The 144,179-nt window shown below is 40.6% G+C and overlaps 4 protein-coding genes across 10 annotated transcripts in view; all 4 read right to left on the reverse strand.

Annotated features, from left to right (window-relative positions):
• mrpl11 (mitochondrial ribosomal protein L11) overlaps positions 1-46,261 on the reverse strand; it is a 93,597-nt gene extending 47,336 nt beyond the window's left edge. Inside the window, exons 1-3 of one of the 5 annotated variants that reach the window (XM_077610124.1) lie at positions 46,136-46,256; positions 43,998-44,030; positions 22,738-22,871 (exon numbers count right to left, since the gene is read on the reverse strand). In XM_077610124.1, coding sequence (XP_077466250.1) covers positions 22,738-22,860 — 123 coding nt within the window. In that variant the 5' untranslated portion in view covers positions 22,861-22,871; positions 43,998-44,030; positions 46,136-46,256. Of the gene's footprint in view, positions 1-22,737; positions 22,872-34,317; positions 34,627-43,997; positions 44,031-46,135 lie in introns of those variants that run through there. The other 4 variants (XM_077610128.1, XM_077610123.1, XM_077610125.1 and 1 more) reach the window with 4 other exon arrangements.
• A 3,370-nt stretch (positions 46,262-49,631) lies between these two features.
• LOC144082867 (uncharacterized) lies at positions 49,632-87,311 on the reverse strand. Of its 3 annotated transcripts, XM_077610326.1 has the most exons (18): positions 86,902-87,311; positions 84,124-84,223; positions 82,537-82,573; positions 82,360-82,458; positions 75,820-75,962; positions 70,136-70,298; positions 69,984-70,039; positions 67,182-67,372; positions 66,477-66,587; positions 66,235-66,360; positions 65,610-65,708; positions 65,374-65,532; positions 59,934-60,319; positions 55,453-55,598; positions 53,331-53,394; positions 53,091-53,272; positions 50,318-50,406; positions 49,632-50,252 (listed from the first exon to the last, which is right to left on the reverse strand). In XM_077610326.1, the coding sequence occupies exons 1-18, from the start codon at positions 87,079-87,081 to the stop codon at positions 50,157-50,159; spliced, it is 2,427 nt and encodes an 808-aa protein (XP_077466452.1). In that variant the 5' UTR covers positions 87,082-87,311; the 3' UTR covers positions 49,632-50,156. The 3 variants fall into 3 exon arrangements, with proteins under 3 accessions (XP_077466452.1, XP_077466450.1, XP_077466453.1); XM_077610324.1 differs by having other exon boundaries at positions 82,360-82,573; XM_077610327.1 differs by lacking the exons at positions 53,091-53,272; positions 53,331-53,394 and having other exon boundaries at positions 82,360-82,573.
• A 4,940-nt stretch (positions 87,312-92,251) lies between these two features.
• LOC144082283 (ADP/ATP translocase 3) lies at positions 92,252-98,229 on the reverse strand. The gene is made up of 4 exons (XM_077609322.1): positions 98,048-98,229; positions 95,024-95,510; positions 94,809-94,949; positions 92,252-92,621 (listed from the first exon to the last, which is right to left on the reverse strand). The coding sequence occupies exons 1-4, from the start codon at positions 98,156-98,158 to the stop codon at positions 92,464-92,466; spliced, it is 897 nt and encodes a 298-aa protein (XP_077465448.1). The 5' UTR covers positions 98,159-98,229; the 3' UTR covers positions 92,252-92,463.
• A 688-nt stretch (positions 98,230-98,917) lies between these two features.
• On the reverse strand, positions 98,918-113,593 carry slc25a43 (solute carrier family 25 member 43). The gene is made up of 5 exons (XM_077609783.1): positions 113,196-113,593; positions 111,280-111,521; positions 109,950-110,122; positions 103,082-103,216; positions 98,918-99,525 (listed from the first exon to the last, which is right to left on the reverse strand). Exons 1-5 carry the CDS (start codon positions 113,465-113,467, stop codon positions 99,322-99,324), a joined length of 1,026 nt encoding a protein of 341 aa, XP_077465909.1. The 5' UTR covers positions 113,468-113,593; the 3' UTR covers positions 98,918-99,321.
• Positions 113,594-144,179: the final 30,586 nt, after the last annotated feature.

The following is a 144,179-nucleotide window of genomic DNA, read 5'->3' on the forward strand; positions in this document are numbered from 1 at the left end:
AGCTTGATGGCATCCCTTACCGCCGGTGTCCACCAGCGGGTTCTCGGGTTGCCGCCACGACAGGCACTGACCACCTTGGGGCAGCAGTTACGGCCTGCCGCCTCAGCAATGGAAGCATGGAACATGGTCCACTCGGACTCAATGTCCCCCGCCTCGTCCAGGACATTAGAGAAGCTCCGTCGGAGGTGGGAATCGATACTCCTTCTGACAGGGAACTCCGCCAGGCGTTCCGAGCAGACCCTAACGAAACGTTTGGGTCTCCCGGGCCGCACTGGCATCTGCCCCCACAATCGGAGCCAACTCACCACCAGGTGGTGATCGGTTGACAGGTCCGCTCCTCTCTTCACCCGAGTGTCCAAGACATGCAGCCGCAGGTCCGATGGCACAACCACAAAGTCGATCATCGAACTACAGCCTAGGGTGTCCTGGTGCCAAGTGCACATATGGACACCCTAATGCTTGAACATGGTGTTCATTATTGTCAATCCATGACGACCGAAGAAATCCAACAATAGAACACCACTCGCGTTCCGATCGGGGTGCCGTTTTTCCCAATCAGTCCCTTCCAGCAGAACGAAGGAGTCCCCCGGAGGGGCACTCACCAGCACTCCCTCCAAGGACTCCAAAAAGGGTGGGTACTCTCAACTGCTGTTTGGTGCATACGCACAGACAAGTCAGGTCCCTTCCCCCGACCCGAAGAAAGAGGGATGCTACCTTCTCGTCCACTGGGGTAAATCCCAACATACCGGCACTGAGCCTGGGGGGCAACAAGTATACCCACACCCGCTCGGCGTCTCTCACCGCGGGCAAGTCCAGAGGGAAGAGTGTCCAAACCCCCTCGAGAGGAGTGGTACCGGAACCCAAGCTGTGCGTAGAGGTGAGCCCGACTATGTCGAGCCGGAATTTATCAACCTCACGCACTAGCTCAAGCTCTTTCCCAAACAGAGGGGTGACATTCCACGTCCCAAGAGCTAGTTTCTGCAGCCAGGGATCGGACCACCAAGGATCCCTCCTTTGGGTGCTGCCCAACTGTTGGCGCACCCGACCTCTTTGGCCCCTCTAACAGGTGCTGAGTCCATGTGAGGGGGGAACCATGTCGCATCTTCGGCCTGTGCCCGGCAACCAGGCGCTCGCCATCGCGCCACTCCAGAGTGGCTCCAGGGTGGGGCACCCGGTGACCTGCTTCCGGGCGAGGAAGACGTTTTCCAATTATGTTTTTCATCATTAGAGGTCTTCTGAGTCATGCTATGTCTGAAAAAAAAAACTTATCTTCCATAAAATGTGAAAAACTCACTTGTGCCTGCCATTGCTCACTCAGGGCCCCACCATCTTACCTAGGAATGACAAATAGACCGCTATGGACACACTTCCTGGTTGTACTGCTCACTTGACTTCCTTTTTTAATTTGTCTACGTGCAGGCAACACCCTTTAGGAACGTGCAATCTGCAGACGATCCTTTCGATTCATAAAGTATCGCAGAAATACCACGTACGATGATTTTTCTTAAGATTTTCCCTTCAAAGTAACACATTTCTACTCCCTATTAAAACCATGAATATGGAGTGGAAAATTGTGAATCAAGGGGCTCTTTTATGAGAGAAATTGTAAAATTCAACGATTTTAAGGCAATTTTAAGGGTACGGCTTATACGTTGAGGCGGCGAATATGCGAGAAAATACGGTAATTGATAAAGGACAGCACATGAACAAATTAATTCATATTCATGTTAATTAACATATATATATGCAAATGTGTAAGATTGTAGACAAGGGCTAATTTCTACCTTTAATCCCTTGTGCGGGTAGAAGCTAAACGATGACACACTACACACACGAACGCACGCACACACACACAAGTTTAAGACAGCTTTGTGATCGCAAATTTTGTATCTAAAAGCCAGTCTTTAAGATGAGTGGCGAAGACGTTCGGAGACGGGAGTTCACGTATTGGTATTGAGTTGCAGGTATGTGAAGCACTGACAGAGAAAGTGCTTTGGCTGAATGCACTCTTTTTGAACGGAACTACACAGTCACCTCTTGAGCCAGCCCTTGTTAACATGTTTTTTTTTTTTTATACAAAATCTTGAATCGGAGGAGGTTTGCGATGGAAGATTTTGTAAACCAAGCTGGCATCTGCATATTTAACAGTACTGTCCCTGTTTAGGAGTTTGTGTTATTTAATATTTGACAGTGGTGGTGCATTTTGGGTTTTCTGTCCAATACTTTCAGAACTTGCTTATAAATTGTTTCAATTGGTTGTAGTGTTGTCTTGCACGCCGATTACCAACTTGTTAGGCAGTAAGTCATGTGCAGAGCTGCCAACCTCTGTCAACCCAATTTCTGGAGTACTCTTGTCCCATTTCCGGACTTTTACGTTTTCATCAGGAGTGAATGCGATTCGCGCAAAATTGATATAAAATGGAAAAAATATATAACGTTGGACAATTTAAGTCAAACTGTTATTAACATGTTTTTACATTAATTTAAATATTGTGGTTTTGCAAACTCAGCATAATAAAAATAAGTTTATCTTTGTGTTTGGGTCCTTCTACGTGCGTTTTACAGTCACTAATGCCATGCTGAAGTCGCACTTGCATTTTGTGCAATGTGCAAATGCCGGTCCTTATGGAGATGGCTTCAACATGGTATATTTCGTCGAATACAAACCAATAAACTTCTGCGAGTGTCTGGGTTTTTAATTAGAAGTTTCATCCAAATTTCCATCTTTTTTACGCTTATCCAGAGCAGGCATATTGATAAGACTTACCAGTGCTGTGTACTCCTACTTGCTTTGGAACAACCCCGGAAATGAGAGGATTTGTTTCAAAACAAATGTATTTGTCACTCTTTTTGAGAAGTGCATACAAACAGGCTTAGATATATTTAAATGAAGTTGGGATTTTTCAAGCCAGTTATTCACGCTCGTCATTGCATCTGTGAGTCCCTGTGCATCATGTTTTTGGTCTTTCGCGTGGTCATATAGAATGGCCTCATCGACATACATTTGGTAGGAGACAATCGAAGGACAACAGCTTGGCAGGTCATTTATGTAAATACTGAAGAGCAGTGGACCTAGCACGGACCCTTGCGATACCACAAGACGGTTATTCTGTGAAGTAGATTTAGTATTTTGTATCCTGATTCACTGTGAGTTTACAGTTTAGCATGCTTGGTGAGGAATTAAAATTAGACAGTTTGGTGGGTAATGGTGTCAAATGCGTTTGAAATCAATGGAGGCCACACCAATGAACCAATCTAACCTACAAGTTTGACTATCCTCATGCTTTTAAAAAACAAGAACAAAGCCTTGCTGGCTGTCTACTGGATGAGCAACAAGAAACTTTCAGTTTCATTACGAACACAAAGCTAAACCTCGCTGAAAAAGGGCTGCCTTTCAAGGTCTGGACTGTGCAGGACGTGACCGGACGTTTCGTCGACGGATAATTTGTCGCCGGACACTTCGTCGCCAGACAGTTCGGCGACCGGACATTTCGTCGCCGGCGTTTCGTCGCCCGGACATTTCGTTGCCGGACAATTTGTAAGGTTAGTGGTTAGAATTAGGGTTAGGGGATAGTGGTTAAGGTTAGTGGTCAGGATTAGGGTTTGGGGATAGTGGTTAAGGTTAGGGTTAACCTAACCTCAACCTCGCGAACGATTGTTTTGTTGCATATATAATTATTATCAACCAGGTCATCTCTCTCTCTCAAAATTAAAATCATGAGAGAATTTTTACTTCGGATTTTTTAAAGGAACTTTGACATTAAAATAAAAGGCAATAAATAAAACGAAAATTGTCCGGGTACCGTGCAGGAGGACTTGGACTAAAACTCCCATTAACCTGTTTTTTATTTAAATTTATATCAAGCAGAGAGGAACTATTTTCACTGTGAGTACAGTATTGAAAGTATTTGCATTTTTTTATTTATTGTATATATTTAGATACAAGCAGGGGGCCCTGGCTTTCCCGCTCCCCCTGCTTGTTTAGAACCAAAAGACAGTTGTGGCGCTATAAAAAATTCTTTTTTGAAAAATGGGTTAGATGAGAAAGGAAGATTTCAGTTACACGCAGAGCACAGCAAACGTGAATACAATTATGTACACGTATACAGAAGCCTTTTAGGAAAAAGTAAAGAAAACTGACGGTCAATTTCAAAAGAAAGGATGACGAATTTTACCTATTTAATCAATGTTTGGGTGTTATTTTGTTAAAACATTGTAAACTAAAGTGAAAATATGACGAAAATAAAAACTCAAAATAGCAGTGCTGTTGCTTAGTTCATGCAATTAACTTCAAGCGGAAATGACTAAGCAGAAGCACTGCAGTGTGCAGTGAAGAAAGAATGGATTTTTCAAATTTGCAGAGTGAAATGCTTAAAACTACCACGAGAGCAGCAAGTTAACATATTTATGGTCAGGCATACTCATCGATAATCCTTGCAAATGCTAAAACCTTGAATTTACACACTTAAAGAAATTCAATCACTCGTCTATTAGGATCCGACAGCGGTTTCTGGCCACCATAAAAAATGTCAACTCTCTATGATGCAAGGTTTGGACAAATGTAGCATGAGAATGTTAAAATAAAAATCTACCCATCCATTAATCACGCTTTATCTATTCTATGCTCCCCAAAATATTTTTTCCCTGTCGTGATGGGAAGAGTCGGCGAGACACGATGGTGCTGGCCGCGCTGACCCATTGTACCATATTTTCACACCTATAGAGCGCACTTAAAAGTCTAAAATTTTCTCTATAATGGTCCATGTGCCCAATCGGTCGGTGCGCCTTGTTTGTGCACTAAATAAAATTTTTGTATGGCCCTGATCGCTTGAGTGACTAGTTTTATTTCTTGCCGGCCCGATACTTATTTCGGTCAACCAAGCGGACGTTCACCCTAAAAACAGCCTCCCCGCGCATTCCAAGCATGAGGGTAAATCCATTCAAAACATCCCAGGGGAGTGGCAAGGCATTTGACTTATGTGTGCTCACAGCGCCTTTAACCCTAAAAAACACATACTCAAACAAACAGCATATTAGAGCTCTACAGAGGAAATGCCTGACGTGAATGACAAACCAATGCGGGTGTGAACGCTTGGAAAATGGACTGAAGCCATGGATCGAACACAATTTAACAGCCTTGCTAACGGCTTGGGAGTGATGAATGCCGGATGGCCAACATAGTAGTTTGGGCAAGCAGCGTTGCATGAGTTACGTGACGATTTGGAATGAATTGTCGATGCCGATATAACAGCAAAGAGAATCAAAGGCTTGGGAGTGATGCATGTCGCGAGTTACAATGGATTGTGGATGACTGGTCTGAAGTTGCAGCCAGCACTGTTATTTGAGCTTTCGCCAAAGCTGGAATCAAGTTCCCGGAATACACAACTCTGACCGACAGTGGAGCATAGCATGTTGATCGCCGACCTCTTTATATCAGATACAGACACAACTTGTGTACCATTTACCTCAATAAAGCACTATCAAACTTAGTTTTGCTCGTGCTGTCTTTAAAAAAAACGCTGGTGGCTAGCCTAACATACACTGACAGCTAGCATAGCATACGCTAGCAGCTAGCATAACAGGTACGCTAGCGACTAGCATAAAATACGGTAGCCTAGTGTCATGCTAGTGCCTTTACCGAAGAAGCACCCTATGTATTGACGAAAAACTGAAAATATAACCGCAAATAAGACTGCGCCCTATCAGACAGTGCGTTTTATACAAGTGAAAATACAATAGTTGTAAGGTCGGGCGCCTTTCCACGTCATTTACAAACATCATTTTCTGAAGAATTTCCGCCAGCGAGTTTCCAAGTGCACACACAGACACTCACACATCCATCAATAAATCACGCTTTATAAGGATTATAGAATAGATAAGCATGATTTATGGATGGGCATATGTTTTATAACTTGCATCAAGACAAAAAAGGGTTCCGGGGATCACCTGGAAACTCGGTGGTGGAAATTCTTCAGAAAATAACGTTTGTAAATGAAGTGATAAGGCATCCTACCTTACGACCAATCTGCCACATGGTGCGTTTAGGGCACATGTAAAAACAACGATTCATACATCAACTCTGCTTTCAGCTTTATCAAAAAGATTGAGTTTACATACTTAGAGAAGGTGAAGAAATTCAATCAAAATATGACGAAAATAAAAACTCACAAAATAGCATTGCTGTTGCGTAGTTCATGCAACTAACTTCAAGCGGAAATGACTAAGCAGAAGCACTGCAGTGTGTACTGAAGAAGGAATGGATTTTTCAAATTTGCAGAGTGTAATGCTTAAAACTACCACGAGAGCAGTGAGTTAATATATTTCTGTTCAGGCATACTCATCGATAATCCTTGCAAATGCTCAAACCTTGAATTTACACACTTAGAGAAGGTAAAGAAATTCAATCAATCGTTTATTATGATCCGACAGCGGTTTCTGGCCACGTTAAAAAATGTCAACTCTCTACGTTGCACGCTTTGGAAAAACGTAGCAAGAGAATCATAACATACACATACACACACACATCCACACATCCATCCATGAATCACACTTTATAAGGATTATAGATTAATACATTAGTCTTTGTTGTGGCGAGATCAAAATGGCTGTTCTTTTCACTAGCAAAATTCAACATACGACACAAGGGGCGTGGCCGATCTGCTTAAACTACCATCTGACGCACGCAGCCAGCCTGCTCTTGCCCTTACACGAACAATTGATTACATTGACGGCATATGGGAAGCATCACGTGATTAGAAAAAACATGGCCGCCGTGGATGCAACATAACAAACCAGGGATTTCTTAACTCATTGGCTGCTGTTGACAGCTACAGCTGAGTCGGAGATGCGCTAAAAATGAGCTGATTTCACATACAATAGAGTAATGTCAGTATGTTACAATTTAGAACACCCAAAACAGATAAACAACCTTCCAGCTATTCTAACTGCTTGAATTCATATTCATATAGAATGAAAAGGAATACAATAAATTTTGAAAATTAAAGTACTACAGCAAAAAATGTGAAAAAATCAAAACAAAAATAATATTACACGCTCGTGACCCTCGTCAGGAGGGTAAGCTGCTCGGAAAAAGAATAAATAAAAGTAATATGGAAAATTAACTGAAAATAATCAAGAAAATATATTAAAATAATTTTAAAAATAATAATTTATTAAAGAATTCCTGCATTTTTGTTTTTCACATTTAAAAAAAAATCAGTTTGTGAAGCAAAGTCTCAATTTATACAGAAATGGCATTTTTATGTTTATATAAAATGGCCCATAACTTAATAGAATGCTTTTTTTTCATATTGCCGACCACTAAGTGACAAATACACAGTGAACAATTACCAAGACAGACATGGAGTGCCACATAGAAGACAAAGCACCTGTTTTCTCTATGGACGCACGCCTTGCAGCGCTCATATTTGCGGGACAGACTGCTAGTTAAATGTTTCATGACAGAGTTCTCTGTGAATGCTGCAGCGGAGAGAGAAAACTTCAAAGTACCATATTTTCACACTTATAGGGCGCACTGACTTTCTAAACTCTCAGTTGCGGGCGCAGTTTCTCTATTTTGGCCATACACAAGGAACTTCGGCTCAATGGGTGCAACAGATGGTAGTAGTACGACCATGTGGGATTCTGTAGCCCTATAGGTGTGAATATATGGTAAAGCGGTTCCAATAAAGAATTTCCAATGATTTTTACAAAAAAATTAAACACAGGGTGTGTTGCAGTCACAACTGGTTCAGTTCCTATGCTGGTGACGTGAATTTGTGCATCAGTCGGATTTTGCCGTGAAAGTCACAGTTGATACTACAGATGTGACCGAACACTTTCGGCCGATAAAATACAGTTTTTCAGATTTCAGTTTAAAAACCGAAAGTTTACCTCGGAACAGTGTGAAGAACCTTAGTTCTCTTGTGATTATGTAATCAAAAGACGGTGGGAGGCAACATGCGACCCAAGACAGTATTAGAGACAATTTACGCGACGGATGCTGCTTTGTTTTATATAGTGTGGGGAGGAAAAGCAAGAGAAGGGGAGAAAGGGGAGAAAGATGACTGATTACGAATCTGAAGACGAAACGGACAAGGTAGAATGATGAGGTTTGAATTACTGACATCTGAGAAGTACCTGAAATATTAGCCAAATTACGACTAATCTTTCGGCTAACATTATACATACTAAACTATTACCGTGTGTAAAAAGGAATATATATATATATAAATATATATATTATATATATATATATATATATTTATATATTTATATATATATATATATATATATATATATATATATATATATATATGATTATTATTCCACTTGGTTTGTTAGGGTTTGCCATTGTCATGTTTTTTTTCTACAATGAGGTAGCTTTACAACAAAGCCACAGCATTGGCAAATTAATTGTATAAATAAGTAGCATTCAGCCTTTCAGTTTTCGGTTGGAATCATCCAATCCATTTCAATTGGGAAAGGCTGGTAACAAATTGTAATTCATGAGTCCTCTCAGTATGTATGAGAACCAATAAGTTAAACACATTACTGATGGTCAACATAAGTCTGCATGAAATGAAACAATTCTGCACATTTTCCTCAAATTCAACCGTTCTCACATTGTACATTTCATTTCCTGGTATTTATGACTCTTATTTGCAGGAGGTGCTATTCAATTATTTTAATATGATTCATCGAATGGAGGCAGCAAGGTTGCTCTCTAGAGTGTACTGTGAAAAACCTCAGAGCACAAATGGAGTGGGAGGGACATTTACAGAAATGTTTACGGCAAATCACTTTTCACTTGACGCCGAAAGAGGTAACAATGTCCTTGAATCCCCTGTTCGACTCTGTCGTGATAAAAAATAGACCGTGATAGTCTGCATCCTGTGCTGCATGCTTTATTCAAATACGCCGTATTATTTGGTTTCTGTTTTAACCGTACCAAGAAAGAAAATGAGAAATGGAGCTACTGAGACCGAAGCCATTCATTGTCACTACCAAAAATTTGAATATACTTGTCAAGTCAACTTTGGAGAAGATATGTCTGCCCCTCCTCCAGGCCAACAGAGGGCAGAAAAGAAAACCCAAACAAAAGTCACCTCGCCTCATTTCCTGCCTAAGATCATAGGGCATGAGCCAGGATGTAACCATTCAGATTCAAGCCTTGAAAGTAGACAGGCGAGAAAGAAGCAAGGAATACCAAGGAATACCCTTCAGACCCGATCACACGCAACTGGTAGGATAAAATAAGTACCACCTAAATGCCAGCTGATTGATGCTTAATTTGCTTCTCGCAACCTTAAGTTGCATTCTTTGTATTTTCCCTTAACTTGGATTACTCATATGACCTATCTCTGTAAAGTGAATATTGGTGTTTGATTTACTCGATCAGTTAATGTACCCATGCACTTCCACTCTATCATTTCAACACTCTCCTGCTTTTCTGTAGTAAATTCAAGATGCTAGTGGTAAACTCAAGAGCAACAATTTGATCACCATAGTAACGTGAAACTTGAATGACGTCACATGCTCCCTCCTTTCCCCTTTCTTTAAGGTTTTCAACCTAACCACTTCCTATCACCATTAACTTCAATAAAAGTGTAAACTGGAAGAATTTGAGTTGTTCCTGCGTTGATAAGATCGGGGCCCCTTTTCAAGTTTGGGGCAAAATTTGAAGAAAAGGAGAGATAACTTGACAGTTGAAAACCAGCGTGGCATCATAGACAAAGGATTAAAGGCCTTGAGTCAAAGCCAACGCAGTCGTCGGAAGGGCCTCAAGCCATGGCGGAAGAAGCCACTGGGAAAACAATTGAGCAGCTAAGGCTCGAAAGGGCCAAAGCAGAAAGAGCCTTCTTCAATCAAGCCAGGTACCTAAGGAAAGAGGCAAGAAAACTGGAGAAATCAAAGTTGCTGAGGGAATACAATAGGTTCTATGCACAAGCACGAGAGGTAGATAACACCAATAGCGATTACGAACTCGGCCTCCTTGCCGAACGGGGAGGTTCTGAGGAAAATATCGGAGGAATATTGGAGAAAATAAAGAAGACCCAAGAAGACTGTGATACCAAGCTGACAGAAGTAAGGGAGATAGTACAATTAAGTCTCTGGGAGAAATGCGTCAGGACTAAGCTCACGTCTGCAATGACGGAAGCAGAAATATTCTGCGGACACGCCCTGAGGACCCCAGTGACGGCGTGTAATGATGCCTATGAACGGCAAGTAACCCACGCTAAAAGAAGCTTACTTGAGCTCATGACAGCGTTCGAGGAATGGGAAGAATGGATCCCAAAAGAAGAAAGACCCACCTGGGAGAAAAGACTACAAGACCTAAGAGAAAAGAGGGTCGCCATCAATACAAGGGAGGCAGAACACCTACAAATGTCCAAGGAGGAGGGAAAAGGACAAGAAGGAACCCTCCGAACAAAGCCTGCAGAACAGGCACCCGGTCTCAAAATTAAGGCCACTAGTCTGCCCAAATTCGATGGCTCCAGAAGAGATTTCTACCCGTGGAAGAGGACCTGGGAAAGCCTTCAGAAACAAGGCGAGCCAACTGGCTCGAAGGAAGCCCGAAGGCTCCAACTCCTTGAAAGTGTGGATGGGAGGATCTGCAGAGACCTAAGCCTGTCCACCTGTCAGACCGCCGAAGACATGTTCAGGGTACTGGAAAACCGATTTGGAAACAAAGCAACAATAGCCGTGGAAATTCTTGAAGGCCTGGAAAGATTCCCGATCCTGACATCAGACCAACCCCGGAAAGTGATCGACATGATCCAGGCAATCGAAAAGGCCCTCAACGATCTAATAGAACTCGACCACGCTGGAGCCATCAAAAATCTGCTTGTAATCAGATCAATAGAGAGGAAATTACCAGAAAGAATAAAGATGAACTGGTTAGACTTCAAGGCCAACGAAGCTAATGGAGTCAACCCAGAGAACCACTTTGACAGCCTCCTAAGGTACCTGAAGGGCCAAGAGGGGGTCTTGGAGGAGGCCGAGCAGCTTAGTGCACCTCTGAAGCCCGAAAGAAGATCAGTAGAACCGAGGCCAAGCGAACCCAGAAGGTACGCCTCAACCAAGTCCACGAGCAAAGGGGGATGTGTCGTCTGCGGGGAAGAGGGGCACGGAGAGAAGCTGTTCTTCTGCAAGGCGTTCAAAAACCTGAAACCGAAAGACAAGTTGAGTGCAGTTGAAAGGTTGGGAGCCTGCAAAAAGTGCCTAGGGTGTCACAAGGATGAAAGCGAATGCAGGGACACTTACTTGTGCAGGAAACAGAGCTGCAAGAAAGACCATCACTTTTTCCTGTGTCAGAGAGAAAAAGCGACACCAAGACCAAACGCAGGGAGGCACGAATTGACAGAACGACAACAGCGATTCATGTCTGGACTGTCCCCCGAAGCAGCAGAAGAATGCAAGAGAGCCTTCACAAATGTTTCGGCAAGGTCGCTCTGCACCGACAAGTCTGCAGGAATGGGGCATGGTGAAGGAGAGGAACTCCCAGTGATGCTCATGCTCCTCGAAGTAACAGCCAATGCAGGTCAGAAGATCGGAACACTGATTGACTTGGCGTCTGATACTAACTACATCACCCACAGCGCAGCCAAGAGACTCAACCTCAGAAGTGAGAAGGTCACTCTATTGGTTCACGGTGTTGGGAGGATGGTTCTGAAAGAAAGAACTAAAAAATATCTGCTCCGCGTGAGAATCAAGACACCCACGGGGACGGTAAGAGACCATGAACCCACTTGCTATGGTTTGAAAGAAATAGCCAAGATAAGTAGAACCATCAAACCTGAAGAACTGAAAGGGTTCTTCCCAGAAGTCAGCTTAGAGGACCTGCACAGGCCAGAGCAGGTCGAGCTCCTCATCGGTCACCGGGAAGGACGCCTCGCACCACAGAGAGTGAAAGTGATCGGCGACCTCGTCTTGTGGGACGGACCATTGGGGAAGACCGTTGGTGGAACGCACCCAGACCTCTTTGAGGAAGAGAGTGTGGCAGCTCGCACATCCAAAACACACTTTGCACGGTCCATGAGGGCCACGGCTGTGAAATACCAAGAACTCAGAGAATCAAAGGAATTCAAAGCTGAAACGAGAAGCACTGTCACAGACAAAGAATTCCTCAACTGGTGGAAATGGGACAGTATTGGGGCAGCCTGCGAACCAAAGTGTGGAGGATGCAGATGTGGAAACTGCCAGCCAGGAGGCAAGGAGATGACACTGAGCGAGGAGAGAGAGCTGGAAGTCATCAGAAAAGGCCTCACCTATGTCACCACCGATGATCACGTCGACCAACCTCACTGGGACACGAAATACCCATGGATCGAAGACCCCATGTCTCTACCCTACAACAGAAGTGGAGTAGAAGCAACCTTCCTGAGGACAGAAAAACAACTCAAGAAAGAACCCAAGTGGAAGGTGGCATACGCATCCCAAGTCCATGAAATGGTGGAAAGAAGAGCAGCGAAGAAACTCAGCAAAGAAATGATCACCAATTGGAGAGGACCGGTGTGGTACGTTAGCCACTTGGTAGCGCCAAACCCTCACTCCGTCACCACACCAGTGCGCCTAGTCTGGAACAGCAGCCAGAAGTTCAAGGGACTTAGCATGAACGATATCCTGTTGAAAGGACCAGACGTCCTCAACCCAATCCGAGCAGTTTTACTCAGATTCCGAAGAGGAGTGCATGCAGCCCTTGGAGACATCAAGAAGATGTACAACTCAGTGTGGTTGGAAGAACCAGAAATGCACCTACACAGATTTCTTTGGAGAGACACAGAAGAAAGTGAAATTGAGGAGTATGCCATCACCCGAGTCAACATTGGCGATCGTCCAGCAGGATGCATTGCACAGCTGGCGATGAGAGAGACTGCAAAGCTACCCATGTTTGCTCACCTAAAAGAGGAGTGCAGAATCCTGGAGGAAGACTCTTACGTTGACGATGTGCTGACCTCTCATAACGACTTGGAAAAACTGGATGGATACACCAAAAGGGTTGAAGAGATCCTGAAAGCAGGTGGCTTCATCCTCAAACCCTGGCTCCGGTCAGGCCAAAGTGGGAGGGAGATACTCACAGCAGGAGCATCTTCCAGCAATATACTCATTCTACCAAATCAAAGAAGAGGAGAAGACGACAAAGCCCTTGGAGTCGGCTACATTGTCGAAAGCGACAAACTGTACCCCATGACCTCAGTCAACTTCTCTAAGAGAAGAAAGAAAATGAGAGTGGGTCAAAACCTCCTGGAAGAAGAGGTGAGAGAAAACACTCCCAAACCACTGACCAGGAGACAATTACTAAGCCAGGTAGCTGGCCTCTATGATCCGATAGGCCTTGTCACCCCCGCCAAACAGAAGGGTGCCATTCTGGTCAGGAAAGCTTTTCAAGAAGCTGGAACCAGCAGAACCCAAGACACGTGGGACAAACCTCTATCTGAAAAGTTAAGGGAAGAAGCAATCCAGTTATTTGAAGAATACGTCCGTCTCAGCCAAGTTACCTTCCACAGGAGCCTCACGCCACGGAACTGGACCCGAAAACCGTGGGGAGTGACATTCTCTGACGGAAGTGACCAGAGTTACGGGGCCGTGGTGTACCTCAGATGGGAGACAGCGACGGGCACCGAAGTCAGACTCGTCGAGTCCAAGGCGAAACTATCACCACTTGACCAGAAGGGAGAACCAGTGAAAGCTGAGATATGTGGCGCTGTCTATGCAGCTCGCCTCAGGATATACATCGGAAAGCACAGTCGAATGGAGATTGAAAGATGGATCCACCTAGTGGACAGTCAAACTGTGTTAGGAGCAATCCAAAGAGACAGTTACGGATATCAAACCTTCTTCGCGAACAGAGTTGGAGAAATTCAGAAGACCACGTCCGTTGACGACTGGTGGTGGATCCAGGGAGACCTGAATGTAGCGGACATGCTGACAAGAGGAGTTGCCCCGGAGGACCTCAGAGAGGGCTCCGCGTGGCAAGACGGACCCGAATTCCTAAGGCTGCCCATAGAGGAGTGGCCAAAGAAGTCGGCCAAAGAAGTCGCTGCCCATGCAAGGGAAGGAATCAACAAACTCCAAAGGAAGTCCTTCACTGCCGTACAGACCAGGTCACAGATGAGAGGAAGGACGAGCGATGCACCATCGGCCGGAACAAGTAATCCGACCCATGCCACGAATGGGGGAGATCGGAGCATCCCACGAGGGGCTGCAAACGGAGATGATCCCCGAGCCCGAAGACCTCCAGCCGGATCTGCTGTAAAAGAACTGATCAACGTAAGGAGATTCAGCAGCCTAACCAAGTTGATCAGGGTCATAGCCTGGGTATGGAGAGCTGCAACTAAATGGAAAAGTGTATTGGAACAAGACCCAACTTCAAGTAAACCAAAGAGCCAGAGACTTTCATCAGACCAGATAAAGTCCAGAGCCAAGCAAGCTGTACTTACACTAAGTGAGTACGAAGATTCAAAGAGAGACCTCTTCCAGGCAGCCCAAGAGGGCGCGTCCTTCCAAGACACCACCCTCAACAGGTTGGCGGTATACAAAGAGGCGGAGACCGAACTCTTGGTCTGCGGAGGAAGATTCCAAATCTTCGACAACGACAAAACAGCCGTACCAATTCTACCCCATGATGCATGGATATCTTCTCTTCTGGCACAAGAAGCCCACAACGCAAACCATGAAGAAACAGCAGGTACACTCCTGCGCATGAGGAAGAAAGCGTGGGTTATAAGAGGCCGAAGATTGGCTCAGAAGGTCGTAAACAATTGTGTAACCTGCAGAAAAAACAGAGCCAAAAGATGCCAACAAATCATGAGCGACCTCCCATCCGAGCGAACAACGCCAGCCAGACCATTTCAATACGCAACTGTGGACCTGTTCGGCCCTTACGAAGTGAAGGATGAGGTGAAGAAAAGATCAGGACTCAAAGTATGGGGACTAGTTTTCTGCTGCATGGCATCCCGAGCCCTACACACAGACGTAGTAAATGACCTGTCATCTGAAGGCTTTCTGTTGGCCTACAAGAGATTTGCAGCATTACGGGGACACCCGAGAAAGATATGGTCAGACCCAGGAAAAAACTTTGTGGGCGCCAGGCCAGCCCTCAAAGAACTGCATGCCTTCCGTAGGAAGCTGGAAGCATCCAGAGTCGAGGATGAAGCCTCCACGCACGGAACGGAATGGAACTGGAAACTCCACCCTGCGGACTCCCCACACCGAAATGGAGCTGCCGAGGCCGCAGTACGCGCTGTAAAACGTGCCCTGCACAACCTGGCAGGAGACAGATGCTTCACGTGGAGTGAGTTCCAAACCTTCCTCTACATGGCTGCCAATCTGGCCAACGAAAGACCCATTGACGCCAGGACGCAAAGTCGTGAGGAATGCATAGACTACATCAGCCCAAACACCCTTCTGCTGGGAAGGACAGGACCTGAGGGAGATGTAGGAAGCTTCAACTTTCAAGGATACCCCTACAAGAGACTAAGAGCCATCCAGACCGAAGTCGACCGATTCTGGAAGAAGTGGAGCCAGCTGGCGGGACCCAACTTGTTCATCCGAAGTAAGTGGCACACAACGAACAGAAATGTAGCCACGGGAGATATCGTCTGGCTGGCCGACCAAAATGCTCTAAGGGGCCAGTACAAGCTTGGACGAGTCGATAGTGTCGTCCCCGACACAAGAGGCATCGTCAGAGATGTACACGTCAAGACCTTCCCAAGCTACCCCGTCTCTACTACCAAATCTGATCACGCGAAGAAACCCCCCACAAAAATCCCCTCAACAATTCTGCATAGAGATGTACGACGCATCATTGTCCTGATACCTGTGGAAGAACAGAAATAGACCAACAAAGAAACGAACGAGAGCAACCAGGAACTGTGTGACCTCTCTGGGTTCAGGAACCGAGATGCCAAGTGGGAGGTGTCAAGTCAACTTTGGAGAAGATATGTCTGCCCCTCCTCCAGGCCAACAGAGGGCAGAAAAGAAAACCCAAACAAAAGTCACCTCGCCTCATTTCCTGCCTAAGATCATAGGGCATGAGCCAGGATGTAACCATTCAGATTCAAGCCTTGAAAGTAGACAGGCGAGAAAGAAGCAAGGAATACCAAGGAATACCCTTCAGACCCGATCACACGCAACTGGTAGGATAAAATAAGTACCACCTAAATGCCAGCTGATTGATGCTTAATTTGCTTCTCGCAACCTTAAGTTGCATTCTTTGTATTTTCCCTTAACTTGGATTACTCATATGACCTATCTCTGTAAAGTGAATATTGGTGTTTGATTTACTCGATCAGTTAATGTACCCATGCACTTCCACTCTATCATTTCAACACTCTCCTGCTTTTTTGTAGTAAATTCAAGATGCTAGTGGTAAACTCAAGAGCAACAATTTGATCACCATAGTAACGTGAAACTTGAATGACGTCACATGCTCCCTCCTTTCCCCTTTCTTTAAGGTTTTCAACCTAACCACTTCCTATCACCATTAACTTCAATAAAAGTGTAAACTGGAAGAATTTGAGTTGTTCCTGCGTTGATAAGATCGGGGCCCCTTTTCAAGTTTGGGGCAAAATTTGAAGAAAAGGAGAGATAACTTGACAATACTAATTCTATACCCTGAAGGGTATTTTAATTAGATTTTTCCTGTTCTTATGATTCCGTTTTCATGATACAAGCTTGGTTCGAACCGTTGCTGAACTAAAGGAGATTGAAAAGGTTTGTGGAAATGATTGAATTATTTCATAACTTAATTAAAATCTATTTCAGGGTGTCTAAATTTTGGCCCGTGGGCCATCTGCGGCTCACTTCAGTTTTTTGGGGCCAACAGAATATTATGAAAATATCATTGAACATGGCTCACAAAACATCTAAAATTCAGTCTACATTTTGTTTGAATTTCTCATGTTGATGATGCAGTTAGTGAGTTAGTTAGTGACTCAGAGAATGTCTTTCCATTATTTCCAATCGATAAATAAATTAGTAGTCAACAGACTAAGTAGTCAACAACATAAATAAGTAGTCAACAGAGATAAGTAGTCAACAGAGATAAGTAGTCAACAGAGATAAGTAGTCAACAGAGATAAGTAGTCAACAGAGATAAGTAGTCAACAGAGATAAGTAGTCAACAGAGATAAGTAGTCAACAGAGATAAGTAGTCAACAGAGATAAGTAGTCAACATGAAAAAGAGGTCAGATAAATAAGTACAGTGGTACCTCTACATACGAGCACCCCGACATACGAGCATTTCGAGATACGAGTAAAATTTCAATCAAATAATTACCGTATTTTCACGACTATATGGCGCGTCACATTTTAAGCCGCAGTGTCAGTAACGAGTGCTATTTCTGTATTTGACACACACAAAGGACGCACCGTTTTTAAAGACGCAGCTAGGCATGGCAAAACATACACCAGCTAAAAACATACGGACACGCTAAAAACACGTTTTTAAAAAGGCAACGGAAGCAAAACTGAGTTTGGTTATACTTTATTTAGCCATTTTACAATGTACTCACGTCATCATCACCCACAAATCCATCAAAGTCCTCATTTTCTGTGTCCGAATTGAACAATTGTCCAAATGAGTCATCGAAAACGCTGAGTTTTATACGTTCGTCCAGGCGGCCACAATCCATTCACAAATAGTAGCTAGCGTAACTAGCCCGACGCTGCCTGCCACCGTTTGTAAAGCTGTGTTGATATTGATGTCCAGGCCACAATCCATTCGCAAATAGTAGCTAGCTAGTAGCTAGCATAACTAGCCCGACGCTGCCTGCCACCGTTCGTAAAGCTGTGTTGATGTCGATGTCCAGGCCACAATCCATTCGCAAATAGTAGCTAGCTAGTAGCTAGCGTAACCAGCCCGACACTGCCTGCCACCGTTCGTAAAGCTGTGTTTATGTCGATGTCCAGGCCACAATCCATTCGCAAATTAGTAGCTAGCGGCAGTTCTTTTGTAAATCCAGCCGGAATGACGCGAGCACCAAATTAGTGTGCTCGCCGTCATACTGGGTGTATTGACAAAAGAACTATATATCCCAGCAGTCACTGCGCAGTACTTTTTCTACGGGGAAAATAGTAGAGTCGGGGGCTGCTTGCCGTAGTTGTGAAAGCTGTAGAGGATGGTGTACCCTATCGACTGATGTATTTTATTGTGATAACAATTTTAGTATTGGTCCATATGTAAAGCGCGCTGGATTATAAGGCGCCCTGTCTATTTTGGAGAAAAATTTAAAACTTTTAAGTGCGCCTTATAGTATGCATTTTCATGTGCTGCCATCTTGAGAAAAAAAAGGTCCATGTGCTTTTGGTGTTTTGTGTTAAGTTAGTCTTGACTTTTTCCCAGTGTAACTTGTCTTAATTGTCCACTGCTTTCACCTGTTGGCACCCACCTGTTTTCAATGTTTCATTAAACGATGTCTGTTGAACTGACATGGGGAAAATGGGGAAACTCCTTGATATTAAGTAAAAAAAAGAATTACGGGATGTCCTCAAATGAGGACAGTGGGTTAAAATGGGTTAAGGAATTTTTCAATAAGGCTGCTGTTTTTGCAAATATATTCAAGAAGCATTTTTTAAAAAAAGAAAGATGACAGGGAGACTTCACTTGGATCTTTTAGTGGGTCAGCTCAGTGTTGTCCTGCATCTCATAATCGCTCATTTTGGTTGTGTTATAGTCATTTTGCTCTCATGCTGTGGTAGCTGCTCTATTACTAACCACCCTAGGAACAGCTTTCCTTACCATCTTGTTTGTCTACTTAACATTGGTCTGGAACTAGCTTTCACGTCGCATAAGCACTCCATTTTTTTGTGGTGTTCGGGTGGTATAATTGCAGTGTAAATTGATCAAATATTATTGAAAGTTTTTAAAATAGTTGTTGACAAAATTATTTGCCGTTATATTTTTATCACCCAGGTCAAGTTGAAAGGATTCGCCGTAAATGGGTGGTTTGATGAACAATCCCATCAAACGTTTCCAAGCAGAATCATTTGCAATAAGGTGTTCACCCATTCCGTTTGCATTCACGAAAGTGGCACCCATTTCACTATAATTCACTCTGGTGTGACACCACCACCCATTATGGCTTGGCCGATGAATGTAAAGAAGAATTATGACCTTTTCACTGTCAATAAAAACAGGAACATTATAAGCTTCGTAAAAGTGCTATTGACTGCACACGCTTCCTAATAAAGCCACTGCAAGTAGACTGTTAACATGCAGATAAGGATCGGAAATTGTCCAACGTAAAAAGGATCCTATAAAATAGAAGCCATTCTTTAAGACTCATTATTTGTTGCCAACTTCAACACAATTATGTATATAGAAATAAGATACAATCCCTTGCTGATAACCCCCCTACTCCACTGAAAAGAGGAGCTTGGTCAGCGCTAAGTGGCAAAAATGTGACCCGGTAGGATTTGTGGGTGTGTTTGTTGTTGTTTTCATTAATTCGATCATAGTTATAAGACAAAAAAAAGGAAGACTGAGTGTTTTCCAATGGCTGGAAGGGCATAACGAATTGTGACAGTGAGTTTGTAAAAGAGCCCAGAAGGCGCTAAAAGCTTGATGTTTCAGTGTTACAAGCTGATCTGTCAGCAGAGACTCATTGCACATCTAGAAAGCGACAGGAGGCCATCAATAGTACACTAGGGATTACTAACGCCTAGTCGGCTCATTTCAAACCAAACAATCACAGAAAAACACAATAAGCTTTTGATTTCATGAATTACGGGGAATTGGTTGAACGACTAGCTAAGGCTGAATGATTTTATTAAATCTCAAGTCTCACTGAAGTTCAGGGAGTATATCCCCGATATCAATAGTGGTATATATGTGAAACAAACTCACGATCCCAAAAACGGTGATTAGTGTGTAAAAAAAGTAGCATTTCCAAGCACTCGGGGAGATGCTGTGACTATGGTCATCAAAATCAAGTGAAGCAATGTGGGTGCAGGTGTATGTCTTGTGTGTTTTTGTGCACGTAATTGGAAATTTCTCGCGCATTATAGAGAATGGCTGAGGAAAATAGCAACAACTAGTTTTAATTTTGGTTCAGCGACCAACAATTGATATTTTTTCTCCATAAAAATTAATATTGTATCTATATCGCCAAAGCTCAACTGAAAATATATTTATGGAAATAAATGTATTGCAATAATTTTCTACCAATTATTTATTGCCGATTCCTGTATGTATGTATGTGTGTATACATACATAAACACACACACATGATATTTCTATCATATTTTGTTTTGGGATATTTATCACACAGAAAGGTTTCAGATCATCAAACCGATTTTGGTATGACACAGAGACCACCCGAGGAAATAGAAAATGCAGTTTCTAAATGATGATTTTATTTATCAAGGCAGAAAAAATTACAAGCTTGTCTGGCCCTCTGTGAAAGAGTAATTGCCCCCTGAACCGAGTAACAGGTTATGCCACCTTTAGCAGCAATAACTGAAATCAATCATTTACGATAATTTGTGATTTTTTTTTGTCTTTCACAACGCTTTGATGGATTTTTAGCCCACTATTCTGTGCAGAATTGTTAATTCTGCAATATTGGAGGGTTTTCTAGCATGAACAGCGCATTTCAGATCACACCACAGCATTCCAATAAGATTTAAATCCGGACTTTGACTTGGCCATTCCAAAACATTAACTTTTTTTTAAGCCATTCAGAGGTGGGCCTGCTGGTGTACTATGGATCGTTGTCATGCTGCATGCTACAAGAGCGCTGGAGGTCTAACCCACCCAGACGTTCTCCTTCAGAATTTGCTGGTAGAAAGAAGAATTCATTCTTCCATCAATTAAAGCAAGTCATCCTGGTCCTGAGGCAGCAAATCAGCCCCAGACCATCACACTGCCACCACCATGCTTCATTTTTGGTATAGTGTTCTTTTGCTGGAATGTTGTGCCATTGTTTTGCCAAATGTAATGGGCCACACACCTTCCAATAAGTTGACCTTTCAACTCGTCAGTCCACAGAGTATTCTTTCAAAAGTTTGGAGGATCATCAAGATGTTTTTTGGCAAACATAAGATATTCTTTTTGGACAATGGTTTTCGCCTTGGAGCTCTGCCATGGATGCGAGCCATGGCCAGTGTTTTTCTTATAGTAGGGTCATGAATATTGACCTCAACTGAAACCAGCAAGGCCTGCAGTTCTTTCGATGTTTTTCTACATTCTTTTGTGACCTCCTGGATCAGTCGTCGTCGCACTCGGAGTAATTTTAGCTGGCCGGCCACTCAGTGGAAGGTTTACCACTGTTCCCAGTTCTCTCTATTTGTGTTTAATGGCTATGACAGAGGTTTGGTGGAGCCCTAAAGCCTTAGAAATGACTTTCTAACCTCTTCCAGACTGATAGATGTCATCACCCTTTTTCGCATTTTTGCTTGAATTTCTTTGGATTGTGGCATGATGATCTGATCTTGTAGCCTACTTCACTTTGTCTGAAACATTCTATTTAAGTGTTTTCTTGATTCAACGCATGTGGTGGTAAGCAGGTGTGGGTGTGGCCTATGAAATTGAACTCAGCTTTCATTTTAACAAAGGGGGGTAATTACTTTTTCACAGAGGGCCAGAAAAGTTTAATTTTTTTCTGCCTTGGTAAATAAAAATCATCATTTAGAAACTGCATTTTCTCTTTCCATGAGTTGTCTCTGTGTCATATGAAAATTGATTTGATGAGCTGAAATCTGTGTGTGTAATGCATATCTAAAAACACAGAAATCAGGAAGGGGGCAAATACTTTTTCATGGCACAGTACATACGTACGTATGTACGTACACATATACATACTCTACAAACTGCCAGGTATGAAATATATACGAGGTGAGATCGACAGGTGACATATGTGTCTCTTGTGCAGAATCATGTAAGATGGAGGCAGAAAGGAATGTGGGGACTAGAATAAGAATTGTTGACGGGTAGACATGATGGAGGTGAATCTGACTCATACAATTGTGTCAGTTACAAAACTGGAAAAGGCAAAGATCAGCAAGCTGCACATTTAAAGAAGAGAAAGTCAGGTGATAAAATTAAACCCTTCTCCTTTATATTGAGTCCCATTCGTCATTTGCGCCTAGGAAGAAGTTATGATCGACTTTTGGTTTTGGGGAGGAAGTGTTAAATTGGTATGGAAGATTGCCAATGATGGAGCAAGGCTTAAAAAAACATTTTTACATGACATTTTGACCGACAAAATGTAAAATGTATCACATCCACTCAGCCAATTTTAAATTAATGCAATTAAAATATTTAACATCTTAAAACCTGCAAGTCATTATTGCATGTCAATAGCATACCATTAAAATATGAAAATTATATAGTTAAGTGCAAATTATCATGTTTAAACTTTTAATTTAAATCAATAAAATGTGAAATCTGTAAACCTGTTTAAAATATGAAATCCATCATATTAAAACTCACCTTACCTTTAAATAAAAAAATTATACTGTTACAATGAGAAATTTATCACATTCACTCATACAATTTTAACAACTATACAATTAAAACCTTTAACACTAAAACCTGCAACAACTACAATTTTCCGTAGAATTCAAACGATAAAAGAATTATGATCTTAAAACAAGCAATTTATCATATTTTACCATGAAATTATACTAATAAAATGGGATATTTAACACAGCAATATGTAAATTTTTCCACATTATAAGGTGAATTTGCCCGTTTTTTAAAATGAAATTGATAGGACTAAAAGACATCTTACCTGTCCCAGAACGGGGCCTAAGGGGGGTCCAGGCGCTGCTTGTCCCGACCTTACAATAGCACGAATCACGCCACTCGTATCCAACTTCTTGACGGTCTTTGCTGCCTTCGAAATCTTCGACATGTTTCTGACTGCTGAAGAGAAAAAAAAACATGAATAAGCTCGATCAATAGCGCTTTCTAGAAATCGAGCAAGATGGGTTTTTCAGGACCGATACCAAGTATTAGTAGTTAGGAGGCGATAACCGATATTTGGAGCCGATATCCATTTGCAGTAAAAGTGTAAAAATTGGTGTGAAAAAATGAATGCAAGCACTGAACTTCATTGGACCTTATTAAATCACGTGGAAAATATTTTCACAATAAATAAAATAAATTTTGATTACAACTGAAATAATTTAAATTTGTTATAACTGACTCGGCTTTGAGTTTGGAGGAAGGGCAGCTGAGTTGTGTCTCATTACCAACAAAGGGCACCAAATTAAAGCAGAGTTGCGGCAAGCCTCTTTATGTTTTCAAGATTAAAAGATCAACTTAACGAGCAGAAGTGACAGGTTAAGTTAGTGAGGTTGTCGGCACCACATTCAAGATCCTGATGAGAGCCTAACAATGATTAAAAGATCCAAAATAACCCAGTTTTAAATTGATTTCTCCATATCGCCGGTTGGATTAAACAAGGTAGATATGATATACTGTAGATTCCGCACTATAAGGCGCAGCTAAAAGCCCCTCCATTTTTTCCAAAACCTGACTATGCGCCTTATAATCAATCCGGTGCGGCTTTGTTCTTGATCAATATTGATCTGCAACAGGTCTCGCAACTACGGTAAGCAGCAAGCGACTCCATTTTCCCCCTTGCGCGGTGCATGCTGGGATATATAGTTCTTTTGTCAATCCACACAGAATGACGGCGAGCACACTAATTCGGTGTTCGCTGTCAGTCCGGGTGGAGTGACAAAAGAACTCCAGCCGCAAGCTCTCCTTCAAACCTGAATAAAAAAAAAAAACGTGTGTTTTTCAGAGATGTGTCAATGCTTAACTTTGACAGCGGGGTTTAAGTGTCAAGGCGCAGGAGGATTTAAGATAACAAAAATGCTTTTGTGGGGATGTTTTGAGAAGCAAAGCACCCACAAATATTTTTTTCGGCCCTCCTGGTTTTAGGTATGTTGCGCAGCCCTTGGGCTTTGATTGATTCAAACCATTCAAACGTTCAAAAATTCTCACAACAGAGGCTCTCTTGATTTTGCCCCTGACATTCATGTCAGTGCCAAAATACTTGGCAAAAAGCCTAGTTTTTTTTTCCAAGGAAGAGGATTAGGTCTACTGAAGAAGAAAAGGTGGCCAAGATTCTGATTTTAAAATCAGAATTCTGAGCTTAGGGCCACTGAGAATTCGAAATTAGGACCAATGGAGAAAATAAAATAGGTGGCCAGAAATCTAAATTTCAGTTAAAAATCAAAATTTAAAATTATGATTCTGACATTAAAAATCAGATTTCTTCACTGAATTCTGAGATGAGGTGCCTTTCTCCAAGGAGGCTGAACTCACAAATGCAGGATTATAATTGTCCGCTGGAATAAAAGTTCCACTGGCGCCGTTGTTAGGAAAAGAAAACGGGAGCGGCGAGCAAAGAGAGAGAAAAGATCAAAGATGGGAGCTGTGAGAAACTTTTAAGGTCGGGCCGTACAACTTGGTGAGTTTCGGACATTCAATAAAAATAAATACTAGTGGGGAGAAGCGTTTTAGCAATTATTCATCACACTCAACAAAGGGGATCCAATTAGATCAAGAGAGGAGAGACCAACATCAGATGCATCAAAGCTTGTACTGATCTTATATTAAACATAGAACTTCTTTTATTTCAGAGTGAAATTCTTCCAATTAAAATGCTAATTTCTTAATTTATCAATTTAAAACAATGTAATCACCATATTTTAACATGGAATTTTCCAAATCAGAATGTAAAATTTGAAATATAACTTGTGAAATTTACACCATTAAAACACCAAATTGCATCATTCAAATATGTACCATATCATGTTTTAACATGACATTTAAACCATTAAAACATGGAGCTTATTGCATTTTAAGATGAAATTCATACAATTAAAGTATTGTGTGTGCATAGCCACCAACAGAACTAATGTCCAAGTCCTTACACGAAATCATGAAACAGGGGTTTCAGAAGACAATGCAAACAATTAGATAGCTCCACTTCCACATAGCAAGGCCTTGTCTTTTAAACAACAGGAGTCTAGTTCTCTACCATTTACGGTCATTGTGACGCACTGACCCACCACCATGGGCACCACCAAGTCAGCTGTATCCCATGGTTGAAGTGGCAAACCCACACTTCCAAGTGAACGGAGATCGCGATCAAACCATTCTCGTCCACCGTCCATGGACCGAGTCCGAATGCAACGAAGCATGCAAGGGACTGGGAGACCCAATAAAGAACCCGACTGAATGGTCCAATAACTTTGAACAGCTGAGACGAAGTTTCCACCTGAATGGAGCAGAGACAAGAAGGGCGTTCAACACGAGTCTGGGACACAACTGGGCCGGAGTGAGAGGAAATTTCGACGAAAGGAACAACCAAGGAATAGTCCATCCCCACGACTCACAAGACCTAACGTAGCTGGTGGAAAGAGTCCTGACCCGAGTGCGAGACACGTGGCGCCCAACACCTATGTCAAAATCAGGGCCACAAAACAGGAACCAGGTGAAGGAGTTCATAAATTCAGAGCAAGATTTGAAAAAGTGTTCCCAACTGAGACAAGGGTTCCTGGAACGGCTCCAGCCCCCAATCAAAGGGTTCGTGCAGAAGTACTGTGTCACATACCGAACCATGCCAATGAATCAACTAATGGAGTGGGTGATTCATGCTGAGTAGAGACACCGCCAAAAACAGGAAATCGCAGGAGTCAATACTCTGACCCAAGCCATGGCCTCATTGGTGAACCAAGGGTCATCAGAAGTATAAGAATATTCCCACAAGAGATTGCAGCATGTATAAGTCAGCATGAACATAAAGACACCACACATATCCTAATATATGTAGACGATATACTGATACCCAGTCCCACAGAAAAGGAAAACAAAGAAGAAGCGTTCAAACATCTGGAGCAAACTGGGAACAAGGCGTCGCTGAAGAAACTGCAGTACTGTCAAGAGTCAGTCACCTTTCTGGGACATCGAGTCTCACAGAAAGGAAGGGAACTAACGGATGGAAGACGAGAAGCCATCCAGCAATGTCCGAAACCACAGACGAAAAAACAAATGATGGCCTTCTTCGGCCTAACCAACTACTGCAGGAGTTGGATTCCAAACTATGCAGAACTAACTGAACCACTGCTAGACATGATCTACACTACTGAGATGACAATGAGGGACCCAGTAACATGGACTGAAGGAAACCGAACATTCCTGGAGGTGAAGCAACAAATCTTGGAATCAGGAGTCGTGGCGCTTCCTGACTATGAAAAACCATTCACCTAAACAGTGACTTGCAAAGGGACTACATGACATCAGTATTACTACAACCACATGGAACAAAGATGAAACCAGTAGCGTTCTACTCAAAACGACTGGACACAGTTGCAGCTGCTCTACCCCCGTGTGTACGAGCAGTGTGCACAGCAGCATTAGCCGTACAGATGACAGCTGAACTTATACTGTTCCATCCACTCACACTCCAAGTCCCCCATGAAGTGGATCTACCGATTACACAAACAAAAATGTCATTCCTGTCACCAGCAAGACACCTGGCCATAACAGCCACATTGTTATCGCAAACCCATCTCACCATTAAGCGATGCAATACCTTGAACCCAGCAACGTTAATACCAACTGAAGAAGACGGAGATCCACACCAATGTGATGAAAGAACCAACGAAGGCTGCAAACCAAGACCAGATCTCAAAGACACTCCCATTCCAGACAGCACTTATGTATACTTAGATGGATCAGCATCCAAATCAGAACAAGGGAAAAATCAAGTAGGATTCGCAGTCGTTACAGACAACGAAGTCCTATGTGCAGAGAAACTGCCATCCAATCTCTCAGTTCAAGATGCAGAAATTACAGCATTAACAAAGGCATGCACATTGTTTAAAGGTCAAAAGGTCACCATCTATACAGAGAGCCAATATGCACACTCCACTCTACATGTATTTGCTGCACAATGGAATAGAAGAGGGATGAAAACATCCACAGGCAAATCAGTAGAACATGCCGAACTGCTGAAACAATTAATTGACGTAGTACTACTTCCCTTCCACATCGCTGTATGCAAATGTAAAAAAGCACATACTAAAGGCAACGGCAGAATCAGTAGAGGAAATGACAGAGCAGATGCAGCAGCTAAAGGAGCAGCACAAACACTCACTGCACAGTATACACATCAACAAAAAAACGAGTCAATCCCAAAAACAGTCTTAATTGATGTGCAAAACATTGCACCACAAAAAGAAAAAGATGTATGGATACATGAAGGCGCAGAACAGTCTGCAGGCGGCCTTTACACAGTTAATGGCCTACCATGCTTACCAAAGAATTTATTCCAAATGGTAGCAAAATTGATCCATGGAAATAATTGAGCTGAAAATAAATCGCCTTGTAAAATTTGTTACCTAGATTGACCTAGCAGGTTGTTTATTTGCTTGGGATAGCCGGCAAAGCCGCGTAAAACTGATACAAACGAGCCAAAAAAAAGTAGCACCCCAATGCAACACAAGGATGTCCAGTGTGCCCACCAGGTTCTCTCAGCATTTTTTCCGATTCATGCATCTAACGTCCGACTTGAAAAGTAAAGCGAAAACATGAAAGCATCAAGGCCGAAAGCAGCTATGCCACTTAATAATGAAACCAGCTTCCCGGCTTACTCGGTGCTATTAACATTCACTCTGTGCAAATTGTTATCCGACTTGTACCAAACCATTACAAGTCTCATCAATAGGGCCCAACATAAAAATTTAAACTATGGATTACATTTTTTTTTGCCCTTCGCTAAAAGTCGCTGGAATAATCCAGCTCTATTATTTGCAGTCTGTGATTGCTGTACTGTACATTCGATTCCCACTCTATCACCGATGGTGTTGTGTGATATGGGACATTTTGTATCATGATATTGACATGCCACAAAATAATACGTGATTTATTTTGTTGTTATTTTTAGAGCAGGTAATCAGGCAATTAAAACAAAATATATATATATTTTGTTTTTCTTACTTTATCACTTATGTTTTCATTATTTTTTCATTGTATTTTTAGTCCTTTCTGTAATAAATAAAATACACAAACAGTTGGAGTGTAACATTATTATTATAAGAAAATAATTTTACATTTTTTAGAAAAAAGAGAAAAGTGATGAGTAAATAAAAAAATACAGTGGCACACAAATGTAGAAACATTTGTGACAAAAAAGGATTTTGTCAAAAGAAAAAGCTTTTTCCAGAGTCAGAATTCTGACTTTAAAGTCAAATGTCTCGGAATAAAATCTCAATTATGACTTTAAAATCAGAATTGTGGTTCTAATATCAGAACTCTGACAGAATATGGTAAGAATAAAGTCAGAATTCAGAGAGAAAGGCCACTGATGAAAAAGAAGCCAAGAGTCTGATGATTAAATTTATTTCGAGCACTTTATTTTTAGAAGACAAACCATTCTTCAAAATGATTACTACTTACACTCAAAAGGGGCTGAGAAGAAGAAAAACAATATTTAATCCCATCCATGATCTCATTGTCCACAATTCCTATTATTCCATTGGGTACTCCTGTCCGATTTTAAGTACATAACAGAAGAAACAAAGACCCACCAAAAAAGCAAGCAGAGCAAATAAGACAAAACAAAGAAATCCAAAAGACAACCCCCCTAACCCTAAACCAATTCAGGCTTATCATATTTTTTCATAACCACAATACACCAATGGCCACCTGATGGTGTAGAGCAGGGGTTCCCAACTTCGGTCCTCGAGGGCCCATATCCAGTCTGTTTTCCATATCTCCCTCCTCTACCACAACTGAATCAAATGATCTACTAATCAGCAAGCTGTCCAGAAACTTGAGAAAAATTCTGATTAAAAGGATTTTCTTAATATAAAAAATAAAAAAAATCATCAAATTTATTCATTCATCTTCCATACCGCACACTCCAAAATGGTTGCGGGTGTTGCTGGAGCCTAACCCAGCTGACTTCGGGCGAAAGGCAAACTACACCCTAGACTCTAGGGCAGGGGTAGGGAACCTATGGCTCGGGAGCCACATGCGGCTCTTTTGATGGGTGCATCTGGCTCTTTGCTAACCTGTGAGCTAAAATATGGAAATCGCTGTTGACAGAACTGAGATATTACGTTTAGAACTGCTTTAATCTTCCTTTTTTTTACTTTAATCTTCATTTTTTTGCAGTAGACTCTTCTGGAATGCACCCTCTCATTGATTAGCAACAGCATAAGAATCTTTAAAAAAATATTCAGTTTTTCCCACTTTAAAAGTGGTGACATTACAAAAAAAGGCACTTGTTTACATGTATGTATTTTGACTTTTAAATTCGTAGTATGGCTCACAAGGAATAATATTTGAAAATATGAATTGTTTGTGGCTCTCTTCGTCAAAAAGGTTCCCGACCCCTGCTCTAGGGTGTAGTCTGCCTTTCGCCCGAAGTCTAGGGCCTAGAGTTAACGGCTAACTGGCGACCGGTCTATAGCATAGACTGGTCACCAGTCAGGCGTAGTGCAAACAGAGAGACAAACGAACATCCGAACTCATGATCATACCGCCACCAGCGAGAATTGAGCCCGTGCCTGCCAAAGTTAGGCGAGTGAACCTCTACACCACAAGGCTATTTATCGAATTATTAAATAAATTGCCGGGATATCTGGAATTGGTAATGGCAGATCATCAAAATCAGGTGACTAAGATTCAAATGCCTGTGTAAGAATGTGATCGGAACAACTCGGTTATTAAAAAAAACACTAATCTTTTGGACCCCATTTGAATCTTATCAAAACAACATGCTCAAGCAGAATTTCTGATCATGTGATCAGATTGGGATACCCATAATCCTTATTAAGGGGTTATAAAAAAAATATCCATTCTGCGATATGTTGCACAATTGTTGTATTCAAATATCAATTAAAAATCCATCTAAAATCATTTTTGCTGTGTTTTTGTTGGAAATATTAAATCGGCTGCACTTCCACTTGTTTTGTTCCTTGAAAGGAATCTAAAGCCAAAACACTAACACTGTAGGTTTAAATGCGCAAACAAAAACATCTACCACAGTGTTGTTACACTTTAATTATGTTGCACAGTTCTAACTTGAATAAGTAATTTTTGTATCTTGGTCCGATTGTGGTTTGTATACTCAAGCTGATGTTTTGACCAGCCTTTTTTTAAATAGGGTCATTGTTCGTAAGTGAGAGTTATATATTTTTTAATTTTTTCTTCTTCATTTTTATAAACCTGCATTTAAGCAGGTTTTCACTAAAATCGGTCTGCATTAAAAACTGAAAAAAAGCTATAATATAGACTATATGTTGTTCAAACATAAAACTAAATTAGTGCGGGGTGGCCCGATGGAGCAAAGTGGTTAGCGCGCCAATCTCACAACTCTGGGTGCTGGGTTCAAATCCAGGTCACGTCCACCTGTGTGGAGTTTGCATGTTCTCCCCGGCCCTGCGTGGGTTTCTTCCGGGTACTCCGGTTTCCTCCCACATTCCAAAAGCATGCATGGTAGGCTGTTTGGACACTCTAAATTGCCCCTAGGTATGGGTGAGAGTGTGCATGGTTGTCCGTCTGCTTGTGTCCTGCGATCGGCTGGTCACCAATTCAGGGTGTCCCCCGCCTCTGGCCCGGAGTCAGCTGGGATAAGCTCCATCACCCCCCGCAAACCTAATGAGGATAAACCGTTCAGAAAATTAATGAATGGATAAAAACCGTGATGTACTGAAGCCACAAATGTTGAACACGCGAAGTGGTGAAGGATGACAGTAGTAAAGAAATGACACTTCGAAAGATTCCTCTGCCATTGATGTTACTGATTGTCGACTATACAACCGCGAATCTGTGCTTAACTTTTAGGTCGTAAAGGCGCAAGGAACGCAAAAATGTAATTAGCATGAGTAAAGAATCCATCAAAAACCCTATAAAGTAATTAGCATGAGTAAAGAATCCATCAAAAACCCGATAACTCGTGGTTCTTTTTTTTCCTTATTATTGTCAGGTGCGGAATTTAAGATAACCATTTACATTCCAATCACACGTTGCAGATGTTCTTACACAGCCTATATGTGTGCTATAAATATTAATCCATATTCAAAAGAAGAACTTAGTAATACAGTTCTCGTGGGATGGGTGAGATTTCATTGGATCATACTAAAAGCAGTATCTAATATCTCAGTTACTTTTCATGGAGAGCTGTACAATACAGTAAATCACAGGTGTCAAAGTATTGACATTCTTTTGTGCCACAGTGAGTCATGTGTGTTGACAAGTTAAATAGAAGTAAAAGAAATAAAAGTTTAATAAAAAAACATTTAAATGAATAATATAATTGCATAGAGAATATTGAGTGTTTTTATAATAAAGGTTTTTATCCCAAAAGATGACAGTCTTTTCAAGTGATTTTTTGTCCAAAAAAACATTTAAAAAAATAAAAAAGGGCAGAATGTTACCCGTTTTCCGCATATTTTTGTTGTAAATAAAAAAATATATAAATATATTCTCTTTAAAAAATTAAAAACAAATTATTAAAAAAAACTGAAATGTTTAAAAGTAGTTAATGTTCAAACATGGTCATAGCCATGGAATATGGGAATCGTCGGTTTCATGAGCCTGTGCCATGTGCCTACAAAAGCATATTTGTACCAAAAAGGACAGCGGTCACAACTCCCAATTAACTATCTTTCTTGTGCGCCCAAAACTTCTCGCAAAAGCTCCTACTGAAAAGCTCCCCCTCGGCACCTCCTGAAGATTCCATCAATGTTCCAATGCCTCTTGAATCTGACGAAAAAGACTTTTTTTTCTTTGAATTAAGTGGAGAGGAAGTATTTACATTTTTTTATATATAGAATATATTTAGATATTAATACATTACAGTCTTCATATGCTTATAGCTGTGATATGTAATAAATATACTTGATAATAGTACAGTGGTACCTCGAGATACGAACTTAATTTGTTCCGGGACTGAGCTCGTATGTCGATGTTCTCGTAACTCGAATGAACGTTTCCAATTTAAATGAACTAAAAACAAATTAATTTGTTCCAACCCTCTGAAAAAACACCAAAAACAGGATATTGGCTTGGAAAAAAATGTTTTATTTCTTCTAATTCGCCATCTATTAAGAAAGTAACACATAACTAATGGTTTAATATTACTAAAATGTGTTTAATAGAACTAAAATCAGACAGATTTCGCAGAGGGTAGAGAGAGAGGGACATAGAGGGGAGCGGGGGAGACTTTTTGCACCGGTGAATCGCAATATAACATAAACAAATTTAAATGAACTTGGATTACGATGCAGACACACTCAAAATAAGTTTAATCTAACCCTACACTAAACTTAATTCTAATTTTGTTTTACATTTTTATACCTTTTGTCTTCCCGGCCGGGTTGGCTATTTGCCCCGCCTCCACCCTGACTTTACTATCGATGGGCTGTTTGCATTTGTAGTCCCTTCAAAATATTCCGAAAATGATGCACACAAATGTCCTCACAATAGGCTAACGCACGACCACTTGCCAACGAGAAGTAGTCTTGTATTAGCGATCGATTCGAAATTTGTTTCAAATCTAGAGATAATTATTTGCTCGAAATTGTACTCGTATCTCGAAATGCTCGTATGTCGGGGTGCTCGTATGTCGAGGTACCACTGTACATGTAGCACCGTAGTAATAATAAGGGGGATCCTATTTATCCAGTTTGAAATCATTGGTCATTTGTTAAGTGTCTGTGTCAAATCTATATTATATTGATTTTGGGGTACACAGTCGAATGGTCGCCGGTCTTTTGTTTGCCGATCTTTTGGTCGCCGGTCTTTTGTTCGCCCGGAAGGTTAAGTGATAATTACCATTTAAATCGTTGCTCAAATTCCCTAAATACAAACTGCGAATTACTATTTAGTCATACTTAATGCCCTAGTAATTATTAGGCTAAAGAAAAGCTCCGAATTTCCCGGACTTTTATTGGGGTTTTTTTGGAGAACTTGTTAAAACTCTGACTGACTTAACTTCTTAAAGGGACAACGCATGTACATACAAACTCTTAGACCGTGTTGTTTTACCTTGTTTTGTCGCCGGTCTTTTGGTCGTCCATCTTTTGGTCGCCGGTCTTTTGGTCGCCCGTTGTCGCAGTCGGGGCGACCAAAAGACCGCGACCAAAAGACCGGCGACCAATCGACCGCACACGGATTTTGGGATCCGCGTAGGCCTACAAAGTAGTGATCGACCGATATGGGGTCTTTTTTGGCCGATATTCATTTTCAGTAAGCGTAAAAAATGGTGTAAAAAAATAAAACAATGCAACGCTGGGTTAAGGGGTTAAATTTACATTGGTGCTAGTGATTCTGTGCATGTGTGTGTTTATTACCAATCAAGGCCGCTGCGAATTGAAGCGTATCAGTCGCAACAACATCAAAGTCCTCGATTTAACGAGCAGCTGCTCATTTTTGAGAGGGAGAGAGATATTATAATTATCGGTTTATCACGACTACAAACAGCTAATAAAATATAGAGCGATTTAGTGCGCGTCGCGTATGATTACAGTTGACTGCTTTGCTACACGCGAGGAAACTGAGGCGGAGAAATAAAACATTCAGTGAGCGCCTCGGTGGAAAACTTTTGACTGAAACGGCAAGACTCCTCGACGCGTGCTGAGTTCAAACGAGGACCCCCGTCTTGAAGTCAGCCATGCGGGCGTCATTTCTACTGGGAGGCACCCGGCTTTCTTTGCTGGCTTTTCGAATTACATTTCCTCCCTTGCTGTCATATTTGACAAACAACGACGACGCTGGCTGAGCAGCCGTGCGCCTCGCTCTCCAAGGAAAATAAATAAATAAATTACACAGTGGAAATTGGAACATTTTGTTCGAAAGGTGCCTGCAAATTCAAAAAAAAATTAAAAAATCAAATCACAACCGTATTGATATAGTAAAATACATAAAATTACATACATTTTTTTCCAAGATAGGGCCGTCACGCGGCAGCCAGTGGCAGTAGTTCTGTCCACTGTTATTTGTTTTTCGTGTTTTACAGCCTTTCTCTCTTTTTTCAATGACATTTTCATATTTCTTAATGCATTCCTTTTTACTTTACTTTGTACTTTATACTTTTTACTTTAATGTTTTTACAACTTTCTTTGTTCTATTAGCCTGGCTTCTTTCTGCTACTTCTTTTTTGGAACCATTCAGCCATGCCTACGCTGTCATACACATGGGACTAGCTGTTACAATACGCAGCAGAAGGAGCAACACCTCAATGCCACTGGAAATTCGGAGCTGGACAAAAGTGCCGGGAGAAGCGACACTTCAGACCAACCATTCCATCAGGGGATAAGATGGAAGAGCTGTCGGCGCTTACCAGGCCGGAAACGGAGTCGAAGGGTTCTACTCTGCTACTGTTGATTCTTCAGCTCCAGACTACTGAGGAACTGTGCGGATAAGCTGGGAAGAGTGACTCTGCATATTCTCTACCTCGGTCACAGTCTGCAGAAGTTCCCCATCTTGTGGAAGACTTCTTGTGTGTGGTTCCAGTTTTATCCAACTCTACAACATCTTTTTCTTGAGTCTGCATCCGTTTTTGCTACCGCAACCAAAATGGCACCGCTCAAGTGGCAGCCGGTGGCGGTAGCTCCGTCTGCTCTTGCTCGTTTTGTGTTTTTGCTGCTTTTCTGTCTTAATGATTTGATTTGGTGTTTCTTTTTGATACAATAAACTTTTCTTTGTACTTTGTGCTTTTGCTTTGTTGTTCTGCGGCCTTTGTGACTGTATTGTCTAACTTGTAACTATGTGTAACTATGCCTTTCCTGTATATCTGCATTCTCAACCTCTTGCTACTGTCACAATGAAATTTCCCGAATACAGGATGAATAAAGTTATCCAATCCAATCCAATCCAAAAAAGAAACACTGGTTCACAAGCAAAATGCTTCCTCAAGAAAGAAAGTGCGACTTGACTAAATCTGGGTCGTTAAAAAAGAAAAATGAGGTTAAAAGAGGTATTGTTTTTTTTTCTTTTTAAATATGGCATCTGGATGAAAATGTTAAAGCAACAGTCAGTAACTTTCCGTGTTTGGTGACCGCTTTGGACAAGAGCAGTAGTGTTCTGCCTGACGGAAATTCGCATGAGGACCTGTGCACGTGTTGTGCAAAGGATAAATATTGATGATTTGATAAATGTAATAGTGGCAAAACAATATCCAGAGCTGCCAAATACTACGAATCCTCTGTGGTTTAATACTCCAATTTTCCCCAAACTACTAAATGCGCATTTTGTATCATCTCATCTTCTGAACCGCTTTATCCTCCTTACGGTCGCGGGGACTGCTAGAGCCTATCCCAGCTGACTTCAGGCAAGAGGCAGGGGACAACCTGAATTAGTGGCCACTCAATTGCAGGGCACAAGGAGAAAAACAACCATTCACACTCATACCTATCATGCATGTCTTTGGAATGTGGGAGGAAACCGGATTACCCGGAGAAAACCCACGCAGCCCCAGGTAGAACATGCAAACTCCACAGGTGGATCGACCTGGATTTGAACCCAGGTGCCCCACAGTGAGGCCGACGCGCTAACCACCCAGCCGTAGGGCCGCGCCATTTTGTATCAAAACTATGAAAATCAATTTCAGCAGTTTACATGAAAAAAATAAAAACGTTGTAGCAAACAGTAATGGGAGTCTGACACAGGCAATGATGTGTCATTGAGGTTTATTCCACACCACAAAAAAAGAACAACGTACGTCGTTAGGCTTAACTCCATCAACATAAACACAACAATAACCTTCCCCCTGGAACACTATACCCAGTTGGTGAATTAGGTAAAACGCACTCCAAAGTTTTCATTTTTGGCTCCCCATTTTAACTGATCATGATGATTAATTTTGAAATGCAACGTAGGGATTTGCATTTTGCACCTTGTCAAAACATTCAGTTATTTTGAAAGTAGTGTATTTTTGTTCTACAATAAAGATAAAACAACTCCCTCATTATGCAAAGTAATGAATAATAGTAATAAACGAGAAGCCTAAAATCAAGAAGAATGTCACATCAAATTCCCTGTTATGACAACCATTGACATCCAATGACTTGAATCTACGACAAGTGGCTGTTAATGCTCATCTTTCAGTGCCATTGACGGGACTAGACGTCCAATCCATTTGGACCGGGATGAAAGTTTGTTCATTGTAGCCAAAGACATAAGAAATTCATTGATTTTATGTTCCACTTATCCTCGCAATGTTCGCAGGGGGGCTGGAGCCTATCCCTGCCAAGTATGGGCAGTAGGCACGGACAGCCTAAATGGTTTGACAGCAAATTGCAGGGCATAATGAGTCGAACAACCATTTATGCTCCCATTCACACCTCGAGACAATTTTAGAGTGGTCACTCAGCCTACCATGCATGTTTTTGGGATGCGGGAGGAAACCGGAGAAAACCTATGGGGAGAACATGATTGCTCCGCACAAGAAGATCGTAACCCACCGGGATTGAAGCCTTGATCTCAAAACTGAACGCGGACAAGCTAACCACTCAAAGCCTGTGAAAAATGCCCGAAATGAAAAACACATGACTATAAATCTCCATGAAGTGACGGATGGAAGAGCAAAGCATCCCCATGCAATTTCACCAGAAATGGCATTTTGCAGTCTGAAGTGTCCTGTCAAAAACTAGAAATAACTGAATATTTTTAGACTGACACAAGGTGCAAAATGTAGTCGGGAGGAATACAAATGAAGATAAAAGCGAAGCTTGAATGTATATAGATGCGATAGTGTCAGATGAAGCAGCATCCGTAAGCTTTCTAAATGATTCAATTCTCCCCAGAAGCATCCGTCATCTGGCGACGCGAAAGCGTCAACATTAGCAAATTTGCGCTTCATGCAGACACAACACAATGAGAAAAAAAAAGAATTAAATGAGCATTCCTGGGCGCTTTTTTAGGTGTCCTGATCGGATACTGAGTAGGTGCCTGATACAAATATTTTTGATGTATCAGACAGTACTGTATAAAGTTCATTTTATCTTTTTGTGGTTTCCTATGTTTTGACTTATTTGTTTATAACAGACAATGGTGTCTTTTAGGTTGTTTTGTTACCTGTCATGTTTCCGCATGCTTCCGCCTTCATCAGACACTATCTTGAGATAGGTTTCATTTTAAATACAATGGTATATCGACATATGAATGCTTCTACATACTAAATATACGAAAACACATTCTAAGTTACGTCATCCCCCAAGATGTCAATACATTTCCTTTAAGCGTTAAGTTATTTTGAAATTGGTGCGGTACCGTTGCGTCCTGCTTGACAGTCTCCCTACACTCTGCTGACCTCTCATTGGTTGTCTTTTTTTTTAGTTTGTCAAGTGTAAGTGATATTAAAAATTACTGGTGAAAATGAATGTAACGGGCCTTCTTAAACACCCATAACTGATATGCAAGGCAATACAGTCGTAACCCACTTACTATCGCTACGATATGGAAGCAGAAGGAAGCATTAATAGTAGACCTGGGCGATAAAACGATAACGATAATTATAGTAAAATATTTTTTGACAACAATAATAAAAACTCGATAAAATTCGATAAGTTTAAATTGCAATTACACCACCTGAACACTACAAAGAATGGAGGCGCTGATGCGACATGGACGCTAGTTCCAGACCAACGTTCAGTAGATTAAGAAGATGGTCAGGTACGAACAGCTATTTTTACCGTGGTTAGCTATAGGGTGGCTAACACAGAGCATAAGAAGAAAAGGACTATAACACAGCCAAAATGAGCAATTATGAGATGCAAGACAGCCCCGAGCCGACCCACTAAGAGATCCAAGTGAAGTCTCCCTGCCGTTTTCTCTTTTTTTTTTAAATCCCTCTTAAATACCTGTGCACAAACAGCAGCTTTATTGAAAATTTCCTTAACCCATTTTAACCCACTCTCCTCATTTGAGGACAGCCTATAATTCTATTCTTACTTGATATTAAGGAGTTTCCCCATTTTATGCAAATCTTATGTAAACATTGCACAAATCTTAAACTTGTTAACTTGGGTTAAAATGAGTTAAGTTCATCAAATTTATTTTTTTTATTTTTAATGACCATGTGAGGTAAATTTACATTGTTTCTTTTTGAGAGGCTGGAAATAGTAGTCTGCTTGCCAATGGTGATGATGTCTTCAGTTGATTATATTATTTATTTCATATTGCATAGTAACCTTTGTTTTGAAGGCAAATTTATAAGGATGCCTGTCAATATTTTGACAGGTTTTATTATTCATTAATTTTCGGTGTAATAAGGGAGGTGTCTTATCTTAATTGCACAACAGAACAACAAATACTTAAAATCATATTTTATATTCTCTTTTCTTTAAAAGTAGTTACTTTCATAATTGAAAGAGAAAACTAATATTTTTACGTAGTCACAGAAGTTTTAAATCTTAAATTGGAAAGAAAAAAGATGTGATAGTTATTGTGATAATTATCGATAGACTGGGAATTTATTTTAAATTGTGATAACAATTTTTGTCATATCAACCAAGCCTGATTATAAGCGTTGGCTCCTTGGCATGGCCTGTCTGTGATTTAAAAAAAAAGGTCAAAAAACAGGATGGAGAGAATGTTACTCTTTTGGATAGAGTAGGAAGAAATTGTAGGGGATACAGTGACAGTGTGGATTATTTCTGAAAAAGCAGCTATTTAATGCTAAGTTGTTTTAAATTCACTATTTTAAGTTGTTTAGTTGTGTGTTCATATCATACCTGTCAACGTATACGTTTTTCCCGTATTTGATACGTTTTTTGATCATTTTAAATTGTGTATGCCATATAACAACTTTTGCAGGGTTTTTTAAGTGCGTTCTTTGTAAAACCAATATTATTTTACTGCTCTCTGCCCTCACTTGAAGACATTGCCAGCCCGCGTTACCTCAGCAGAGCCAAGAACATCATAGGGGACCCTTACCACCCTGGTCACAATCTGTTCCAGCTGCTGCCCTCTGGCAGACGCTATAGGTCCCACAAAGCTCGGACAAATAGGCTTAAGGACAGTTTTTTCCCCACATCCATCAGACATCTAAACTCGCGCTAACATACACACATTCCCTTCTGCGGCATATGAATAGATGTTTGGTTGGTGATCTGCCTCCTACTAGCTGACTTGAAGGAAGGTAAGTGGCAGACAGTGTGCGGTAATCGAGAGGTAAGCGACCTGTATGTAATCGAGAGGTAAGCGACCTGTATCCACAACAGCGGAATGACAAATTACAAGTCCGTAACTTACACTTATTTAGGTCTTTTGCCGATTAAACGTAGCTTATGGAGAAGCACCATCAATTTCGTCACACGCAGTTCTGCGTGTGATGACAAGTAGGCTTTTTGTGTTGTGGTAATGACGACATGGCCTATGTCCGATTATTATTATTATTATTATTATTAATTTGGATTGTCTCCGTCACTGGTAGCAGACGAAAATGTCACGGTCGACTGCTAATATTTTCAAGCTTTAAGCATGATACGCGCACGTGCATTACCCATTCACACATCCGCCTTTTCACCGCCAGCAAGCAATGTACCCAGACAGTCAAGCTGTCGGCATCATACAGCGACATCAACAGAATCTTGAATTTAATGCATACTGATTGGGCACCCCCTATACTTTGGAGAAAATTTTAGACTTTTAAGTGTGCCCTCATGGTAAATATGTGTCGCGTTGCATTTGTATGTTTTTTTATTGCTTAATAAGGGAATTGCAATCATTAATAAGGGGAGCAATTGGCCGAGGCTGATAGGTATGTCATAGGAATGTGCTCGTGTGCGTTGTCTGTTCCCTAACGTTAGCTTCCTCATTACACTTTTGCACATGCACGAATAAAAAATGTTTTTGCATGCTTGTTATTCATTTTAATACATTAATATATTTTTTTAATCATTTTTTTTATAATTTGTGTGTTTCTCTAATCTTTCATACAAAATTGGGACACTAATCATTTTAAAAGGGGTTTGTTATAAATTTCCTATCTTTTTATCAAAAGACAGGTTATATCGTTTCTTTTCATTCAGGCACCAAAGTGGACTGCTTGGGGTCCTAGAGTTGCAGTTTCAGTTGTAGTTTTTGTATATAGAGTACCACGAACGTCTTCAGCGGAGTTTATTTTCAGTATTCGTCGAAATTGAAATGTAACACGTTCGCAAAGAAGAATGCCATACACTGTCAATTACTTAAAATTCATAGAAAGGGAGCTGATGAATCATCATCTGTGCACTATCCATCAACATCGCAACACTAAGCTAATTCGCTAATAGGTTTAGTTGGTAGTTTTTTGGAGGACGGTGAAATGAATTCGAGATTTACATATGAAATACGGCTCAATTTACATTTATTGTACTTTTATTAATAACTCAAGTCTGTGTGATTAAGCTATGTGAAAACAGTCAAAGGACTGTGTACTAGGCTATGTGGAGCATTTTTTTTGTTTAAAATATGGTTAATATTTTTGCTGGTGTTGAAGTGTAAAATATCGCTTACAAAAATTGCATGTGAAAAGAAACTGCATTAAAAAAGTACGGGCCAAATACACCGGAGATCAGAATTTGAGAATTATCTACAATTTACAAAATTGAATGAGCACTGCATAATCATATTTGAAATTATCCAAGCAGAACATAAGAGCAATATTTTAAGTATATTTCAAGAGTTACATATATCCTAAAAGCACTGTATAAAAAAAAAACCTAAATGACATATTAGAAAAAGAACACTAATCAAAATTAGAGAACACTACCTCAACATTATCAGTGTTAATTTGGAAACCTATTTACAGTAATCCCTCAAATATTGCGGTTAATGTAGACCAGACATGGCCGCGATAATCGAAAAATCGTGAAGTAGGGTCACCCCTATAAAAAAAAAATTGTGATGTCTGTCTTGTATAATGAAATTTAGAACAGTTTGATGCGCTGCCATTATGATCCACAATTATCATTCTCTGAAATCATGTTATCTATTGACTCTCAAAACCTTGAGAGCATTGTCAGTGTCCTCCGCTGGCACGCATTTCGGCGCCACCGCGACCCTTTTTGGCCTTGTCCCAGCCAATTTTCAATCTTCTAAATGCTTCTATAAACTTTTCAATGAAGGCAAAGCCACCACCGGGGATGAAATATGCCACCACTGCTCTTAGGATTTCATTTGCTCACCGCAACAGGATTCATAAAAGAACTGCTGCGTTCAAGGTTAGTGAAGGGGGAGGGGGGGGGCGAAAGTATTTCTTCTAATTGGCTTGATAGTAGGTTCCTTTGAAAAGAAAACACGATTAAATGAGAAAAAATGAAAAGCAAAATAATAGAGGAGGAAAAATATGGTGAAACTTAACACCCTCTTAACTCTGCCTTTAACAGCAATAGGTGCCTGATCCATTTAAAATGGGAAGGCAGGCAGTGATTGACTTAACGAATCGATTATAAATTAATCAACAACAACCTTGATAAACATTTTAGGCCTAAAAATTGATCATATTAAGCCTCTTTAGTGTTTTTCTGCAATATGTTTTCAAAGTATATAATGTCGCTTTAAATGTTTAAAAAAAAATCAAAACTCAAAGTTCCACTTTCCCAGATTTCCTCAGACCTCAATTAAATGAGTCAATGTGAATGTGTATTCAAAAATAAACTATACAGACGCTCCCCTACTTACGAACATTCGAGTTACGAACAACGGTACATACGAACATGTCTGCAAATTGCGTTTATGTCGAAAAATGTTCGTAAGTTCAATTTTGTATTGCGCGCCTTTTTCCGAGTAGTGCTTCTTTCCGCCGCTAATACCGACGCCTGGCGCTGTGAGAGCTCAGCTCACCCAGCCTCTATCTTCCTCTGCCCAGTTCGTTGCAGTGCGGAAGTGCGTGAACGTATCTCCAGTGCGCAAACATTTTTCATTTTTATAATTAAATATCTCGTGCATCCATTACTCAATATGGTTGGTGAAAAGCGAAAGGCTTCTATTGAGGGAGGTGCAAGGAAGAGGCAAGCCATTTCATTTGAAATGAATGGCAATAATAACGAAGCTTGATGCGCGTGAGAAAGTGGTGAGCGTTGCACGTGAATACAACTTGAATCGTTCGACCGTCAGTACCATTTATAAACATAAAGATCGAGCAGCAGGACCCAAATATTGAACGTTGCACAAAGTTTGCAAATCAATTGAATGATGCCATACAGTGCTAACGCATCATTTATGGTGAAAAAAAGAAAACTGCACTCGTCATTAGATAGCTTCTTTTGGCCAGTTTCTAGTAAATCTCTCTCTCTAATGTATGTATACAGTACTGTATGTATTCTCTTCATGTTATTAAATGTTTTTTCAGTACAAACCAATGCGTGTTACGTATACAAGCCTTAAACATACAAATGCACTTATATAAACCTTCAATATACTTATATAGGCCTTAAACATAAATTATAATACAAAATATAGCACTGAGCAACTTACGAACAAATTCAACTTATGAACAATCGCTCGGAACCTAACTCGTTCGTAAGTAGGGGAGCGTCTGTACTATTTAAAACTCATACAGATTCATAAATATTGAAATTGTCCAAAACATTTGTGTCGTTGCCATCAGCTTTCTTACAAGACGATGACATCACAAGAGTACATTTATGCATCTCGACTCTACAGGAACCGCCAGAAGGCATATCCTTCAACAGACAAAGTACAGAGTACAGTAGGTTCCCAACTTACGAACGCAATCGGTTCAAGATGACCGTTCGCAAGTCTTTTTTTTAAGTCCAACAAAGTACCAATTGTATAGCTACTACATGTACTACTGGGGTGGAACAAATTGGCCCATACATGAGGCACTTCGGCTCAATGGGTGTATGTTTAGTGCTAGCCTTTTTTTAAAAGGCAGGAGGAGCAAAACTGAGTTTTGTACTTTTTTGACAAAATGCGTACTCACGATACTATAATTGAAAGCATTCAAACATCTACAAATCCGTCAAAGTCCTCATCTTCTGTATCCGACATACAGGAATACCTCGACTTACAGGTGCCCCGACATGCAAGCAATTTGAGATACAAGTAAAATTTCGAGCAAATATTTATCTTGAGATACGAGACAAATTTTGATACACGAGCATACAGCGGACGCGAGAGGCTGCTCATAAGAACATCATGGGCATTGTCTTTCTGGTCGCAACTCTGTCCTGTAAAGTCTCTACCAGCACTGGGCGGAGCGTTGCATTTTTCCCCGTTAGTCAGTGCAAATGGTGGAGCTTGTTTGCTAATACGAGAGGAGTACTACTTCCCGGGCAAGTTGACAAGTGGTTGTTCGTTATCGTGTTGTGAGGACATTTGTGTGCATCATTTTTGGAACATTTTTTGGAACAAGACAAAAGCAAACAACCCTCAATAGGTTTCATCTGAAAGTCAGGGTGGAGGCAGGGCAAATAGAGCCAACCTGGGAGAAGAAAGGTATCAACATTTAAAACTAAATTAGAATTTAGTGTAAGGTTATATTAAACTTATTTTTGAGTGTCTGTATCGTAATCCAAGTTCATTTAAATTTGTTTATGTTATGTTACAAGCGCGTTGCCGTGCAAAGTCTCTCTCCCCTCTCTCTCTGTCCGTTTCTCTCTCCCGTCTGCGAAATCGGTCTAATTTTAGTACTATTAAACACATTTTAGTACAATTAAACCACTAATTATTTGTTACTTTGTAAATAGATGGCGAATTAGAACAAATACAAATGTTTTTCCAAGCCAATATCCTGTTTTTGGTGTTTTTTCAGAGGGTCGGAACTAATAAAATTGTTTTTATTTCATTTCTATGGGAAACGTTCATTTGAGTTACGAGTAAATCGACATGCGAGCTCAGTCCTGGAAAGCATTAAGCTCGTATCTCGAGGTACTACTGTATATTTTAGTAAAATATAAAATAATTTTAATGCAGTTGAGCCAAAAAAACAACAACCAAATTCATTGGCCACACATCATTTTGATCAAAGCAGTGTTGAGGAAAATATTCACATTAAAACAATAGACTACTTACCGGCTGCTCTGTGTGCTCAATTCACTCAGTTCACTAAAGGGGCAGATGTGAAAATAAATAAACTTTTTTTTAAAAGGCTTATATCGGCAGTATTCGTGTTGTCCCAATTTACTACAGGACATGAATGAACCGTTTTATGATGAAACTATTAAATTTCATTCATTCATTCATTTTCTGAACCGCTTATCCTCACTAGGGTCGAAGGGGGTGCTGTAGCCTATCCCAGCTTACTTCGGGCCAGAGGCGGGGGACACCGCAGGGCACAAGGAGACGGACAACCATTCCCACTCACAATCATACCTAGGGGCAATTTAGAGTGTCCAATCAGCCTACTATGCATGTTTTTGGAATGTGGGAGGAAACCTGAGAACCCAGAGAAGACCCACGCAGCCCAGGGAGAACATGCAAACTCCACACAGGTGGACCGACCTGCATTCGAACCCAGGACCCCAGAGCTGTGAGGCCTACGTGCGAACCACTAGAGCCGATAGGCCGAGTGAATTTCGTTGAAAAATACCGTAATTACTCGAATATAACACGCACATTTTTGCTATATAATTAATTCCAATAGTTGGGGGTGCGTGTTATAATCAATAACATTTTTTTTTTGTTTTTTTTTTTTTGTCTTGTTACATGGCCCCTTAGCCTGGTGCTTTTTCTTGCCAAATAAATTGAATTGAAATTGAATTGAATAAAATAAATTACAAATTTTCGATCGAAAAAAGCATTGTCAAACTCACTTTGACGCACGGATTTTACGTCATCTCGTAGAGCCGACGCACGGATTTTACGTCATCTCGTGAAGCCGACGCACGGATTTTACGTCATCTCGTAAAGCCGAGACCACCACTGCCCCCCTCTAGCCTCGTACCCGTCTCAGTTCACCCTCTCTCAGTTCAGTGTTATAATCAATAACTAAAATAAATTACAAATTTTCGATCGAAAAAAGCATTGTCAAACTCACTTTGACGCACGGATTTTACGTCATCTCGTAAAGCCAATCGGATGATGTGTTGTGGGAGGAAGAGGAAGTGGATGAAGGAAGCGTGGACGTTGATAGGATTCTCAACGAAGAGATGTATGAGAGGACAGACAAAGAGAGAGAGGAACTCTTCATTTGAAGGATTCTAATGAATAAATTTGTTTGAACAAAACAATCGTGAAACGAAGAAAAAAAGGTAAGATTTCTGATTTTCGTCAGCGGGAAATTTTAGGTGCGCACTATATTCGAGTACTGCGTTTTTCCAGATTTTTTTGGCCCAAAATTACCTGCGTGTTATTTTCGAGTGCGCGTTATATTCGAGTAATTACGGTAATAATGAAATGCTGGCGGCCACAGTAATTAAACCGTTTTCTAGCCAGCAGTGAAATAAAACTAAAACTGCCCCCCATGCCTCCAACGCTTTACTGGTTTATTCTACATAAGGGACTGTGGATTGTGGCTGGTTAGGTCAAATTCCGTAAACATTAGTACTCTCTTTTCTGATCAGTGATTACAGTAAACTATTAAAACAACCATTATTATGACCATAATCAGTGTTTATCAGAAGGAGGGGAGGGGGCACCCTGAATTGGTAGCTTAGCTAGGTAAGCTAGCACCATTCATTCTCATACCTAAGGACAATTTAGTGTTTACCAATCTAACAATCATGTTTTTGAGATGTGGGAAGAAACCGAATTACCCGGGGAAAAACTAAAACACAGACAGTCTTTGAGGTGTTTTTCCCCTCAAATTAATAATATAGCTCTTAGGGAACATTTGCTATTTAATACGTAAACGTACACTACGTATAGTTATGTATTTATCGGCCAATTTATTCAATGGATGCCCTGGGACGCATGAGTGTGACGTCACATGAGGTAGTAAACCCCGTGTCCGCGTAAAACAAGCTAACAATCGGCTATTCTGTCAACCCTCAGTACAAAACCCCTAATTGTTGGGATCAACAATGAATAACGACCAAAACGCGTACATTTTGTTTCCAGGGAGAACTCAATAAGTCGCTGGAGTCACATTGAACGTATGCCCATAGGACGTCACTGTGACAAAACTGACGAAGTAAAAGCAAAGGTTTTGAAAAATACACAACGCGAGTGGAGTAAAACACAAAAGAATGAGTTAAACACAGATGACGTACCAGTTCAGTGTCTTTTGTTGTTAAAATGGTATAGTGTTGCTTTTCTTGCGCTCCTTCAGGGGGCAGACATGTTGGATGTGTATCTCGCGTGTTCATTCATTGCCGCTTGTTCCAACAGCGCTTATCGCAGGTGGGGAGTGTAACTGCATTAACTATCCATTCATTCATTTCTTTCAACTTCCATACCGCCCATCCTCGAACGGGTTTCTGGAGCCTAACCTGCTGGAGACTACACCCTAGACTGGTCGCCAGTCAGTCGTAGGGCACACAGGGAGACAGACAACCACTCACACGGCCACCGAGTGGGAATCGAACCCAGACTGCTCGCACCAAAGTCAGACGGAAGAACCACTACCCAATCGGGTGGCATTAACTATCTCACCTCATCTCATTTTCTGAACCGCTTTATCCTCACTAGGGTCGCGGGGGGTACTGGAGCCTATCCCAGCTGACTTCAGGCAAGAGGCGGGGGACACCCTGAATTGTTGACCAATCAACCATTCACGCTCACACTCATACCTAGGGCCAATTTAATGTGTCCAATCAGCCTACCATGCATGTCTTTGGAATGTGGGAGGAAACCGGCATACCCAGGGAAAACCCATGCAGGCCCGGGGAGAACATCCAAACTCCACAGAGGGGGACCGACCTGGTTTTGAAACCAGGTCCCCCACTGTGAGCCCAATGTGCTAACCACTCATCCACTGGGCCGCCTGCATTGACTATCCAATTTGGATAATACTTTGCACCCAAAAAAATCAATATAACTGTCTCTATTCACTTGAAATGTAACTGTAAATTTAAAAAAATTGATTCAATTAGTAATAATTACTGGTGTTCTTTCCCCTATGATGTATCTAAATTTAATGAGAGAAACCATTCCGTCATTCATTCGTTTTCTGAAACGCTGTATCCTCACAAGGGTTGAGGGGGGTGCTGGAGCCTATCCCAGGTGATTTCGGGCCAGAGGCGGGGACACCCTGAATCGGTGGTCAGCCAATCACAGGACACGAGGAATGGACAACCATTCACACTTACACTCATACCAAGGAGCAGCGTTCAACCAGCCTACCATGCATTTGTTTTAAATCTGGGAGGAAATCGAAGTACTGGGAGAAAACCCACACAGGCTCAGGGAGAACATGCAAACTCCACATAGGATTCAAACCCATGACCCGAGAACTGTGAGGCCGACGCACTATCACTGTGTTGTGAGAGTTAGAAAACATTTTTGGCTAACTTTTATATCTTTGCTTTATCTTCTATTTGCTACATTTCAATTGAAAATGGCCATTTACCAGAATTGATGAAAATAGACGGCTAATCCTTGGTAAATCGAAGGGCTATGGTTAAATTCACAGAAATTGTAAAAAAAAAAAAAAAGTAACCAGATGAGTATTCTTTAAACCTTGCACAAACAATGATGATAATAGATTAACTGTCATGTGACCCATTTCAATAAATATGAACTGAGGGCGTAGCAGCGTAGGAACGAATGTCCTCCAACTTCAAAAGAATTTGACGTTAACCGCAATCAAAGAGTTGAGTTTAATACATTTATCTTTTAAATACGACCGTTTGCACTTTTTAACATGGTGTGCAGTGACCTTGATGAAAAATGTTTGGACATCCTTTTGTTTACTGCTTTTTGTTTTTTATGGTCCAAAACATCCACAAAAGATATTATAATATGAATAATGACGTGCTTTGTACTAATCTGCCTCCAGTGATCTCTGATTAATTCTTGTGCATTTCTGTAATTAAAAACAGCACACTAGGTGCATTACAAAATAAATAATCAAAGTCATTTAAAGGTTGCATCTCCTGTCGGAGCAAAATGTGACAAAAAAGTTATATTTGCGCTCATTATTTATGATTTTGTTGTTTGTGTCTTTTTCCAAAAAGTGGCTGTATTTTCCCCAACACATTTTCTCCTGGATAGGGTTTTTAGCACGTCAGCTTCAAAGTGGGAGTCCTGTGTTCAAATCCACGTGTGGAGTTTGCATGTTCTCCCCGGGCCTGTGTGGGTTTTCTCAGGGTACTCCAGTTCCCCCCCACATTACAAAGACACGCATGGTAGGCTGATATGGCACTCTAAATTGCCCACAGGTATGAGTGTGAGCGTGAATGGTGGATTGTCTCCTTGTGCCCTGTGATTGGCTGGCCACCAATTCAGGGTGTCCCCAGCCTCTGGCCAAAAGTCAGCTGGGATAGGCTCCAGCACCCCCCGCGACCCTTGAGGATAAAGTGGTTCAGAAAATGAGATGAGATAGATGAAAAAACAATTTTAAAAAAATAGACCTTTTGAAGTTTTCCATTAATTTTTTTAAGTTGAATTAAAAATTAAAATATATTCATTATTTCCTTTTTAAAATGAAAATCAAATGATTAAGATTTTAAAAACGATTTAATGTATTTTTTTCTGAAAAAAACTTCAAAATCACATTTTTGAAATGTAAAAACCCCAATATGGAAATTATTTTAACCAATTTTTTTTTAAAATTTAACTTTTTTTTTTTTTTTACTGAATATTTGATTGACCCTTACAATGTAAATATAAATAAATAGATGGACTATTTACTTTTTTCCATCTTAAAAAAATGTAAAAATTGTAATTTATTTTTAAAAAATGAAAAAGAGTGGTTAATGTTCTGGGATCAAGGGTTCGATCACAGGTCCGGATCGTCCTGTGTGGAGTTTGCATCTTCTGTGTCAATGCTTGCGTGGATTTTTACGTTTCGTAGGGGTGCTCCGGTTTCCTCCCACATGCCAACAGCATGCATGGTAGGCTGGTGGAACATTCGAAATTGCACGAAGGTATGAGTTTGAGCGTGAAAAGTTGTCCGTTTCCTTGTGCCCAACGAATCTTGTGAGAATAAGCAGGATGGAAAATGAATGAAATGGATGAATATTTGCTATTATTAATAATAATTATTATTGCCATCATGGACAGCACCTCCCACCCCCTGCATGAGTCTGTGGAGTCTCTCCAAAGCTCTTTCAGCAATAGACTGCTGCACCCTCATTGCAGGAAGGAGCGCTTCCGCAGATCCTTCCTCCCATCAGCTGTCAGGCTCTTTAACACAAAATGGCTGTGTTAAGACCTACCGTATGCATGCATATATGTAAATGTGTATGTATGTATGTATGTATATACATATATGTGTGTATGTGTATATATGTGTATATATATGTATATGTGTGTATGTGTATATATATGTATATATATGTGTATATGTGTGTATATATATATATTTCAGCAACACATTTATTTATATATTTATTCATGTATTTATTGATTAACTTGCTTATTACCTTTCTATTTATGTCTAAAATGCCTTACCTATTTCTGCATCCTCACCCTCTTGCTACTGTGACAATGAAATTTCCCGAATACGGGATGAATAAAGTTATCCAATCTAATCCAATTACGGGTGGCTCAAAAAGAAGACCTTTGCGCTGAACTCAAAACGAAACTCCTTGTATGAGGAAAACCTTAAAAGAAGTATGACTTTTATTAAAAACAATATTGACATAAATTACACATTTTAACAGAGTTCACATTCGACACAAGTTTTCTGCATTCGGGATTTGAAGCTATGAAATCTCTCCGCGTGATAAGTCCGGTCAAACAGGATAGCCACACAAAAAAAGGCTCTGACGTGTGGAAAAAGTGGCACCAAAAAATTCAAAATAAAGTAAGTGAAGAAATGCTGAGTTGAACAATCATCGTGTCATAATCCCGATTTAATTAGTCAATTAAAATCCATACATTCATATTTAACTCATTTACTGCCATTTATAATGATAGACATCAATTCCCTCCCAATCAAAATGGATTGGACATATGTCGTCGTCAATGACATCTAATGAGTTAATTTGAGGTAAAATAAAATTTATTTTTTCTCCCAAAAGTGCTGATTGTCAGAGGTTTGAGGCATCTCAAGGTGTTTAATAAATAATGACAGATAATATATATATCTTTTTTTGAAAAATGCAGCATTAAAAAGACTTTCACAGATCAGATGAGGTTGCTGACGTTGTGCAGGGCAGCCGCACTCCGAGTGAGCGAATGCTCGTGGGGGAATAATTCCCTAAGGAGAAATGACAGGAGCATCTAAAAGAGAAAAAAATATCTATATTTTGTTCGGAAATCATGAGACGAGACGGTTAGCTACTTACATAAACCAGTGTTTTGTTTTTCTCTGCATCCTGAAAGAGGTTGAAAACATTCTCCATATCCGTCTTCTTAAGGACCAGGTAGTGTGAATCTATCAGAAGAAAATTATACTCCATGATGAATTGCAGATACATGAAAAAACAGTTACAGTTTTAGTTATGGAAGAATGTTGCCAGCATGCTTGGATGAAAAATGTATTATGATTAATTCCACATGTTCACAAGCCAAATTATGTTTAACGTAAACATACTGTAATAGGATAAATGTAATTATTAAAAGTAATAAATTCCACTTTTTATCATGAAGTGCAGATTACATTTCACAATGAAAACATTTTAATGTGATGAAAAAAAATCCATATTTTAACCTAATAAATTGTAAAATTTTACATGAAGTTCATATTCTGTCATCAATTTGACCTTTTTACATGATAAACTTCAGTTTTACATGATACATTTGATGTTTTACTGTGCTAATTTCTATTTTTAGAGATATATATATTTTTAATGTGATGAATTTCATATTTTTCATGATAAATTAAAAATTTACCGTGTAAAATTCCCAAAAATAAAAAAATTTAAAAATTTAAAATTATGAACTTCACATTTTACACAAGTGATTTAATGGTTAAGTGTGATAAATTCAGTTTAAAAAAAAAACATTTCGAATGCAATCTATTTCAATTACTAATGTTGCACTTTCTACTCAGTATAATCTATCAATATAAATTTGAAATTTTAACATGATTTGGGGAATATTTCTAAGGGAATACAAACTCAAATAACCCTCGATATTGACTGAAAGTCAGTGTGGATGCGGGGCAAAAAGAGTCAACCCGGGAGAAGAAAGGTATCAAAATGTCAAACTAAATTAGAATTAAGTTTAGTGTTGGGTTCGATGAAACTTATTTTTGAGTGTGTCTGCTTCGTAATCCAAGTTCATTTAAATTTGGGCGTTGCCGTGCAAAAAATACCCCCCCTCTCTCTGTCCGTCTCTCTCTCCCCCTTCGAAATCTGTATAATTTTAGTACTATTAAACACATTTTAGTAATATTAAACCACTGTTTGTGTTTGTGTTAGTTTGTTAATAGATGGCGAATTAGAACAAATAAAACATTTTTTCCAAGCAAATATCCTGTTTTTGGTGTTTTTTCAGAGGGTTGGAAGTAATCCCACCTTGGACTATCCTCTTCCATCTGCTCCTGGATAAATAACTTCTTAACCAACCGACCACAAATTGTTAGACTTGGTCCCCACCTCTCTTCCTCCATTACGCTGAGCACTCGCTCCCCTCAAGGCTGTGTACTGAGTCCTCTTCTGTACTCCCTGTACACATACGACTGTACACCGACCCACCAGTCTAACTCCATTATGAAATTTGCCGACGACACCACTGTGGTCGGACTCATCTCAGGGGGTATGAGTCTGCTTACAGAGATGAGGTCAACAAACTGTCTTCGTGGTGAACAATCTCACACTAAACACCACAAAAACTAAAGAAATAATCCTGGATTTTCGCAAATGCAGCACAGATCTGGCACCACTCCTTATAAATGGAGTATGTGTAGACAGGGTCCAGTCCATTAATTTCTGGGGGTCAACGTCACGGATAAGCTCTCCTGGTCTACAAACACCACGACAGTGGTGAAGAAGGCCCAGAAATGACTCCAGTTCCTCAGGGTACTCAGGAGGAACAACTTGGACACTAAGCTTCTGGTAACCTTCTATAGAGCCACTGTGGAGAGCATCCTGGCATACTGCATTACAGTGTGGTACACTGGAAGCACGGCAGCAGACAAAAAGGCCATGCAGAGAGTGATTAACTGCTCTCTGCCCTCACTGGAAGACATTGCCAGCCCTCGTTACCTCAGCAGAGCCGGGAACATTGTCGGGGACCCATAACACCCTGGTCACAACCTGTTCCAGCTGCTGCCCTCTGGCAGACGCTACAGGTCTCACAGAGTACGGACAAATAGGCTTAAGGACAGTTTTTTCTCACAGCCATCAGGACTCTGAACTTGTGGAAGCACGACACACAATCCCTTCTGTGTAATAACTTCGGGGTCAGGTAACATGAAGGACGTTGGGCGGTGATCTGCCTCCTGCTGGCTGACTGAAGGTAAGTGAGGAGACAGTGAGAGGTAAGTGATCCGTTTTTATTGCTGGCATCTGCGAGGCAAACTTTTTCTGCAGTCGCCAGGATTTGGTTGCGCTCGGGGGAGATGCGATGTATCCATCACGGCAGAGTGCCAATGAGTCTGAAATTATTACTTATTTGGGCCTTTTACCGGGAAATCGCACTTTGTGGCACCACCAATTTCGTCATACGCAGCTGGGTATGATGACAATTAGGCTTTTGTCGAGTCAATGATGATGACAAAGCCTATGTCTGATTATTATTATTAATTTGTTTTTAGTTCATTTCAATGGGAAAAGTTCATTTGAGTTACAAGAACATACGAGCTCAGTCCCGGAACGAATTAAGCTCGTATCTCGAGGTACCGCTGTACAAGTAAATCGACATACGAGTTCGGTCCTGAAACGCATTAAGATCGTATTTCAAGGTATTACTGTAATTCAATGTAAAATAAGACATTAAGTGGTAAACTTTTAAAGCATTATTGAGGGGATAAGCTGTGTATTTTTGCTATTCATGAGGTTTTAATTAACACGTTTTATTCATTTAAAAAAAAGATAGTAAAATTTGTTTTGTGCAGCTAGCCAAAATAAAGCAACGGACAGAATAATGGATGCAATGGATTTCGGAGGTATCTACATCGAGAGCTGATGAGGTGGTGTGCCCTCTCGCGTGTCTCGCTTTTGTCATCGTCCGTGCGAAGCGGGCGTGTCGGGGCACCCGCAGGACTCTGCGCCCACGCTTTGTCGCACAGGTTTTGAATGTACGCCGCCATCTGCACCTCACTCGGGTTCATCTTGTTCAAGAAGGAGTTGACTTTCCTGCACAGAGCCGCAAAGTCAACAGAAGGAGCACACGAGGCGGGAGAAAGCCACTCACTTTTTCAAAATGGGCATGACGGGTTTCAGAATGGCGTCAAATATGTTAATGAGGATTGAGTTTCCTAGAAAGACAAAAGCGTTAGTGGATAGGGTTAGCCCTTTCAACTTATCGGCTGCCGTTCATGGCGAGAGATGTCCAATACATTTTAATGGGAGAATTGGGCCTTCGCACTCCAAATGGAGGATTACTGTTCTCAAAGGCAACTGATAAATTGTTGAAAGGAAAAAACTCTGCAATGCCACACCAAATAAATGATAAAATGAACTACAGTTGTATCTCTACTTACATAAGCCTCTCAGTACAAAATGTTTAGGTTACAAAAACCTTTGCTATGCAAATGACCGTCCCAAAATACAAAAACAAAATCCAAGTTACGAAAGCCCCAAAAACGTAAATCAATTTCCCATATCTGTTACTTTATTTTGAAATTGTTGTTCGTTGGAGCCTCTCCACAACAACTCTCTTTTGACCGCTGTTCTTCGTCACGGGCCCCTTCATTCAAAATTATTAATGCAAATGAAATTAAAAAGCGGGCTTTGTTATCCATCGAGGAAAAACAGAAGATAAGAAAGTGGCAATGTAGGCTGTAACCCACACACGGGCATCGCTATGCTATTGAAGAGAAATAGTAAAATTCAACGATTTTAAGGCAATTTTAAGGGTGCGGCTTATATGCGAGAAAATACAGTATAGTCATTTAGAGTACTAAGTGTTGATCTAAATATGGTACTAAAGTAAATCAACAATTACTTTTTTTCTTCATAAAAAAAAGTCAAAATATCATCGGCTGTCGCTGACGGCTTTTGAAACCCAACACATTTTGAATGACGGAGTCCTGTATTACATTCTAAATGGATTGAACATCTAATGCCATCAAAGACTGCCAACTATTTATTAAATAAAAAAATTAAAAAAACTCTAAAATAAATCTGTCACAAATATCAATTAGCAACTGAACTATTTTGATAGCTGATTAATCACTTATAGTGAGTATTGACCTACAAATCATTAGAAATATTCTCAAATTTCTAATAAATATACTTTAAATTTGACAGATGAAAATAAAAAAATCGTATTAATTTTTTACCGAACATGATACAAAACCGATTTTTATATACCATATTTTCTCGCATATTAGGCACCTTTGCGCATAAGCCGTACCCATAAAATTGCCTTAAAATCGTTGAATTTTACAATTTCTTTCGTATAAGACGCTTCCTGATTCACAATTTTCACCTTCATATTCATAGTTTTAATTGGGAGTACAAATGTGTTACTTTGAAGGGAAAATCTTAAGAAAAATTATCGCACATGGTATTTCTGAGATACTGTATGATCCAAAGTATCGTCTGCTGGATTGCACATTCCGAAAGGTGTTGCCTGCACATGGACGAATTCAAAAAGGAAGTCATGTGAGCAGTACAACCATGAAGTGTGTCCGTAGTGGTCTAGTTTTCACCAAGTCTCTGGGTGCAATAATAGCAAGAGGTATCAAGGCTGATATTTTAATGATCGACCGCAAGACCTTCGGTCAGCCTTAACGACTATTGGGATGTGTTGACATGGTGAACACCACAAACACATGTATCAAGGCTAATCGCGTCTGGCCAGTCAAAGCATGTTTAACTACGGTAAGGTGGCGCCCCAAGCAAGTGATGGCAGGCACAATTAAGGGTTTTTTTCACGTTTTATGCAAGATAGGTTTTTTTTCTTTCTTTTATTTACTTCATAGACGTCAAAATAAATTTTGTTTAGCGTTTTATCAGTTTATCTTTTCTCTGTTTTTGAAATAAATGACTGTATAGGCCGCATTGTCTTGCGTTATGGCGTTTCGCCTTTGTCACCTTGCAGTTTCGTGCATGTAAAATCTAATTTGTGCACATATAAGCCGTACCTTTGATTCACTCATCATTTTTTTAGCACCAAATACAGCATATATGCGAGAAAATACGGTACATAAAATTACACTAAACTTACCCTATTTTATTTCTTATGTACTTAATTTTTTTTAATTAAAAAAATGTGTTAGCAAGTTGACCAAATGATCCTTTTCATTCAAAAACTTCCACTTTTGGTGTACTTGAAACAATCCATGGTTCGACAGAGTGAATTGAGCTACCTGATATTTCCTTGAGGAGATCAAATATGGCTTTGGTGGCTTCCAGCTGCTCCCACGTGCCTTGACTCCTGAGGCATGGCGCCTCACCCACTTTGGATTTGCCGCTCCCGCAAGACAAGCGGGGGCTCACCTTGTCCTTCTTGGCCCTTTGACAAAGGAGGGCAAAGGATTTTTTAATTTACATTTTTTCAAAGCCAGTAAATTCTGTCACAAATTTCTACAATATTTTGAAATGGATGTTTTTGTCTCATGAAACGGAGGGAAAATGTTTCCTTTTTTTCTACCATCAGTGATTAGAGGGCATTTTATTTTCCAAAATTAAAATCTATTCACAAAATTCTACACCGATTGTAGGTGAAGATGTTTGCTGATATTTCAAAGATTAGTCAGCGAAACTTTTTTTTTGAGGTGTTATGAATTGGAGCTCATTTTATTTTACAAATAATACAATTTGATCAAAGTCAAATAATTTTTTATAACCAAAATCAAATGGAGGTCAAAACATTTCCTAATATTTATTTATTTTATGTCACAATTATTTTGGCTACAATGATTACAGGATTTAAAAAAATTAATATTACAGATTTTTTAAATATTTGAAGTCGAAGTGTCATCAATTGGAGGTAAAAATATTTCCTAATAATTCAGATTATTAAGGTCAGAGTCATTCTAGTGGCCACTTATTGGAGAGCAATTTATTTTTTAATGGATTCATTTTTCCAGGTCGCTTATCTTCACAAAGGTGTCAGGGGTGCTGGATCCTATCCCAGCCAACTATGGGCACCAGCCAATCGCAGGGCATAAGCCCATGGAGAACATGCAAACTCCAAACAGGAAGGTCCAAAACTGGGATCAAACCCTCGGTGTCAGGACCATGAGGCTGACACGTTAACCACCCGTCACCTTATTTTTAAGTATTCCAATTGTTTTCAAGTCAGATTGTCTCAATTATACATTTCTGAAATTCAAATTTCTTTCCATTACATTTTTTTCTTTCATTTTTTTGGGTGGGATTAATTGCAAGTCAAAATATATCCTGATAGTTCAAATTTTTGTCAAAGGGTTTAATCAATTTTGGCATTTTTTTAATAAGAACAATTTATGGAAGTCAAATATTATTTTCAAGTTTTTATGTCACATTTTTTAAAATGAGTATTAGCAAATTAATTCAGTATAGCAGAGTGCTGATTGTCACTGACAGTCGCAGGGCACAAGCAGACGGACAACTTTCCGGACTCACACGCATACCTAGGGGCAATTTAGATTGTCTAATCAGCCTACCATGCATGTTTTTGGAATGTGGGAGAAAACCGGAATACCCGGGGGAAACCCACGCAGAGAGAACATGCAAACTCCACACAGACGGACCGACCTGGACTTGAGCCAGGAACCTAGAGCTGTGAGGCCGACGCGCTAACCTCTCGTGGCAACAGGCCACCGAGGATAGGAATTTCATATAAAAAGATCAGGTTTTTAAAAATATTATTTCTAGTGGTACCTCGAGATACGAGCTTAATGCGTTCCATGACCGAGCTTGTATATGTCGATTTTGTCGTAACTCAAATGAACGTTTCCCATAGAAATGAACTAAAAACAAATTAATTCTTCCAACCCTCTGAAAAAACACCAAAAACAGGATATTGGATTGAAAAAACATTTTTATTTGTTCTAATTCACCATCTAATAACAAAGTAACAAATAACTAGTGGTTTAATACTACTAAAATGTGCTTAATATTATTAAAATTAGACGGATTTTGCGGAGGGGAGAGAGAGGGGGGACTTTTTGCATGGCAACGCGCTCACAACATAAACAAATTTAAATGAACTTGGATTACGAAGCAGAAACACTCAAGAATAAGTTTGATCCTTACACTAAACTTAATTCTAATTTTGTTATAAATTTTGATACCTTTCTTCTCCCGGCCGGGTTGGCTCTATTTGCCCCGCCTCCACCCTGACTTTCAGATGCAACCTAGATGTTTGCTTTTGTATTCCTTTCAAAATATTTCTAAAATGATGCACACAAATGTCCTCACAATAGGATAATGCACGACCACTTGCCAACGAGAAGTGCTATATACGCCATTCGCACTGACTAACGGGAAAAAAACACTGAAAAAATGCAACGCTCCGCCCAGTGCTCGCAGAGACATTACAAGAGGGAGTTGCGACCAGAGAGACATTATACGAGGGAGTTGCGGGGAGAGAGACAGTGCCCATGATGTTCTTATGAGCAGCCTCTCTCATCCACTGTCTGCTCGTATATGAAAATGTGTCTCGTATCTCAAGATAAATATTTGCTCAAAATTTGTTTCATATCTCAAGATAAATATTTGCTCAAAATGTTACTCGTATCTCAAGATAAATATTTGCTCAAAATGTTACTCGTATCTCAAGATAAATATTTGCTCAAAATGTTACTCGTATCTCAAGATAAATATTTGCTCAAAATGTTACTCGTATCTCAAGATAAATATTTGCTCAAAATGTTACTCGTATCTCAAGATAAATATTTGCTCAACATTTTACTCGTATCTCAAGATAAATATTTGCTCAACATTTTACTCGTATCTCAAGATAAATATTTGCTCAACATGTTACTTGTATCTCAAGATAAATATTTGCTCAACATTTTACTCGTATCTCAAGATAAATATTTGCTCAACATTTTACTCGTATCTCAAGATAAATATTTGCTCAACATTTTACTCGTATCTCAAGATAAATATTTGCTCAACATTTTACTCGTATCTCAAGATAAATATTTGCTCAACATTTTACTCGTATCTCAAGATAAATATTTGCTCAAAATTTTACTCGTATCTCAAGATAAATATTTGCTCAAAATTTTACTCGTATCTCAAGATAAATATTTGCTCAAAATTTTACTCGTATCTCAAGATAAATATTTGCTCAAAATTTTACTCGTATCTCAAGATAAATATTTGCTCAACATTTTACTCGTATCTCAAGATAAATACTCTTGCATGTCGGGGTTCTCGAATGTCGATGTACCACAGTATTATTATTATTTAAAAATATGCTTCTCGGTAATTCTTCTACGGTGAAATATCGCTGCTTCTTTAGCGCCGAGTGCCCCCTAATTCAGCGCTGAAGAGAAGCGGTGGCCTGACTTACGCCGTTTTTTTATCCCTTGTCTTCTGCTTGCGAATTTCAGCATTGATTTTGACAATAACCATATTTGCATTTAAAACATAAAATAAATGGATGGATGGATAGGCGTTATCTAAGGAGCTCATGTGATTAATCGTAATTAAAATTGTATATGCTTCACAGCATTTTGATACATGTGTATTTATTTACACTACTGAAACAAAGTTTGCAGAACAAAGAGAAAGTCTCCCATTAGATTACCGTAATTACTCGAATATAACGCGCACTCGAAAATAACACCCAGGTAATTTTGGGCCAAAAAAATCTGGAAAAACGCAGTACTCGAATATAGTGCGCACCTAAAATTTCCCGCTGACGAAAATCAGAAATCTTACCTTTTTTTCTTCGTTTCACGATTGTTTTGTTCAAACAAATTTATTCATTAGAATCCTTCAAATGAAGAGTTCCTCTCTCACTTTGTCTGTCCTCTCATACATCTCTTCGTTGAGAATCCTATCAACGTCCACGCTTCCTTCATCCACTTCCTCTTCCTCCCACAACACATCATCCGATTGGCTTTACGAGATGACGTAAAATCCGTGCGTCAAAGTGAGTTTGACAATGCTTTTTTCGATCGAAAATTTGTAATTTATTTTAGTTATTGATTATAACACTGAACTGAGAGAGGGTGAACTGAGACGGGTACGAGGCTAGAGGGGGGCAGTGGTGGTCTCGGCTTTACGAGATGACGTAAAATCCGTGCGTCGGCTTCACGAGATGACGTAAAATCCGTGCGTCGGCTCTACGAGATGACGTAAAATCCGTGCGTCAAAGTGAGTTTGACAATGCTTTTTTCGATCGAAAATTTGTAATTTATTTTATTCAATTCAATTTCAATTCAATTTATTTGGCAAGAAAAAGCACCAGGCTAAGGGCCATGTAACAAGCTCCAAAAAAATAAAAATAAAATAAAATAAAAAAAAAATAAAAAAAAATTAGTTATTGATTATAACACGCACCCCCAACTATTGGAATTAATTATATAGCAAAAATATGCGTGTTATATTCGAGTAATTACGGTATTATTTTTTATACATTAATTTATGTAAAACAAAATACTGAAATTCTACTGTTTCCTACAATGATAGAGAGGCACTGTTTAAGTGACTACTTCCATCTAGTGTTAAGGCTGAGACAGGCAACAGAATGTTGACTTCATTTATAAGCTTCTTTTGTAGTCCATATTCCATATTTAAATTTTGCTACAGACCAATAAAACCGCGTGGTGGGCTGCAGTATGAACACCCCTTTGTTATAGCAACATATGATGTGGGCTGTATAGCATTAGAATTAGCATTAACTGACCTGGCAGCGAAATGCAACCACGACGGTCCATTGGCGGCGTCCTCTGGCATGTCCTCCAATTCGTCGTCGCTGTTGTTCTTTGTGGAGGCCAGCGACTCCTGGGATCTGGAACGACTTAATCCCTTAAAGATCATCTTAAAGTGCGTCAAAGGATTGTCGGAATCCTCCAATTTTTCCCGACTTCCACTAAGAGAGCTCAAAGATGGGTAGCGCTCAGTTTCTGTTTTGCCCTGCTCAGGCTCGTCATAGGAGGAGATGACAATGGTGGGAAGCAAAACGCCACCGAGTGCGATGCTCGTATTGGTGGAGCCACCGAAGGAGTTCCCCAACGATTCTTGAGATGTTAAGATGATTTCTTTTGAGGATTCCGTCGGCGGCGTTGTGTTCTGGGAAACAAATGCATCACTTTGTTAAAGACAAAATGTGAGGATTTTTAATCCATCAGGCTGCACTAATTTCGTCAAAAACCCGGTTTAAAAGCCACATTTCAAGCGCCCCGAAACTTGGAAAACATCAAGAAAACGTGTCTATGTAAAGGCTAGACCGACATCCACATTTAATAGGTTTCTGTGCAGCGACTCAGATCTGGAGGACCTCCTGAGTCGGGTGGATGTGGGAAAATCTGGAAAAGTGGCAGTGAAATCATTATCAACAATAATAATAAAAACTTACAATAAAAATGTGATAATTTTAAGATGTGATTAGACCACCCGACCACCACAGAGAACGGGGGCGCTGTTGCAACATGAACACTACTTCCAGACCAACGCTAAGGAGAAAAATGGATGATAAGCAAACGTGATTTTAGCATAGCTAGCAATAGAGGCCAACGCGGTGCTTGAACGCAAAAAGACAATAACATGGCCAAATGAGCGATTATGAGACGCAGGACAACACAGAGCCGATCCACTAAAAGGGGTAGGGAACCAATGGCTCGGGAGCCATATTTGGCTCTTTTGATGGGTGCATATGACTCTCCGCTAACTTGTGTAAAATATGGAATCGGCTGATGAGAGAGCTGGGTCCCAAATGCAACAATAGGAGCATCACATCGGCTCTGAAGCGCGGACACTACCTCTTGCACCTTGAAATCATCATTAATTTTTCATTAGACTCTCTAGCATGCATACTCTCATTGAAACTCATTGATTAGCAAAAGCATAACAATCTTGTTGGGAGAATTCAGAGTCTTTTTTTAATTTAAAAGTGGTAAAATGACTCGAAAACGCACAGGTTTTCATGTATTTTTACTCTGGCTCTCAAGGAATAATGTTTGAAAATAAGAATTGTTTATGGCTCTCTCCTTCAAAAAGGTTCCCGACACCTGCACTAAAAGAATGCTTGCTGGCATTTTCTTTCCTTTTTTTTAAATGCCTCGTTAACACCTCTGCACAAGGGGCAGCCTTATTGAAAATGTCATTAACCCACTGTCCTCATTTGAAGACAGCCTGTAATATTTTCTTATTTGATATCAAGGTGTTTCCCCATTTTATGTCAATGTTCTAAAAACATTGCATAAATCTAAAACTTGTTATCTTGAGTTAAAATGGGTTAAGTTCATCCAACTTTTTTTACAGTAACACCTTGACAGTAATACCCCAACATACGAGAAATTTGAGATACGAGGAAAATTCCAAGCAAATATTTGCCTCGAGATATGAGACAAATTGACTATAGCTCAGCCTTCAACACTGTAATACCGGACATTCTGGCTGACAAACTCTCCCACCTTGGACTATCCTCTTCCATCTGCTGCTGGATTAAGAAGTTCTTAACCAACCGTCCACAAACTGTTAGACTTGGTCCCCACCACTCTACCTCCATTACACTGAGCACTGGCTCCCCTCAAGGTTGTGTACTGAGTCCTCTTCTGTATTCCCTGTACACATACGACTGTACACCGACCCACCACTCTAACTCCATCATCAAATTTGCCGATGAAACCACTGTGGTCGGACTCATCTCAGGGGGGGATGAGTCTACCTACAGAGATGAGGTCAACAAACTGTCTTCGTGGTGTTTTGTGAACAATCTCACACTAAACACCACAAAAACTAAAGAAATAATCCTGGACTTTCGCAAACGCAACACAGATCTGGCCCCACTCCTCATAAATGGAGTATGCGTAGACAGGGTTCAGTTCTTCAAATTCCTGGGGTCCACGTCACGGACAAGCTCTCCTGGTCTACCAACAGCACGGCAGTGGTGAAGAAGAAAACTAAGCTTCTGGTAACCTTCTATAGAGCCACTGTGGAGAGCATCCTGGCATTCTGCATTACAGTGTGGTACGCTGGAAGCACGGCAGGAGACAGAAAAGCCATGCAGAGAGTGATCAACACAGCCCAGAAGATCATCGGCTGCCCTCTGCCCTCACTGGATGACATTGCCAGCCCTCGCTACCTCAGCAGAGCCAGAAAACATTGGTAGGGACCCATACCACCCTAGTCACAAACTGTTCCAGCTGCTGCCATCTGGCAGACGCTACAGGTCTCACAAAACACGGACAAATAGACTTAGGGACAGTTTTTTCCCCAGAGCCATCAGGGCTCTGAACTTGCATTAGCACAACACACAATCCCTTCTGTGCAATAACAATGTGCAATATCTTAGATTGTGCAATATTTTAGAATCTACCTTGACCGGACGTGACTTTTTATATTTTGATATTACTTATGTTTTTACTGGGAAAACGCACTTTGTGGAGTAGCACCACCAATTTCGTTATACGCAGCTGTGTATAATGACAATAAAGGCTTTTGAAATTTGAGATATGAGCATACGTGGCCAAGTACGTGACAGGCTGCTTATGATAACAGCGCACAGTCTTTCTCACCGCATCTCCCTGGCGTAAAGATATCTACAAGAACTGGGCGTACAGGTTGCATTTTTTACGTGTTTTTGCGTCAATCAGGTTCATCAATTAAGGGAAAAACAATGGGTCCAAAGCAAGCCGGTATAATGAAGGGTAGTGAGAAGAAAAAGCGCAAGATGACAATCGATATTAAGCACGGAGTAATCGAAAAACATGAGTGGTGTACCCATGACTGAGCTGGCTCGCCATAGTGTTTTTTGTTGAGTTTTTCCAAGTGTGGATAAAGCAGCTGCTTCTGTTTTTATCATCATGCCTCCCAAGAAAATTACCAGCATGAATGAAAAGAAGTGGTCAGGGAGGAGGACAATGACGAGTTGGTTGAGGAGCATAAAATTGAACTCTTAATGAGGAGCTGAAGGAACTAGAGTTAATGCAACACTCGGCAATCCAGGAGCAATATAACGAGAAGTTTGTATGTTGCACTATAGAAACATTATTAAAAGTCATCAAAGGCAATCGTCTTTGGATGTTTTATTTTTTTCCCAAAATATCCGTCAACCAGCACTGCAGAAGGGGAAGTTAAATCTAAGCAGGTAAGAGCCTGTAGCGACTAATAAAATAACATTCTAAAGAAATAATAAAACGTTATTGTTTGTTGTTGGTTAATGTTGTTGTTTGAATTCTTAATGCTGTGTTTATTATCATTTATGTGTTCGTGCCGTCTCTCTATGTTGCCTACCCTTAGCTTCCTCTTGTTCCCCTGCGTTTCAACACGGGTAGATTTTGTATTTACTTGTTATTCATTTTAAGACATTAATAAATAATTTTATGACCATTTTCTCTCATTTGTGTGTGTTTCTCACATATTTCTTACAGAATTGTGACATTTTGACCAATTTTAAAGGGTTTAGTTGGTAGTTGTGTGAGGATTGTGGAACGAATTACAGAATTTACATTTGAAGTACAGTGGTACCTCGTCATACGACCGCTCGTCATACAAAATGCTCGTCTTACGGGGGAAATTTCGATCGAATAATTCGCCCGTTATGCGGTCAAAATTTCGTGATGCGACCAAGCCAGGTCTTTTTTGCATATCTTTCGTGTATAACAATATTTACGAGCACGGAACTAATTAATTCAGACGAGTTTCTCATAGGACCAGGAAACGCAGAACGCGCATGCAAAAAGAGGGCTTTCTGGGTAATGAAGTATACTCCTGCACACATTACCCATAGGCAATGGCAACCTTTCTCAGAATAAAACTTCATTACCCACAATCACTACGTGGGAAGCTCAGCTATGTCATTTCCTGTTATTCTTTCTTAGGAAAGGTCCCGCGATCGTTCCTTAAAGACTATTTCTCGTTGGCAAGTGGTCGTGCGTTATCCTATTGTGAGGACATTTGTGTGCATCATTTTGGGAATATTTTGAAGGCAATACAACAGTAAACAGTCCATCGATAGCGAACGTGAGGGCGGAGGCGTGGCAAACCGCCAACCCGAAAAACGAAGGTAACAAAAGATTACAACAAAATTAGAATTCAGTTTTGTGTAAAGTTACATTAAACGTATGTTTTGAGTGTCTGTATATATTAATCCAAGTTAATTCAAATTTGTTTGTTCCGTTTACGAGCACGGAACTAATTAATTCAGACGAGTTTCTCATAGGACCAGGAAACGCAGAACGCGCATGCAAAAAGAGGGCTTTCTGGGTAATGAAGTATACTCCTGCACACATTACCCATAGGCAATGGCAACCTTTCTCAGAATAAAACTTCATTACCCACAATCACTACGTGGGAAGCTCAGCTATGTCATTTCCTGTTATTCTTTCTTAGGAAAGGTCCCGCGATCGTTCCTTAAAGACTATTTCTCGTTGGCAAGTGGTCGTGCGTTATCCTATTGTGAGGACATTTGTGTGCATCATTTTGGGAATATTTTGAAGGCAATACAACAGTAAACAGTCCATCGATAGCGAACGTGAGGGCGGAGGCGTGGCAAACCGCCAACCCGAAAAACGAAGGTAACAAAAGATTACAACAAAATTAGAATTCAGTTTTATGTAAAGTTACATTAAACGTATGTTTTGAGTGTCTGTATATATTAATCCAAGTTAATTCAAATTTGTTTGTTCCGTTTACGAGTGCGTTGTCGTGGAAAAAAAAGGAACCCCTCGCCCACGCCCCCAAACGTCTCTGTCTCCCGTCGGCGAAATCTGCCCAATTTTAGTTAGATTAAACACATTTTATTACTATTAAACCACTAGTTATGTGTTACTTTGTTAATAGATGGCGAATTAGAAGAAATAAAAAAAAATTCCAATCCAATATCCTGTTTTTGGTGTTTTTTCAGAGGGCTGGAACGAATTAATTTGTTTTCCATTCATTTCAATAGAAAACGTCCGCTCGAGTTACGAGAATCTCGTCATACGAGCTCAGTTCCGGAACGGATTAAGCTCGTATCTCGAGGTACCACTGTATTGCTCTACTTACAAAATGTTCAACTTAAGAAAAAAGTTCTGGAACCAATTAATTGTGTAATTAGAGGTATGACTATATTTTTCAATTTTGGCAGTGTTGGTCCTTAATAGTTGTCAAGAACACTCCCTAGTGTAGAATTTAAGTGTTACCTCTTCATCCTCTTGTCCAGGAGTGAGGAAGTAAGCCAAACCACTGAGCAGGCCCCATACTCCTCCATAATGCTGCTCTTCATTTAGCAGCTTGTCCAGTGGGCAGAGGAACTGGAACACTGGCTGCGTGTGTCCAATCAGAGTGTCTGATATTAATTCCTGGCGAGACAAAAAAAGAGTGAGTGACGTGTATTTTTTTTCTTTTCTTGTTGTGGACATGCTTTTTTTGGGTTCACCTGTAGGAAGTGCTCCACAGACACTTTGGCTTCTTCTTTTGCTTTGTCACTGACCTCTAGTTCATTGACCTCCAAGATGGTAGGCAAGCTGGTGGAGTCCTGGTTTAAAATCATGGAGATATTAAAAGAGATGTGATCAATTTCAATTTGTGCAAACCAATATCAGTCTTACTCCGAGTGAGATATTGCTTCTCCTTTTTCAAATGATTTCCTATGATGGTTTGCCTCAAAGGATTATTGTAAAAGTGGACAAATCCCAGACATTTTTTGTTATGAGCCAATTCATCGGCTCAGTTTATTTAGTGCTCTATTTCACTGGGCTTAATATTTTAGCTAAATTGTACATTGAAAGTAAAGCATATGCGCTGAGAAAAATTGTTAATAAAAATATAATGCAACTCTGTGAGTGAATTCAAATAATGATTTTTTAATAATGTCACATTTTGATGATCTTTTTTCCCCCAAAAATAAACAAGAATATTTCCTTTAGGAGGCTAAAAAAAGTGAAATTGAACAAATTTCAACAGTATCTGCACAAAATCCTAATATCTCTATTCATCGACTCAAAATACTTGACTCATTTTCTCATCAATTAGTTAGCAATTCATTCTTACTTCCCATTTACCTGCCACCTGTTTCGAAAATAGATGATTTCTACGTATTTCTTCTTGATGTCCCACTGAAGGTTTTCCGGGCTGTCCCGCTCCTCCAGGTGAACAGTGAAGATGAGTCCCTCATTTTCCCACTCAGCCTGCAAAATGGAGGGAAAAAAAACAGCAACTCACAATTACTCAGGGTGGGCTTCCAAGGACAAGCTTTCACGGAACCTCTGCTGACAACCAAGACGTCGTAATATTTAGAACTCACATGAGGGATGCTGACAGCCCAGCGACCGACGCGCCACATTTCATAAGACAGCTTGAATTCCATCATGTCTTCTTGGACGCTTGTCAGGTAGTTCTCCAGATCGCTGTCGTCCTAATGGGGTTTGGACACAAATCAACAATCACTCACTCAATTGTGGCCTGTGTCCGTGTTTACAAACAGTGTACTCTGCATGAAAAAAATCTCAGTGCACAAAAATGACAAAACTTATTTATACTGGAACACAAAACCAAAAGCAAATTTCTTATCATCATTTCTTTCCATCGTCATTTAAATGTGTTCGATCCAATTATGTGATCGGCATTGACTACTCATCATTACTTCCTCCGCTAACACACTTTCAATTTCGTATTTGAAAATGTTGCATGATGAACACAACGAGTATTTGTCTACGCACGCTTTTCGATTGAGTCATGGGCCCTCTGCAAGATCCTGTACTCCTGTTAAGTCATCGGTTTTTAAGAAAGCTGATACACAACCTTTAATAATTTATTTTGTAATACAATTTTGACGGCTATGGGTCTGTCTGAGTCTTGATTTTTTCCCCCAATACTCTTTAAATGAATCATGATATAACGCCATACTAATATAAACATTAAAAACAACTGACTTTCTACTAACTACCACAACATTCCTGTTTCCACGTATATGGCCATCAACAGCAGCCCGAATCATGCGTGCGCTCACCTGGTCCGAGTCATGCTGGCTTTTCACAGAGCCCTCCCTGCTGGTGGCCTCATCCTCATTGGACACGTCTCCCTTGTTGGCCATGATTTTCATCACCAGCTCCTGCTCTAGCTTTTTCATTTTCTTCTTCTTGGCTCTCTTGGTCTTCATCTTGTCCATAAATTTGGACCAACCCGCCTTCAACTTGCTGCCTGACAGATTGGAGAACTCATTAGAAAACTAAAAACAGCTCAGGCACTTATATTATCAAGACTAAACATCATGAATTCATTAACCTTTAATAGAAGCAGCAGCCATAAATCTGTCTTCCAAATTCATCTGCTAAATAATCCAATGTTTGTTTACAAGCGAATCTTATTAGGGTGCTTGTTTGTCCACATTATGTAAACTCCGACTACTGTTTCATAAATATGCGCGAGACTCATTACTGGGGTCTCATTATTTGCTTTAACTCACTCAGCGAACGGCAAACGGCAGCGAATAAATATGTTGACAATAACTTCTTGGACAAACATGGGTAAAAACCCATTACGTGTGGAAGGCCCGCTGGTACAGACGCAAGCAGTCCAGCGGTGACAATACTAATAACAATGATAATGATGCCATCTGCTTTTCCTGATGTCGCCGCCATCTTCCTGTTTCAAAACAACATTAAGGGAACAGGCTTTTTTTTTCCTTCAAGGTCGAAGCAGTGGGAAATTTTCAACCTTGCCTTGACTTGCCCATCAATTCTCATCCAAGTGTGAAAGCTCCATTGATTTATGGCTAAAGTTCACTCAAATGTGTTTATACTTGCTTCAGAAGACAAATGAGACGACTTGGAGATGTTGAGATTCTGGACCGAGTCACTGTGACCCAATTGGAAAAAATTATCTCATGACTTTAGACAAATTAGGTTTGAACTGGGTTGGACTGGGTTAGAACTGCTTTAATGAATTGATTTGAGTTTTTCTTTCTTTATTGCAGATTTAATCATGAATTTGTGTTACTGCGCCCTCTTGTTGGAGCAATATCTTATATGTGCCGCTTTTTACGTATGTTCTTCCCAAACAGTAAACATACATGACCGTGTACAGAAAAGGGATTAGTATCAAAATTCTTAATGGTATATTTAGGAAGAAAAACAAAAATATTTACTAGGGAAAATGGAATTTGGAGAAATAAATACATAAGTAATAAGTATTTTAAGATGCTACTACCGTATTTGTAACTAAATAAAATGATGATCAAAGGTACGGCTTATATGCGCACAAGACTTCCAGCGTTGCTATAATATTTTTCACCAGTAGATGTCGGCAAATTATCATTGACTCTTTGTTGGTTATTTTCTGTTTTGCAGTAGGAAAACAACCATTACTAGATGAATTAGTATAAAACAGTTTTTCTGTATGTATCCATATTTGCTTTTTGTGGCTATATCATTTTTCTGAAAATCCGCTTGTGAATTAATACATTGCTTTCCCATCTCCCCGCTCTGATGATGAATTCCTTTTTGAATTCGTCCATTCGGAATCTGCAATCCAGCAGATGATACTTTGGATTCATACCAGTATCTCAGAAATAACATGTGCGATAATTTTTCTTAAGATTTTCCCTTCAAGGTAACACATTTGTACTCCCTATTAAAACCATGAATATGGAGGTGAAAATTGTGAATCAGGTGGCGGCTTATATGCAAAAAATTGTAAAATTCAACGGTTTTAAGGCAATGTTAAGGGTGCAGCTTATACATGGAGGCGGCTTATATGTGAGAAAATATGGAATATGGTTATCGGAGATGATGTTGGCGCCCCTGAGTTATAAAAAAAGGATATGTTTTAGGTTTTTAAAACTGTTGCAATAAAATGGAATTAACCCCAGCAGTGATGCGCAAGAAGAAATGTCAGCTAAAAAAAACAAAAAACAAGTGTTTAGCTGTCTGTTCTGCACGAAAAATGTATTCCACGTGGTTTTGTGTCCTTCCGCCTTACTACACATTTTGTTAGTAATTTAGGATATGTTGCTTATCTTTCTCGTTTTGTGTTTTTGCTGCTTTTCTGTCTTAATGTTCTGATTTGGTGATTCTTAATGATCCCATTTACTTTGATTTGCTTTGTACTTTGTGCTTTTGCTTTGTTGTTCTGTCTAATCACCCTCTGCTACTGTCCCAATGAAATTTCCCGAATACGGGATGAATAAAGTTATCCAATCCAATCCAATAGTAAGAATAAGTGCTAATTTCAGTTAGCATGATATCAGTATGTTAGCATTAAGCTAGGGGACTTAAGTTTCTCATCTCATCTCTGATTTCATTTTCTAAACCGCTTTTTCCTCATTAGGGTCGCCGGGGGTGCTGGAGCCTATCCCAGCTGACTCCGGCCGGGCCAGAGCAGGGGACACCCTGCATTGGTAGCCAGCCGATCGCAAGGCACATGGAGACAAACAACCATTCATGCCCACACTCATACCTAGGGGCAATTTAGAGTGTCCAATCAGCCTACCTCTTTGGAATGTGAGAGGAAACCCATGCAGGTCTGGGGAGAATATGCGAACCCCACACAGGTGGACCGACTTGGATTTGAACCCAGGACCCCAGAGCTATGAGGCCGACACGCTAACCACTCGCGCCACCAGGCCGCTACGCTAATATAAATAAATATAATATAAAATAAATTATCAGGATCTCTTTTTGGGGGGTCCAGATGGTCCAGCTGTAATAACTTGTAATTACAAAAGCGTGACATAGGAAACATCAGTGTTGACAAAGCGTTTAGACTGGTTTGATTATTCAAAATTGGCAGTACAAATAACCCAACAACAGACCTTTGCATTTGCTCTTAATTTTCCTGCTGGTGGAAACTTCTTCCCCCTCAAAGTTCCTACAAAACATAAGACCAACCAGTGAGTGCAAATTGCATGCGCTGACTGACGATAATGAGGCAATCATTTGCCACGTAGTGAAACAGGCAACTTACACTTCGGCGCTCTCGCCCTCATGCGAACCCAGAGATGCTCGTTCCGGGTCAGAGGCGTTCAGCTCCTCCGTTGAACTTTTGGCAGAGACACTGTCTAGCTGGCTCACCACCAGCTGGTTGAGGTTGTCAGGGTCAGACAGCCATGTCACCAACAGGCCCAAACCTAAGGACCGAGAAAAAAGCAAAACGGCCCACTCACCAACACTTCATTTGTGCACTTCCCAATGAGGGCCAATGAATAGCTGTTTGTGAAGACTTTGGTTGACTTACCTTTACCACATTGTATTCATATAATACCCGTAATTAGCTGGGATAGGCTCCAGTCCCCTCTGCAACCCTTGTGAGGATAAGCTTTCAGAACAAGTTTTAATTTAATAGTGCCGATTTTATCAAAATGTGTAATAAACGTAGGCAACAAAACTTTGAGACTTTTGTAATATAAAACCAAACACACCAAATAAATTATTTTAAAAGGGTCCAATAAAAATATCAACATACGGTTCTCTTCAAAGTGCAACAATTGAAAACAATTATCTAACTTAATTCTGACAGGCTTTTATCTCTAAAGGAGGCATTGCAATGACAGACCATAGTCATAGATCTTTAGGCAGGAAGATCAATTTGTCAAGTTTATCTTGCTGGTGTGCTCATTTGCACAAGTGGGTAAGAAAGAAACAATGCGTAGGGTTGATCAATAGTAGTGATTTAACTTGAGGCAAGCATTTTAAAATATTCCAATTTGCTCGGAACTGAGTTGGTGGTGGTGGATAGCTCGGGACTAAGATGGGAAGGGGGGACAGCTGAGACTACCTCCCACCTCATCAATACCAAAGGAAATATAATTTTCGCAGTATTTTTTTGTGTTCAAGATCACTGTATCACTTAATGAGGAGCTGTCACTGCTTGTTTATGTCATACGAGGCAGCTGGCCACACACAAGTCGTTGTTGGTAGAGCCTTAAGCGCTCATTAAAAGAGCCAGATATGTCTCAGGATTAATAAATTGTCGAATGCGCACGTCCAGCGGTGAGTATTGCACATGCATACAATGTCACGGTAAAAACGAGACATACCGTATTTACTCGCATATAAGCCGCCTGCGCGTATAAACCGCACCCTGAAAGTTGGCTTGAAATTTTTGAATTTTACATTATCTCGCATATATAAGCCGCCCCCTGATTCCCAATTTTCACCTCCATATTCAACTGCTAGAATTAACAGAGAGGTGTATAACTTAAGGTTACATTTTTTTTTTACAAACGGTTAATATACTTGTGTGGGGGTGCGTGTGTATTTCAATGTATAACAATTTTGCCATTTTTGGATTATCTTTCATTATCTTGATGAGAACCTGATGCTTTCTAATTACAGAAATGGCAATTTTCTTACCAGAAGTTTAGGATGTTGTGGCAGCCATATTGATTCTAATGTCAAAATATCTCAATTCTTTCGATGGTTCAGATTACTCCAATAGTTGTCACTTTCGAACAAGAAATACTACGAAAAAAAATCAATATTAGCGAGTTAGCTTAGCGTTGCAATGTTTTTTGATAGCGCTTGTCATCTACCCAGATACTCCGGTCAGAGTGTGAGAGGAAGGCACACAGATGATTCTTCAGCTTCATTTATATCAAATCAAAAGTAATTGACAATGTGGAGCATTCTTCATTGACAACACATTCCAGTCAACTTTGATGAACACTCTCTACTAAAGACTACAACTATAGGCTGTCCGCCTAGGTGCCTAAACAAAAAGGATATAACCTGCCTTTTAATCAAAACAACGGAAAACATAATAATTTATAACAATTAAAGAGGAATTTTGTTTTATTTCAAAATCAAGGCTACTCGCGTTTGGCCAGTCAAAGCACGTTTAACTAGGTTTATACGTCAGCGCTCTAGGTAAGAAGACTCCCCGGGACCTACGTAAGATGGATGCATACAATGTCACGGTAGCAGTGCAGTGACGGGAACGTGAGTTTTTTCACGTTTTATGGGAGATAAGTACGCTTTTTTTCTTGAATTTCATTCATGGACGTCAAAATAAATTTTGTTAGAGTTTTATCTGTTTATCTTTTCTCTATTTTGAAATAAATGAAAGTATCGGCCAAATTCATGACGTCACGCACCAACGCAAGGGTGACATCTTGAAATGACGTAATTGTGTCGCGGCGCCATCAATTTGCAGTTTATTTGGATGTCGTGTTTTTATGCGCATATAAGCCGTACCCTCGATTCAGTCATCTTTTTTTTGTCCAACAAAAGCGGCTTATATGCGAGTAAATACGGTAAGTCACAACTACCAACTAAACCTTTATAAATTATTCAAAGTGTCCCAATTTAGTTTGAAAGACACACAAAAAGGAGAACGATTTATTAAGGTCTTAAAATGAATAACAATCATGCAAAAAAAAATGGGCAGCCCGGTGGAACGAGTGGTTAGCGCGCCGGCCTCACAGCTCTGGGGTCAAATCCAGGTCACGTCCATCTGTGTGGAGTTTGCATGTTCTCCCCGGGCCTGCGTGGGTTTCCTCCGGGTACTCCGGTTTCCTCCCACATTCCAAAAACACGCATAGTAGGCTGATTGGACACTCTAAATTGCCCCTAGTAATGGGTGAGTGTGCATGGTTGTCTGTCTCTTTGTGTCTTCATGTAACAGACAGGATAGTTCGTTCCATCCCTTCTAAAAGGGAACTTTTATAACAGTTGCGTTTGGGTTGGGGGCTCTTCATTTATTTTTGGTTGGAGTGTGTACACCAAGCCACCTTGTGGTGTAGAGGTTCACTCGCCTGCCTTGGAAAGTTCATGCATTCCAACTCATGTTTGTACCCCAGTGTAAATGGGTTGCGAGACCCACACAAACATACACATTCATACGCTTTGGTTACTTGTGCGAGCTCATCTGACCGCGGGGTGCGGTGAGGTGGAGTTGGTGCCGCAGTCGATGTACCCAGAAAAGACCGATGCCTCCGACATATTCTTCTTTTTTTATGTTACTTTTATAGTATGATGTGACACCATTGAACTCAAGAGCCAACTTTTGTCGTTCAGCTATTTGGTCAAAGGACGTGTTGAAAAAGTGTTTTTTTGGGCTGAATCTGTCGACTTCTCTTTCATGGCGTGTTGACAGTAAATTATTTCACACAACTTACGCAATTCACGCAACTCACGCAACTTCCGCATTGCAACGAAGTGGGCAGAAGAAGGTAGATGCTGGGTGAGCCGAGTGCTCACAGCGCCAGGCGTCGGTATTAGCGGCGGAAAGAAGTACTACTCGGAGGCGCAATACAAAATCGAACTTACGAATATTTTTCGACATAAACGCAATTTTCAGACATGTTCGTAAGTCGTATGTTCGTAAGTAGGGGAGCGTCTGTACACTGTTCAAATTGTATTTTGTCCTACTTAATACATATCCAAGGTAAAGGATCGGGGCTATATTAGAAGATCCATGCAAAAATATGTGATCGGGATATCCCCAAATATTTTACTTCATATGAACATAGTCTACATATTTAGTAGTTCCTTCTGTTTCTTGCACATTCTTTAAAACTACCGGTTAGAAAACCACCAAAATGCATTTTTGACCAGGTTTTTATGTGTTACCGGCTTATTATAAAGTGGCTTATTATTTCTCTACAGCATAGAAAGGCAAGATATGTTGAACGAAACCTGTTAGAAAACAATTCTACAGCTCATAAAGTCTACAATAGATGTAATATCATATCATAAACCTTTAATTGAGTGCCCAGTTAAAAATTAGCAGCTCAAATCACTTTTAAAAATGCCTCCAATTCATCAAAATCCTCACATTAGTTCGCCAGCAAATTACCACCGTTATAATCAGCATTTATGTTGGGGAAGATTGCTGTGTGATATTGCCAACTCATTTAGACGGAATAGGAATAAAATGTTGCATCAATACTTAGTATACTAAGTGGGGGACGATAATTCTTTGATTACGGCCGTAAAAGACATTCATTGCTAGTGCATTGGAATAGCAAAAAGTTGCAAAACATGTAGTTTATGGTGGATTTTTGGGGCAGCGCCCTAAAGGGAGATTGTAAATGTTTGCACAAATGTTTCTATAAAACCCCCAAAATTCATGTCCAAAGATCCAAAAATAGAAGCCAGCGACAACAAAGGATGGCACAGAAATGACAGGATAAAACGTATAAACAGAGCACGAGACAGCAATGGAAATACATTTTGATGAACAAGATGTGATGTTCAAATAGTGATTGCGAGTCGCTCAAGGCGTGTTTCTTGTCGATCTGTAAATAATTGATTATTTTGGTAGCAAGAGCCCTTTCTCAGCCATTTTATTGTTTGAAGGTGTCATAAACACTAAAATATATTGGCATCACAGTCTCCATTCTGGCAGAAAACTAAATCTAAGTAAGTTTCAGTCGAGAGTATGTCGTCATGGTGTTAAACTGTGACCTAAAAAAAAAACAATGACTGTGATGTTGCATTGAGTTTACCTAGTTTGACCCCTAGTATTTTATGGAGGACCGACTGTATGTATATGTAGTATATGTGTACACTATGTATGTGTGTACAGTCGTACCTCTGCTTATGAAATTAATTGGTTGCGGAACTTTTTTCGTAAGTTGAAATTTTCGTTAGTTAGAAATTTTCATGTTACAAAACCTTTTGGAATGCAAATGAGTGCCTCAAGGTAAGATCCAAGTTACAAAAACGTTATTACATTTCCTGTATCCGTTATTTTAGTTAGAAATTGTCGCAGATGCATTGCTTCTTGCTTGATTGGCTGTCTCACAACAACAACTCTCCATGTTTCAAGATTGTCTTATATCCATTTGACTGCCGTTCATTGTTGTATGCTTGAAGTTATGCTTTTTTAAAATTTCAAGATATATAAATTCCTCGCAGCACTGATTGGCCAAGCAATGTTACGTGACCATCTGCAGCCAGTGATGGTCAAGCGGGGCATGTTATCATGAATAGACATGATGAGTTGGTGTCTCGACCTCCGTGGCAGAGGCTCCACCGAACCCTTGAGACCGACTCACCGAACCCCAAGGATTTGATCGAACTCAGGTTAAGAACCACTGTTTTAAGGGCTTATTAAGAAACTTTCTTATCATTTTCTCTCAGTTTTCTGTGTCTTGACATCTTTCTTACAAAATTGGGACAATTTTAAAGGGTTTAGTTTGTAGTTTTATGAAGACCATTAAATGAATTACAGAATTTACATATGAAGTACTGCTCCACTTACGAAATTTTCAACAAACATTACACAAATGTTTTTTGTACACTTTCAATAGTGATGGATCTGTCTGAGTATTGATAATTTATTTTTAATACTCTTTGACAAGACTCTATGACCTCATTAATATGTAAGAATCTGTGATAGAATTCCCACCAAAGTCCTGATAAGACAATTCTGACCCCTGCAATTATCAAATCAAGGTAAAATGGCTATCATTTTTTTTTCGTGGTCATTGTGGTGACCTGTTTCCTGATGTGAAACTATTTGTCTTTTCAGACTGGATGGGAAGACACCAGTAAGACGTGTCACACTTTGGTTCCGTTTGATTGAGGAGAACGAAAACGCTGCATTTTGATGAAAAGATCTGTTTATCTTCTTACAGTGAAACAACTTTGGGTGTCGTATAGTCTGGCGTCATGCAATGTGCAATTCATTGTGCGAATCCTTACCCTTTAAGGCAAGAATCTCACTGAAGAAACAGCGGGTGACCTGCCGCCCCCACAGGTGCTCAGGCAGCAGATTTCGTACCAAGGCATCTGAGAGCTCACGTAGCAGCGCCATCTCCTCAACTCTGCAGCTTAACAAAAGCTCCCTGTGAAAAAAGCAAAAAAAAACATCTTGGAATTAATAATAGTTTGGGGATGGTATTTATCACAGGAGGTCTAAAATCACATGAGCTAAATCGCCAACATACCACTTTTCACCATCTTTTTGAAGGAAAAACAGCTATCACTGCAGGTAAAATCCAATAAAGCAACAGTAAATTATTCATGGATGGTAAAACATCCAGAGGTATTTATAGGCACCTTATTGAGAGCAAAGAGCAGCTGAGGCAGCAATAATTGGAGGTTTTATTTTTTTCCCAAAATTATGCACTGCAGAGCTGTGCTAGAATTTGAATTTGCAGCACATTTCGCCACCTGACTAGGCACTAAAGCTGATGTTTAAATGATGTTCAGCCCTTTTACTAAACGTCACAAACGTAGGGTAAAGAACTAAAACAGCCATTTCACATATTGACAAATTTTACCCGTTGTTATTTACTGAAAAACGGCTTATTTTTTCCTCTGCATGGAATATCGTTTGAATGGTATTTTGTAGCACATTGGTATCAAGGAAGTAATGTATGTTGAAGTGAGTTGAAGAGCTTCATGATGTGCAAAGCAGCGAATGTTAAGACCCATAAACAATTAAGAGTTTTTAAAGGAGCCATTAATCATTGCAGCAAGAATTTCAATGCAAGAAAATTATTTTTGAGCATTTTAATCATTTTCAGAACATGTAAGAAAAAGTTGATAATTTTTGTTAGTGTACTGATGGTTGGTAGGAGTGCTGCTATACGATATGACGATAAATAACACCAAAGGAATACAAAATTCCCTATGGATATTTTACATTACAGTGCCATTGCAAAGACCTGTTCCCGTGCCCATTTGTTTTTTAAGACTTATTTTTTGTTTATTACAGTAGTACCTCTACTTATAAAATGAATTCGTTCTAAAAGTGGTTTTATAATTTGGATTTTTCGTATGTAGAGAATATTTGACATTAAATTGGCCTTATTTGATCCACTATCTCTGATACTACCTACCCCCTAAACTAGGGAGGGGTAGGGAACCTATGGCTTGGGAGCCACATGTGGCTCTTTTGATGGGTGGGTATGGCTCTACGCTAAACTATGAGCTAAAATGTGGACACTACGTCTAGAGTTGCTTTAATCTTCAATTTGTTTTAATTAAACCTTTCTGCATGCATGCATCCCATTGATTAGCATCAGGGTAACAATTTATCAAAAGAATTCCAAGACTTTTTTTTACTTTAAAAGCGTTGAAATGACTAAAAATACACGTTTTCATGTATTCATGTATCTCTGTCAAAAAGGTTCCTGACCCCTAAACCCTTTAAAAAAAAGTATACCAATTTTGTAGTAGTATGCAAATGTATTTATGCATACAAAAATGAGCAAAAAGATGATTTATTTTATTAAGCCATTAAAATTGAGAAGAAATGCAATGACATTTTCCAATGGGGTGAAATTAAGTGTCAGCTGAGTAAACATACAAAGAAAAATTATATCGCGCACACTCAGAAAAACTCAAGAAACAACACGTTAAAACTCCATGGCGCACGTGGTCCCAGAAAAAGATTAAAAAGTCCCCGGTAGGGGGGCTTTTGGTCAGATGGTCACGCTCAAACTCTGCCTGTGGCCACTACCCCTTTCCGGGCCATACATGTGGTGTTCCGCTCTGTCGGAACTGGGGGACGCTATCTCACAAGGACTGGCTGTAAATTCCACCTACAGCGTGCTAACTTTAGTTCCAGCATCATGGAGATGCAGCTTCCTTCAAGCCAATGGGAGGCCATCAAAGGAGTTGGAAGCTAGCCAATGGGAAAGCAACTCTACCACAACAATTGAAAAAAAATACCAGATACAGTAAGTGTATTTACGTTTCAGGGGATGTTTGATTTGGTTTGACGTTTCGTAACTTTTTTTCGTAACTATTTCTTTCGTATCTTGGGACAAAAATGTTCCCATCGAAACATCACAACCTAAATATTTAGTATGTACAGTGGGGCAAATAAGCATTTAGTCAACCATCAATTGTGCAAGTTATACTACTTGAAAATATTAGAGGCCTGTAATTGTCAAGATGGGTAAACCTCAACCACGAGAGAGAATGGGGGAAAAACCCAGAAAATCAGTTTGATTTTTAAAGAATTTATTTGCAAATCATGTTGGGAAATAAGTATTTGGTCAATACAAAAAGTTCATCTCAATACTTTTTTATGTAGACTTTGTTGGCAATAACAGGGGCCAAACATTTTCTGTAACTCTTCACAAGCTTTTCACACACTTGTCGGTATTTTGGCCCATTTCTCCATGCAGATCTCCTCTAGAGCAGTGGTGTTTTGGGGCTGTTGTTGAGCAACACAGACTTTCAACAACCTCCACAGATTTTCTATGGGGTTGAGATCTGGAGACTGGCTAGGCCACTCCAGGACCTTGAAACGCGTCTTAGCCACTCCTTTGTTGCCCTGGCTTTGTGTTTGGGATCATTGTCATGCTGAAAGACCCAGCCAGGTCTCATGTTCAATGTCCTTGCTGATGGAAGGAGATTTTCACTCAAAATCTCGATACATGGACCCATTCATTCTTTCCTTTACACAGATCAGTCGTCCTGGTCCCTTGGCAGAAAAACAGCCCCTATGCATGATGTTTCCACCCCATGCTTCACAGTGGATATGGTGTTCTTCGGTTGCATTTCAGTATTCTTTCTCCTCCAAGCATGAGCACCTGTGTTTCTACCAAAAAGTTCTATTTTGGTTTCATCTAACCATAACATATTCTCCCAGTCCTCGTCTGGATCCTCCAAATGCTCTCTAGGGAACCGCAGACGGGCCTGGATGTGTACTGGCTTCAGCAGGGGGACACGTTTGGCAGTGCAGGATTTGAGTCCGTGGCTCAATTGTGTTACTGATAGTAGCCTCTGTTACTGTGGTCCCAGCTCTCTGTAGGTCATTCACTAGGTCCCCCCGTGTTGTTCTGGGATTTTTGCTCGCCGTTCTTGTTATCATTTTGACGCCACGGGGTGAGATCTTGCATGGAGCCCCAGATCGAAGGAGATTATCAGTGGTCTTGGATATCTTCCATTTTCTAATAATTTACACCAAGCGTTTTACCTATTGTGGATTCAGTCTTCCCAGCCTGGTTCAGGTGTACAATCTTGTCTCTGGTGTCCGTCTATAGCTCTTTGGTCTTGGCCGTAGTGGAGTTTGGAGTGTGAGAGACTGAGGTTGTTGACAGGTGTCTTTTATACCGATAATGAGTTAAAACAGATGCTATTAATACAGGTAATGAGTGGAGACCTCGTTAGACCTTGTTAGAAGTTAGAGCTCTTTGACAGTCAGAAATCTTGCTCGTTTGTAGGTGACCAAATACTTATTTTCCACTCTAATTTGGAAATAAATTCTTTAAAAATCAAACAATGCGATTTTCTGTTTTTTTTCTCCACATTCTGTCTCTCATGGTTGAGGTTTCCCCATGTTGACAATTACAGGTCTCTCTAATCTTTTCAAGTAGGACAACTTGCACAATTGGTAGTTGACAAAATACTTATTTGCCCCACTGTAGAAGCTAACAGAACTGTCCCAATCATATTTTTGCACGCGAGTTCAAGTCACCGGATTTTGAGGATTTGCCGATACCGAGTAACAATCTCTTCCCAGTTTAAAAAATTATGAACATTTTCCGGTTTCTTTGATTTTTTTTTCTTTTGAATTATTTGTTGTTTTGTAATCTTTTTTTTTAAATCTTAGAAACAATCTTTATTTCCACCCATTTCTGATTTGCTAAAAATGCTGCGTAGTACAAACGTTTTCTTTTGATAACATATTTGTACATCTTTTTGTGGCTTTGTCACCCTTTAATAAGTCATTTAAAAAAAAAAATAAAAACCCAAACTGTTTCACCCAACTCCAATTTTATTAGACTGAAGTGCTCACGCGCGATTTACAATCACATTATTGTATTGGGCATATCTCTAATCATTATACCTCTGGATTCTTCTGTTGCTCGTAGCCCTTTGGCCATTCACTCCCATTGACCGACAGCAATAGTTCAATTTATTAAGACTAGCAAAGCTGGCATTGAGTGATAATATTTCACTTTGATCGTTTGGCTATTGAAATTGGATGGGGCATTTAGCGCCGTCAATGTCAGGCAATGAATTAATATTGATACATGAATTCATTTTCCATACCACTTATCCTCATGAAAATGAAAAAATAAATTTGAATAAAACAATCTTTATTTTTTTTAAATATTAAAATCATTTTCATGTACCGTATTTAGCTACCTATAGCACGCCGACTGAAAGGGCGCGGTCCCTCCCCGTTGTGGGGGCAGTTTCAGTTTTTTGCCCATAGAAAAGGCACTGAATGGATGCAACAATGTTAGTGCTAGCATGACATACGCTGGCATGCATGCCAGCGTACGTTTTAAAAAGGCAAATGATTTTGTTTTGTTAACATAGTGGTACCTTGAGACACAAGCTTAATGCGTTCCGGGACTGAGCTCGTATGTCGATTTGCTCGTATATCAAACCGATGTTTCCAATAGAAAAGAACTAAATACAAATTAATTTGTTACCGCCCTCTGAAAAAACACCAAAAAACAAGATATGACAATGGAAAAATTTTTTTTTTGGTTGTAATTCACCATCAAATAACTAGTAACAAATAACTAGTGGTTATGATGTTTAATAATAAAATGAGGCATTTTTCTATACAACGGGGAGTTTGCGGATGGGGGAGAGTGAGAGAGAGAGAGAGAGTCATTTAATGGATGCGCTCGTAACGTAACATAAACTTTAAATTTAACTTAAATGAACTTAGATTCTATACACACACTTAAAAAAAAGTTTTAATCTTATATTTCTCTAAATTTAAACTTTCTTGTGCAATAACCAAGGCAAAGAGGTTAATGTATTCCACTGCGGCTTTCGGGGCAAACTTCCTGCTTCTCCATACATATTGGCGAGCCAGCTCAGTCACGCATACAATACTCATGTTTTTGATTATTTCATGCTTAATATTGATTGTCATCATACGCCTTTTCTTCGCACTACCCTTCATTGCACCAGTTTGCTTTGGATTCATTGTTTTTCCATGAATTCTGCACTGACCAATGCAAAAAAAAAAAACACGGAAAAAAGGCAACGCTCTGCCCAGTGCTCGTAGAGATCTTTGCACGAGGGAGATGCGGCGAGAGAGACAGTGCGGTGAAATCATAACTAGCCTCTCGCGGCCTGGCCAACTGGCTCTCTCAAATGCTTGTATCTCAAAATTTGTCTCGAATCTCAAGGTAAATATTTGCTCGGAATTTTACTCGTATCTCAAATTCCTTGTATGTCGTGGCACTCGTATGTCAAGTTATTACTGTAATGTGTATTTGCAGTAATACAAGTCAAAGCATTGAAACATCTATAAATCCGTCAAAGTCCTCATCTTCTTTATCTGGCATAAAGAGTTCGGCCAAGAGGGCGAGTTTGCCGTTCATCAATGCTGGGTTCCATCTCAATGTCAGGGTCAGAGTTGTTGCCGTGGAATTTCGTAATAGTGATTCCAGCTTTAACAAAAACTCAAACTACAGTGCTCGCCGACACTTTGGTCCAAGCATTGACAATTCATTCCAAATTGACACTGCCTGCCAGTCTTACTATGCAACTATGTTTGCCATCCGACATCCATTACTCCTAAGCCGTTGACCAAGCTGCTTCTCCCTCCTGTTCTTTTGTGTTCGATCCATGGCTTGAGTCCAAGTCTAAGTTTTTACACTCACATTCTGTTCTCATTCACGTCAGGACTTTCCTCTGTATAGCTATAAGGTTTTGTTTCTTTGACTATTGAGAGTGTTTTTGAGGGTTAAAAGCGCTACGAGCACACGGAAGTCAACTACCTCACCACTCGTCTGGGATGTTTTGAATGGATTTACCGTAATGCTTGGAGTACGCGGGCAGGCTAATTTTTGAGTCTGCTCATTTGACCACGATAACATCAACGTCCGCTGGGTTGACCGCAGTAGCGTGTCAGTAAGAAATGAAACGAGTCAGGTCACGCGGTCAGGGTCAAACTAAATTTTGAACTTAGTATGAACACAAGGCGTACACCGACTGATTGGGTGCAGCGTCAATTTTAGAGAAAATTCTAGACTTTTAAGTGCGCCTTATAGGCATCCAAATATGGTAGTTATGAATTCCTACAATGCGTTATATATTTATGCGATATGTAAATGCAGGCTGCAAGGTGTTAAAATATGAAATGTACAAAAACTAAATGTGAATTACTTTATGATACAACAAGAAAGCAGTTTTGGCAAAGTGATCTTGTTCACGGATTAGCTGCCATAGATAACGATGGGTGTCCAGTCCATTAGAACTGGATCAAAATATCCTTTTTGAAATGTGAACAAGTTGACATTTTGTATTTACCTGTCGGCCTGCTTCGCGTCGTGCAAATGCTGCGTGAGAATCCGAATGGCGCCCACCACCGCTTGACACACATCCAAGTCCCGTGTGTGTCGGATGACGCTGTCAATAACCAAGTCAAACTCACTGCTGAGCACTTGCTGCAGCGGCTGTTGCGCGCACGGCTCGGGGACATTGTACCATGGTGACACCAGTCGGGAGTACGCCACCTGAAACACTGAAGCAGGAAATCAACAAAACACCTTTTGGATTAGAATTAAAAAGAAAACTCTCATATCAGAAACTTTTATTTCAAAAAAGAAAAAAAAATATCACGTACCAATAGGAAACTATTTAGTTATGCATTTTGCAAAATACTTTCAGTTTGACACCAGTCAGTCAAGCAGAGACTACGTCGAAGTCACACAGCGACATCCACAGACATTTTAATTTAGTGCACACGCAAGGTTCTTTGTCAGCATGTGCGGTCAATTGGTCGCCGGTCTTTTGGTTGCCGGTCTTTTGGTCGCGGTCTTTTGGTCGCTGTCTTTTGGTCGCTGTCTTTTGGTCGCCCGAACCGCGACAACGGGCGACCAAAAGACCGACGATCAAAAGACCGACGACCAAAAGACCGACGACCAAAAAAACCGGCGACCAAAAGACCGGCGACCAAAAGACCGGCGATCAAAAGACCGGCGACCAAAAGACCGGCGACAAAACAAGGTAAAACAACACGGTCTACGCATCAATAAAAGCCAACAATGGCCATGAGCAGTTTCACTGAGCCGACGTGTGAGTGTATAAGAGTTTGTATGTACATGAGTTGTCCCCTTAGGAAGGTACGTCAGTCAGGGTCTTAACAAGTTCTCCATCAAAAAACAATAAAAGTACGGGAAATTTGGAGCTTTTCTTTAGCCTAATAATTAATAGGGCATTAAGTATGACTAAATAGTAATTCACAGTTTGTATTTAGGGAATTTGAGCAACGATTTAAATGGTAATTATCAATAACCTTCCGGGCGACCAAAAGACCGGCGACCAATCGACCGTGTACCCTTTGCCAGATAAGGCGGCCCCGTCCATTTTTGGAGAAATTTTTCAACTTTTAAGTGCGCCTCATAGTCGTGAAAATACTGTACATGGGATCAACAAAATCATTGAATCAATAACATCAATTTTGATTTTTTTTGAATTTTTTATCTGACTTACTTAACTATCAATCGTTGCAGCACTAGCGAGTATTTAAAAAAAAGTCTGCTTCAGTCTTAAAATGGAAAATGTATGGCTGTAACTTAAGTGGAGTATCTTAGTTCCTTCACATTTCCTAGTAAATCTTCAACAAATGTGCACCCAAGCACATTATGAGTCCAAGAGGCCTTCCATTTCCAAGCATTACGCATCTACGAGTACACAAATCGTGATTACGGGCACCATTATTTCCCTCGCTCAAGAGTTACAACCACTTCTACAGACAAGTGGTAAAGAAGCTTTTCATTAAAGCCGGTGTCGGTGAACTGCGCAAAGCAAGCGTGCTCCAACTTAGGCTAGAATTGGGTTCAGCATTTTGCTGGGTGGGGCTTTCCCTTTTTTTACCCTACAAACGGAACATGACCTCCTGTTCGAGCGTGTCAAGTCACAACACCGCATTTGCTACCATAACAACTAGTAGGTAACGCGTTCTGACACCACCGCCTTTATTGAAATACATGTAGAAATTATTGAAACATGAATTCACAAAGAGATGTGATCTTACACCCTTTGAGGGTTGAGAAGCAAGAAATCACCTACCGTGCTGCAGAGATCGTTTGACATGAGGATAGTGACACCCAAAGGTGTCTTTGTTATCTTCTGCAGTTAAGTCATGACTCCAGTGTTCGTCAAGAGTCTCCTGAAAAATGCAAACAAGCTCTTTAGAAGGCTACACTTATATATAGTTTACTTTTTTTTTATCAAGACCTGAGATGCCGCAAATAATTGGCTCATAGTGAACTCATCAATGATCAAATGATTGACAGTTATTTTGATAGTCAATTCATTTTGAGACTAGGGTTGTCAAAAATGTCAAAGTATTGAAGTTTTGATACTAAAAGGTTGCACGATATTGGATTGCAAAAGCATTGATAGTACTTATTTGCTGTACAATATTACCGTTACTTACAAATGCTTCTACATGGGAAAGATTAGGTTTACGAAAAACTTTGATGAAAAACCTTTTGCTTTACCATTGACTATCTCTCAACACCTCGGTGGCTTCCAATTCACAAGAAAGAAGCTGCGTCTGCATGATACCGGAACCGAGGTTAGCGCCCTGTAGGCTGACAAGAGCCAGGTCCCCATTGGAGATGATGGGCGAGTGCGTAGGTGAGGACCGTGTGCGGTCGATTGGTCGCCGGACTTTTGGTCGCCGGTCTTTTGGTCGCCGGTCTTTTGGTCGCCCGGACCGCGACAACGGGCGACCAAAAGACCGGCGACCAAAAGACCAGCGACAAAACAAGGTAAAACAACACGGTCTACGCATCAATAAAAGCCAACAATGGCCATGAGCAGTTTCACTGAGCCGACATGTGAGTGTATAAGAGTTTGTATGTACATGCGTTGTCCCTTTAAGAAGCTACGTCAGTCAGGGTCTTAACACGTTCTCCAACAAAAAACAATAAAAGTCCGGGAAATTTGGAGCTTTTCTTTAGCTTAACAATTACTAGGGCATTAAGTATGACTAAATAGTAATTTGCAGTTTGTATTTAGGGAATTTGAGCAACGATTTAAATGGTAATTATTAATAACCTTCCGGGCGACCAAAAGATCGGCGACCAAAAGACCGGCGACCAAAAGACCGGCGACCAATCGACCGTGTACCGGTGAGGACGGAGCACGGGCAAACATTTGGAAGCTGAGTCAACACACGTACGTATTTACATACACAACAAAACTTAAAATTATGTTGCGTTAGGTGAAATATCGAACCAATGATGTTTCCCTTTTCACTTAATTTTCCTAAAATACGCAAAGCATTTGTCGTCAAACATCATGGAGACGCGGGAGACAACAGTTGGAACCTTCACGAGGTATCTCCCGAGAGGCCACCCGTCGCGGCCTGTGAATCCAACAAAACCACCCACATCTGCCACCCAGGAACGTGGCACCCTACGTTTTTCATCCGGACGGATATATTTACGCTGCCCCACACCTCCGGCTACCTCCTGGATGAACTAATCCGCGTTCCAGTGGCAGCTCTAGCGCTGCTGAGGGTAATCCTCAGGCGCCTGAGGTGACCTAACAACAACAACATCATGGAGACGCAGCTCACCCTCTAGCTCAGCAATTCCCAACCACCAGTTCCCGAACCACCTGGCGCCGGTCCGTCAAAGTAATAAATACAGTCATAACTCTACTTACGAATGCCTCTAAGTACAAATTTTACAAAAATTTACAAATAAAGTACACCTCTACTTACGAAATTTTCAAGTTACGAAAAAAGTTCTGGAACCAATTAATTTTGTAAGTAGAGGTACGACTGTACACATATACACACATACATATACACAAATTTTCCATCTCGCCTTCCTCCTTGAAATGAGAAAAGTTGTTATAATAATAACAAATAATTGCCATTATGCTCGGGATTTGTTTTTTGTCATCATGGACGTCATTGGTGCACCGACCCCACCCCCACACAATTTTGTCTTACCGTATTTTCTCGCATATAACCTGTATTTGTAAATAAAAAAATGATGACTGAATCAAGGGTACGGCTTATATGCGCACAAAACTTAAACCATTGCTATACTCTTTTTCACCAGTAGATGTCAGCAGATTAACATTTAGTATTCGTTGGTTATTTTCTGTTTTGCATTAAGAAAACAACCGTCACTGGATGAATTAGTATGAAACTGTTTTTTTTCTGTATGTATCCATATTTGCTTTTTGTGCCTATATTATTTTTCTGCAAATCTGCTTGTGAACGAATAAGGTTGGGGACCGCTGCTCTAGCCAATAGGAGTGTTGGGAGAGCAACTCTATCACAACAATTTCAAAATAAAATACGAGAGGATGTTTGAATTTTTCAGATTTCGTGTTTTGTAACTTGTAATTTCGTTCATATCCAGAGACAAAATTTCCCCTTCTAGTCCTTTCCTGACCTGAATATTTCAAGACACTATTAACTCATTAATTGCCATTTAAGGCGTTAGGCGCCCATTCTAATTGACTGTGGTTGGGTTGCCTGGAAACGACCACGGGATTGAATGAGTTAAATATTTTCTTCAGTATTTGGCCTACCTAAAAATTTGCATACTTAAAAATTTGGATAACAATGTAATTTGTATTCATTAAGTGTTCTCTTGCGCTCCAAGCATTTATTTTTCAGGTGACTTAACTTTTAAAAACATACATCTGTACCTTTTGTCCTTGTTTTGTCAAAACACGTGTGACTCGCTTATTTAATAACAGCTGTCACATTTAAGATAATTTCTTCACCGGTTTCCTGTTTAGTATTACATTTCATTTCTCTGAGTTGCAACTAGTTAGTCCAAGAGTAAATTCCAAATGTTAGAGCGTGTTTTTCACCTGGAGGGGGTCATCGTCGGTTTGAGTGCTGTTCTCCCTGCCGCCGTTAGTCAACAAAAACGGCATCGAAATGCAAAGGAAACAGAAAGAAACTAAATACTGAGCGAGAGTTCGACCGGAGTCCGTGAAGTACCACAACAGGCCCAGCGTCAAAGCGATGCACAAGCGCCATCGATACATCGTTTCCTAGTCCTTCTCGTCTCTTTTCCTCCTCACTACGGCTTTCCTCGACTCCGGTCATGGAGCAAAAGGTGGACCCTTCGGCTCGGTAACATCCCGGGAAAAGGCGAGGACGAGACCCCGTTAATCTAGCAAGGGGCCAAAATACACCTAAAGGAAGCGGCAAAGTTTTGGCGAGCCCACAACTTGGGAACGCCGAGCTGTGATTGGCTGAGCTGGACCGCGTGGCACTTCAATGCCGACGGCGCCACCTAAGGGACACTTTATGAAACTACTGAAAATTAAATGTCATTCACAGCTGTAATACATATAAGAAAATTATGTCATTTCCCAACACTAAAGCCCACATTTTGAGTAAAAGGTTCATACGACACATAATCAAAAGAACAAAAAAAGTGATATTATGGAAAAAATAAAACTCAATTTTTGCTGGGTCAAAGTAAGAAATACTACAAAAAATCCTTTGAAATATTTTACGAGCTACTCAAGTAATTAAACAAATATTATCCTTTTTTGTTTCAATAAACAATTGTAATTTATAAAACTAAAGTCACAAAAGGCAATATTTTCCATTCACTATAATACTTTTTTCTTAAAAATTCCCATATTTAAAAGAGTGATTCTTTCTGACTCGGATCATGGCAATTGTCGGCATTTGGTTTACAAACACATTTAACTAATAGTGGGAAATCACTGTATACATTCATTTTCATTCATTGATTCATTTTCCCAAATGCTTATCCTCACAAGGGTCGCTGGAGCCTATCCCAGCTAAATATGGGCACCTGGTGAGGGACACGCTGAATTGGTTGCCAGCCAAGGAGAGAGACAACCATGCATGCTCACACTCATACCTAGGGGCAATTAAGAGTGTTCAACCAGCCTACTCTGCTTGTTTTTTGGATGTGTTAGGAAACCGGAGTACCCAGAGAAAACCCACGCAAGACCGGGCCGAACATGCAAACTCCACACAATGAGAACTGAACTGGGATCAAACCCTCAACCCCAGAACTGTGAGGCCGACGCGTTAACCATTAATTGAACTGAATTGAATTGAATGCTTTTATTGTCATGATACAAGTATAATGAGATGTAAAGCTTTCACCACATAGTGCACAAATAACAACAACAAACAAACAGACAAATAAATAATCAATCAATAAATAAGTAGTAGTCCAAATGAGATCAGCATAGCGGAGCGGCGTTGTTCCGTCTGAAGTCCAAGATGAGTTCCATGGTTTTGGAGACATTCAGGGCCAGGTTGTTGAGAGCACAACACTTGCTGAGTCTATGGACTCAACAACAAACAAACAAACAAACAAGCAAATAAACAGTAAAAAAAATCAATAAATAGTAACAGATAAATAAGTGGTCAACATAATAAATATAAGTAGTATAAGTAGTAGTCAACATGGGTAAGTGGTACAAAGTGACTAAAGTGGCTAGCAATAAATCTTGATTAGGTCCAAGGTGCAGGACTCGAGTTGAGTATGGTGACAGCTCTTGGAAAGAAACTGTCCTTGAGTCTGTTTGTCTTGGCTTTTATGGCTCTGTAGTGCCTTCCAGAGGGCAGCAGGTTGAAGTGGTTTAAGCAGGGATGCATATTGATGCTCTCTGCCCTTCTAAGGCACCAGGATTTGTAGATCCTGGACAGGGTGGGTATGGGGCAGTTGATGATCTTTTGGGTTGTGTTGATCACCCTCTGCAGATTTGTGTTTGATTGCTCCTTCCTGAGTACTCACAGGAAATGTAGCCTCTGCTGCACCTTCTTGACAAGTGCGGTAGTGTTTTCCGCCCAAGTGAGATCAGCAGAGATGTGGACCCCTAGTGTTGGAATAATCAACATAACCTACAATTGGATGAACCTAACACCTAGGAATTTGAAAGTCTCCACTCGGTCCACAAATTCGCCGTTGATATACAGGGGAACGGAGCAGCCTTGTTCTGTCGGAAGTCCAGGATTAGTTTTCTGGTTTTGGAGACATCCAGCGCCAAGTTTTTGAAAGCGCACAATTCGCCGAGTCTAAAGACCTCATCTCTGTAGGCCGTCTCATCCTCCTTTGTGATCATCCCCACCACCATAGTATCGTCCGTGAATTTCACAATAATGTTTTCAGGGTGCGAGGGTCTGCATTCGTGTGTGTAGAGCGAGTAAAGTAGTGGACTCAGCACACAGCCTTGGGGTGAGCCGGTGCTGAGCGTTCGGGCAGATTAGAGCTGGCGACCCAGCTTCACGTGCTGGGGTCGGTTGGCCACCGGGCCTCCCTCACTGCATACGTTTTATAAATATAACATTGCATGGTGAGTGTTTAGCCGCTAAACAGCACCTATTAATTATTAGGCTAAAGCAGGGGTCGGGAATCTTTTTGACGAAGAGAGACACAAACAATTCATTTTTTCCAATGTTATTCCTTGTGAGCCATACTACAAATTTAAAAGTCAAAATACATACATGTAAACGAGTGCCTTTTCAATTTTTTGGGTAATGTCACCACTTTAAAAGTGGAAAAAATGAATATTTTTTAAAAGATTCTTATGCTGTTGCTAATCAATGATAGGAGATGTAATATCTCAGTTCTGTCACCAGCGATTTCCATATTTTAGCCCACAGGTTAGCGAAGAGTCAGATGCACCCATCAAAAGAGCCATATGTGGCTCCCGAGCCATAGGTTCCCTACCCCTGGTTTAGCACATTGTCATACAGTTCTGAGATCACGGGTTCAAACTTAGATTCAGGTCTTTGCGTTCCTGCTTGGGTTTTCGCCTGTAAATACGGCTCCCTCCCACATAAAAAAAAACATGCATGGTAGGCTGAGTGGAGACTAAATCTGGGGTGTACAAACGTTTTTGTCTGAGGGCCGCTTTCAGAAAAATCAAAAGATGCAAAGGCCAACTTAAATATCCTTCCATTTTCTTTTATTACAGAAAGGTTTGGAATCAAGTTCTTAAAATGTTCAATGATCAACTCCATGCAACCGTAGTGTCCATGGTTGGCTGGGATACACTGCTATGGAAAATGAATGAAATTTGGTTATGGAAACATTGGAAAAACATTTGTAAGTTCCAAAACAAAGAAATCCCTAAAGGTAAAATAAATATGAGACTGTATTCTATTTTGCATGTATTTTATGCATTGGGTCAAAAAACCTTAAACTTTATTTATTTATATACAGTGGTACCTCTGCATACGAGCTTAATTCGTTCTGGGACTGAGCTTGTATGTCGATATTCTCGTAACTGGAACGAACGTTTCCCATTGAAATGAACTAAAAGACAATTAATTCGTTCCAACCCTCTGAAAAAACACCAAAAACAGGATATTGGATTGGAAAAAATGTTTTATTTCTTCTAATTCGCCATCTATTAACAAAGTAACACATAACTAGTGGTTTAATAGTAATAAAATGTGTTTAATAGAACTAAAATTAGACAGATTTCGCAGAGGGTACAGCGAGGGAGGCGGGACTTTCCACGGCAACGCACTCGTAACAGAACAAACAAATTTAAATTAACTTGGATGAATACATACAGACACACTCAAACATACGTTCAATGTAACTTTACACAAAACTGAATTCTAATTTTGTTTGATTTTTTTTTAACCGTTGTTCTCCGGGTTGACTCCACCCGGACGTTCAGCGGGAGTTTTTAAAAGGAACGCATCAAGGGTTGTTTGTTTTCGAAAATGACGCGCACAAATGTCCTCACAATACGATAACGCGCCACCACTTGCCAGCTTGTCAGGGTACCTTTTTTCTACAAAATCAGAAAACTTTGATATCCTTTGTAGCCAGGCGGCCCCCCTCTTCCACCTACTCCTCGCTACTGAGTTCCCGCAACACCTCCAAATGTTCACTCTCCTGGAGCTCAATTAAATCCTGTGTCATGAGTTATTTGTGGTGCTCGACGATTAGATCATTCACATCTGCCTCGTTAACCTCCAGCCCCAAGGAATTTCCAAGTGACACGATATCATCCATGACAATGAGCAAGCTCTGTGACACGTACCCCACTCTTATATTTTTCAATTATTTTGTGCTTAATGTTGATTGTCAACGTTCGCCTTTTCTTTGCACAACTCTTCATTCCACCTGTTTGCTTTGGATCCATTGTTGTTCACTTTGTATTATGCATTGACTAATGGGAAAAAAACACAGGAAAATGCAAGCTCCGCCCAGTGCTTGTAGATATCTGTTATCACGAAAGAGATGCGGTAAAAAAGACAGTGCGCTACAATGATAAACAGCCTCTCATGTCTTGGCCAACTGGCTTTCTCGCATCTCGAATTTTTTCTCGTCTCGAGAGATAATTATTTGCTCGAAATTTTCCTCGTATCTTGAAATGCTCATATGTAGAGGTGCTCGTATGTAAAGTAATGTATGTACTTTATAAATTAGTTTTAAATCTAGTGACAGATGTAAATGACTGATATCTGAAATGATGCTCCCCAAAAAATATTTGCTTTAATTAAAACTATATTAACCCATCTAGTTTTAATTTAAAAAACCGATTCAGATGTTGTATCTTCAACCTGTTGCAGAGCTGCAAACCTCCGTCGACCCCATTTCAAGAGTACCCCTGTCCCATTTGCAGAGTATTTCCGGAGTGAATGCGATTCACGCAAAATCGACAAAAAAATAAAAAAAAATAAGCGTAGGACAATTTAAATCAAACTGTTATTATCATGTGTTTACATTAAATGAAATATTGTGGTTTTGCAAACCATTGAAAAGTTACAGCATATTGAAAATAAGTTGGGTCCTTCTACTTGCGTTTTAGTCAGTAATTCCAACATGTGTACCACTTGCATGTTGTGCAATGTGCAAATGTTGGTCCTTTTGGAGACGATTGCCATGGTGAAGTCGCACAAGACGAATCATTAGTCAGAACGTGTAACTCAGATGATTCACAATGCACTCGTGTTACCGAATTCTTCCGGTTTACAGGGCAGTGTAATCAAGCTGGCGTGAATTTCGAGGCTTTTAAATTGGCAATTTGTTACTTTTCAGAAATGGCTGCTTCTAAAAAAAATTTAAGTGCCATTTTTTGGGGATTTCCGGAGTTTGCGGTGCATTTCCGGAGAAACTCCTGAAATTCTGGAGCAGTTGGCAGCCCTGCTGTTGTAAAAAACAAAAAGAAAATCAGATGCCAGGCAGGATGTTCACTCACTTAGTCACCTTTATTTCTTCGTTATCTTTCCTCTCATTGAGGGAACAATATTAACGCCTCTAAACAAAAAACACACGACACAACACATTTTAATGCCCCACAGTAGTACAACTAGTAGCCGAATACTAGTTGGTCACTTATAAATATACTGTAGTCCTTCTGAATGTACAAGATACGTTAGACAGGGGCGATGAAGGCCCCTAAAGTGACACATTACAGCACTTTTTTGAGTTCGTCGTACAAGACCAGCACGAAGGCTCCGCCCATGCCTCGGAGCACGTTAGACAACGCCCCCTTAAAGAAAGCCTTGCCTCCTTCGTCGCGGGCAATTTTGCGCCAGCAATCGATGGTGCCACTGTACATGATGTCAGCTGTGAAACAAAAAACAATGTCACAGTAAAAATCCTGACGTATTTATATATGAAATCAGATTTGGCTCAAAAGATTCAAACAACATTTGTGGCATCAAACAAAACTCCAAAATTCAACCAAAAGACTTTTAGAAAAGAATGAGGCTCAAGCAAATAAAATAATCTAAGGAGTAAAACTCAACACTTACAACGATGACAATTCCTTTTTAAACACTCACTGCCCAGACATTTGTTCTTGATGCTGAACTTTAAACTTTGTCACTAACACCATGTGTTTTTGCTTGAAAAGCAGATTTCTCTTACACTGCCTCTCTTCTCATGCACTCCCAGTTTTGCCTTTTACGATTTTTGACACAAACTTCAATGGTGAGTGGGCTCTATGGGAAGTCCGTCCTCACTGGTCAAGTAATTTTCTGTGCCACCAGAAGTTATTATGAGCCTACTCTTGTTAGGGATTGGTTTTGTTGTGTTTTCCCCTATGTGACCTTTACCTGTGATTGCCCATTGAGTTGACCTGCCCCTGGTGTATCGCCTATTATAAGGAAATGATTTATTAATGTCTTAAAATGAACAACAAGAATGTGAAAATGTGCTCTGCGCCGCCATTCCCTCCGCGGCCGTTATTATGGGAGACGTAATAGCATTTTTTGTCCGCCAGATGGCTGCAAGAGCCCATTCTACCAGGGCCAAAAGCTGTCCACTTTGTATTACTATTATATTATTATTTTAGACTTTTACCTGTGCCCTGGGTGTGTGTGTGTGTGTGTGTGAGAAAATATCTTTATATTTAAGGCCTATATAAGTATATTGAAGGTTTATATAAGTGCATTTGTATGTTTAAGGCTTGTATAAGTAACCAGCATTGGTTTGTACTGAAAAAAACATTTAATAAAATGGAGAAAAGACATATAGTAATGTATACATACATTAGAGAGAGAGAGAGAGATTTACTAGAAACTGGCCGAAAGAAGCTATCTAATGATGATTGCAGTTTTCTTTTTTTCATCATAAGTGATGCGGTAGCACTGTATGGCATCATTCAATTGATTTGCAAACTTTGTGCAACGTTCAATATTTGGGTCCTGCTGCTCGATCTTTATGTTTATAAATGGTACTGACGGTCGAACGATTCAAGTTGTATTCCCGTGCAACGCGCATCAAGCTTTGTTATTATTGCCACTCATTTCAAATGAAATGGCTTGCCTCTTCCTTGCACCTCCCTCAATAGAAGCCTTTCGCTTTTCACCAACCATATTGAATAATGGATGCACGAGATATTTAATGATACAAATGAAAAAGGTTCTTTGCGCACTGGAGATACGTTCACGCACTTCCGCATTGCAATGAAGTGGGCAGAAGAAGGTAGATGCTGGGTGAGCTGAGCTCTCACAGCGCCAGGCGTCGGTTTTAGTGGCGGAAAGAAGTACTACTCGGAAAAAGGCGTGCAATACAAAATCGAACTGACGAACATTTTTCGACATAAACGCAATTTGCAGACATGTTCGTATGTACCGTTGTTCGTAAGTCGTATTTTCGTAAGTAGGGGAGCGTCTGTACTTTCTTTAGTTTAGATTAATTTAATGTCAGTTCAAAAATAATATAAGTGGGTTAAAGCTGTAGTAAGTGTTGGATAGTTTCTCAGTAAATATTTTTTAATTCATTCATTTTGTGAACCGCTTTATCCTCATTAGGGACGCGGGGGGTGCTGGAGACCATCCCAGCTGACTCCGGGCCAGAACGGGGGACACCCTGAATTGGTGGCCAACCGATCGCAGGTCACAAGGAGACGGACAAACCTGCACACTCACACCCATATCTAGGGCCAATTTAGAGTGTCCAATCAGCCTACCATGCATGTTTTTTGGAAGGTAGTGGGAGGAAAACAGATTGCCAGGAGGAAACCCACACAAGCCCAGGGAGAACATGCAAACTCCACACAAGTGGACTGACCTGGATTTGAACCCAGGACCCTAGAGCTGTGAGGCTGACGGGCTAACCACTCACCCGAGGCTGCCTTCTCAGTAAATAGTAAAGAAAAAAAAATCAAATTATGTATATCATTATATCATGGCATATTGATATAGTGATACAAAATCGCCCTTATCTGATTTTTTTTTTTTCATATCGCAAAGCACAAAAAATTGATTCAATATTTGGTGGTCATTTGAGTTGGACTAATTGACTCACCTCCTTTACGTCCTGATTGCATCATCATTCGACGTCGGACGGTGTCGAACGGGTAGGACACCAGCCCGGCCACTGCGGTCACCGACTGAGCGATCATCCAGCTCACCATGATGTGTGTGTTTTTGGGATCAGGGAGCATGCCTGAAAAAAAATCCACGTTGACGTCATTCATGAAAGTGTGGACCAGAGCTTCAGGGAGGAAAACATCGACGGACCTTTTGCTGTGTCATAGACACCAAAGTAGGCGGCCCTGTAAATGATGATCCCTTGGACGGAGACGCTGAAACCCTGGTAGAGCCCTTTGATGCCGTCCGACTTGGTGATCTTGACCAGGCAGTCACCCAAGCCTTTGAACTCTCGCCCGCCACCCGCCTTGCCGACGTCGGCCGCCAGACGCGTCCTGGCGAAGTCCAGCGGGTACACGAAACACAGGGAGGTGGCCCCTGCGGCGCCGCCGGAAGCCAGGTTGCCGGCAAAGTAACGCCAGAACTGCTTGTGTTTGTCCACGCCGTCAAGGAAGACCTTCTTGTATTTGTCCTTGAAGGCAAAGTTGAGGGCTTGCGTGGGGAAGTAGCGGATGACGTTGGCCAGATTGCCACGCCAGTAGGACAGGAAGCCCTGCTCCTTGGGGATGCGCACCACGCAGTCCACAATGCCCTTGTACTGCATGTCCGCAGAAATCTGTTTGCTCGCATGTTGGACCTGCAGTGGTCAATTAGCAAGTTATTCATTGGCATGACTTAAAATGGTCCAAATTATTTGTTTTAAGCCTCTGACCTCCTTGCCATTGACAAGAATAGACATCCAATCCTTTTGAACCAGGATAGACAGGTGCAGTTTAAATGAATTGGAGATGATCGGATCTGGGACATCTCTAGTTTTATATGATTGGACGTCTACTGAACTGAAGGAGTTTAATAAAAAACATTTTTTATTTTTTTTTGTGGAAAGTGATCAATTACTTATGGAGTTAAAAAGAAAGTTGTGCAAATTCTCCTTCTGGAAAAGATTAGAGAGGCCTGTAATTGTCAACATGGGTAAACCTCCACCATGAGAGACAGACTGTGGAAAATAAAAACAGAAAATCACATTGTTTGATTTTTTAAGAATTTATTTCAAAATTAGAGTGGAAAATAAGTATTTGGTCACCTACAAACAAGTGAGATTTCTGGCTGTCAAAGAGGTCTAACTTCTTCTAACGAGGCCTCCACTCGTTACCCGTATTAATAGCATCTGTTTTAACTCATTATCGGTATAAAAGACACCTGTCCACAACCTTAGTCACCTAGTGAATGACCTACAGAGAGCTGGGACCACAGTAACATACTATAAGTAAAAAATGCGCCACCAGGAACTCAAATCCTGCACTGCCAGACGTGTCCACCTGCTGAAGCCAGGACACATCCAGGCACGTCTGAGGTTCACTAGAGAGCATTTGGATGATCCAGAATGTTTATGGTCAGATGAAACCAAAATAGAACTTTTTGGTAGAAACACAGGTTCTCGTGTTTGGAGGAGAAAGAATACTGAATTGCATCCGAAGAACACCATGCCCACTGTGAACATGGGGGAAGAAACATCATGCAGTGGGGCTGTTTTTCTGCAAAGGGACCAGGACGACTGATCTGTGTAAAGGAAAGAATGAATGGGTCCATGTATTGAGAGATTTTGAGGGAAAATCTTCTTCCATTAGCAAGGACATTGAAGATGAGACGTGGCGGGGTCTTTCAGCATGACAATGATCCCAAACACAGTCAGGGCAAAAGAGGAGTGGCTTTGTAAGAAGCATTTCAAGGTCCTGGAAGTGGCCAAGCCTCCAAGTCTCCAGATCTCCAGAAAGTCTGTGTTGCCCAACGACAGCCCCAAAACATCACTGCTCTAGAGGAGATCTACATAGAGGAATGGGCCAAAATACCAGCAACAGTGTGTGAAAAGCTTGTGAAGTTACAGAAAACGTTTGGCCTTCGTTATTGTCAACAAAGGGTACATAACAAAGTATTGAGATGAACTTTTGCTATTGACCAATTACTTATTTTCCACCATAATTTACAAATAAATTATTTTAAAATACAACAATGTGATTTTCTGGTTTTTGTCCCCCCATTCTGTCTCTCATGGTTGAGGTTTACCCATGTTGACAATTACAGGACTCTCTAATATTTCCAAGTAGGATAACTTGTACAATTGGTGGTTGACTAAATACTTGCCCCACTGTATATACATTTACACATACATATATATACACACACATACACATACATACAGACGCTCCCCTACTTACGAACATTCGAGTTACGAACAACGGTACATACGAACATGTCTGCAAATTGCGTTTATGTCGAAAAATGTTCATAAGTTCGTTTTTGTATTGCGCGCCTTTTTCCGAGTAGTGCTTCTTTCCGCCGCTAATACCGACGCCTGGCGCTGTGAGAGCTCAGCTCACCCAGCATCCACCTTCCTCTGCCCAGTTCGTTGCAATGCGGAAGTACGTGAACGTATCTCCAGTGCGCAAAGAACCTTTTTCATTTTTATCATTAAATATCTCGTGCATCCATTATTCAATATGGTTGGTGAAAAGCGAAAGGCTTCTAGTGAGGGAGGTGCAAGGAAGAGGCAAGCCATTTCATTTGAAATGAGTGGCAATAATAACGAAGCTTGATGCGTGTGAGAAAGTGGTGAGCGTTGCACGGGAATACAACTTGAATCGTTCGACCGTCAGTACCATTTATAAACATAAAGATCGAGCAGCAGGACCCAAATATTGAACGTTGCACAAAGTTTGCAAATCTGAACGTTGCACAAAGTTTGCAAATCAATTGAATGATGCCATACAGTGCTACCGCATCACTTATGAAGAAAAAAAGAAAACTGCAATCGTCATTAGATAGCTTCTTTCGGCTAGTTTCTAGTAAATCTCTCTCTCTCTCTCTCTCTCTAATGTATGTATACATTACTATATGTCTTTTCTCCATTTTATTAAATGTTTTTTTCAGTACAAACCAATGCTGGTTACTTATACAAGCCTTAAACATACAAATGCACTTATATAAACCTTCAATATACTTATATAGGCCTTAAACATAAATTATAATACAAAATATAGCACTGAATCAACTTACAAACAAATTCAACTTATGAACAATCGCTCGGAACGTAACTCGTTCGTAAGTAGGGGAGCGTCTGTATACATATACATATATATAAAAAAGTAGAATATATATAATCGGAATGTCATTGACCTGAAGCAGGAGTTTGACCCTCTCAATGGGGGCAACGGCTGTCTTGGAAATAGCGGCAGCGATACCCCCGGCTAAGAAGTCCTTGGCGAAAGAAATTGCTTGTTCACTCATTCTCCTGGCTGTCAAAAACTCCAAAAAAACAAGTTAAAAAAAAAAAAGTAATGGGAAGGAAAAAAAAAAGGAAAGTCACCGTCGCCGGTTGAAATGACCAGAGAACAGGAGGAGGAGAAGAGTTTTAAAGAGTTGGTGGAGTATAAGGGAGTGGGCGGTGCTTGTCCTCTGAGGAATTTGACTGCAGTCTCAACATGCGATGTTTCAAGACTACAAACGACAGACGTAAAGTTACTGTGCTTGCACTTTTCCCTTTACTAATTGTCTGAAAAAAAACATCCATGTGCTGCTATACAAATTTTAGCTGTTCTGATAAAATCAAATGCCATTTGACAGTCAAAGTTTCAATGTCATGTCAGGTGGTCAATCCTGTAGTGCAGGGGTCCCCAAACCGGTCCTTGGGGGCCGCTGTGGGTGCATGTTTTTGTTCCAACCGATCCAGCACAGACATTTTGGCCAATGAGATTTCTGCAGAAAACAAGAAGCACCTGACTGCAATCCACTGATTGCACTTGTAGGACACCAGATTGGTGAAAAAAGGTGTCCTTTTCTGGGTTGGAACGAAAACCCGCACCCACTACTGCCCTTTGTGGAATAGTTTGGACAACCCTGCTGTAGTGCATAAAGGTCACCGCATCTGTTACACTACTTTGGCTGTCATTCGTCAATTTTGCGCATGTTGAAAATTAAATAACTGAATCAGCTGACCACACACATGCGTCACTCACACTACTTTTACATGAAGCCACAGAAAAAAAGTAACTTTTTATGAACTGTTTATTGATTCAATCAGAATCAATGCAAAAAAAGTCAAATACAAAAGAGCATCTATCAAAACATAGTTTCAAATATTCAAGCATCAATTTACAGAAATAAAGCTGTTTTGTGAATTAATATTAAGGCACGTAATGGTTTCGAAGAGTCCTTTATGGCAGCTAAATTAAACAGCCATTCACAGTGCTACCCCTCTAATCTAATTTGAGTGGAACAGATGAATTAATATTCCCTATCAAAATGGGTTAGATATCTATCGCTGTTAATGCAGTGCAGGTTAAATCAAACAAGAATACACGCAAAATGTGTTAATGGGTAAATAACTTAAAAGCTGTGTAAAAATGTAAATAAATAAATAGAGATAGGTCCATTTTGAAATATGACGTGCATCACCAACGGTTTCCGATGTCGGCGCGAAAGCTCCTGTTCCTCAGGTAGCAATTGACTTCTTGGAGTTCGGCCGGGCCCAGGCTCTGATCCACGCCGGGTGCCGGCGTGTAGCTCAACGGCGATACGATGTAACCATTGCGGTACAGGCAAAGCTGCTTGCACAACTCGAAGCAGGCAAAGAGGAGTCCAAAGTAAGGTACAATCTGGAAAATGGCACAATTCACAATTTAGTCCGGAGAGAAACAAAGCAATTACAAAAAATATATATGGAAGTACATCTGTGCCGTAGTATTCTCAGCCAAAGTTTAACATTTTTAATGGATTTTTATGATAAGTTATACATAGAGACAGGGTAAAAAAAAAAGCTTGAGCCTAGGTCACAGGGTGGGGTGCTGTCGCCTATCTCAGCCAACTATGGGCACCAGGCAGGGAACAGCCTGAATTGGTGGCCAGCCAATTGCAGGGCACAATGAGACAGACAGCCTTTTACGCTCATATTCATACCAAATTTAGAGTGTTCAACCAGCCTCTCCCTGCATTTTTGGGGGATGTGGGAGGAAACCAGAGTACCCGGAGAAAACCCACACAAGCCCGGGGAGAGAACATGCAAACTCCACACTAGGGATCGAACCCTCGATCTCAGAACGCTGACACCAGGTCGGCCCATGACGGAGATTGTGCAAAAAAAATGGATGTAAACAAAAAATAAACAGACAAAACAGTTTGAATCAAAGTTCAAACCCTCATCATCCAGGGAGAGATAGACTTTTTGGGCCAAAAAATGAACTGGTCCGGACCACATGAGTGAGCTCTTGTTGGCATGAATGTGGCCCGCGAAAGAAACCAAACAACCCTGATAGAGCTCTGAAATCTACTATACAAAAACAGTAAAACGGAGATGCAGCGACTGCAGTTGTAGATACCCCAGGTATATCCAGAGGCAGAAGGAAAGCACAGTCGCACGCTAATTACGAATGCCTCGAAGTATGGAATTTTCAGGTTACGAAATCTTTTGAGATGCAAATGAGTGCCTCAAGATACGAAACCAAGATTCAAGTTACGAAAACGTCTCTACATTTCCTGTATCCGTTATTTTATTTTGAAATTGTCACGGATGCATTGATTCTTGCTTGACAATTTCACGACACTCTACTGGGCTCTCAATGGCTGTCTCACAACAACAACTCTCCATGTTTCAAGATTTTCTTATGTCAATTTGACCACCGTTCGTCATTGTGTGCTTGAACTTATGCTTGGAGCAAGCTGTGGCTGAGTGCCTTCGACGGACTCGCAGTTGAGCCTCAACCTGAACCGCAGCCTGCAGTGGGGAAAATTGTGTCGCGGAGGCAGCCGATGGGCCTGCTGGTCAGTAAGGAGGACATTGAAGAGTTAGTCGAGGGGCACCAAACCAAACTCTCAATGGAGCAGGAGTTAATGCAACGTTTGTCAATACATGAGGAATTCAACAAGAAGGTGGGCGAGGAAACAGCCACCATTCCAACAGCACAAATCAGAACAAAATGGGGGAGAAATTTACAAACTTGGAACACTTTGATCAATTTTGAAGGGTGTATTGGTAGTTTTGTGAGGGCCTTGGATCGAATTAGAGAATTTACATATAAAGTACTGCTCTATTTACGAAATTTTCAATTTACGAAAAACTTTCTGGAACCAATTAATTTCGTAAGTAGAGGTACAACTGTATTTCAGAAGTGCATCTACACAAAGACAAAATCAATATATTTGAACAAGTGATATGTTATATTACATTAGTCATATAGGGGCAGCAAGGTGGAAGAGTGGTTAGTAGATCTGCCTTGCAGGGTTCAACCCGAGGAGTTCTGACCCTTTTTGTGGAGCTTGCATGTTCTCCCCGTAACTGTGTTTTTCCCCGTGAACTTTGGTTTACTCCCACATCCCAAAAACATGCATGCTAGGCTGGTTGAACACGTTAAATTGTCCCTAAGTGTGTCTGCGTATGTATGAGAGAAATGAACAGCTAAAACACAAATATTGGAAATGTATGGGGGACAGTTCGCTATTTTCCAAAGTAGTTAGGCTGCATTTACAGACACTGACTGATTAAATATGATCATGAAAATGCACATCGAGTTTTATGTCTTCACAAACGCAATCCCAGAATCGTCCGTTTGAACTTTTGCATGAAAGCACATGCAGCCACCTTGACATTTAAGCTGAAACCAGAGAACGAAACACACCGTTCCCAGGCTGAGTTTGCCCTAGTGATATCCCTGCTATTAATTACTCACTCCGCATTGATTCTCGTGCGACCCTCTCGCCTGCCTTCCGCCGGACGCATTTCACCTCCTACTTAGGTCACATGCGAGACGGACCTTTCGTGTAAATATGGAGCGAACCAGACTTTCCAAAGGGCTCACATTGACTTGAACCCTAGTATCAGAGTCAAACTTGCGTCGAAGGAAGACAATTAGTTAAAGGAGTGCTTTATTACGGGTGAAGAGGATTGCATGTTAAGGTCATGTGTATTGTATTTTTCATGTTTTGGTAACAACCTGTTTTTTTTTGTAATTTAAGTGATTTGGTGCTGTCAGGAGAGCTGTGAAAAAAATGTGATACAAAATTAGGCTTTTGATTTTTTTTAAACACTTAGAAGGCACTTATTTAATTCATTGGCTACCATTGACAATGCTAGACGTCCAATCCATTTTTGATGGGAAGGGTGAATGAACTCATCCCAGCCAGTCAAAATGGAGAAGGATGATGGAGTAGCACTGAAACATGAGTAGTCTGAGCGAGTTCATTCCGTTTAAGTGACTTGGATCTCTATCATTGTCAATGGAAGGCAACAAGTTAATTTTGGTCAGTTCGCTGTCCATTTAGCCTTCCTGTACACTTCATGTACACTTTGGATCCTTTCTTGTTGGTTTTAGGGCATTTCTTGCAACTTCTGGTTTATTATGCAGTACTGCCTATTGATTTGAGGACATTTCCAGGTGATGTTCTGTTGATTTGGGGTAATTTCCTATTGGTCTGTAGCCTTCTTAGGTCACTTCCTGCAAATGTAGGATAATTTCCTGGCAATTTGCTATTCATTGATCCCTGTCTATTGATTTTGGGGCTTTTTAAAGTTAATTCCAGATTGATGCAGTCTCATCTTTTCAACATCAGAGAAACTACTTAATCTTAACTGTTACATGTCGTTTACGTTAGCGTAGGCTGTCCGCAACTCCCTTAATATCGTGATGAGCCTAATGATGGTTAAATGGGTCAGAAATGCATGATTAAAAAAGTGTGGGTATTGAGGTGGGCACATTGCGACGAGACATTGTTCAGGAACGAAAGAAACTAACAGACTGGATAAATTCTTTCTCTCAGGCGATCTACTAACAGTACTCTGAAGATCGACGCAACGAGCACTCCTGCTTTAAGTTGCACTTAGGTATGAGTGTGAGCGTAAACGGTTGTCCGTCTCCTTGTGCCCTACGATTGTCTGGCCACCCACCTGGTGCCCAGAGTTAGTTTGGATAGGCTTCATCACCCCTTTTGTGAGGATAAGCGGTTCAGAAAAATGAAAGAATGAATATTTATTTTGGATTTATTTCCAGATAGTTTTGTACGATGATTTTTAAATGGCATTTCTTATTTTTGTATATCATTTTTATATTTACTTTTATCTATTTCTTCACTCATTATTTATTTTTAAATTCTTAGGCCCGCGAATTGTACGCTTGACAGTTGACACCCCTGCTCCACGCAAATAATAATATCAAGGCGTACCTTTATGGTGTTGGCAGCAAGTCCGCCCCAGAGAGAAAGCACACCCTTATTTTTGACCACCTGCACGAAGCAGTCAGTTACACCGTTGAAATGTACGTCCACGCCGCCATAATGTGGAAGTCGGGAACTCTGCGCCTGCAAGGACGACCACACGTATTAACGTCTCTCCTGCTTCCGGCGAGAAATACCGTAATAATACATGCACGGGTCACAGAGTTAGAGCGCTTCATTTACTGCTCCCATTCTGGAAAATATCCACGTCGTTAACCTTCCCGAACGCAACCGCCAGGAAACGTATGACCTCGTAGCTCTCCCACCGAGGTCGATAACAGCGTGAGAAACAAGTTAGTTTTCATGACGAAGCCGGCAAATGAGTTGGAACATAGTGGAAAAAAAACAAGGACAGAGAAAAGCAATTTAATATAATAGACAATACAGACACTCCTCAACTTACGAACGCAATTGGTTCCGAGCGATTGTTCATAAGTTGAATTTGTTTGTAAGTTGATTTAGTGCTATATTTTGTATTATAATTTATGTTTAAGGCCTATATAAGTATATTGAAGGTTTATATAAGTGCATTTGTATGTTTAAGGCTTGTATAAGTAACACGCATTGGTTTGTACTGAAAAAAAAAACATTTAATAAAATGGAGAGAATATGTACAGTACTGTAGAGAGAGAGATAGATTTATGTATTAGAAACTGGCCAAAAGAAGCGACCTAATGACGATTGCACAGTTTTCTTCTTTTTTTCATCATAAATGATGCAGTAGCACTGTATGGCATCATTCAATTGATTTGCAAACTTTGTGCAACGTTCAATATTTGGGTCCTGCTGCTCGATCTTTCTATTTATAAATGGTACTGAATGTGCAACGCTCACCACTTTCTGACGCGCATCAAGCTTCGTTATTATTGCCACTCGTTTCAAATGAAATGGCTTGCCTCTTCCTTGCAACTCCCTCAATAGAAGCCTTTAGCTTTTTACCAACCATATTCAATATTGGATGCATGAGATATTTAATGATACAAATGAAAAAGGTTCTTTGCACACTGGAGATACATTCACGCACTTCCGCATTGCAACGAAGAAGGTAGATGCTGGGTGAGCTGAGCTCTCACAGCGCCAGGCGTCGGTATTAGCGGCGGAAAGAAGTACTAATCCGAAAAAGACGCGAAATACAAAATTGGACTTGCGAACATTTTTGGACTTAAACGCAATTTGCAGACATGTTCGTATGTACCGTTGTTCGTAAGTTGAATGTTCGTAAGTAGGGGAGCGTCTATATACCTATCTAATAGCCACCTGATTGTGTAGAGCAGGGGTGGCCAAACCGGTCCTTGATGGCTGTTGTGGGTGCAGGTTTTTGTTCCAACCGATCCAGCACAGGAACTTTGACCAATGAGATTTGTGCAGAAAACAAGAAGCACCTGACTGCAATCCACTGATTGCACTTGTAGGACATCAGATTGGTGAAAAGGTGTCCGCTTGATGGGTTGGAATGAAAACCCGCGCCCACTACTGCGCCTTGGTGGAATAGTTTGGACAACCCTGCTGAAGAGGTTCGCTCACTGGACTTCGGTTCGGCGGGCACGGGCTCGATTCCCGCTGGTGGCAGTATGATTGCAAGTGTTAATGGTTGAATGTCTCCCTATCGGCCCTGGGGCTAACTGGCTACCACTCTGGGGCAGGGGTCCCCAAACTTTTTCTCACCGCGGACCGGTAAAGCCCTTCCTATTTTCTCGCGGACCGGCGTATGCGGAGGGCGACAACTTAAGACAGAAGTGTGGAGGTGGAGGAGGCTGTATGTTCCATGGATGACGTCCACGACGGCAAAAAATAAGAAAGTCCCAAACATAAGTGCAATTATTTGTTATGAATATAGTCTTTAGGAGGGCGAGATTGAAAATGTTAATATTTATTTCTCTGATGGACCTTAACCAGGTGGCTCGTGGACCGGTACTGGTCCCCGGCCCGGTGGTTGGGGACCACTGCTCTAGGGTATAGTCTGCCTTTCACTTGAAGTCGGCTGGAATAGCCTCCAGCAACCCCCACAACACTTACGAGGAAGCGCGGTATGGAAGATGAATGAATGAACATATCTAATGGAAAACAAATATGAATAAAAACTAAATTAAGAAAGCTAATTTAGGTTTCTTTTTCTACAGTATTTTCAATTGCTCATCCCCTCAAATGATTAGCAAACACTGAAATAAAGATACAATATACAGCAAGGTGAGTACGTTGTGAAAATATCAATCATAAAAAAATTAAGAGAAAAATATAAAAATAATGATTTCAAAACCAACATCATAATCATAATCAATATTAGTTATAATTAAAAGCAATACTTTTTGTAACAACCTATTTAACAACTTTTTTCCTGCTCGGTATAATCTTTAATTAAATAGATAGACAACAAACAGGAATAAATTTTACATAAATATATTTTTTAATTATTTGTTCATTTGGCAGCCTGGTGCCGAGTGGTTAGCGCGTCAGCCTCACAGTTCTAGGGTCGAAAGTTCGATCCCAGGTGGGTCCTCACTGTGTTGTGTTTGCATGGTCTCCCTGCCCTTGCTCTCCCACATTCCCAAAAATGTAGGGTAGGCTGGTTGAGCACTCCTAATTGCTCCTATTGGTATGAGTGTGTGCACGAATGGTTGTCTGTCTTCTTGTGCCCTGCAATTAGCTGGCCATTGATTTAGCGTGTGTACTCAGTTAACTAGGATAGGCACCGGCACCCCCCGCAACCCTTGTGAGGATAACCGGTTTGGAAAATAAATAAATAATATGTGCATTTGCTGGTTTCCACTCAAATGGATTGGACCTCTAATGACAACACAATTGAAACAAAACATTTTTTATATTTTAAAGCAGCCTGGAGGAGTTAGCGCGTTGGCATCAGTGTCTTGGGGTCAAGGATTTGATCGCAGGTTGCTCCTGTATGGAGTTTGCATGTTCACCCTGGGATTTCGTGGGTTTTCTCCGGCTTCTCTAGTTCCCTACCACATCCCAAAAACATCCAGGGGAGGCTGGTTGAACACTCTAAATTGCCCCTAGGTATCAGTGAGAGCATGAATGGTTGTCCGTCTCCTTGTGCCCTGCGATTGACTGGCCACCAAATGAGGATTTACCCCTGGGGCCCATAGTAAGCTAGGATAAACCCCAGAACCTCTCACGACCCTCGTTAGGATAAGCCAGGGGTGGAGAGTCCCTATCCAGTCCATTTTCCATGTCTCACTCCACCTGAATCAAATAATCGGGATCGGCATGAAGCTTCTGGACAGCTTGCCAATGAATTGATCATTTAATTCAGGTGTGGTAGAGGGAGATATGGAAAACAGATTGGATAGGCGCGCTCGAGGTCCGGACTTGACCACCACTGGGTTAAGTGGTTCGGAAAATGAATGAATGAATGAATAAATTAACAATATTTTAAATGTACTCATGTTTTTCTCCAATGCTTTAAATAGGTTTGTTATCTCTTTTGCCTACCATTGACAGTGCACAATGTCCAATGGATTTGCAGTGACAATTCATGCCTCCCATTTCAAATGGATCGGATGTCTACTGGTGTAAAATCTCATAACAATTCGAAATATTATTAGGAGCACTGGGGTGTGTTTCAAAGTCATACAGCTGATAGACAGTGTCTATCTTTAGACGTTTTATCCAAAGCTTCTACTTCGGCATTCCCAGCTGCCACCCGCCAATAATATCGTACACACTTGGAAGCAAATTGAGTACGGTGTGCCAGGAGCTGCCATTGTTACGGTGTGTCCTTGAAAACCTCAAACCCAAGATAGTTTTGTCTCCCTTCATCGGCTACAGGTTAGACAAACCATGAAAGGCACTGAAACATAATCATTTAGTAGTGATATTCTGTAAATTTGTGTTCCTTCATGGAAGTAAACTCCCCGGAGTTGACAGTTGGGTAACTCGGCGGAGTCATTATCTGGTGATATCATTAATATTCTATTTTGATGTTGTGTACAGTAATCCCTTGATTATCGCGGTTAATGGAGACCAGACATTGCAGCGACAAACGAAAAACCGAGAAGTAGGGTCACCCCTATTTAGTATATATATTTTTTTAAACTTTAGTGGTGAGTCCTAGTCGCAAGTGGAGGACAGGGGAGTGGCTTCCACTTGCAAATTTCAGCGTAGATTTTCCCATATTCATAAACTTTAAAAAATGTATTGATCTCTTTTTTTTACTTCAGTGCTGAGTTCTAGTAGCAAGCGGAGGACAGGGTAGAGGCTTCCGCTTGCGAATTCCAGTGTGGAGTCTCCCATTTTTATGAACTTACAAAAACAAATTCTCCCAGAAAATAAACCGCGATGGAGTAAAACCGCGATTCTTGAAGCCAGAATATTCGAGGGATTACTGTATATGTAATTTCTTAAATTAGTGAGGCGGGAAAAGGAACAAATACACATTTAAAATATTACACACTTACAGCAACGACAAGAGCAATGAGTTTCATGTGTTCTTTTATTATTATTCAAAACATACATAATACATTATAAAGCAGAAATATTAACACAAAATAAATAATAACAGCCGCCTCGTGGTGTAGAGGTTCACTCACCTGACTTCGCTGTGGGCAGGCACGGGCTAAATTCTCGCTGGTGACGGTATGATTGTCAAGGCATATGGTCGTTTTCACTCTCCATGTGTCATACGGCTGACTGGCTACCAGTCTAGGATGTAGTCTGCCTTTCGCCCAAAGTCAGCTGGGTTAGGCTCCAGCAACCCCACAACCCTTTCGAGGATGCGCGGAATGTAACATGATATGATTTATTCATTCATTCAAGACCTACATACATAAAAAAGTACACTATGTCTCATCTCATTTTCTGAACCGCTTTATCCTCACTAGGGTCGCAGGGAGTGCTGGAGCCTATCCCAGCTGACGGGGGACACCCTGAATCGGTAGCCAACTGATCGCAGTGGATGAAGAAACAGACAATCATCCACGCTCACACTCATACCTAACGGCAATTTGGAGTATCCAATCAGCCAACATTGCATGTCTTAGAAATGTGGGAGGAAACCAGAATACCCGGAGAAAACCCAAGCAGGCCCGGGGAGAACATGCAAACACCACACAGATGGACCGACCTGGATTTGAACCCAGGTCACACACCGAGTCCGATGCGCTAACCACTTATTCGCCCACTACAATATGCCATAAATTTGATTTTTTAAAATTGTTTTAAATTAAATAACATACTGATTGGAAATTTGGCCTGTGATAATCCTTTGGGGACATGGAGGCAATACGCATGCTCAGTAGAGCTTCAGAGAACAATTTGACAGGGACCTGAATATGACAGAACACCGGTGGTTCCCAAATCATCGGCAATGACTCCCTCTGGTGGTTATTTTGTCAAGTGTTCTGAATCATTTTAAATTGATTTGTGCAGTGTACGACTGATTGTTGTCCTATGTAAAGACTCTCCCACCTCAGCTGTATATGTCTACAGTTCATGCAGAGTGATCATGGGCCTCTTGGCAGCACCTTTGATCAATCTTCTCCTTGTTTGAGGTGAAAGTTTAGAGTGACGGCCAGGTCTTGGTAGATTTGCAGAGGTCCGATACTTCTTCCATTTCAATATGATTGCTTGCACAGTGTTCCTTGAGATGTTTAAAGCTTGGTAAATCTTTTTTTTGTATCCAAATCCAGCTTAAAACTTCTCCACAACAGTATCTAGGAAACGGCCCGTGTGTTCCTTGGTCTTCATGGTCTTCTCTGCACTTGAAAACACAACCCTGAGACTATCACAGAGCAGGTGCATTTATCCGAAGACATGAATTCACACAGGTGGCTTCTACTTATCATCACCATCAGTCAACATTGGATCATTCAGAGATCCTCACTGAACTTCTGGAGTGAGTTTGCTGCACTCATAGTGAAGGGTGTGACTAATATTGCATGCCAAACTTCTTAGTACCGTATTTTCCAGACTATAAGTGACACATTTTTTAAATTAGTTTGGATGGGCCTGCCACTCACTCTGACTGTCAACAGCTTGTTATATTATGTTTTTTTTAGGTCCTAGTTATGCAAAATCTGTTTATATGTTATATTAACAGGTGCTTATTTTGTGTGTTGTTCCCTATTTTTCATTACTTTAACATATATTGTTGTATATAACTTCATACCCCAGTGCATCTTATATATTTTTTCCTCTTTTTTGTGCATTCTTTAGCTCGTGCGACTTATACTACTCAGGTGCGATTTATAGTCCAGAAAATACGGTATTTTATTTGTTATAAAAGTTTAAAATATCCAATAAATTTCGTTCCACTTCACAATTGAGCCCCACTTGTAGTTGATTCTTTTAAAAAAATGTTGTATTTTATATCTCTGTTTGAAGACCGAAATGTAGCAAAAGATTGAAAAACTCAAGGAGGAGCTCGTTATAACAAAAGGTAATCAAATATTTGTTGGGACTTGTTTAAAATAGATTATGGTAAAAAACTGTATATTGCTCTTTGTATAATTGTGTTAAATGTGCCAATTTGATTTTAAAAGCACAAAAAAACGGTAATCTAAAGAGAACAATCCATTGATTTGCCAATTTACAAAATTAAAAGGTGTAAAAAATATATATAAATATGGGAGTGGGACTAATTTGGACTGGGAGTGGGAAGGGATTAGCAGTCATTGTGTGTGACACACAATGGGATTTACTTTTTGACTCAGAGTCGAATGGGAAATTTTCTCTGGGATCAGGATGGAAGATCCACTGCCCATTCATGCTCTATTGTGTCCTTTAATATTTTCACCGTAGTTGCAGTGCCATTTTTGGTCTTTTTTATACTTCAAAACAGGAACAGGAGATGGTAACTTACTTGCATTTTGCGTTTAACAGTCTCAAATGGGTAGGAGAGCGTTTGTGCCACGGCTGCCGCCAAGCAGCCGTTGATGAAGTTTTGCAGAGGAGATAAGCGGAAAGGGGGCTCCAGCCACACTCTGTCCACATTGGTGTAGACCAGGTAGCATCCCAGGGAGAAGGGAAAAGCACCTAGGAACAAGTATAAAAATTTAAATAATATTCAAAATAAAGGCCCAATAGAAAAGTGGCTAGTGCATCAGCCTCACAGTCCTGGGGTCGATCCCAGGTGGTCCTCACTGTATGTTTGCATATTCTCCCTGGGTTTGGGTGAGTTTTCTCCGGGTACACCAGTTTCCTCCCACATTCAAAACACATGCTTGGTAGGCCGCTTGAACACTATAAATTGCTCCTATGAGTATGTACGAGTGCGAATGGTTGTCCGTCTCCTTGTGCCCTGCAATTGGCTGGCCACCAATTGAGAGTGCCTATAGTGGTTTGGGATAGGCTTCAGCACCCCTCAGTGCCCCTTGTGAGAAAAGGCGGTTCAGTACAGCTGGGTGTTATAACAAAAAATGTTATCACAATAAAATAAATTATCAGTCTATGTTGATTGGATTGGATAACTTTATCCATCCTGTATTCGGGAAATTTCGTTGTCACAGTAGCAAGGGGGTGAGGATGCAGAAATAGGAAAGGCATTTTAGACATAAATAGATAGGTAATAAGTGGGTTAATAAATAAATACATGAATAAATATATAAATAAATAAGCGTGTTGCTGAAATATATATATATATATATATATATATATATATATATATATATATATATATATATATATATATATATATACACACACACACACACACACATACATACACATACATATATATAAGCACACATATACATACATATAGATGTACATGATAATTACCACGATAACTATCACATCTTTTTTCCTGTCAAATTTGAAACTTCTGCCAATTAATATATTGCTTTCCTCCTTATTGAATTATAAAAGTTTGAATTTGATTTATTTAATAAGCGAGAGCACATATTAATGAACATATTCATATACATGTTAATGAACATATATATGTAAATAAGTAAGATTGTAGCCGAGGGCTAACTTCCATCTTTTGTCCCTTGTGCATCTTGAAGGTAAATGATGACACATACATACACACACACCCTAACTTTATAAGAAAAGAGAATATAAAATATGAAGATTTGAGTATTGTTGTTGTTCTGTTGTGCAATAAAAATAAGACATCTCCCTCCTTACATTATGAAAAGTAAAAAATAATACAGTAGTTGTCGTTTCAACCGGGCAGCCCTGACACGTACCCAAGACGGTGAGTGAGAATCCCCTGTAGAGGGCTGGCAGGCCTTCGGAGCTTTGGATCTTGGCCAGCGTGCGCAGTACGCCCACGTACGAAGGTTCCCTGCAGTTCTGGGCGATCAGCCTGGTTTCGGCCACCTCTAGAGGGTACGTGAGCAGGGCGGCGGCCACGCCGGCTAGCCCGCCCGCCATGATGGCCCTCGCCTGGGAGATGACACCCACTTGGTCTACATGAAGGTGGACGATCCTGAACACAAATGCAGGATTCTAAACTCTAAAAGCAAGGGTGTCCAAACTATAGCCCACACCAAAGGACAAAAATATAATTCAATATGGGCTGCACAAGAAGCTTTGGATTCAGCCCACACTTTTCATCAATAACACTAGGTTGAGTTAGCAAGGCCTGACATGTTGAAACTATTGTCGAAAACTGTGTAGAACTTTTCATTCATGTAGAGCAGTGATTCCGAGCCACTTGTGCGATGGTGAGGTGTGCCGCGGCAAATTACCTACCAAGATGTCTAACATTATAATATTCCGAGAGAAGTGTTGTAATATTACGAGATTAAAGTTGTTTTTGTGGCTTTATTTTTAATTTAAATGTTGTTTGGTACCACAGAAATCAACTCTTGGCGGCGTAAAATTTGTGTGACCACAAAACTGCTTTTCCCGTCATATTAAGAGATAAACTTTGGAGAAAAAAGTCATAAAATTGCGAGAACAAAATTACTTATTTCTACATCACGTGAACCAGAAGTTCTTTGGGGTCCGTGGTTTTAAACTGTTGGTGAAGTAAGGTGGTGGGAAAATTTTGATATTGAAATACTTTTTTTGTGGTTCCAGAATTAATTTTGCAAGTTGCCCAAGCCTGGGGAGAACATGTGAACTCCACACAGGTGGACCGACCTGGATTTGAACCCAGGACCCCAGAGCTGTGAGGCCGACGTGCTAACCACCCAAGCTGCCGGGCCGCCCGCCCGCCAACATTCTAACGGAAAAAAAACAATAAATACATATATAAATTGAGAACCCTAGAAATGTTAGCAATTGACAGGCTGGTGTTACATGCAGGTCAGTGTATATTTATCATCCCGTGGCCGCTGGTACATCACGTTTTGCCCGATAGTAACCTAACATAGGAGTTCTAAATTTATACCCTTAGGGAAGGCTACAACGACAATAACAAGACTGATGCATTCTAAAACGCCATTCCTGAAATAGCTAATTACCGCTATTTTTTTTGTTTTGACGATAATTAACTTTGTCAAATTAGATCACTAAGCAAGAGACTGCAAATATTGTTGTCATATTCACGATTTATCGCCCCTCCTCCCTGCGAGTCAGCGCTAAGGGTACGACAGTTTTCAACGATGCAATATCGACTGAGAAAATAAAGGCTGCCTATTGGCTAGAAAAAGATCAGGTGCTCTCAGAATACAGGAAGTAGATCATTAAAAAAATACATTTACGAAAAATAAATGTATTTAATACATTTAGATACAATTTTTGTTTTCAGCAAAACCTTTTTCTCAAATGTCGAGAGTATAAACTACTGACTTTTGGATCTGTTCGCCATATAATCTTGCAACACCGACGACACATCGTCTGAGAAAATAAAGCCTCATGATTGGCTTAAAATGACGGGACTTTGAAAAACAGGAAGTAGATGATAGCGTCAAAACAAACTACACTACTGCTGCTGCTACAAAAAAATCGTCTATTATTTATATGGACACACATTTCGTTGTAGTATGCACTTATTGAGTATTAATAATTCAACATGCTCACTTTTGGCACAGCTCACCACACAAACTTTTAAATCCAACCTCACAACTTTAAGATGATTTGAAAAAAATGCCTCCAATGTCAATAAAATGACATAAGGTTTCTAATTAAAGGGCTTTAAAATATATACACTTACTTTCTATAGGTACTCAAGTGGACTGCCGTGTAGGGAAACAAACGAAGACAAGAGGCGAGGTTTCCTTTCCAAAAACCTTTGAGTCCCTCATTTTGGTAGATGAGGAGAAAAGTCTGCCCGAATCCTTTTTTGCAGTGAAATGTTCCCACCTGACTTTTAATCTTCACCACTTCCAGGGGCGACGTAGCGCTTTTACTAAATATTCCCGAAAAAGCGACGCATGAGAAGCTTTGCCAACTGGTTAGTCTGTTGTCCCTTTTAACCGAGCCCATCACCGTTTGTCCTTAAAAGACGACGCCCAAAATCATTTAAGTCGTTCGGACACGCTGTTTACGCTCATATTTTATTTGTGGAGGAGAATGACGTCACCCGCACAAAGGCGGAAGTGACATTGAGGCTACGCCAAAGGCCGCCCTGCCGTCCTCCCTAAATTTCATTTTCTTAAAAAAGAAAACTGGCAATAATTCAATTAGCGTTCTGTATGTGGGGCGTAAAAATCCATTGAAGGGAGAAAAAAAATCTCGTAATTTATTGGAGCTAACATGCTACTAGTAGTATACCATTTATTGACGTTTCCTCTTTTGTCGCCTCCCAATGTCGTCACTGTGCGACACAGTTCAACAGTTAAATTCCATTTTCCAACAGTAAAAACGATCATTAACCATTGAAGATACATTAAGAATTAATACAAATTTTTATATTTTACTTATATATTTTTACCTTTTCATGCACATATATGCAGAGCGACAGAAAACCATTCGCACACCCAAACAATACACTTCCCAGAGGGAATCGATTCCAGGCTTACCAGCATCAAAGTAAGGCGAAAGCTTTGCTTTTATGTACTAACTAAGTGATTTATTTTTGACACTCCAAGTCCGCCATTGGCGTGACTATTTGTCTTTGGTTAAAGGTTGAAGTGCAAATGACGCTCTTCTCCACTAGAGGGCGGACAACGCCTGCAAAATGAACATACACGGTGATCCCAGCAAACAAAAATGGAAGCCAAAGTGAATTATGTATTCATCCACAGCAAACACAGCAAAATGAGGCATGCAACCCACTGTTTAATCATGTTTTCTCTAAATGAAGCTCCGAAACTCACTCCCAAAATTTCCTGAAAGGCGGTCAATAACATTTATAGAAACAGCAACAAAAACTAAAAGAAAATGGTAAAAATGTAGAAGGAAGGGAACAAACAACCACCCAAAGATAATTAGAATGAAGAAAATGATCTAAACAGGCCATCTCAATTCCAGCCACGGGGAGGACAAATGATGAAAAATGGCATTGGCGATGTTGGAAAATGAAAAAGGGAGACAGAGACAGATGAGTGGATGCTCACATGTATGAAGGAACGTCAAGGAACACAGGACCGAGACCTTCTCCGGATTGAAAAGTTTGCTGTCCTCCGGCCGAATAAATCAACATTTTCAGTTTTTTGCACCATTGCTGTTGTCGCAGCTGTGCATCTGGGGTCAAATTCATATCTAGTAGATGTGAATGATGGGAAATTCTAGATGTCAATTTGTTTCAAGTAGAGCTTTTGGCTCATTTTAGCCACATCTCATCTCATTTTCTGAACCGCTTTATCCTCATTAGGGTCGCGGGTCTTGCTGGAGCTTATCCCAGCTGACTCCGGGCCAGAGGCGGGGGACACCCTGAATCGGTGGCCAGCCTATCACAGGGCACGGGGAGACAACCATGCACACTCACACCCATAACTAGGGGCAATTTAGAGTGTCCAATCAGCTTCACATGCATGTTTTTTGGAATGCGGGGCGCAAACCGGAGTACCCGGAGGAAACCCACGCAGGCCCGGGGAGAACATGCAAACTCCACACAGATGGACATGACCTGGATTTGACCCAGGACCTCATAGCTGTGAGGCTGACGCGATAAGCACTCACGCCACTGGGCCGCCCACTTTTCACCAATTATGCCAAAAAACAGGAGTTCTCATTTCGTATCGAGTTGGGAAAGGCGTAAACAATAGAACCGTACCAAGATGACAGCATAATCTTCTACATTGCAAAGTGGTGGCGAGCTTTCGACCTCGGCGGTCATCTATAATCCCTATAAAGCGGGATTTATGGATGTGTGTGTATGTGTATGTTAAGATTCCCTCGCTACGTTTGTCCAAACCATGCAACGTAGAAAGTTCAATTTTTTTATGGTGGCCAGAAACGGCTGTCAGATCCTAATAGATGCACCTTCTCTAAGTGTGTAAACTCAATCTTTTATTTGTTAAACACCCATTTTTGAAAAGAGAACCTTTTTCATAGTGTAACAATTGTCTTTTGGTTCTAAACAAGCAGGGGGACTGGCGAAGCCAGCCACCCAGCTTGTTTGAAATAAATGATCATATTGGTCACAATGTCTTGCATTATGGTGTTTCGTCTTCGGCACCTTGCAGTTTCGTGAATGTCGTCTTTTTATGCGCATATAAGCCATACCCTCGATTCAATCATAATTTTTTTGAGCGACAAATACAGCTAATATGCGAGTAAATACGGTAACTGGACCATTGTGATAGTTGTGGGAATGCTTCGCAAAGCAAAGTAATCAAATCGGTTGTGGGTCTCGATCAGGGGTAGGGAACCTATGGCTTGGGAGCCATATGTGGCTCTTCTGATGGGTGTATGTAGCTCTTCGCTAACCTGTGAGGTAAAATATTTATTTAAACCGCTGGTGACAGAGCCGAGTCCCGAATGCACCAATAGGAGCGTCACATCGGCACTATGGTACTATGGCACTATGGTACTATGGCACTATGGACAGTAGCTCTAACTTTAATCATCTTTTTTTTTAAATTATATTTTTATTAGACTTTTCTGCATGCATATTTTCATTGGTTAGCAACTGCGCAACAGTGCTGTCAAAATAATTCATTTAGTACTTTAAAAGTGGTAAAATGACCCCCAAAAAGTCACATCTCATTTTCACATTTTTACACTAAAATTCTGAGTATGGCTCTCAAAGAAATACAATTTGAAAATAGGAATTGTTTATGGCTCTCTGTGTCAAAAAGGTTCTTGACCCCTGGTCTAGATAAAAACATTCTTCACCTGCAAATTGGCAGTCTAGTGGGGGAGTGGTAAACGTGTCCTCCTCACTGTTCTGTGATTGACGGTTCAATCCAGGGTAGGGCCAACCTTCCTGTGTGGAGTTTGCATGTCCTCCCTGGGCCTCCATGGGTTTTCACCAGGTTCTCTGGTACTCTAAATTTCCCCAAGGTTTGAATGAGCGTGAGTGGGTGAGCATTTTTGCACTGTGATTGGCTGGCCACTGTTAGCTTTGGCTCTCGACCTCGTACCCACAATACCATCTGCTCGTTTTTTCTGATAAACGTAAGCAACAAAGAAACTGAGAGTCTCGGGGTGTGTTCAATGACTCAGCAAGGCTTTAATGAATGAGCACACACACTTCGACATCTGACTCCAGTATATAGTACCTAATTTTTAGCGAGCAAAAAAATAATAATATTACGGGCATGTTTTAATCCAAACAAAGAGTTATTTTCTACTTTTTGTAGGTTTCGTGTCAGATACAAAGCTAACTTTGTTGGACAACAGATCATCATGTGTTAAGCAGCAATGAATTGAAGGATTTAGCAATTAAAATAAAAGTAAATATAAGTTTGATTAAGTAAGTAAATTGAGTAAATACAAACAAGATACATGATCACTGTGAGTACATAACACCACTAATTCAGGGTCTGACAGTAGGCCTGGTCATCACAAGGAGACCCGCAAAAAGCCTGAGTAAGGTTTTTAATTTATTTATTTTTAACCATCTTTGTGTTATCATCTATCCCATAGCGCCGACCTCGATGGGCAAGTTAATGAGAAGGAAAAAGGGACGGCAGACTGCGGATCGCCCAAAAGGTTACATCTTTCCTCCGCTGGCTCGTAGCGAAGCGTAACGCCTCATAATGCCCAAATGCCATCCATCGATCACGCTGGCGCCAGACCAGCCGGCGGCGTTAACCGTCAAGGAGACTTTGATCGCCCTCGGGTTAATGTGCAGCACTAAATAACTCCAATACGCAAAGTTCTCATGTTACGGTGTCCTCCACCTACAAAGTTTGTAGAGACGCTTGCACCTTGTCCGCTCTTTCATCAGATTTTTCCAACAATTGAACATTTTGTTAAAGTCTCAATCATTGGTCACTAAAGCACTCATCACGACTTATTTAATAGGGTGCAATGAAACCGTCAAAATAGGCTGGACCAAAAAGCTCAGATGATAAGAACAAATATTAATTGAGTCAGATATGGATGTTCAGATAAAGTGTGAGTATTGCGGTGGGCACATTTTTATGTTGCTGTACAAACAAGACATTGTTCAGGCCCAAAGGAAACTAACAGAATGGATCATATCTTTACTCTAATGTGATCTACAAGTAGTACCTTGGTGATCGACGTAATTAGCATTCCCGATCTAAAATGTTCCAGATGTCAGAATGCCACAAAATGTAGGGGTAGTGACCGAAAATCAACAGAAAGACACTTGTAATCAGCCTAAAATTAACAAGGAAGAGACACTAAGTTAATGCCTGCCGTTGACAATGATAGACAAACATTTCATGTAAACTGGGAGGACTGGCTGTGAACACTCAACTTTAAGTGCCATTTCACATCCAATCCATTTGGCCTGAGAACCGTGGTTCATTGCCCCTCTCAAGGAAAACATTTTGAGTGTTTGTGATCAGATTGAGGTATACACAAATCAAACGAGAAGGTAACGCACGTCTGTTTGATTGTTGGAGGTGTTCTACGGCGCAAACATCCCGCGGCCGCGCACGTTGACATTTGGTGGCGAATGTTTGCACTGATTTGAGCCGGCGGTGATTTTAACGTCGCTGTTTGTTTTGCCAGAAAGTCGCGGGGCAGCCGAGCAGAAAATGACATTTTAAAAAGCGCTTGATGCCTCTGCCGGGTCGCGTGGCCTTTTTTACACCGCCACCCCCAAAGTATGAAAAAAGAGAAACCATTATCGGATTACTGTACAACGCTGTTTTCACAAATAAACATTTGGGGGCTTTAGTTTTCATTTTGATTAGAAAGCAGCGAGATTGAGTCAAAAAGCCAATTGACGGAATACTTTTGTCGCATTGAGAAGCCTGTAAAAGTTTGGGCTCAAGTTAGAAATGATGACTAAAGTTTTGAGACACATTCATTGTAATGAATGATGAAGTGTCTCAGAAATTTTTTGGAACCGATTAATATCGTAAAGAGAGGAACCAGTGTACAGAAATTCTACAGTTTCCATCATTTATTAGAAATAATTGAGCTTATGGAAGGAAGCAAGTAGACAATTTTGCTGTTTTGATCACAACACTTGCCTGAAGGCAGTTTTACCAAGTGACAAATGGCATATGGCCAATGAATTGGATTGTTCTTTGGGCTTAATTGCAGGAAATATACCAAAGCAACGTGGCGTTGTTGGCCCAGGCACTAGTAAGACTTCCTGTTTTAATTTCAGATAAGAAAAATTATTAGCTTTTTAATAGGTTTGCTTGTAGAGTTGAGGGTTGTAAATGCAGTATAGCTACCATTCACTAGATCCGATGTTAATGGATTCTAAGATGCTTCCGTGACTCGGGCTATCCTTCTCTCTCAGTCTTGGGGGACGTGTAAAGGTGTTTCAACCTCCAGTTTGAACCTTTAAGGTAAAATTACGTGTTCTTTGGGACCTACTTCCCCATCTGACCGACTTTCAATGTTGTATTCCAACACATCGCATGACAAACACTACAAGTATTCATTTTCCATTGAGTCATACAGCCTCGACCATATCCGGTCCTCCCATTACGTCATCGGTTTTTAAGTACGCATTATTATAGTAATTATTGTAGTATAATTTCACTACTATTGTGTGAGTCTTAATTATTTATTTTCTTAATATTCTTTGTCTAGATTCTATCATTTAATGCGTGTGAAAAATCTGTGATGGTGGAACTTTAAGGGTTAAACACCTGAGAGTGGACGCATTCGCCCCACGCTCGCTTGATTGATGGGTTTCTCTGAGGGAAAGTATTTATTACTAAAGCTGGGATTTTTTTTAAAGAGGCCTTTTAAAAGCGGCGGCTGCCATAAATCAGTGGCCGATCCCGCTGTTGCGCTCCCTCTGGAATCCATTAGTGCTATCATGTCAGCCTAAGTGGACGAAACGGCTTAATCCGGTATCGATCCGGAGCTGCTCGTCCCGTCTTGCCCTCAGATGGCGACCGCTCACGCGTGATGCCGACCGACCGGCCGAGGAAGCTCATTAGAGACGCTGACCGTGTGTTAGCGTGTCCAACCACGGCAGGCGGGAGATTGGAACTCGATGTGGATAAACTGCAGTGAGCTAGAAATGCAACTAGAGTATCATCATTAATTACTGACCTTTACATTTTCATGTTCTTATGATATTCTTTACGTAATTAATAATTTTCATTTCATCTTCATTTTCTGAACCACTTTATCCTCATTAAGGTCACGGGGGGTGCATTTTCTGCAAAAAAGTCCACAGAATTATACCAATATTTATGGTTGAGAGGCTGATTTATGTTTAAATGGAACATTACATTTGACAAATGTGAAGTACAAAACAAATGCCAAGTCTTCTAAGTCATTGAAAGCCAAGCAAAAAAAGGTTTTCATAATACCTTGTATTATGTATACTGTATTGTAGGTGTATTTTATGTTCCAGGGGGGTCCGTGTGCTCCAAATTAAGAGTTCACTAATGATAGTGCCATCAATTATTAAAGAGTAAGTTCCATTATGCATGAGTGAAATAGTTAGCGTAAGAGGAAGTAAATGGACTGAACGCCGACAATGATGAAGAGGATTCGGCTAATTGAAAAAGCGCACTTGATGTCACAAGTCGACGTCAATGACTTCCATTTACGATAAACCAAATTCACTTAATTGTTCAGGAAATTCCTTCCTCAATTTTTACTTTAAAAAAAAGCAAACAAACTCTTTAGGACTTCTTTATTATCAGGGAAAGTATACAATTGATTTTCTATAACATCTGATGGCCAATGCAAACCAAATTGCTGCTATTATTGTAAGAAGCGCATGTAGTAATGTCATCATTAGGGAACAAATCAAGCAAGAAAAAATGGCTGAAATGTACAATGGAGTATTAGGGCCTGTCACTCCCCGATTGTGATCGGCGGTCGGATTGTGCCCAATCACGCAAATGGGGTCATTCGCTCTCAAGAGATGACATTAGATGTAGATAGACTCTGCTGTATGTATAATAATAGAAAAACAAAAACTTATAATATTCAAAGTTTTTTTCCCTCTATGCCCGGAGGTGACTTTTAAATTACTCATTTATGTTTTTATTGGGAAACACGCACTTTGTGGAGTAGCAGCACTAATTTCGTTATACACAGTTGTTGTATAATGACAATAAAGGCTTTTGACTTGACTTGACTTGACTTTGAACTTCATTTTTCTAAACTGATAAGCAGGTCATGACTGGCTATTGGGCATATTTTGCAATTTAAAAAAAGTTTCTCGGCCGCTACCCATTAGTGACACTTAACATGGCCAATTGGTTGGGTTTGGCACGTTGGTTTAGTTTTTCCAATGAAGTACGTATCTCAGTGCCACCAATATTTTTTTTACGTCCTACGTCCATATTTTGGTGCCTGTAGTTAGCTGGGATAGACTTCAACACCCCCACGACCCTAGTGAGGATAAAGCGGTTAAGAAAATGAATGAATATTACATTAAGTTATGTTATGTTCTTGTTATGTTGTTATATTATTAATGTTTTTATTTTGCTTATTAGTCCATCATTATTTGTTTTATTTTATTGTCTATTTCAATTCAATCTTAGCTTTTTGGGGGTGTTAACCACTTTTCCTCACAAGAGTCGTGGGGGGTGCTGGAGCCTATCCCAGCTAACTACAGGCACCAAAATACGGACACCCTGAATCGGTGGCCAGCCAATTGCATGGCACAAGGAGACGGCGAATCATTCATGCTTACACTCATACGTAGGGGCAGTTTAGAGTGTTGACCCATCCTTCTCTGCACGTTTTTGGGATGTGGGAGGAAATTGGAGTACACGGAACTGTGAGACTGACAGGCTAACCACTCGGTCGCCTATATAACCCTTTCCATTTCACATCAGAAACATATCCTGCAAGTTTTATTGATACCCTTTTATTCGTTATGGAATTATCTTCAACACAAAAATACACTCCTTTCTAACCTCAATGCCCTCTGACCCTGTTTCTTCGCGTGTTATCATTCACCCGTAAATTTGAAGTAAAATAGTGAAATTCCTCTTCTGTACTTTGACCTACAACCCCAAAATTGAATTGCCCTTTGCAAGTTTAATACAAGTTTTAAAAATTCTTTTTTGGAGTTACATATGTCGAGCACAACTGGAAGACAGAGAAGTAAAAACATTTACCTCCACTTTCTGCAGTTTTGACTGACTGGCGACGGTGAAACCAAAATACAAATAAAACCGAAAAAGGATTCAACGCGGTCCCGCTGCGACCCAATGCATCGCCAACATCTTAAGGTAAAAGCAATGCTCAAGTCATCGTTTGTTGTGTTAGCAAGAAAAGGACATTAGCACGCTGATCTAATAGAACATAAAGACAGACTAATATGTAAAAATAAAATAAAAAAAGGAAAAAATATTCCCGCTGCATTCAGCATCGGCCATGAGAAATAATTCCTGTTATTTTCTAACAACTGGGGAGTGCGTGAAGACTCATTACAGCAGCGGAATAAGCATAATGGTGGTCATGTTTGGGAAGATTGCATGGCCGCGTGTAAAATAAAAGTGCTATTTGCCGCCTGTCTTCAAAAACAAAAGGATAAATATGTTCCATTTTCGCCAACTTAGCTCTCATTTCACGCTGTTTTCTCGCATTTCATTTCACGCTCGGCTTCAAACTATTTATAGATGACGTGGAGGAGGTCGCTCGCTCGGTCGGGAGGGAAAGTGGTACTGAAGGAGGGAGGCCATTACTGCTCGTGCGCGAGCGTGGTCAGCGTCACATAAAAATCACATTCCGACACAAATTGAGCGAAAGCCAGCTTAAGATCGGGGAATAATGTGTTGCCGGGGAGCCATCATATTCCAAAGTAGGACCAAAAAATTGGCAGGTGCTACGAAATGTTTCACCTCAGCGGAGGCAATTTATTAAGCAACTTCCTTTTTTTATGGAAAGGCATGGAACGCAATTATCTCAATGGATACTACTTGTTTGTTTTTGTACTGTAGCCGTGTTAACTGTTTATTTTATGTCATGTTTCAAACATCGCATATTGAATGCGAGTGAGTCCACATTCTTTTTGGAATGTGAGAGGAAACTGGAGTACCCGAAAAAAAACCACGCAGGCCAGGCGAGAATATGCAGACTCCACACAGGTGAACCGACCTGGATTTGAACCAAGGACCCCAGTTAATATAATATACTTTATGTAATTTTAAAAATAAATAGATATAAAAGACAACTTTATGTCCAGTGCAAAATAGCCAGACAAAAAATCAGCACGGGGGGCCCGGTGGCGCGAGTAGTTAGCACGTCGGCCTCACAGCTCTGGGGTTCTGGGTTCAAATCCAGGTTATGTCCACCTGTGTGGAGTTTGAATGTTCTCCCCGGGCCTGCGTGGGTTTCCTCCGGGTACTCCGGTTTCCTCCCACATTCCAAAAAACATGCATGGTAGGCTGATTGGACACTCTAAATTGCCCCTAGGTATGGGTGTGAGTGTGCATGGTTGTCCATCTCCTTGTGCCCTGCGATCGGCTGGCCACCGATTCAGGCCAGGAGACAGCTGGGATTTGCCCCAGCACCCCCCGCGAATCTCATGAGGATAAAACGGTTCAGAAAATGAGAGAAAAAAAGCAACATTTATAGCAGTGTCAATAATAATTCACAATAATATGCATTAGGGACTACATTTTCAGGTAATAATGAAGATTACAAGGTCAGAAAAGGAATTTTACAACAACTTCAAAGTGGAAAATTTGCATTTGCGGTGTCATGATGAGAAGAGAGATTCAAAGGGGAAAATGTCTATGTATTCAAGATACCTCAAGAGCAAATACATAAAGCGATTAATATTAAACTTGGATCTTTGTTATTTGAAAGCAGTTATGAAGGCAAAGTAATAAGGTCAAATGTCCAATCTATTTCAAGTGGAAGACTAACAGCGAATGTTTATTCCCACGTCAAACGACTTGGACACCAATGCTGCTAATGGAAACTATTACGATGACAGGATTAAAAAAACAACAACAACAAAAACATTAGGTCAACGATGCTTGACTTGATTATTCCCTTAAAATTGTTATTTATCTGGCCTAAAAAAAACTACAACAAAAAAGGGATGACTGTAACATTCTCCAAAACAGAAGGCATACAACAGCTTTGCCAACTCAGCAAGTTTGCTGTATAATGATGTCTCATCACGATGTGTTCCAAACAACTTCCACGAGATAATCTAACAGCCAATAAATTCAATAAAAAATGATTATCTCACAGGTAACGCATGTATTTAGCATGCAAATGTAACCCACGAAAGAGACGATGCTTCAGCTCGTCACTGCCCTAACAAAAGACTCCCTAATTGTTGGGGTGTATTAAGTTGGGAAAACAAGCAAAGTTCCAATTTGGACAGAGCTATTTGATATTAAAGCCATTTAAGAGGGGTTTTAGCAATTTAAAAAAATGCAAATTAGTTCTTCAGCAGAAAACATGACAAACAAATCATGTTCAAATATTTGGTCCACATAAATAAATGTTTATTAGAAAATAGCCCAATGTGTCAAATTGAGCTCACTTGACTGTGATTTTTTTTTTGACTTTTGTGCTAATTTTCTTCAGCAAAGTTTGCTTCACTAGTGGAAATGTAAATATAAAATACTTCTTAATTATTTTAATTCATAGGAAATAATGCTAAGTGATAAATTAAGATCTCTTGATTGTGATTTTCTTGATATACTATATTGTCACTTGATGTTTTCTCATTGTATTGCAAATTTTGTTTCACTAGTGCAAATATAAATATATTTTCTAGCTCTATGATTCTTTTTTGCAGTATTCCTCGGGATTATTTTGTTGTTTGTAGCCCTGAACTCTTTCCCCACAATTGGCGGTTATAGATATCAAATCCATTTCAGTTATGAAGGCTGGCATTAAGTGATAATTTTTCACCGCAATTAATGGTTATAGACGTCCAATCCCGTTTGACGTTGTATTTGGTTCTTGCTTATTTGGTTCCTAGTCTAAATAGATTGAACATCTTCCACTGTCAATAGCAGCCAATGAGTTAATACTTAAAAATAAATGGATACATACATTGTAAAAAACGAATAATTGTTAATTCTTGGAAAAATCTAACCGAATTTGCATGTTGAAGAATGTTTTCATATCTACCAGCAAACGAGTTGACAAGTTTTGTTATCACTAGCACTTGTAGGTGTTATCCTTAAAATTTCACAAGGGTGCTAGAGGCTATTACAGCCTATGGACACCGGGATGTGGGAGGAAACCAGAGTACCCGGAGAAAATCCACGGAAGCTCAAGGAAAACATGCAAACTTCACACAGAAAACTCCAAATTTGTGATTGAATCCTTGATCTAAGAACTGTCAGAATGACGCGCTAACCACTCGGCTACCGGGCCGCTGACTTGAGTCATTTTAACTCTTTAAAGCCCAAACCACTAAATAATAATAATAATAATAATAATAATAATAATAATAGTATTTGTATATACAATACTAGTATTTGTATTTAATCATTAAACGCTTTTTTCGGGTGGATTTGACCGAATTTGAGAGCATTTCGAGCCGTTTGGCGAATGGACGTATATAGACGTTTTTTTGCCCCCATCGCGACATTTTACCAAGGAATTCACTTCCCTGGGCTCGGTTCTAATGTCCAAAGAGCTCCAGTATTTGTATTTAATCATTAAATGCTGTTTTAGGATGAATTTGACCCAATTGCTGTCATTTCGCAGCTCGGTTCTGCTACATTTGCCCGCCCAAGAGTGCTTATTCCCGGGCTGACATGCCCGCCCAAGAGCGCTTATTCCTGTGCTGCCATTGACGGTAGACTAATAAATTGAGAGTGATGAGTGGCAAAGGGAAATGAATCATTGATTTTTACTATAATTTGGACAACGCCGGCGGCGGGCCGGATTAAAAATCCTAACGGCCAGTATATGGCCCGCGGGCCGAGGTTGAAAACGTGTACACACACGATCCGGGGGCGGGGCGAGCGCGCGAATTCCGTTTCGGTGAAACTTCCGTTCGGCGGAACGTCCATTCGGCGACCTGTCCGTCTGTCAAACGTCTTTAGGCGAATCATCCGAGTACCGCAAAAGGCCATTATTCCAAGATGGCGGCGCACATGGGTGCAGCGGCTCAATGCTCTCCAGTTTGGTGTCGTTCGTTATTTACTAAATAATTAGCAGCAATTAAAAATTATTTAAACTCTGGGCTGGGTGGCCCAGCGGCTGAGTGGTTTGCGTGTCCGCCTTACAGTTCGAGGCCCGGGTTCAAATTCAGGGAATAAAAATATCACATTCCTCAAAATTCATGTAAAAAATATGATGCATTTTGTAAAATATGGTTAAAAATTGTTGAAGGTAGCATGAGACCAAGACGTCACTCTTATATTAGTGACAGATAAATGTCTGTCTCAATGACACACAGAAGTGGCAGGTCACTGACAAGTTAACGGTGTGTTTGCGTTCTTCTGTAAACCGCAGACCTTGCGTTTAAAATCTCGATGGATCTTTCCCAAGACAGCAGTGGCATCCGCTCTGGCCAGCGTGGTGCCAAGCGGCTGATTCGGCGGAAATGGAAAAACCAGGCCACCCGAAGAGGAATGTCGGAGGAAGTTGCCGACTGAGCAGCTTTAAAATTAAGCTTGATGAAGTACTCTGTGCGTGTACACCCAACAAAGCATACATGCTAAATCATGGCCGCATCATGTGACTGAATGGGCGCAGTGGCCTACATATTAAAAATACAAATTGGAGATGCCTTTGTTTGACAAAATTGAAATTGTACCCAACTCGTATTCGTGATGATGTCATCCTTACTCCAAACAGGCAAAATAAAGGATAAAAAAAATCAGGATTCCTCTATAACTTTCATTTAAATTTAAAGAGATAATTTGTTACTAAACTAACAGATGATAATAATTTTGGATATGTAATTAATAATCTTAATTTATATTAATACTTTATAATCCATCACAAGTTTTTCTTCACAAAGAAATGTTTTGTAAAACACTAATATTTGCATTTTTGCAATCAGAATTGGATTATAAACAGAAATCAATAAAAATAATCACAATTTTAAAAAAGCAATAAACTAATGAAGATATGCATAGGATGGAAGATGTCTTTTTGCGCCTGAAACTTCTTGTTGAAAAGACAAAATGATGGACTATACAGAGATACCTCTTCTTATTAAATTAATTTGTTTCAGAAGTGGTTTCGTAACTTGGATTTTTTGTAAGTAGAGACACATTTTACATTGAAAAGTAGTAATTTGTTCCAACCGTTCTGAAGTTCCCAATACTACTACTATTAACCCCTTTAAAAATTATAAAAATATACAAATTTTGCATGAAAAAAACAGAAAGCCCGTAAAATTAATTAGATATGCAAAGACATTTTCCATTGGGGTTGATGGGTGCGTGCGTGCGTTTGGCAGCTGAGTAAACATACGTACACATGCACGTGAACATACAACTGAAAATTATGTCATGTTTTGTGAACTATTGATCCAACAGCGTTTGTCTTCGATGACTTCCAATTTTCCTAAAATGCACAAAGCATTGGTCATCGAGCTGGGTGACAGCTACACTAAATAAGACTAAAGAACACTTTGATAACGTTTCACTTGGACAGGAAATGAATAATAATCATGAAAGTAAAAAAAAGGGTGGGGTCGAGTCACAAATATATATATATATATATATATATATATATATATATATTTATATATATATCAGTGGTGTGCCATCAGGGCCTTCAAGGCCTTCTCTGCTGGCTTAAGAAATATCTGAATCATATTTTATATTTTGTCCATCAATACTTATTAAATAATTCCAAATTGTCTGTTTAGCTTCCTTTCATTGCTTTCCCCCTGGTTGCACTGCTGCCAGCGTGACCGAACATTTCGTCGACGGACACTTCGTTGACGGACACTTCGTTGACGGACGCTTCGTCGCCAGACCGTTCGTTGACCGGACACTTCGTCGCCAGACAGTTCGCTTAACCTTAACCACTATTAAAAAAGACAAAGGAAATTCACATATTCTTTATTAAAGAAAATAAAACAGCAAAAACTCGCTCGACGACACAAACACATTAATATTTGGGCCTGTGCAAGTACTAGATGTGCTCGTCTCTCAACACACTACGCACATATATATATATATATATATATATATATATATATATATATATATATATATATATATATATATATATATATGTATATATATATGTATAGTACGTATTCAAATTTGATGTCCCTGTCTCCATTTTCCTAACTGGAGGCGGGACACAGAATAAATACACATTCTTTGCAGAGAAGCCTCTGCTGAATCCATCTGAATGATTGATTATACCACGGCCAGCGCCTCCTCCGTGGCCGTAAAAAATAAAAGCGACTGTAGATTCGCTCTTGGCCGCCGCTTGCAGACATTTCCAAAATAATCCCGTTAAAATTGCTATTTGGAGAGGCGGAGCAGAGCATAAAAGAATGAAGCAGCACATAAATCGGGAGCAAAAGTCCATTCTTTAGGTAGGGAGCATCAGGTCAAAGGCATCTCCCTGGATGCGGTCCTGGTTGCTGCAATGCAAATGATGACAGTTTCGTTCCGTTCCCCAAGTCAAATGAGATCTTGATGTAGTTAGTTTTACATTAATACCAAAAATATGCTTTTGTATGCATAGAACACATTCTTCTATGCTTCAAAAATGTTTTAAATATGATGAATTTTGCATTACGCTTAAGAAATTGTGGATTGAATCTTAGGTGCCTCCGACCAACTAAAGACCTTCAGATGACTTTTTAAGACCTGTCGCTCATGCTTTTTCACTTCGCAACAACGAGGCTGCATTCAGACTGCACCCGCATCTGATTTCAGTTGGATTCCATCTCAAATCCGATTTTCAGGGCTGACTGTTAACTAGGCCTGTTGCGATATCAAATTTTAATGGGTGATATATTTTTTCATATATCTTTGAATGCTAAAGAAATTGATTTTGAGTAACCTCTACCAATATGAACACAATTTTCAAATGGAATGTACCATTTTAAATCTTTAATGTCTAATTCATCATCATTATATTTAAAATATTTAAAAGTCTGTATCATCATCATCAGATTCACCAAACAATTAATTCCATTCTTCTTGAGCGAGGATAGCGCTCACTGGACGGACTCGTTTCCCTGGAGCAACTTTTAATTATTATTTTTTTACCCCTATTACCCCATAAACTTGCCGAGGGCTTTTTGGAGATGGCTGGCTTTTGTAAAAGAAGGTAGATTATTGCCATCTGGCGGAAAAAGACAGGTTTTACGTCTCCCATTATACATAACAGCTGCGAAGGGGACTTTTTAACCGGCGGAGGGCAGTGTTTTACCGGGATTCGTGTATCACGCGCACACAAACTTTGCTTCTGTCTTTTGGTACAACATTTTGCACGTTATACTAGAATAAATACAGTAATACCTTGACATACGAGTGCCCCGACATACGAGGAATTTGAGATACGATTAAAATTCCGAGCAGATATTTACCTTGAGATAGGAGACAAATTTTGAGATACGAGCATTCGAGACAGCCAGGTGGCCAGCCCGCGAGAGGCTTCTCATGATCTCTTCTCGCCGCATCTCCCTCGTGCAAAGATCTCTACGAGTACTGGGCGGATCATTGCATTTTTTCCATGTTTTTTTACGCTAGTCAGTGCAGAATTAAGGGAAACAATGGATCCAAAGCAAGCTGGTGCAATCAAGGGTAGTGCGAAGAAAAGGCGTATGACGACAATCGATATTAAGAATGAAATAATCGAAAAACATGAGTAGTGTACGTGTGACTGAGCTGGCTCGCCAATACGTATGGAGAAACAGGAAGTTCGCCTCGAAAGCCGCGGTGGAATACATTAACCTCTTTGCCTTGGTTATTGCACAAGAAGGTTTAAATTTAGTATAACGTAAGATTAAATCTTTTTTTAAGTGTGTGTATAGGAGTCTACATTCATTTAAGTTAAATCTAAAGTTTATGTTACGTTACGAGCGCATCCGTCAAGTCTTTCTCTCTCTCTTTCATCCGCGAACGCCACGTTGTATTGAATAATGCCTAATTTTATTATTAAACATCCCAACTCTACGACGTCTTTTTCTTGAGTCTGTATCCGTTTTTGCTACTGCAACCAAGCTCAAGTGGCAGCCGGTGGCGGTAGCTCCGTCCGCTCTTGCTCGTTTTTGTGTTTTTGCTGCTTTTCTGTCTTAATTATTTGATTTGGTGATTCTTAATGATCCCATATACTTTGCTTTGCTTTGTACTTTGTGCTTTTGCTTTGTTGTTCTGTGGCTCTGCGACTGTATTGTGTAACTTGTAACTATGGGTAACTATGCCTTTCCTGAATCTGCATTCTCACCCTCTTGCTACTGTGACAATGAAATTTCCCGAATACGGGATGGATAAAGTTATCCAATCCAATCCAATATCCATTAGTTATTTGTTACTCTGTTAGCAGATGGTGAATTACAATCAATAATAATATGTTTTTCCATTATTTTTTGGTGTTTTTTTTCAGAGGGTGGGAATGAATGAATTTGTATTTAGTTCATTTCTATGGGAAACGTTGATTTGAGATACAAGTATATCGACATACGAGCTGTGTCCCGGAACGCATTAAGCTCGTATCTCAAGGTATGACTGTACGGTAACTAACAAATCGACTAATAGTTATCTTAGTTGTGATTTTCCATTACTTTTTTTAATGTTCCTGGAACATTTTCTTTTTTTCTGGATTCTCGGTTCCGATCCTTCCTGCTCCCAAAGAAAATTCCCATCCCAATCCCCGGCCTTGTCAAAAAGTAAATCCCATCCCGTCTCATGTCTATACAATGACTTCTGCTCTCATCCTGCTCTCAGTCAAAATTACTCCTACTCCAATTTTTTTCTTTTTAACCCAACGGGCAAGCTGCTTAGCCCTTTGGAACTGATGAAAGCCAAACCAAAACCAGAACGTTCATTGACTATTTTGGATGAATAAACCGAAAAATGTTTCAAAAATAATAAATTTGAGTAAGAACAGGTGGAAAGAAAGATTTGTTTTACATTCGTCTCTAGGGATCACTCGTCCCTGAGTCATTCCAGTACTTAATTAGTACTGCGCATTTTCTTTTACATGCCACGTATGAAGTAGCGGCATCATCATGTTCAACTCTCATAAAATTGTTCAACAACTGGGACCTTCTAACAAGTTGCTCCAGTTTAACCCTTAGGCCATTATTGTTCAGTTTCACGTATAGCTCTCACTTTATGCTTTCATCTTCTACTCTGTTTACTCTATTGTTGTATTGTGTTTGAAAGTCTAGTCCACTGTCCGCCAGTAGTCACAAGTCGAAGCATCGGAAAGTCTTATTTTTTTTACCTGCCAACGCAATTCAAGAGAGCTGGTGCACAAAAATAAAACTACAAAAATGAGCGTCCTCTAGGTCTTTTAACCCAGGTGAAAATCATCATCTATTTATTTGTTACCAATCCTGCCCTCACCCGTTGATTCTGATTCCAGTGCCATCATCATAATTACCGTATTTTCTCGCATATTAGCCGCCTCCACGTATAAACCGTACCTTTAACCCTAGAATGGTAACCCTCTATTTCAGGGGTTTCCTTTCACACTTCTGAAATAGAGGGTTACCATGGTTAGCTGGGAAAAAAATGGGTACCCTTCATTGCACCGTCTTGCTTAGGAACCCCCTTTTCCCCCGGTAACCATGGTAACCCTCTATTTCAGAAGAGTGAAAGGTAACCCCTGAAATAGAGGGTTACCATTCCAGGGTTAAAATTGCCTTAAAATGGTCGAATTTTACAATTTCCCTCATATAAGATGCCCCTGATTCACAATTTTCACTTCCATATTCATGGTTTTAATAGGGAGTACAAATGTATTATTTTGAAGGGAAAATCATCACACGTGGTATTTCTGAGATTCTGTATGGATCAAAAGGATCGTCTGCTGGATTGCACATTCCGAAAGGGTGTTGCCTGCACGTGGACAAATTAAAAAAGGAAGTTATGTGAGCAGTACAACCAGGAAGTGTGTCCGTAGCGGTCTGTTTTTTTCATCCCTAGGTAAGACCGTGTGCGGTCGATTGGTCGCCAGTCTTTTGGTCGCCGTCTTTTGGTCGCCGTCTTTTGGTCGCCGTCTTTTGGTCGCCAGTCTTTTGGTCGCCGTCTTTTGGTCGCCGTCTTTTGGTCGCCGTCTTTTGGTCGCCGTCTTTTGGTCGCCGTCTTTTGGTCGCCGTCTTTTGGTCGCCGTCTTTTGGTCGCCGTCTTTTGGTCGCCGTCTTTTGGTCGCCGTCTTTTGGTCGCCGTCTTTTGGTCGCCGTCTTTTGGTCGCCGTCTTTTGGTCGCCGTCTTTTGGTCGCCGTCTTTTGGTCGCCAGTCTTTTGGTCGCCGTCTTTTGGTCGCCGTCTTTTGGTCGCCGTCTTTTGGTCGCCGTCTTTTGGTCGCCGTCTTTTGGTCGCCGTCTTTTGGTCGCCGTCTTTTGGTCGCCGTCTTTTGGTCGCCGTCTTTTGGTCGCCGTCTTTTGGTCGCCGTCTTTTGGTCGCCGTCTTTTGGTCGCCGTCTTTTGGTCGCCGTCTTTTGGTCGCCGTCTTTTGGTCGCCGTCTTTTGGTCGCCGTCTTTTGGTCGCCGTCTTTTGGTCGCCGTCTTTTGGTCGCCGTCTTTTGGTCGCCGTCTTTTGGTCGCCGTCTTTTGGTCGCCGTCTTTTGGTCGCCGTCTTTTGGTCGCCGTCTTTTGGTCGCCGTCTTTTGGTCGCCGTCCTTTGGTCGCCGTCCTTTGGTCGCCGTCTTTTGGTCGCCGTCTTTTGGTCGCCGTCTTTTGGTCGCCGTCCTTTGGTTGCCGGTCTTTTGGTCGCCGTCTTTTGGTCGCCGTCCTTTGGTTGCCGGTCTTTTGGTCGCGGTCTTTTGGTCGCCCCGACCGCGACAACAGGCGACCAAAAGACCGGCAACCAGAAGACCGACGACCAAAAGACCGGCGACCAAAAGACCAGCGACAAAACAAGGTAAAACAACACGATCTACGCATCAATAAAAGCCAACAATGGCCATGAGCAGTTTCACTGAGCCGACGTGTGAGTGAATAAGAGTTTGTATGTACATGCATTGTCCCTTTAAGAAGCTACGTCAGTCAGGGTCTTAACAAGTTCTCCAACAAAAAACAATAAAAGTACGGGAAATTTTGAGCTTTTCTTTAGCCTAATAATTACTAGGGCATTAAGTATGACTAAATAGTAATTCGCAATTTGTATTTAGGAAATTTGAGCAACGATTTAAACGGTAATTATCAAAAGATCGGCGACCAAAAGACCGGCGACCAATCGACCGTGTACCGGGAAGACGGCGGTGCCCTGGGCGAGCAATGGAAGACTCTAGTGAGTTTTTTCACGTCTTATGCAAGATGTTTTATTTCTTGAATGTCATTCTTATAGGTCATAATAAATTTTGTTTAGCGCTTTATCTGTTTAGACTTTCTCTATTTTGAAATAAATGACCGTATCGGCCGCATTGTCTTGCATTATGGCGTTTTGTCTGTCATCTTGCAGTTTCGTGTGTGTCAAGTCTAATTTGTTCGCATATAATCCGTACCCTCGCTTATTCAGTCATCATTTTTTGTTGTTGCAACAAATACGGCGTTTGTGAGAATAAAATTTTGACTCCCATTCCGCGAAAGTCCAACTAATTAATTCTTTAGTCGACAGACATGATTTTTTTTCGTGATGTAGCGGGCCAGAACTGGCCCCTGTGAAGCCCCTTTGACACCTCTGCCATAAGCACTATTCTAGTGGTAACGTTTGATCTAGCGTACAATTTTTGAAGCCACTCGTTGTTTCCTATCTTAAACAGACAACCTTTTAAAACAATATCCTCCCATCCACCTGATAAGCTTCCCCCACATAAAACCATTTCCCCCACACTGTAAAGTCTAGAAAAAGAAGAATAGACAAGGTTAAGTGAGGCCACTTTTGCACATGACTGACAGCCGGATACGAAACTGTGACTCCCCTTTGACTGCGACACTTGAGTGCTACGATGAAGACGAGCATCTTTAGCGGTACGATGAAGGCGAGCGTCAACCCGACGCTGCTCTCACCACATTCATCCCCGGCCATTGAAGTAAGCGGAGAAAGCAGCGACCTGGCCACCTTCTCTGCCGCCAGAAAAAAGATGGGATTTTCTCTCCTCGCTCGTCGCTTTCATCAGCCGGCTTGTAATTAGCCGAAGCCCAGATTTCTTCCCTTTGTCCGCTTTACTCTGCCAGGATAAACGTCTTTTGTGCCTCCTCGTTCCCACCTTTTTTTCCCCTTCTAACAAGAACCCCCCTCCTTCAACTAAAAGTGCCTGCGAGAGGAGCAGATAACCCGAAGGGAGTTAACGCGTCCACCTTTATCCGCCGCCACACAATTAGCCGCTCTATCGCTCATCACCGTCACGTCGTTTCTCTTCTTCTTGCTACTTCTTTACCCGCTTTTACGAGCCACCTTCCTTTTGTCGTCTCTTCCCTCCCGAGCAGTGAAAAAGAGCAAGTTGTTGAGAGATAAGATGCTCTCAACCCGAAAGTCTTCCCAATTCATCGCTTTTCAAATCCCTTCTTTTGTCTGCTGAAACACGGCGAGCAGACATATGACATAGAATGTACCGCGTCTACCGCACTCCTGTAGACACGTTTACCATCACGGTCTATTTTTTCTATTGGATTTAGATCAGGGGTCTCAAACTTGCGGCCCGCGGGCCAACTGCGGCCCGCGGGACGATAATTTGCGGCCCCTGTCTTAATATGAAATATCGAATTTTTTTTTTTTTTTTTTTTTATTTTTTTATTTTTTTTTATTTTTTTTACCCCTTTCCCCATGATGGCGCCGTTTAAGTGGCAGCCAGTGGCAGTAGCTCTGTCCACTCATGTTTTTCTTGTTTTACAGCATGTTTTACATGAAAAATTAGAGGGAACATTGACATGCACCTGCTTGTGGCAGGTGTGATACTGGTGTGCCGATAGCGAGCAATGATGATGTCGGGACCGGATGATTCGCCTAAAGACGTTTCGCCGACGGACGTTTGACAGACGGACAGGTCGTACTAGTATTTGTTAGTTTAATGATTAAATACAAATACTAGTATTTGTATTTAATCATTAAACGCTGTTTTCAGCTGGATTTGACCGAATTTGAGAGCATTTTGAGCCGTTTGGCGAATGGACGTCTATAGACGTTTTTTTGCCTCCATCGCGATATCATCCAGTATTTGTATTTAATCATTAAATGCTGTTTTAGGATGGATTTGACCCGATTGCTGTCATTTTACGGCTCGGTTCTGCTACATCTGCCTGCCCAAGAGTGCTTATTCCCGGACTGCCATTGATGGTAGACGAACATTGATTTTTACTATAATTTGGAAAACACCGGCGGCGGGCCGGATTAAAAATCCTAACGGGCCGTATATGGCCCGCGGGCCGAGGTTGAAAAACTTGTACACACACGATCCGGCGGGGCGAGCGTTCGAATCCCGTTTCGGCGAAACCTCCGTTCGGCCGAATGAACGTTCGGTGGAATGTCCATTCGGCGACCTGCCCGTCTGTCAAACGTCCGTCGGCGAAACGTCTTTAAGCGAATCATCCGAGTACCGATGATGTCGCTCACACTGGTACTCAGTGCGCTCAGGGAGGTTGTCTTTCTGCTCAGACCAACAAAAAATTAGAGGGAACTTTGGTTCGGAGCTGAATGAACCAATCACGGTGAGGTATACGGCTCTGGAGGGCGGGACATCGGCCGGGCTGTCCAGTGCCTCGCTCACTTACTCATTCATTCCTCCAATCAGCTGGGCGGAGGAGAAGCCGTGAGGCCGATCACTCCGCTCGGCGCGCACACTCCTCCGCTGCTCTCAGCATAGAACTGAATGAGGCGCTATGATCCGTGATCCAGCCTGTGTCAGTGTCTGTAGCCATCTCCGCGATTGAAACGGAGAGCGAAAGTGCACATGCGCCACAAACCCGCGCGACTGAATGTGAAAGATCAACCCGAGACTCATTCCAAGTGGAAAAACATATTACAGAGCCCCAGAGATGTCTCTTTCAAAGCCTGCCGTGAAGAGAAAGGTCGGTGATGAGCAGAGACAGTTTCAAGAAAAGTGGGGAGTGCAATATTTCTTTGTTGAACACAGGGGCACCCCGACGTGTCTCATTTACACTGAAAAAGTTGCGGTGCACAAGGAATACAATTTGAAACACAAAGCCACATTTCAAATTTTTGCGGACCCCTTCTCCTTTGATGTGCAAGATGCCCCTCCTGAGCTTCAAATGGAGCTCATTGACCTGCAGTGCAACTCTGCACTCAAAGCCAAGTTCAGGGAGGTGAGTGGAGAAGCAGACAAGCTTGGGCAATTTTTGAGAGAGTTGACCCCCAGCTTCCCTGAACTTTCCCGAAGGTTCAAGCGGACCATGTGCCTTTTTGGGAGCACATACTTGTGTGAGAAGCTCTTCTCCACCTTGAACTTCAATAAGTCCAAGTACAGGTCCAGACTTACTGATGAGCATCTTCAAGCTCTACTGAGGGTCTCCACTGCTTCCTCCCTCAAGCCAAATGTGACTATGTGAGAAGAAGCGCTGCCAGGTCTCTAGCAGCAAGGAGTAGGCAAAAGAAGCCGTGTTCAGAATATTTCATGTTCAATGTTCCATTCAAGTTCAGAAAGTTAAAGGTTAAAGAGCTGTAAATACAGACATTTGAAACGGAATAAAAATAATTCATTTTCTCTACTTAGCCAGCCAGTATATATCTACTGTATGCTCATTAGTATTATTTGGTTTTATATTACTGATTGATTTATTTTTTTATTCATCTTTAAGTTAATTTATTTAATTCATTATTTTTTGTTAAAAAATAAAGATATTTGATAACGTTGGAAAGTTTTATCAGTGCTTTTCTTGTGGAAATCTTGATGCGGCCCAGTCTCACCCAGACTCGGCCTCTAGCGGCCCCCAGGTAAATTGAGTTCGAGACCCCTGATTTAGATGCTGTTGTGGTGGAAAGAGTGGTTATCCTCACAGTCCTGAGATTGAGTGTTCAATGCCCGGTTGGTTATGACCTGTGTGCCGTTTGCATTCTATCCCCGTTTCTGGGTTTTCTCCGGGTTTCCTCCTATGATAGGCTGTAAAGGCGCTTTACAAAATCAATTCAGCTATATATTGCGAGTTATTTCAATGCGAGATTCTTGTATTGATTCAAAATCCATCTGAATTGATCTTACCTCCGCACATCACGTATAATGACAAGCTTTAAATATCGTTATACCTAAGAAAGCATTCAATTCAATTTATCCAGCAATACCTTGAGATACGAGTTTAATGCGTTCCGGGAACGACCTCAAATGTCAATTTACTCGTATCTCAAATCAATTTTTTTCCATAGGAATGAACTAAATACAAATTAATCTGTTCCCACCCTCCGAAAAACACACAAAAAAACAGGATATTACAATGAAGAAACATTTTTATTTATCCTAATTCACTACCTACTCACAAAGTAACAAATACCTATCTAGACGTTATGATCTTCAATACTTAAATGTGATATTATTCAGTATAGACAGACGGTAGCGTCTTAACGTGGACGAGAGATAGAGAAAGGACAGGAGAGAAAGAGATGGAACTTCCTGATTTTCCATGCCTCAGTGTGTTGGTTTTGCTGGTGTCTTTTTTGGATACTTGCTTTGCTTACAAGCCCATGTAGATTCCGTTGGCTTTTTCGCAGATTATTGACTCGGTCACGATATCTCCGGTAAAAAATGCAACCTGTATGGTCCATAAGGTGCCCAGAAGAATGACAATAATCCTTATTATCTGGATAAGTTTCCATAAAGAGCAGAGTTAGTGGGTACACGGTCAATTGGTCGCTGGTCTTTTGGTCGCCGGTCTTTTGGTCGCCCGGAAGGTAAGTGAGATTTAATAATAATAATAATAATAATAATAATAATAATAATCGGACATAGGCCATGTCGTCATTACCACAACACAAAAAAGCCTACTTGTCATCACACGCAGAAACTGCGTGTGATTTACCATTTAAATCGTTGCTCAAATTCCCTAAATACAAACTGCGAATTACTATTTAGTCATACTTAATGCCCTAGTAATTATAGGCTAAAGAAAAGCTCCAAATTTCCCGGACTTTTATTGTTTTTTGTTGGAGAACTTGTTAAGACCCTGACTGACGTAGCTTCTTAAAGGGACAACGCATGTACATACAAACTCTTATACACTCACACGTCGGCTCAGTGAAACTGCTCATGGCCATTGTTGGCTTTTATTGATGCGTAGACCGTGTTGTTTTACCTTGTTTTGTCGCCGGTCTTTTGGTCGTCGGTCTTTTGGTCGCTGGTCTTCTGGTCGCCCGTTGTCGCGGTCGGGGCGACGAAAAGACCGCGACCAATCGACCGCACACGGAGTTAGTGACCCATCGCATATGCAGACTTCCAGTTTTTGGTGGCGTTTAGGTCGGCATGAACTTAAAACGGCATTTGACGATGGGCGCAACACCAGCGACAAAACGCGACCGGTTTGAACACAGCCTACGAACAGACATTAATTTGCTGCTGGTCTGCCTAACAACCCCAATGAAATTGAATGGATCTGCCGCTTCCTTTCATTTAGCAACCAAAGACCTGCTACAGATCTGTCAGACCTGTCACTTTTCTTCAATTCAAACGTCACTTACCTCCACAAATAATGCCTCGATTCCCCTGCAGAGCACTTTTACTGTCTTTTATATGCATATTCTTCTTACTTTCAAGTAAAATCCCAAAGCCTGAAACATCCTTGGCTCAAAATAAGCGGACTCACAATTTAATCAAAAGTGCAATTTTTATTGGAAAAAATACTGCGGTCAAAGCAGTATTTGCTCAATAACCATTTTAGTGTGATTTAATAACAACAAAGCAGTCGTTCTCAGTTTGCCTCTTAAAAATAAGTCGCATAGTTTGCCTCGAATTAAACGCCACTTGACTGGTCACCATGGACTCAATAGTTCTTTGTTAGTGCACTCCAGTCAAGTAGGTGTCAGTAGTGCTTTCAAACGCATTCATTTTTTAAACCGTTTGTCCTCACAAGAGTTGTGCAGGTGCTGTGGACTGTCCTAACCAACTATGGGCACCAAGCGGGAGACACCATGAATCGGTGGCCAGCCAATCACAGGGCAGTAGGAGACCGACAACTATTCATTCATAACTACCTGGAGAAAACCCACGCAAATCCAGGGAGAACATGTAAACTCCACACAGAGGAACCCACCTGGCATCGAACCCTCGACCCCAGAACTGTGAGGCCGACTCGCTAACAACTCCCCAACCGGGTCGGCCATTAAAAATAATAGAAATCTAATTTGTTTCAATTGTAAATACTGGTATGATCATGCTTCACTGACATTGATGGTGATAGTTTCTATTGCCGTAAATGCCAGCCATTGAGTTACATTTTAAAATTGCAAACCTTTTTTTTTTGCCCGAAACCAATCCTCGGAAAATGACGTGATCAAGCTCGATTTCTAATGACAGGATTGAGTCGAGGACATCGCTAATCGAGTCATTCCAAAACTGGATGTGACCCACGATGCACAGGAAGCGATCTCAAACCAAAAAATGTAAATAAAAAGTAATAAAAATAACCCCAAATCATCCCAAAATCAACAGAAAATTATTCAAAATCCACGAAAACTTACCTAGAATTGTCCCAAAATATTTTTATTAAATCATTGTCTTAAACTGGCAACAAAAATGAACTGGAGGAAAGACTATTGAGGCTTATTATACTCTCTCATTTCTCAGCAAGAATCTTTTGAAAAGACAAGCGACTACTGACTAACGTCATAGGCGTCCAATTCTTTTCAATGCCAAAGCAAAAAAGATCGTGCCTCGCCCCCGAAGATGCATTCAACGCATTCCCTTGAAAAGCTCAATGAAAAGGGCACCACATTGGCGGCGCACTTTGCGAGCCACCCGCAAGCACTCTGAAAGCTTTAAAACATGAAAACGAGGCAGCGAGTGTCCTTGTCAATGTGTTTTTAATTAACTTGCAGCTTTTTAATTGTGACTTGATTTAAGGGCTCGCTAGTATTTGAGGCCATGTTCAAGTGTTAATTAAATTCCCGCGTGAATCTGCAACTCCATCATCAGCGTGCTCATTAGCCCAAGACGCTCAAACTTGCACGATAATGACTCACTGGTGTATCCGTTTAACGTCAACACTGAATCATGAATAGTAAAATAACAGTTGTTTTTTTTAGATGAATCAGACAAGAATTCAATCGCAACCAAATTATCTTTCATGGGATCATATAAATACGATGAACCCTGAATTGATCTTGGGGGCATTCGAGGTAGTTTCCTTTTGAAATTGTAGTTATTCGACCTTACTTCCAGTTCATTCAACGTCACTTCCTGTTGTTTTTGGGTCTCTTCGTGTCGATTTTAGGTCTCTTCATGTTTATTTTGGGTCAATTATTGTTGATTTTGTGGCAATTTGATGTCATTTCCTATTGAATTTGTGGTTATTCAAGTTTCCTTCCTCTTCCTATTTAGATTCACTTCCTAATGACATTGAGATGATTCAAGTTATTTATAATTTATTTGGGGGATATTTGGGGTCAATTCTTCTATTTGATTCTGGAGCAGTTTGAGGTCACTTCCTAGTCTTTTGGGTTCTCTTCTTGATGATTTTGAGTCACTTCAACTTGATTGGAGCGTGCTTTCAGGTCAACTTATTTTTGAATTTGTGGTTATTTGAGCTACCTCCTTGTTAATATTGAGTAGCTTTCTTTTGGCTATGAAATGATTCCATGTAATCTTCAGTTGTTTTGGGCAAATTTGAGGTTAATTCCTGCAGATCTTGGTATCTTTTTGTTGATTTTGTGCAGATTGCAGATGACTTCGTGTTATTTGGGATTTGAGGAAAAATCAAGGTCCACACCCTGTTGTTTTTTATAGGTTTATGTTGATTTTGGGTCAGCTGATTATTGATAGCTTTCTTTTGAATTTGTGGTTATTCGAGCTCACTTCTGTTGACATTGAGATGATTCCAGGTCAGTTGCAGGTGTTTTTAGCAAGATTTAAGTTTGGTTCCTGGAAATTTTGGGTGTTTGCTGGTTCATTTTGGGCTGATTTCAGGTTTTCAGTTATTTTGAGTCAAAATGAAGTCACTACATGTTGATTCGTGGGTGACTTTTGGTTCACTTCCTCTTGATTTTGAAGTGATTTCGGATCACATCCTGACTTTGGATCTTTCTTTTTATTTTGGAGACGGTCAGTTCACAGATGAATGTCAATGGGAATCATCACTCACTGCCAAATTCTCCCAGTTGGATTGGACATCTATTACGTGAAAAACACTCAGACATGGTGTGAGCGTTTCAAAAGTTAGCAGCACCAATAAAAAAATTCAAGAAAAAAGTCAATCAAATATTTAACAGAGCTGTAGGCCCCCCAAAAACAGAGCGCCGCTTAAGTGAGAGTGCTCAATCAGCCTACCATGCATGTCTTTGGAATGTGGGAGGAAACCGGAGTACCCGGAGGAAACCCACGTAGGCCGGGGGCAAACATTCCAACTCCACACAGGTGGACCGAGCTTGATTTGAACCCAGGATATATATATATATATATATATATATATATATATATATATATATATATATATATATATATATATATATATATATATATATATATATGTATATATCTTGCTCTCCCAGTCAAACTGGATTGGACGTATTTTAATACCAGCTAATGATACTTGAAAACGTCATCCCGATTAATTAACGGAAGGTACAAATAATTGAAGGTACACATTAAATGGGGTGGCCCGGCTGATGAGTGGTTAGGGCCTCGGCCTCTCAGTGGGGTCCTGGGTTCAAATCCAGGTCGGGCCACCTGTGTGGAGTGTGCATGTTCTCCCTGGGCCTGCGTGGGTTTTCTCCGGGTACTCCGGTTTCCTCCCACAATCCAAAGAAATGCATGGTAGGCTGATTGAAGACTCTAAATTACCCCTAGGTATGGTTGTGAGTGTGCATGGTTTTTTGTCTCCTTGTGGCTGCATTTGGCTGGCCACCAATTACGGGTGTCCCTCGCCTCTGGCCCGAAGTCAGCTGGGATAGGCTCCAGCACCCCCCGTGACCCTAGTTAGGATAAAGCGGTTCAGAAAATGAGATGAGATGAGATTTATATAAATGCTGAAAGAACGTCTCTCTGCGGTTCTTCTTTTGTCCCGTGAGGGGCAATGTTGCTCTTTGCTGTCATTCCTCGCGTTCTCACTGCATCCCTCCCACACCAATCCACTGTATGAGTTGACAGTTGGCACAGTGTGACTATGACTCCGCTCCTAAACTGAGTCACTCTCTCACTAATGCACTTCCAATGGTCAAAGCACGCGTTTTCCAGAAGACGCAGACGTATCCCGAGGACATGAAATCTAAACCGGCAGTATCTAAACCAGGGGTGTCCAAACTTTTTTCAGAAAAATCAATGGATGCAAAGGCCAACTTGAAATCCTTTTATTTGCATTCAGTAAAGAAAGAATTGGAATTGGTTATAAAAAAAGATTAAGTACGTATTACATATATATACGTACTTGATCTTTTTTTATACCCCAGAGCTGTGAGGCTGACACGCTAACCACTCGCCCCACCGGGCCGGCTGGCAAACAATCCTCCAAGTAAAAAAATATAAATATAATAAAACACAAAAAAATATTTTAGATAACATTTCATATTTGTTTCCATCCTTTAACCTTTTGTTTTTTTAATTGAAAAGGAAAAAATAATAAATTCTGCGATCGCCTGGCCATCGATTCAGGGTGTCCCCTGTCTCTCGCCCAGAGACAGCTGGGTGAGGCCCTTATGAGGATAAAGCTGTTCAGAAAATGAGATGAGAAATAATAAATATTCAAATTTTAATTTACTCTAACAAAGGGGAAAAGAGTAAACATTTTCATTTTCAGATTTAAAAATAACATATTGGGATAAAAAAATGGAAAACCCCTGAATATTCCGTTTTTTTAAAATTATTATTTTTTATTTGTACTTGAACGGAAAAAATATTTTTGCATTAAAATATTTTTTTAATTTGCTTGTTTAAAAAAACACAAAAAAACTAAATACCACATTTTTGGGATTGAAAAACACTTTTTAAAAAGGAAAAAAAGAGCCACCTGAATGTGCAGTGGTTAACTCGCACAAATTCGGTGCGAACTGATTCCTGCTCAGTGGAGGTATGATTCGGATTGAGGATGGTTGTCTGTGTCTCTGTGTGCCCTACGACTGGCGACTCGTCTAGAGTGTAGTCTGCCTTTCGCCCAAATTCAGCTGGGATAGGCTCCAGCTACCCCTGCAACCCTTGCGTGGATGCGCGGTACAAATGATGAATGAATGTAAAAAAGGGAAAAATTGTAGTGAATATTCTTTACCCAGTGGACCATGTCAGCCTTACAGTTCTGAGATCAAGGGTTCAATCCCAGGTTCGTACCTTCCTGTGTGGAGTTTGTATGTTCTACCCGTGTTCTATATCCGTGTAGGCCTGGTGGGTTTTCTCTGGGTTTTCCCCTTTCCTGCCACATCCCCAAAACATGCTGGGTAGGCTGGTTGAAAACTATAAATTGCCTTGAGGTATGAGTGTGAGTGTGAATGAGTGTTGGTCTCAGTTTGCCCTGCGATTGCCTGGCAACCAGGGAGCACCGCGCTTGATGCTTGTCGTTGGATGGGATAGGCTCTAGCACCCCCGTGACTCTTGAGAGCATAAGCAGTAGAGATTATGAATGAATGAATATTCCTTACCTATCTCGAATCCTCATTTCAATTTTATAATAAAACATGAAGTCGACACACATGACTTACTTTCCCGGGCCGCATAAAATGATGTGGCGGGCTGGATCTATCTCACGGGCCGTCACTTTGACACCAGTTCTCTCACATTTACCAACCGCCACACAAAATGTTCCAATTATGCAAAACATAATAACAACAAATGTGTTTTTATTCAAATAATGTCATTAAATTGCAATTATGAGCATACTTTATGGAAAGTAGTTTGAGCGCAAAGAGCTGCGAGCGGACGGAGAGCGCGAGGAAGAAAGGAGCGACGAAATTAAGGAAAAGAGCAAAGACTAAAACGGGAAATGATGCCGGGAGCCGTGATCACACGTGTGCCGTCAGCGTCCATCTGCCGCGTACTCGCGCGCTCGTCATGTGTGCCGCGATCAGCACAATAATTTGCTGTGATTTTTCCTGACAAAGTGAAGAGGTTGCACTTGCATGCCAGCTGTTCATTACATCAAGATATTTAGTCCTTTGAGGCCATAAACACTTTTTCCCCTAAAATAAACAAAATACAGGACACAAGTATTTGTGAGCTGCAGTATGGGTTTTTGCCTAGGAAGAGTACCACAAATACAACGTTTGCATTGAGGCTAGCAATGGAGAAGTACAGGGAAGGTCAGAAGGATCTTGAGAAAGCCAATGACAGGGTACCTCAAGAGGAACTGTAGTTACATGAGGAACTCTGGAGTAGTAGAGAAATGTGTCAGATTATTTCAGGACATGCATGGTGATGGATTTATTATTAATACAATTTAATCAAACATGGAGACATCTTTAAACATACACTGGCTACAACTTGCAAGGAGAATCACTCCCAACTCGCCTTCGTTCAAGAGGATT

This window comes from Stigmatopora argus, chromosome 9, assembly GCF_051989625.1.
Source record: "Stigmatopora argus isolate UIUO_Sarg chromosome 9, RoL_Sarg_1.0, whole genome shotgun sequence".
NCBI lineage: Eukaryota > Metazoa > Chordata > Actinopteri > Syngnathiformes > Syngnathidae > Stigmatopora > Stigmatopora argus.

Coding starts and splice junctions, on each gene's coding strand:
- LOC144082867 (XM_077610324.1), bottom strand. CDS start 87,081: ATGTATCGATGGCGCTTGTGCATCGCTTTGACGCTGGGCCTGTTGTGG. Junction 66,361..66,476: donor GGGCTGTCAGCATCCCTCAT/GTGAGTTCTAAA, acceptor TCCATTTTGCAG/GCTGAGTGGGAAAATGAGGG. Junction 65,533..65,609: donor CTGTGGAGCACTTCCTACAG/GTGAACCCAAAA, acceptor TTGTCTCGCCAG/GAATTAATATCAGACACTCT.
- slc25a43 (XM_077609783.1), bottom strand. CDS start 113,467: ATGGGCTCGGTTAAAAGGGACAACAGACTAACCAGTTGGCAAAGCTTC. Junction 103,217..109,949: donor CTGTTAAACGCAAAATGCAA/GTAAGTTACCAT, acceptor TCGTCCTTGCAG/GCGCAGAGTTCCCGACTTCC. Junction 99,526..103,081: donor TTGCTGCCAACACCATAAAG/GTACGCCTTGAT, acceptor GCCATTTTCCAG/ATTGTACCTTACTTTGGACT.
- LOC144082283 (XM_077609322.1), bottom strand. CDS start 98,158: ATGAGTGAACAAGCAATTTCTTTCGCCAAGGACTTCTTAGCCGGGGGT. Junction 95,511..98,047: donor GGGTCAAACTCCTGCTTCAG/GTCAATGACATT, acceptor TGACCACTGCAG/GTCCAACATGCGAGCAAACA. Junction 94,950..95,023: donor TGTCTATGACACAGCAAAAG/GTCCGTCGATGT, acceptor ATTTTTTTTCAG/GCATGCTCCCTGATCCCAAA.